The sequence below is a fragment of the Podarcis bocagei genome, assembly GCF_964188305.1.
Source record: "Podarcis bocagei genome assembly, chromosome: 2".
Classification (NCBI taxonomy): Eukaryota; Metazoa; Chordata; class Lepidosauria; order Squamata; family Lacertidae; genus Podarcis; species Podarcis bocagei.
In genome coordinates, this window is record NC_138126.1 from 35568408 (window position 1) to 35677076 (window position 108669).

The 108669-nt window shown below is 44.6% G+C and overlaps 1 protein-coding gene across 2 annotated transcripts; it reads right to left on the bottom strand.

The window, feature by feature from the left end:
- Positions 1–41816: 41816 nt before the first annotated feature.
- SHQ1 (SHQ1, H/ACA ribonucleoprotein assembly factor) lies at positions 41817–103801 on the bottom strand. 2 transcript variants are annotated; one of them, XM_081184178.1, is made up of 12 exons: positions 103664–103801; positions 100834–101008; positions 99469–99530; positions 98554–98676; positions 95536–95693; positions 93525–93637; positions 91774–91904; positions 84843–84997; positions 83756–83809; positions 81515–81638; positions 73534–73654; positions 41817–43022 (listed from the first exon to the last, which is right to left on the bottom strand). In XM_081184178.1, the coding sequence occupies exons 2-12, from the start codon at positions 100974–100976 to the stop codon at positions 42359–42361; spliced, it is 1848 nt and encodes a 615-aa protein (XP_081040304.1). In that variant the 5' UTR covers positions 100977–101008; positions 103664–103801; the 3' UTR covers positions 41817–42358. The 2 variants fall into 2 exon arrangements, with proteins under 2 accessions (XP_081040304.1, XP_081040305.1); XM_081184179.1 differs by having other exon boundaries at positions 103660–103697.
- Between the last annotated feature and the right edge of the window lie 4868 nt (positions 103802–108669).

The following is a 108669-nucleotide window of genomic DNA, read 5'->3' on the forward strand; positions in this document are numbered from 1 at the left end:
GTGTATTTATTACAGCTGCACTGGGTAGGAGCACCACTTTGGCAGAGGAATTCCTTCTTGCACACAGTTACCAGCTGTGCTCTCCTGAGATCAGCTTAGGGCTCGTCCATCCTTCCATTTGCCTCGCCACATTCCCCCAGGAAAACCTGCTCTTTACTGCTGAATCGGAACAAACGGCAATTGGGTTTTCCGCAGATTGCTGTTTGTTCCGATTCAGCGGTAAAGACTGGGTTTTCCCAAAGAAAGCTGCAGAGCAAATGAGAAACTGCTTGGACTTATGTCTAGAAAGCACGAGACAAGTGGAAAACATCTCAACCCCGTGCTTTTTCAGGCATGGGTCAAGTGGAAGGATGAACGAGACCTTGGTGTGGTTTGGTCATAAAAGATGTTAATTTACAGTTGCTCAAAGCAACAGGTCACCTCAGCCACCAGGTCACAAGAGGCTGAGAAACTTGTTTACTCCGTCTTAGCTGTGGGCCATGACATCTAGAAAGGAAAACTGGGCCAGAGAAATCAAATTTTTGAACTTTGAACTCCATAGGTGCTGCTGTTTGTGGGGACTGATGCCCCCTGGGCCTGCTGAGCCTGTATATTTGTAAGTAAACAGTATGCTAGCATACAAATTGCCATAAATCTCCAGTGCTCTTTCATCCAAAAGGAATTAGAAGCACAAAACAGTTCCTGTAACCTTGCACGTTCAACAAATTAGCACCATTGTCACATAATAGGTTTGCCTCCAGTTCAAATGCCTTTTTGTAGTATTATGCAGGTTGGCAGCATTTCTGTCATGTATTTCCCATGGGCCATGTCAGCCCAGGGCAGGCTGCACACAGAGCAAAACCATGGAAAGAACTGCAAATGGGTGCATTTTGCCATGCCAGTCTCGTCCTGCAAACATGAGTGAGACATGGGGGTGTTCCTGTGCAGGCTGTTCAGCACCTGCCTGCCTTCTGTCCAGTGTCTGATGTTATGCTAAGAAAAACCAGGATGCAGATGTTGTGTGGGATTGTGACACTGACCAGTTGTGACAGTGACTGCTTTGTGCTGGTCTCCAATGACAAAGTCTTCCAGCCTAAAGGAGCACGATTCTTCACCCCCTCCACACTACCTGATAACAGACAGGAGCCAGTAGAACAATGGCTAGGATAATGGACAATGTCAAATGTTTGCTTAAACTAGTACACTGAGTCAACAAGGATTGTATCTAGTTAAAGAGGTAACCTGTTCACGTTACAGCTTGACCGTGGAAAAACTATTTGGGAAAAGCAAACTTTCCCAAAGGTCATTTGACGATGGTCGTGGCACGGCATGGTGATGGTGTTGAATTATTATTTATTAACATCTGGGACACAAAGGAACTGCAAATCTTTCTAGACTCAACATGAGAGAGTTGTAAATATCTAAATGCCTCAAGTCTTTTGGGCAGGGAACTGCTAAAGCTACTGGCATCCCTCTGTTTTAAAGACTGTTTTTAAATTGGTGAGTGTTGGGTAGAAAAGAACAGGGTGATGGCAGGGTGCAGGCTGGGGAAATGAGGTTTAAACCCCATTGCAGAGTGTGGAAATAAGGTTTACATAGGATGACCCAACTGCCAACATGTTCACATCCCATTCGTTAGCTCAAGAGAAAGTGAGAGCAGCAAATGCACTGACCTTTACAGAGGAAGCATGAGTATATGCTGATTTATTAATCCTGCAGCTGTGGGACCTTTTACCACAAGAGTAACTTGCGCATGGAACACATGAACAGTATATATTTTTATGAGCAATATATTCCCCTCATTCCCTTTACATTTTTTACTCTCGGTGAGGAACAGTTCTGCCTATCGCCATGAACATTGCAAACCCATCAAGGAGGGAAGCTACCCACAAGGTGCCCCATATATAACCCAATAGCAGCCCTGACAGGTGAGGCTGAACCTCCATCCAGTCCAGCTTCCTGTTTTGCATTGGGACCAATCAAATGTACCTGCAAAGCCCACAGGCAGGACTTGGAGGCAAACCCAGATTGGCCTCAGTGTAATGTGTGAATCCTGTGGTGATATGGTGTCTGTACCTCTTTGCCCCAGCTTTTCCTTCTACCCAAGGCTGCTGAAGGAGATGGAGTGCAAGTGAGCCTGGAGTGGAAGATGAAATCCACTTGATAAGATCCATAGATTCTTTTCTCTCCCTATTGAAGTCTGCTGTGATTAAAAGGATCTTTGGTTGGCTGTGTTGCCTCTGTTGGCATATCAGTTCAAAGGCACCCCAGGCCAGCTAATTTGGTAAATATGAGTGTTGCACGTGTCTTTTGAGCAGATTGTGTGGTCACTTGCTGGGGTTCCCAATGAGAGTCTGTCTAGAATGAGGTAATGGTATCCCTACTGCCATAAAGAAGTGTCTCACTTACTATTTACTAATTTAGCATGAAAACCACTGTATAAAATAAGAGATTGTGCAGTGACTAAAACACGGTTGGCCTTGCTGCTTCACAGCTGTCAATTTCACTCTTGCTCCCCCCACCTCCAAAAAAATCTGTCTGTTGCAGACAGAACAAACTGTTCACCAGGGACAATTTCTAACGGCTGCAAGTATTCTAGGCTACTTCTTTTTCTAGAAAGAGACACATCTAATGAGACTCTTCCAAAACCTGAAATGTTTCCAGCCACAAAAAGTTATATGCGCCCACATCTGCACTCAGCCTTTATTGTAGGACATGGCGATAGTTCTTTTTAAGCCAGCCTTTATGGGTCATAAATTTTTGTCTTGCACTCTTGGATGTCTTTGTCTACACTTGGGTCACAGCAAGGTTGACCAAAGAGAGCTCTTCCAGCTGTATTCCTATGGTTTTAGAGGACCTGAAAGTGAAACATAGGCATCTTTATCCATACAGAGGAGAAGAAGAAGAAGTAGCTGATAGTGCAGACAGAGCATACAGAGAAGAAGAAGTGCATTTATTTGCACCCCATTCAGTATGCGAGAGACTGTTTTGAGCTAACCATAGTTAACACATGCCACAGTTTAGGTTTCAGACAATACACCAAACCAAGGTTAATCTAAAATGCAATCGATCTTATCATGGCCACGTCAGATGAAAAGAGGGAAGTGGGAAGCAGATATGCTTAAGGCTAGGCTCATTCTTGTGTTACTGAGCAGAACCATTGAAAGATCAGAGGTTCAAGAAGAAGAAAAAAATTACACAAAAATCATTAACCCATGAAATTCACTGATAGGATGTGCATATGATAATGTTCGCTATTGTTTTGTTTTGTTTTTTAAATGGAGCAGGCAAAAGTTAGTAGCTACTAGATATGCTTCCAAAAGTTTCATTTTCAATGACTGTCTTTTGCTCACTGATGACTAGAGTCCCTAAAACACAGGGCTGCATGTATTCTGGAGCCCTTCCAACTTTGCCGCCAGATCCACTCTGCCCAGGTGTGTCAATGTGGTTAGAACTGCTTGCTCCCTGCATGTTTTGTCCATCACAAGACCATTTGACCCTTTGCTAGGAATGTTAGAAGCTGCCTTATGCAGAGTCAGACCTTTTAGTCCATCTACACAGCCTGACAGCGGCTCAGCAGAGTTTCAGGCAGGGGTCTCTCCCAGAACTACCTGAAGAAGCCAGAGGTTGAGCCTGGGACCTTTCGCTACCTCTGTGCTGTGGCCTCCCTGCTCCTCCGCTAAACTCATATTTTCATTACCACAATTTGGATTAGTAGCGTGATGCTAGGAGAGGCGGAGAGGGAGTATGCGCTCATGCACCCAGAGACTCTGCATGCTCATACACTCTTTGGTACAGCACACATGCCCTTGTAAACTGGGTATGTGTCCCTGAGATTAAACAAAAAAGGAACCCCCTGTTTCCTGCAAGCAGAAAGCAAAGAGCAAAAAAGCAACTCGGAGCAATGCTTCCTCATCCCAGTACAGTGGTACCTCAGGTTACATACGCTTCAGGTTACATATGCTTCAGGTTACACACTCCGCTAACCCAGAAATAGTGCTTCAGGTTAAGAACTTTGCTTCAGGATAAGAACAGAAATGCTCCATTAGCTAAAGTGGTGCTTCAGGTTAAGAACAGTTTCAGGTAAAGAATGGACCACCAGAACGAATTAAGTACAGTACTTAACCCAAGGTACCACTGTATGCTGGCAATGAAATCTTAGGAGAAGTGCCTAAACCCTGAAGTCATGTCTGTCAGGAAAGCACCTGAGCATTCACATATACTATGGAGTAATTGCTAAGGGGCTGGGCTATTTTTTCCTCTTGGTATTTTACAGCAGTACAAATAAGAACTAATTACACTGAACCCAAAAGCAGTCTAGCTGACAGGGACAATTTAGCCTTTGAGGGTTGAATATAAAGCTCCCATCTATGGCATGAGAAATGCTTCGGCTCAAAGGGAGCTCTTCCTGCTGCCAGAAACCATGCACAAGCAGTTCGGCTTGACATGAGTGGATGGCCCTGGCAGCCTGCAGTTGCCCACGTGCCTGGTGTGTGTGCAGTGGCGTAGCGTGGGGGGTGCAGGGGGGGCCGGCTGCACCGGGCGCAACATCTGGGGGTTAGGGTTAGGGGGCGCAAATCCACGGGTTAGGGGGCGCAAATTACTTGCCTTGCCCCGGGTGCTGACAACCCACGCTACGCCACTGTGTGTGTCTCTCCCCACCTCACCTCATCTTCTCTCTTTGTATTTCTCCCTGTGAAAAAGGCATTCTCCCCTTTACTTGTCATGGACCTCACTCTGTCATTGTGTAGCCTCCGACCCAAATTCCTGCTCCCTCTCCTTCACTGTAGATGCCTGGAGAGCCTAAACAGCCTGCTTTGAGAGCCGCAGAAATGGCAGCTCCACTTTTAAGAAGGGAGTATCTATTTGAGGGGAAGACATTCAGAACGACATACAGCATCATGGGAAGCAATGCATCTTCTTGGATTCATCACGGTCCTCTTCCTTGCCCAGCATCAGAATTTCTCTGGTGAATGAGCCAATGAACTGCAAGGAAGGGAGCATGCATGTCTTGCTAGCTGCACAAGAGCAGTCTGCCAGCCAAGTCCCATAGTTGCATCCAATACCAAAAGATGTTAACAGCAACAAAAGGGTGTAATTGCCTGTCAGGGCTGGAGTCAGATGCTAGTCAGCACAAAAGACGCAGGCTCTGTTGTCAGTGAAGTTAACTCTTTAATTCAAGGAAATGGCATACAACTCTGCAACACTTCCCAGTAGGTCTTGTCCCTATGGAGCAGTGGCCAGGACTGAAGGTCCCTGCCTTCCACCCTTTCTAAGGCTCCTCCTCTCCCAGATGTTTCCCAAGCAGTCTCAAACTGCGCTTGTGCCCCTCTGGCCTCTGTTATGCTCTCCTCATTATTCTGCACATTCTTGGAGACCAGGAGGGGAGGGAGCTTGTCACCGCAGCAGATTCTTCAGCAGCCTCTGCTTCCGCCTTGGAGTCTGAACTGCTCTCTGTCACAGGCTCTTCCTGCTCACTAAACCTTGTTGCCCCTTCAGCATCCAGCCCCTCCTCCCCATCTTCTCCCTCTGACCTCTCATCAGTTTCCCACCACCAATCCCCTGGCTCTGAGCCTTCCTCTTCTGAGGTTTCCTTTGAGGGTTCCCCTGCTGGTGCCTCCCACCACTCCACTTTGTCCAGCCAGTTCCTGACATTATCATTATCTTGGGAGGAATCCTCAAGCAAAGCTTCGCTTGCAGTGTTGAGGACATGCGTATGCTGAAAGTGGGAGCAGTGGGAACAATATCCTACAGAAGCCAGGTGCATCTAAACCAAGAGGATGATTAGTTTCTCAAGGACCTTCTAAAATGGGGCAACAGCTAGTGGAGAATTTCCAGGTTTCGGCGGGGTGGGCAGATTGAGCAGGGGGTGAACTGCAGATTAAATACCATCTGTCAGTCTGCCCTCCCTGAGTATCATCCCAGCCAATAAGGAAGCCAGAGCTTGCCGGATGGCTTTTGCCAGCTAGGCTGGGCATGAGTCCATCTTGCAGTGGTCGCTTGCCTGCTGCCGTGTACACATTCCCCATCAGTTGGCGATACCAAATGTAGCCAAGCCAAACAAGAGAGAACAAGGCTGGTACTCAAAGAAAAGAAAAAATCTGGCTCTGCGTTTAAACTGAATGGCCCTAAATCAAGTTGAAAATGAGTAATTTTGTTAGCAGAACGGAAACGGGAGAGCTATTTGGTCTGAGCACTGCAAAATGTTAATGTTTCTGTTATGTTTAGGCTTTGTAGACTTTCACAGAAGCTTGCTGGGCAAGCCTACCTGGAAATAACGCCCATTGAGCTCAATTAGATAACACCCGTGTGTGTGTGTGTGTGTGTGTGTGTGTGTGTACACACAGGATTACGGCCTTAGGGTATTTTCACATAGCTTGAACCACGCAAGGTTGGTCCCCCTCATTGTTTTGCAGCTAATGCCGTTTGAACCCAGCTTAGAAAACCAGTGGCGGGAGCACACCGGAGCCACTGTGAACAGTAAAGTGAACACACTCTTAGTCTTTGTAATTCTGACTGTTGAAATGTTCTGGGGCAGTGTGGTGTTGTGGTTAAAGTGTCAAATTAGAACTGGGAGGACCCAATTTCAGCCACAGAGTTTACTAGGTATCAGTGGGCTTATCTATCTATCTATCTATCTATCTATCTATCTAATCTATCTATCTATCGCTTAATCTGAATAGACAGACACATTTTCCATGGGGGGCAAAGTAAACAGAATTAAAAATCAAATTCCACCAGCCAAGGTTCACATATTCACATATCTCTAATTATGGGTGCAATTCAGGCCTACTCAGAGGAGACCCACTGAAAGTAGTGGACATGACTAGGGTTTATTAATTTAGACAGGTATACTAACAACAACAACAACTAGTTGAATTCAACCCTGTGGGTATAGCACCAGAGTCAACTACTATGGCACAGTGATTATTCTTATGTGGAGCGAGAAACATGATGCATCACATTAAAATAACTGGGGAAAGCACAGTTTAAAGCGGAAAATGCCCCCTCCAACTGAACTGTCATTAAGAGCAGGAGCTGGTGTGCTTTGGGTGGCAGAAAGAAGCAACTGCCACCAGAATCCTTCCTAGTTTACCAAGAAGGGCCACATTTCCCCCCACCTTCTTTCTCGCTCAGTTGTTCCCCTGCGCTGACAGCATGCAGAATGCCTAATGGTGGGGTAACTTTTGTCTGCAGCTGCTATACCTAATTGTTCAACAGCAAGCAAAATATAATGCTAAGGATTTAATTTCCTCCAAGTTGCTGTAATGTGATACATGGCGTAGAAGGCATACTGGTTTGCACCAATGGGAAAACATGAAGAAATCCCCCATAAGGGAAGGGGGATCATGTTTACATCACATTAGGGCAAAGTCTCAGTTGTTTAACGCTTTCTGAAACACGGAAAATTGTATTAAGGATGTGAAAATTCTCCTGAAGGGGGAAGAAATCTGTTATGGGTCTAAATTTGAATGGGGTTTTAGGTTCTTCCAAGCTGTTTTCCATCAGCCACCAATTTGTATTACATGACTTTGAAGAGCAAGAGGAATGGTTTCATTCTGCAGAGACAACAATGCAACGCTGGAGGAGATCCTAAGATGGTGGCCAGGACCCCAGCAGGGCCTACCAGTGCCTACCCCTGCCCCAGGCCCCAGCTACATTGGGTAGCTACTGTAAGCCTGGAAGCTTCTGCTTTAATTTCACACAATGGCCCCAGAGTGAAAAGACATGGGGCACTTTCAGGCATTGTGGGAAATTAAAATGGCAGCTCTCAGCCTCTGCCACTGTCAAATGCAGGGAGGCGGGGTAAGGAGCCACCAGAGAGACTTTCCTCAGGACCCCTCAAATCTGGATTCAGCCTGGATTCATCTGGAGAATAAGGCAGAAGGCAAGGGATGCAAAGTAGGATTGCTATGAGAAATAAAAAAAGAAGGTCTGAGATCGTGTTGGATTCCTTTGCACACAACATGTAAAAGTGTAAAAGTAGTGACTGTGGTGCGAGAAGTCGGAGATAAAATAGTGGGCTGTGACTACTGATAATTTCAGAAACCCACAAGCTCGTGGCTTCTTAGTGAAGGCTAGTATTTCCTGTCTATCCACCTTGTTTCTTCTGACACATATCTCCCACATCAATGCTGTGATCTCCATTCTGAAGGTGCTAATTTAAAAAGGCAGCAGTGCTTAACACTAAGAACCACAGCACTTGCCTCTCGCACAGCTCCTTCAACTGTTTCCCATAAGGCCTGGTTTCCATTCAGTGTGCCCCCTCTCCTGCCTTCATCACTGCCCACCACTGAGGGCCAAGAGATGCAGGTACCAACCCCACTGCTACCACACCTGGGTAGCCAAGAATAGCACTTTTTCTTTCTCCTCACTGCCTCTCTGATCCCAGGGCCAGCCCACCTACAAGGCAAGGCAAGGCAACTGCCTCAGGGGCAGGATCCACAGAGGCAGCAGATACTAATGTAGATCTTTATGGTTTTACAATCACATTATCAGAGTCCAAGGACACATTCCAGCCAGGTAAAAGTACTTTGCCTCCAGGCCTGAGGTTACCCACCTTCTTGGATTAGGTGAACAGGATCAACACCTTCTCTGGAAAACGATATGGTTAAAAAGAGAGAGATCTTAATATTGACCCATATGCAGTCTTTTGTTTTGGAGCTAGGAAACAAGCAGCTAACAGTATGGCTGTGGTTCCTATTAGTTTTTAGATTTCCCAAGTATATTCTTGGAAACTTTTTTCTTATTTTGTGAGAAGAGTCATTTTGGTGGAGAAGGCGGAAGTGTGGCGGCGGGGGGGGGGGCAGACTCTCATTATAAAAAAGAAAAAGAATAGAGCAAGCTGCAGAAAATCCATCAGTTCAGCTGGCTGCTCCCCATATGTTCCATGGAAGTCAGCCAGTGTGTCAGATATTCATTCATTTTGGGCGCTAAATATCTTTTTCATTTCTGAGCAGCTTCAATTTTCTCCATGTCTCAGGGAATAGTTTATGAGGAAATAGGACCTTGAGGGTGGACAGATGGAGAAAAATCTCTTCTCCTCACACAGCTGATCGCTGCAATCTTTCATCCCCTCAGCGCAGACTCACCCTGCTAGCATACAACTCTTCCTTCTGAAATAGTCTCATATCTGAAGGGGGTGCAAATGGCTCCCCGTGATCGATTCAGAGTGTTTTCACCCAGTCTGCAGTCAGTCAGCTCAGCTCAGGCGGATCCAGGCTGTGACCCACAACACACAAGAGCCTCCTTGTGTGTTCCTCAGCTTACGTTTGCCACACCAGAACTGATGTGGATCAGCCATACAGGAAGCATCAGCCTGATATGATCTCCGGGCTGCATGTTGACAACTCACTAGGGACATTGCATGTGGGGCTGAAGTAACCTTGCTCCTGTTTCATTTGCAAATTTGACAGTATCAGACTTGGGCTCAACAGCAACTAGAGGTGGCTAGCTCACTTCAGAAGCCACTTTTCTTTCTCTAGGCACTATTCATCTTGCTTTGACTCCCAGTAGCTGGGAGTGAGCTACACCCACTCAGTTTGGACCTTTTACTCTTTAGCCAGGATCAAACTTTCATTAGCTCCACATCCTAATCTTCTGCATGGTTTGGTTTCTGAACCCATTTCTTTCTTATTATTTTTCATAATAAAAAAAATTCCCCGTCTCTTCAGTTCTGTTTTTATGATCTGTGCACCTCTCTACTGATAGATTACTACCATATGCATCTGACCAAAGCGGATTCTGGTCCATAAACGTTTATACCACAAACCAGTTGCTCCTCTGATGCCATGAAAATCTTCTCTGTTTAACAGCAAATCACTCGGCAGGCTGACTCGCTGAGGAACTGAACACTGGGCATTTAGAAACAGAGAACAACGAAGAGCAGCAAGACAGCTACATCAGGTGTACGATCGCCACCCGAGGCCCCAAAGAGTGTCAGATGACTGAATAGATGCCGCAGCATTTGGAGTACAGTTTGCAAACTGTCCATGAAAAACTGGCCTGGCCAGAGGGTTGTGGGCTTTAAAGGGGAAAAAAGTATCTGGGCCAATTGCCAGGAATTTAGTTTATTTTAAATGCCAGACAACTGGCCTGGCTGTGACATTTCTGAGTAAAGCCAGATTTTTGAAATCTGCCATCACTGTCATTTACACTTAGGCACGCTGTAAAAACTGTAGCCCACACATCGGCACGATTCCTGTGTGTCCTGGCCCAACCACGAGACAAAGCAAGGCAAGAAAAGGATGTTGGCAATAGGAGGATCTTCTAATGCTCTGACTTGGATGTCTTGTGAATGAGAAGAGAGCTGTTTGCTGTTTCATGCATCGCTATTGCATGTTTACTGCCAAGGAAGGGGAAGAGGTGCTTGCGGGATTTTCTGCATCAGGCACCAAAAGAACTTGGCTGGCCTTGGGTACTGTGCCCTGATTTGGGTTAGAGAGGGGTGTTATTTGTCGCGTAGCCTCAAGGACCAACATGTCTTTGGCTGGCTCTGATTGTGGTGCTTAGCTCCAGTGTACCCATACTCATGCACGTCTAGGACACATAACTGGGGTCCCTCCATAACTGTCCGGATACAGGAAACAATATGGTGCCATGGGGACTGTGATGGATTCTGTCTGACTCTGTCTCCGTCCATATTCTAGAACTTTTGACATTTTAAGCTTCCAACTCCGCTCACCAGTTCCTTTCTTATCTGTGATGTCTTCCTGCTATGGATAAGAAGCATGGCCTCCTAAGATCTATCTGCATGGCTTTCAGCAGCTCTGATTGCACAATGTGTAATTGCCCCTGTCCCTGTTCCATTTTCATGGCTTCTCCATCTTTGTGAATCTCTAGACACATTTTTTTTTAAGTGGGTGAGGACAACAGCAAATGCCACACCTTCCGACTAAGCCTTGGGAGATTGTGATTCAGATTTCAGTGCAGGCTATTGAAGTCATCTTTGATCCAGACCCCAAGGAAAATGGGAAAGGAATGTGCCAGACACAAAGAAGTAGGGTGGGGGGAGATAAGCTCCAGTGCTGCATATAGATTCCTTCACATGAACAGAAGGTGTGATCACAAAGCAAGACAGCAAATGCTAGTGAATGTTAACTGCAACATACGTATTTTCTTCAGATGCCCTCACCCGCATAATTTACCCCTGCCTGGTTCTGCTAGAAGGCCTGTGAAATCCATGTGAATTCTCACAGGGGTGCCCCAGCCATGCCCTCTCTTTCTTTAATGGTCCAATTTACTCCACAATTGCTACAACATCACACTGTTTTGGCTTTTATTGAGAGATGTGCTTTGATCCAATACAATGTGCTCCATTCTGCAAATATGTTGCACTACTGATGAACATTTACCTTTTTTTTTCCTCTATAAGACGCACCAGACCATAAGATGCACCTAGTTTTTTTCGAAGAGGAAAACAAGAAAATAATTATTCTGAATCCCAGAAGCCAGGACAGCCAGCGGGATCGCAGCACAGCAATCTCGCTGGCTGTCCTGGCTTCTTGCTTGGCCGCGCACAGCCTCTCCCGGGCAAGGAAGCCTTCATCCCCTGCCCGGGAGAGACTGTGCACAGCTAAGGCTCCCCCAAGAGCCATGCTCCCTTTAAAGATCACGTGGAGTGTGTGACTTGGGGGCTTTTCCCCGAAGAGGAACCGCACACACGCTCCACGCGGCTCTTTAAAGGGAGCGCTGAGCAGAGCCTCCCGCCTGCATTCGCTCCATAAGACGCACACACATTTCCCCTTACTTTTTAGGAGGGGGAAAGTGTGTCTTGTAGAGCGAAAAATACGGTGTGCCCATTGGCCCTTCAGCTGAATTCAAGGATTTCTTCTTGTCGTATGAACCAACCTGGATCCTGAGATCATCATTCTTCGTGTGCCTTCTCCATGAGAGGCCCAGAGGGTGGCAACATGAGAAGCAGTCTTTTCTTCAGTGGCTCCCCATTTGTGGAATGCTCTTCAGGGAGTTTTGGCTGGCGCCCCCATTATTAGGCACCAGGCAAAAACAATCCTCTTCCACCAAGCCTTTGGCTGATTAACATCCAATGCCCGTTTAAATGTGTTGTGGGAGGGTGGGATTATTGGTCTTTGTTCTTGTTTTTATAATGTATTTTGTGTTTCTAGTATTGTGTTTTTATGTTGTGAAGCGCCCTGAGCTCTGTGGATTAATAAATAAACAAGCAATCATTCACAATGTTAACCAAGTTCATTCATTTAAGTCTTACAAACCTGAAAGATTTATCTTGTCTATGTCTGTCTTGAAAATGAATCTGGTGATGGCTGTAGGGTTTAAGGGAAGGGGTGTAAAAGGTTTTTGTCCAGAGATACAAACAGCAGGCGTCTTTATCCCCATTGTATACACGTCCAACCAGTTCCCTATTACCAGACTGAATTAAGTCCCCCAACTTCCAGCCATTCAAGCTTAGGAATGTCCGCTTCAAAGCTTGAGAGCAGCTATAAATCTCCCAGTTCAGTGGGAGCCAAGGCAGCCTATGCCTTCTCCTGTCTGTTCCCTCTCTGGCCTTTTTAGTCCACCACCCTGTTCTCCTTTCCGCCTGACATACCTGATCGATTGCAGTAGGTTGGGGAGATTAGCAGATGACAGGGCTGTGGCAGGAAGAGGCAACAGAAGCAACAGTTGCCTGGGAGATTTAAAGCTATGTGTTCTCCAGCTTTGAATCTGGAAAGCCTGGCCAGGCTGGTCAGTTTTTAGTGTTGTAAGAACACAGGAAGCTGCTTCATGCAGAATCCATACAGCGCTTCACCTAGTTCCATATTGTCAGCACGGACTGGCAGCAGGGTTTCAGAAGATGATGCTGGGGATCAAACCCAGGAGCTTTTGCACGTGAAACAGATGCTGTACAACTGAGCTACTACAACTCCCCTCATGTTGTGCCTTGCTGCTATGAGTTGATGCTTATCTTTGGCCTTGCTGCCTCAAAATGGGCTGGAAGCCTCCAGCCAGGGTAAGACAGCTGCTGTGAATTAAAAGGGTCCTGAAAATTTGAACTTGCTTCTGCTGGCTTGAAGTATGCTGCTTGTGACTTCCGGTCGGTGCCAGCGCTTAATGGCGGTCCTACCTCCGAGCTCCGGAGAAGGACTGCTTCGCAAGTTCGGGTCTTACCCGCTACGGCGAGCGGGGGACCCCTAAAATCCCAGGCGCTGAAGCCTGAGAACAAGGAGACTCGGTGGGCACCTTCGCGCCCCCCGGTACCGTGAAAGAGCCTTTTTAAAGGCTACGGATCGACATCGGGAGAGAGCGCGGTGCTGAGAGTCGCTACCCAGCCTGCGAAGTGAAGCCGCGTCGCCATAAGCGGAGAGCGCCGATTCCTTCCTGAAAAGAAAATTTGGACTGAATTCCCGTGAGTAAGAGCTGGAAAATAATCGGGACCCTTTAAATTTTAGAAATTGGGCTAAAAACGGGGAGATTTAAACAAAGGAAGTCTGCCTCCCCCCGACTGCATGAAAGTGAAAGCAACGGAACTCTAAACTTGCATCCGTTTAGACCTGCTCTTTGATCACATAAACCGGACATTTAGACCCTTGATCTCCCCTCTAGCAAGCAGGGCAGAGGGGAGGTGAATCTGACCAACAACTGCATGATTTATTTGGAGGAAAAAACCTCTGCTATCTCACCCATTTGAAAGCTTGAAACGGTCTGCCTTTTTAGTACACTGAACTGACTTTTCCCTGTGAAGTGATACTTTGATACAAAGTTTCCACAGTGCCTGACTATTGTATATCATAAGAAGAAACAGTATAAACTGGGCAACTGTGGCAATCTGAAGTTATAAGTCTTTAGCAACATTGACTTTGACTGTGTTAGTCTCCTTTTTTTTTTTCTTTTTTTTTACATCTTGGACTGTCTCCTTTGTTCTTGTATTTGGAAACTTCCTTCTATGGCCATTTTGATTTGCTCCCTCTAGAGGATAAAGTAAAGTCCGGCACGGCCTAAGACAGTGGAATTTTCCAAGGGAGAATAAATCCCGTGGGAATTGACCTTGACATGAGTGGCCCACAAGAAGAGATAGTTACAAGAGCCAAGATTAAGCAACAACAACAACAACAACAGTTGCAGCTGCAACAGGCAAAGAAAAGAGGCTCAATCTCAGGCGCAACAGCCGGAGTAGCAGGAACAACAGGACAAGACAAAGGAGCAGCCGTTTCTATGGAAGCTGTGACAGAAGCCCTGCTTAAGATAAACCAGACTCTGGAGTCTTTGACAAAACAGACTTCAGAGAACACACAAAAATTAACAGAAATATCAACAAGATTAAACCAGAATACAGAATCTATAAACAAATTGGTCGAGGAAAACGCCACCACGCGCCAAATTGCCGAAGAGGCCAAAGCCACTGCTGGAGAGACGCAGGAGAAATTAGAGCCACTTGCCAAGAAGGTCTATGAGCATGATGCAACTTTGGCCTTGTGGGAGTTACAGAGGAAAGAGAGAAACTTAAAATTAAGACTGATTCCGGAGAATGAAAGAGACAACCTTGTGGAATATTTGACACGGGAGTTTGCGGATTGCTGGGACCTTGAGGAAGACGAATTCAAAATTACAACTGCCTTTAGACTGGGTAAAAAGCAAGATAGAAAGACACCGAGAGATTGTCTGATTACACTCAGATCCAAGGAGGAAAGAGATAAAATATTAGGACTACACTTTGAAAAGGCCTTGCAAATTGGAAATTCAGCTGTACAGATCTTTAAAGACATACCAAAATACATTTTGGATTTAAGAAACTTCTACAAGGACTTGGTTCTTTTGTTAAAGAAAAATTCTATCCGCTTCAGGTGGGAGTTCCCACAAGGACTGTCATTTGACTACAAGGCAAAGAAAGTGAAAATAAAGACAATTCAAGACAAAGACAAATTTTTGGCAAGATACCAGGAGGACCTACAGAAGGGGACTGTGGACGTACTTGCAGAACAGAGGAGAGCACTGGATATCCTGAATCTCTCGATTGGACAAAAACCACCACCATCAGAAGAAGAGCAACAACTTGGAGCTGTTGGAGGAGCCTTAGGAAAATAGCAAGATGGCTCTGCAATTCCTTAGCTGGAATTGTAATGGGCTCAATGGGCCTTTGAAGAGAAGACAAGTATTTCATATATTGAATAGAGAACAACTGGACTTGATATGTTTACAAGAAACTCACATAACCAGAGCCCACAGGAGATTACTTACAAATAAAAGGCTAGGACAAGAATTTATTTCATCAGACAAAGTTAAGAAGAGAGGAGTGGTAATATATGTGAAGGAGAAATGGGCTCCAAAAATGATATTCAAAGATGAACAAGGGAGATACCTGGCTGTGGAGATACAAGTACAAGGAGAAAAATTCCTAGTTGTGGGAATTTATGCACCAAATGAAGGCAAATCTGACTTCTTTAAGAGACTTCATGAAATTTTGATGGACTATCTGGATTACAATATGATAATCATGGGAGACATGAATGGCGTGGTCTCCACTAATATGGACAAGGCACAAAGACTAACAGTCACCAAAGAAGGGAGACTCCCTAAGACTTTTTTCGAAATGACTGAAAATATGGATTTGATAGACATTTGGAGAACAAGGAACCCTCTGGAGAGAGAGGGAACCTTTTTCTCCCAAGCAATGATGACCTGGACCAGAATTGATCAAATCTGGGTTACTAGTGGAATGGCTCCAAAGATTAAGAAAGTGGAAATCTGCCCAAAAACTTGCTCCGACCATAACGCCGTGAAGATGGAGATGAAACTCACAATAACTGGTCAATTTAGATGGAGAATGAATGACACTCTCTTTCGAGATAAGGAGATTCTCACGAAGGCCCAAAAGACCCTAAAAGACTATTTTGAAATAAATTTGAGGACCGACGTGGAGAAAAGAGTGATCTGGGACGCAAGTAAAGCTGTTATGAGAGGATTTTTGATTCAACAAAATTCAATAAAGAGGAAAAAACAAAATGAGAAAAAAGAGAAGATTTTGGAAATGATAAAGGAAGGAGAGAGGAAATTAAGAACAAAACCAAAGTCTCGGGACATTTTAAGAGAGATCAAGTTATATCAAACTCAATATATGGAATTGATGAACCAAGAGATTGAATGGAAGATAAAGCAAATGAAGCAAAAGACTTTTGAATCAGCAAATAAATGTGGCAAACTTTTGGCATGGCAACTGAAGAAAAGGCAGAAACTAAATACAGTTACAAGCCTAGAGGTGGATGGAAAGAACATATCTAAACCCAATGAAATTAGAAATTGCTTTTTAAGTTATTTCAAAAAACTCTACACTCAAGGCCCGCAAAATGAAGAAGATATAGACAAATTCCTTGGAAGATATGGACTACAAAATATCTCTCATCAAAGCAAGATGGACCTGAACCAGAGAATCTCAGAACAAGAGATAGAGGCTGCCATTCAGAATATGCAACTGGGCAAATCTCCGGGACCAGATGGACTGACTTCCAGATACTACAAATCGCTGAAGGAATGGCTGATTCAACCAGTAAGAGAAGTCTGTAATGAGATTCTTGAGGGAAAAAGGGCACCTGAATCGTGGAAAGAGGCATATATTTCACTCATACCAAAGTCAGAGACTGAAAAGACCCAACTCAAGAACTACCGCCCAATATCATTGCTTAATGTGGATTACAAAATTTTTGCAGACATTTTGGCAAAAAGATTTAAAAGAGTCTTGATGGAGAAGATTCATAAAGACCAAGCAGGCTTTCTCCCTAAAAGACACCTAGCAGATAATGTAAGGAATGTAATAGACATCTTGGAAAAGCTGGAGGTGAATATAAACACTAAAGCAGTATTGATCTTTGTGGATGCGGAGAAAGCCTTTGATAACATCTCTTGGAGTTTTATGAGGAAGAATCTTCATGGGATGGGGGTAGGCCAGGGTTTTGAGAATGGTATGGCTGCAATATATTCTGAACAAAAAGCCAAACTGATTGTAAATAATGTTGTGACTGAGGAACTTAAGATAGAAAAAGGAACACGACAGGGGTGCCCAATTTCCCCATTACTTTTCATTTCAGTTCTGGAGGTGTTGCTGAATATGATAAGAAATGACCAGCAGGTCAAAGGTGTGCAGGTCGGAGCTAAACATTATAAGTTAAGAGCGTATGCAGATGACCTAGTATTGACTTTGCAAGAGCCAAATACTAGTACGAAAAAGGTCCTAGAAATAATACAACAATTTGGCCAGGTAGCTGGATTTAAGCTGAATAAGCAAAAAACTAAAGTTTTAGGGAAAAACCTAACAGATATGGAAAAGGAGAAATTTCAAGAGGAAACAGGTTTGACTGTGGTCAAGAAGGTGAAATACCTAGGGGTTTACTTAACATCTAAGAATGTGAATTTGTATAAGGACAACTATGAAAAATGTTGGTCAGAAATTAAAAAAGATTTAGAAATATGGTCAAATCTGAAACTGTCAATGTTAGGCCGAATTGCAGTAATTAAAATGAATGTATTGCCTAGAATGTTATTTTTGTTTCAGACCTTGCAGATTCTCGACAAGATGGAATGTTTTAAGAGGTGGCACAAAGACATTTCGAAATTTGTCTGGCAGGGCAAAAAGCCCCGAATTAAATTTAAAATACTGACTGACGCTAAAGAAAGAGGGGGTTTTGCCCTGCCGGACCTAAAATTGTACTATGAGGCAGCAGCTTTTTGCTGGCTGAAAGAATGGATGCTCCTCGAGAACACGGACATCTTGGATCTGGAAGGTTTCAATAATGCTTTCGGTTGGCATGCATATCTTTGGTATGACAAAGTTAACAGTACTTTCAAAAATCACATTGTTAGAAAAGCATTATTTAATGTTTGGATAAGATATAAAGACCTATTGGAAAATAAAACCCCTAGATGGGTGTCACCAGTGGAGGCTAAAGCAGTGAAGAAACTCAATATGGAGGTCGGATGGCCGAAGTATTGGGAAATCTTAGAACAGGATGGAGACAAGTTCAAACTACAAAGTCAGGAGAAATTGAAGCACAAAGTAGAAAATTGGTTTCAATACCGCCAAATAATGGAATTTTTTAAACAGGATAGGAAAATTGGTTTCCAGGTGGAAAAATCAAAACTAGAGACCGAATTGTTAGAACCCAATACTAAGAATCTATCTAGAATGTATAACTTGTTGTTGAAATGGAACACACAGGATGAAACAGTTAAATCGGCTATGATTAAGTGGGCTCAGGATGTTGGACATAACATTATGTCAGCTGACTGGGAATGGTTATGGAACACCGGTATTAAATTTACGGCATGTAATGCCTTAAAGGAAAACATTATGAAAATGGTTTATAGGTGGTACATGACCCCAGTCAAACTGGCAAAAATCTATCATTTGCCCGATAATAAATGTTGGAAGTGTAAAGAGACTGAAGGTACTTTCTATCACCTTTGGTGGACATGCCCGAAGATAAAGGCCTTCTGGGAAATGATCTATAATGAAATGAAAAAGGTACTTAAATGTACCTTTCCTAAAAAACCAGAGGCCTTTCTCTTGGGCATTGTCGGTCAATTGGTGACAAAGAAAGATAGAAATTTCTTTATGTATGCCACAACAGCAGCAAGAATACTCATCGCAAAGTATTGGAAGACACAAGATTTACCCACTCTGGAAGAATGGCAGATGAAAGTGATGGACTATATGACATTGGCTGAGATGACAGGCAGAATCCGTGATCAACGAAAAGAGACGGTGGAAGAAGAATGGAGAAAATTTAAAAGCTATCTTAAGGACTACTATAAACTTAATGAATGCTAAAATGTTGTGGTTGCCAGAAGCAAAAGGGTACAGGGATACAAGGTTAGACTATAAAAGAGGACTAAGATGACAGAGATTAGAAAGTAACAATTGGGAGTTGCTAGTTGAAATATGGACATTGGGATGCAGAGAGGGGGGGTATGGGGAAGTCCAAGAAAAGAGGTTTATGAAAATATGTTTGAAACTATTCGTGTATGTTTGTCACTTTTTGTGTTTGTTTGTTTTTCTTAAAAATGTTGTAAAACCAATAAAAATTTTATTAAAAAAAAAAAATGAAGTATGCTGCTTGTAATGACGGCTGGAAGAAGAGATGGAAGGAGGGAGAACTGCCGAGCAGAGAAGGATGGCAGACCAAGTTCATGGAATATGCAGAGATGGCGAGGCTGACGGGAAAGATCAGGAACCAGGAAGATCAAGTATTTCTAAAAGACTGGCATAATTTTTAACATACTTAAAAGACCACTGTAAACAGTTAAAATCAGGCATCCCCAAACTCGGCCCTCCAGCTGTTTTGGGACTACAATTCCCATCATCCCTGACCACTGGTCCTATTAGCTAGGGATGATGGGAGTTGTAGTCCCAAAACAGCTGGAGGGCCGAGTTTGGGGGTGCCTGGTTAAAATCATTGGCAGGGATACAATGACACTTGTAATGTGAAATGAACTTTGGAAACTATGAATATATAACAGATAGATAATGGTAAAAGATGCAGAAAAAGAAAAAAGAAAATATTTTCTTTGGAAATGGAACCCAGGGAGGGACGGAAGGAAGTCCAAAGGTTCAAAAGAACCTTTTTATTTTAATGTTTTGAAATGGTTGAAGTTAAATTGTATAAAATTATGCAAAACCAATAAAAAAGAATGAAGTAAGCTGTTCGTGCAAAGCAGAGAATACAGTGGTACCCCGCAAGACGAATGCCTCGCAAGACGGAAAACCCGCAAGACGAAAGGGTTTTCTGTTTTGGAGGCGCTTCGCAAGACGAATTTCCCTATGGGCTTGCATCGCAAGACGAAAGCCCATAGGGAAATGCTGGCGGTCGGGAGCAAAGACTTTCGCCCACAGCCGGCCTTCAGAAGAGGACCTCTTCTGAAGGCCGGCGGGGGGGCAAAAGTCTTTGCTCCCCCCCGCCTGCCTTCCCCCCGCCTGCCCCGGGCGATCTTAAAATGCTGGCGGGCGGGAGCGAAGCGTTCGCTGCCGACCCCCAGCATTTTAAAATCTCCCCCTGTCCCGGGGAGATTTTAAAATGCTGGGGGTCGGGAGCGAAGCGTTCGCTGCCGACCCCCAGCATTTTAAAACGCTGTTCCGAAGCGGGGGGGCGGGAACACCTGCCCCAGCCGCCCCACTTCGGAACGCTGTTCCGAAGCGGGGAGGGGGGGCGGGGACACCTGCCCCAGCCGCCCCTCTTCGGAACGCTGTTCTGAAGCGGGGAGGGGGGGCGGGGACACCTGCCCCAGCCGCCCCACTTCGGAACGCTGTTCCGAAGCGGGGAGGGGGGGCGGGGACACCTGCCCCAGCCGCCCCACTTCGGAACGCTGTTCCGAAGCAGGGCGGGGGGGCGGGGACACCTTCTGAAGGCGGGCAGGGGGCGAAAGTCTTTGTCCCCCCTGCCTGCCTTCACAGGGGCTTTTAAATCGCCCCAGACAGCGGAGAAGTCCTCCGCTGTCCGGGGCGATTTTAAAATGCCACCCGCCAGCCTTTTAAGATGGCCCGGACAGCGGAGAAGTCCTCCGCTGTCCCGGGGTTTTTTAAAATGCTGGGGGTGGGAAGAAAAACCCTTGTCCCCCCCCCAGCCTTCAGAAGAGGTCCGGGGACAGACTGTCCCCGGACCTGGTCTGAAGGCGGTTTCCCTAGGAACGCATTAATTGATTTTCAATGCATTCCTATGGGAAACCGTGCATCGCAAGACGAAAAACTCGCAAGACGAAGAGACTTGCGGAACGAATTAATTTTGTCTTGCGAGGCACCACTGTACTGTAACTTGTTTGCTTTGAGAAGAGGATGTCCCAAGCCAAGGACAACTGTTTGCTTTGTAGAAGCCCTGCGTACATTCCCTGCTCTTACTCTAAACAAATTGCTTGCATTATTTTTTTTTAAACAGGCTTAGCACAGTGTGTTGATGGCATTTTTGTACTCTTAATAATTTTGATTATGATTATTTACCCCACCCATTATTATTACTATTTGTACTCTTAATGGCTGCTACACCCATTATTATTATTATTATTATTATTATTATTATTATTATTATTATTATTATTATTATTATTTGTACTCTTAATGGCTGCTAAAAACTTGCTCTTTTTTGACCCCTGCCTTAGAATAGTCTGCAGTGGCTCCTATTTAACAGACAGTTTTATGCAACACAGAATATACAGTTTGGGGGGGGGAATATGCATGTGTACCAATGCATGTGCTTCTTTGATGTCCCTGATATTTTAAACCTATAGCAGGGTTTCCCAAACTTAGGTCTCCAGCTGCTGTTGGACTACAACTCCCATCATCCCTAGCTAGCAAGACCAATGGTCAGGGGAAAGTATGAATCTGAGCTAAGTCCATTGTATGCATGTAGGCTTTGTTTCCTCTGGGGAGGAGGTTTGACGGAAGAGTCAACCTGGTTTCCTCCAGAAGTTTGCTGCACAGCAACTTCCAGCAGCCCCAGATGGCATAGCCAACAGTCAGGAAAGGTGGGAGATGGACTCCGACTACGTTCTGCAGGGCACTGTGTTGGCAACCGCTGGCTTAAGTCCAAGACTTCGTAGAAAAGGCAGCCTAGCAACCTGCACCTGCATAATGAGCAGAGTTTTGCCATCTAGGCTGGGGCTCTGGTGCTGCACTCAAAGAGGTTTACAGCTTTAAAGGATAACCAACCTTTCAAGGAATCTACTGACATATTGCATGCAGTTTGTAGAACTGTAGATTCAGGTTTTACAGCCAGCAATTAGGAGCCAGCAAAAAGGCTGGGGCCCTGAATCATTCCCTTTGCGACAAAGAGCAATGTGTATCTATTTGTCTATGCAGAGCATCCCATTCTCAGTCTTATTAGCACAGCACTGAGAATACTGTATTCCGCCTAACAGAAATTCAAAAGTTAAGTTTTTCCTGTTCAGAATATGACAGATTGCAGAGAGCAACAATGGAGTGATTGAGAGCCTCTACTAATCACATCAATTGATATAAATTACTTTGTCAGCTCCACCATGCAGCTGCCTGTAGGATTTACACCTCATTAAGCTTCCAAGTGCTAAATGAATCAATAGGGCTCAGTGCTACCATTTTTAATTAATTGTTCTAGTAATAGGGCAAAAGGAACACAGGGAAAAAATAATAACCAGAACTTTGCTTCCTATAACTCTGGACAAGTTTGTGGATGCTGAATCCCCCCTCTAGCAATTTGAAATGCGTTTAGAGAATATCAAGCAGCAAATAATAAATGCAAATAATTGCTGCTAATTATTGGCAGAGGTCTTCTGAACATGTAAAGTGCCAAGTAATCCCTGTATCATTTAGGGCCAGGCTATGGCCGTGGGCAGCCATACCTAGAACTAACCCGGGGCGTATGTGTGTACGTGTGTGTGTGTGTGTGCGCGCGCGCATACTCCAACCTACTGACCCCACAATCAGGACAGAGAAGGACAGAAGGCTGTTGCGAGTTGCATCCACTACTAGTCTAGCTCAGCTCTGTTGAAAGTAAAGGACACAACTAGCTTAGATTCAATTTATTTCAGTGGGTTTACTCTGAGGAGAACATAGGGTAATACAACCCCTATGCTCTTAATCTTCAGGACTTGGCCAATCAATTGCAGGCACCTTCTAGGTTTTAACTGCAGATCAACGTTTTGCAAAGAAAACCAGGGGCTGTTCAGTACAAGGAAGACAAATATCCCAGTACAGTGGTGCCCCGCAAGACGAAATTAATTCGTTCCGCAATTTTTGTTGTCTAGCGAATTTTTCGTCTTGCGAAGCACAAAATCCCATAGGAATGCATTGAAAATCAATTAATGCGTTCCTATGGTCAAAAAAAGTCCAAACAAAGCCAAATTTGGTACAACAACAGTTTATTAACTGCTCTTTAAAGTCACACATACTGTAAAGAGCAGTTCAAAAATTGAAGGGAAAATAAATTAACTTTATAAACAAAACATGTCTTTGTTTTTAGACAAAGGAAACAAAGCCGCGAGACGTTTTCGTCTTGCGAAGCAAGCCCATAGGGAAATTTCGTCTTGCGAGGCAAATCGCGAACGGAAAAACCTTTCGTCTAGCGAGTTTTTTGTCTTGCGAGGCATTCGTCTTGCGGGGCACTACTGTAATTTTAGTGCTAGCACACACACGCCTCTGCCATGCTAGCAGGATTATTTGATGCAGTCTACAAATTTGCTGCCAGAATGCTTGTGCTTGTCTGTGATTATCAGAAAAACCTAAATATCTGAAATAGAAGCCTCTGGGGAATCCTGTCTCCTATACTTAGGTTTTTGGAAGCTACCTGAAGTCCTTAATGTGGTGAATCTCCATCTACGATCAGCTGCTATACCTGTGTAAATAAACCATATATGATAAAAACACCACTAAAATGCTGGGGATCTCATTTCAAAAGTAAACGGCTTAGGTAAACTCTGCACTCCTGGTGTTTTTATCCACTGGAAGAATTGGGGGGGGGGGTGTAGCAATATGTCCTAGAACACAAGTGGCCCTGAACTGAGCCGCCCACTCAGCGAGTTCCCAACCATTGCGCTAAACCAGCATGGCACAGCATGGCATGGGGACTTGCTTCCGCGGTGCCGGATATCTGCGCAGATGCCAGAAATCGTATCTGCACAGACACAGGCGCCGGAAATCGCGTGCGCAGTTATGCGCAAAATCCGACCCATGACGGGATCTCTGCTGGAGTGAACCGACCCAGGCAAGGTAAACCTTGCCGACCCCTGTCCTAGAACTAAAGGAGAGCCAGTAGTCTCACGGAAAGCTGCTTGCCTGCTTCTCGTAATCATCTTCTGTGTGCCAGATGTTTGCCAAAGACTTCTCTGGGACTCATCTTCCCTTACCAGTAAAATAATAGCTGCAGCTGTCTAATATATATGTGTATGTATATATAAAGATTTTGCATATCTTTATACTGAGTGCTTCTAAATCGGGAGGTTCGCGCACACAGCTTGAGTCATATTACAGAAGAATCAAACTGGGGTTCCGGTGTAAAGTTAACTAATTATTCAGACAATGCCAGTATAGTAACGAAAAGTATTCAGCAGTGCTTCCAATTTCCTACTAGCAGGGCTCACAAATGCAAGGGCTCACAGCTGCTTCTCCTGTTCAGTATTTGAGATAAACAAGAGTCAGCTCGATCTTTCATCAGGACTGTGAGAAATTGAACCTTATGGCAAAACAAGCAAGTCCATCAGCACAAGCATTTCTTCTTGCCCAGAAGACTGTCTTCCTCTCTCCTCCTCCATGTGCCCCAACACCCCTTCTCTGAGCCAATTGGGGTTAAGTCCCTTGGTGCTAGCTGGAATTGTCTTGGCTCCCTCTTTTGTTGATTATTATTTATTCATTACGTTTATATATTGCCTGAAACTTCCAAGGAGCTCAAGGTGGTGTACATAGTTTTCCTCCTCCCCATTTCCTCCTCACAACAACCCTGTGAGGTAGGTTAGGCTAAGAGATGGTGACTGGCCCAAGGTCATGGAGTGAGCTTCATTGCTGAGCTGGGATTTGAACCCTTCTCACCCAGGTCATTGTCCAACACTCTTATCCATTATGTTACACTGGCTCTAGCCCAGGGGTAGGCAAACTAAGGCCCGGGGGCCAGATGCGACCCAATCACCTTCTCAATCTGGCCCGTGGATGGTCCGGGAATCAGCGTGTTTTTACATGAGTAGAATGTGTCCTTTTATTTAAAATGTATCTCTGGGTTATTTGTGGGGCATAGGAATTCATTCATCCCCCCCCCCAAAAAAAGTAGTCCAGCCCCCCCACAAGGTCCGAGGGACAGTGGACCGGCCCCCTGCTGAAAAATTTAGTTGACCCCTGCTCTAGGGGAACCAACAGCTTAGTTGAATCCGGCCGGCTATGCCAAAATTTTCCTTGCCATCACTCAGCTCACGCATTGAAGCTCACGCATGCGTCGGGGGGGTGTTTATTTTTGCAATGCTGCATCCGCGCTGGAGGGGACGCATCGGACCGCGGGGAGACCCCTTGGCGGGCGTGCAAGGCAGTGCATGCGTGCAGGCGTTGCATGGAGTGCAGTGCAATGCAATGGCAACGCGGCGCCCTGCATGCATGCCTGCAACTTCCACCGGCGCTCCGGACTTGGCAGGTGAGGGGGGTCCCCAGTGGGCGGCAGAGAGAGCCGGGAGGGCGAAGGGGAGCCGGGGGGGAGCAGCGCTGCTCCCCGAGCTGAGCCCGGGGGGAAACTTCGGCGTCGTTGCGCCGGGTGTTGGAAGCGGAGGCTGGCGGGGGCCCCTCACCTGCAAAACCTGGTCGCCTCTCATATATTTCGTGCATTGCATTCATCGCCCGCTTTCTCCTCCAAGGAGCTCCCGGGGGCGCGCGTGGTTCTCCCCGTGTTATCCTCGCAACAACAGCCCTGCGAGGTGGGTCAGGCGAGTGGCCCAAGGGAGCACCCAGGGATTGTCCTGGCCAGGTGGGGTGATTTGAACCCTGCTCTCTGCCCGGTCTTCGTCCTCATTTAGCCCCCACATGTGCATGACTGTGCATGACTGAGGTTTTCCCCCCTCGTCTTGGCTATGGTGTGAGTCTGTGCTGTTAATTAATGGGGTTCTGCCTTCGGAGAAGATGAGCCAGCCCTCAAGGAGGTGATTATGTAATTTGCTAGCAATTCATGTCCCTCCCGGTGTGACGCTGTGCGCTGACGTCACGGGGCAGTAATGGTGGTGTGCCTCGAGATTTTTTTCATGAAACAAGTGTGCCTTTGCCCAAAAAAGGTTGGGAAACACTGGAATAGAGGAACCCAACCACAAGGAAATACCTTAGGACTGCTGGGACCGTTGGGTGGTTTCTTCGTCTATGAGTAGACCCTGACATTTGCGAACACGTTTGTGGCACCCATAGCTGACATTTCTAGGGGCACTGTTATGTACTGAGTTGAATAGGATCCAAACTGAAGCAGTCTGATTGGTCCTAGAACAATAGGATCCAAATTGCAGCAGTCTGATTAATCCTAGAACAATAGGATTCAGAATGCAGCAGTCTGATTGGTCCTAGAACAATGCAGCAGTATGATTGGTTGGCAGGAACCACCCAATCCTGCTCCAGATAGAAGTGAATCCACAACCTGATTGGCTTACAGTAGAATTCCAGAATTAGCCAATCATGTGCAGCCCATTGTGTATATAATGTATATAAAGCAGATACTGTGAGGGGACTTTGATTTTCATTCCTCCTCACCACTATGAGCTGAATAAAGAGCATGAAATCACTGTGCGACTCTGAGTATATTTCAGGCACATAGAAAACATAGTATGGGCTTAATGTGTATCCTAGAGTATCAGGCAGATTTTGCTGGACAGTGCTTTTTACCCCTGACTATTAGCCATGTTGGCTGGAACCATTAGCGCTTGTGGGGGGGGGTACAAGGTTGTCCACACTTGGTCTGGCCCAATGGGACTCTTCTTGTTTAGTTCTTATGCAATGGCTGCTCATAGTTAACCAATCTCAGTCCCATCCTTGGTCCGTCCTTGACTTTTTCCTTCCTTGTATAGATAGACATCGTAAGGCCTTGAAGAGTGATTAGTTCTTTGTCCTGTTGTGTAAGGCAGGCAATTGATAATTGATCATCAGTAAAGGCCATCATAAAGTATGCATTATCCACTGTATTATTGTTTAGCATATCTGCCTCACTCTCTGATATTGATTGCAACGTCTGCTTGTTTTGTGATCCTTAACTCACTGAATCCAGCTACCATCACAACAAAAGAGGCTGCCACCCAACCTCCTTGTTTAGGAAGATGGCAAGTTACCCAAGATTTCACACAATGAACAAGCGAGGATTTGGCCCATCATTTCCAAATCTACAATATGTACTGTTTTAGATATGGAATATATGCACCAACTCCATACCAATATCTAGCTTCTTGCAATGGGTGAAAAAAATACCATATTTTGTTTTTATTTCTTTAACAATAGTTTATATAATGCTTGATTGTAATAAAATCTCAGAGAAGTTTTATTTAGGAAAAAAATATTAAAGCAATCAAGAATTATGCAGAAGTGGCTTTTGTGTTGTGTGAAAGATCACATAAGACACGAAAATGGTCAGTTAATGAAACATCGGGTAGGTAGAACAAAGCGCTGTCTGAATGCAGCCTATAGTGACTGGCGAAAGGTCACTCAGTGAGCTCCACGGCAGATCACAACTTGAACCAGGCTCTCCCCAGTCCTAGGCCACTCTAATCACGATAAGAACCTGACTTTCATGGTGGTGCTAGTAGTGGTGTGAAAAGGTGCCCACACCACACCCAGTTTTACCTGCTCTTGAGAAAGTTAGAGACATTATCCTGATCCTGATGTTTTCCACACTACATCCAGGCAGGGGCGCCGACTTATAAAAAATATTGGGGGGGCCCCATACCGGGGTCCTGCCGCTGGTTCGCTCGGGTAGCCGGGAGAACGCAGTTCGAGGTGGCGGTGTTGGGGAGAGACCCTCGCTCAGGGCGCCACTAGACTTGGCGGCCGGCGGGCTATCTGGGGGGTTTTGGAGCGTATTTCGGCAGAGTGATTGGGGAGGAGGGGGCTTGTTGCCGGATTCTTCAGCTGAGCCGGAGATCCGCTGCTGGGGGTCCCTGGGCCGAGTTGTGAGCACGGCCTGCTGAAGGGAGATCCAGCCGATTGCACGACGGGGACGGCCGGGGCTCTCCGGCTAGGGCGCGCGGCTGGCTGGCTGGCGAGGGAGCAGGTGGGGAGGAGGCGGGGGTCCTCACTCTCTTAGGAAACGCACCCGCGCGCCCGATTGCCACGAAGTCCGAAGGGTGCGTGTGTGGAATTAAAAAGCAAAAACGAGATACGGGCAGGGCAGGCAAAGAGTTTTCTGCAAGAGGATGGAGGGCAGGTTGAAGAGAAAATCACTCAGGATGAGACAGTCAAATCAGCCATGATAAAATGGGCTCAGGATATTGGGTATAACATCATGTTTGAGGACTGGGAAAGGTTATGGACCACCGGAATGAAATTCACGGCATGTAATGCCTTGAAGGAAAATATTATGAAAATGATTTATAGGTGGTACATGACCCCAGTCAAGCTTGCAAAAATATATCACCTGTCTGATAATAAATGTTGGAAATGTAAGGAGGCTGAAGGGACATTCTTTCACCTCTGGTGGACTTGTCCAAAAGTGAAGGCCTTCTGGGAAATGATCTATAATGAGTTAAAAAAGGTATTTAAGTATACCTTTCCCAAGAAACCAGAGGCCTTCCTCTTGGGCATTGTTGGCCAGAAAGTGTTAAAGAAGGATAGAACTTTCTTTATGTATGCAACTACAGCAGCAAGAATACTTATCGCAAAATATTGGAAGACACAAGATTTGCCCACACTGGAAGAGTGGCAGACGCAATTGATGGACTACATGGAACTGGCTGAAATGACTGGCAGAATCCAAGATTTGGGAGAAGAAACAACGGAAGAGGACTGGAAAAAATTTAAGGACTATTTACAAAAACAATATAAGTTGTATGAATGTTAAAAATTTACACGATTCGGAAACTATAGCTTCAGCAATTAGATTTGGGAAACAGGAAATTATATTTTAAGTAAGAAAAGGTCAAAATCTAAGGTAATACTATGTTTAATTTAAGATATAAGTAACTGATGAAAAGTATGTTAAATTTAGAGGTATAGTATTTGAAAAGTACAAAATAAGGTACGAAACAAGGTAATAATTTGCTGATATCTTTATTATAAAGAATGCAGGGTAAGGGAGATGCGAGGAAGTCCAGTTAGTTATATAAAAAATGTGTTGAATGGTTGGTTTTCTTTTCTTCTTTTTCTTTTTTTCTTTTTCTTATTCTTTTACTTTTTTCTTCAGTGTATGTTTCTAACTTTGTATTTGAAAACTTAATAAAATATTTATAAAAAAAGAAGAAGAGAAAATCCTTTCGCTTTTCTGGGGCGCAGGGAAGTCTCAGAGCCAGAGGTTGGGGAAGGGACCCCCTTTGCTCTGCCCTCTTCTCCCGTCTTAGATTTGCATGGGGGTCCCCGCCCGAGCTTGCCTGGCCACCGGGCCACACAAGGGCCGCGCTCTACGCGGCGCACCTTGCTAGCCACGCAGCTGTCCTCCGTGGCTGCGGAGCGGCCCTGCACCAGTGCCCAGCCCCTCTGGGCGCCCGCTGCGCTGCCAATGACAAGCGGGCGACGTCGCGGGCGGGGAAGGCGTCGCTTTCTTTCCCGATCCTGCATCCTCCCAGTCTTCCAGCCCTTTTTTGGGTTGGAAGCTCGTCTCGTTCGCCCTTCTCCTTTCTTCACCCTGCGCGCAATTTTCCTCCCTCGTCTCCCTCCTCATTTCTCCTTCCTTCCTTCCTTCCTTCCTTCCTGACTGACTGACGGGCTTGGGCTCGGGCTCAGGCTCGGGCTCCGGGTCGGGCTCGGGCTCGGGCAGCCACAGCGTCGGCGGTGTTGGCGATCGGCGGCGCGGGGGGATGGCCCTCCCGGGGGAGCCGGCGCTGCTCAATGGGGTTGCCAAGGAGACAGGCCGGCCGCCCCCTCCCCCGGCCCGGCGCCCCCCGCCGCGCCGGTGCCCGTTATCGAGCTGGTGCGCGCCGGGCGCCCTATAAAAGCCGCGGACGCGCCCACCGCCGCCCGAGATTATTGGGGGGGCTGAGCCCCCCCAAACGAATTTTTGAGGGGGCTCGGGCCCCCTCAAGCCCCATGGAGTCGGCGCCTATGCATCCAGGCCTGTAAGGACAAAGGCAGTAAAAACACTCTGTTTTTTTCTTTTTAAAAACATTAACCTTAAAGTGTTTTAGGCAAGGGTTGCTCCCTGCCAAAATGTCGCTGGTTTTCAGGTTAAATTATTATAGGTGGCTTAGCTTAAATACAATAATGTTTGGCAGTATTGATTCCCCTTTGTAAATGCGGGTTTTAGAACGTCACTGGGAGTAATAACACCCCCAAGAGAAAATCCCACCAGAACATCTCATAAACTCTAATGGCTTTGGAGTCTCCGATAACAGAATTCTGTGTGGCAACGCAAGCAAGGAACCTGACACTGAAGAGTATGAACGCCATGTTCTTCTGTGGAAAGTCACTTCACACCTCGATTACAGCTTCTGCCAACCACTTCAGATGTGAAGTATAATGTTTTCTCTGGCGAGAGGAGGCCATTAGCACAATAAGCAGTTAGCACTGAGACTGTGAACTGAGCAGTACCAAGGGAAATCACCTCACAGTGTGGAGGCTCTGCAGATTTCTTGTTTTCATGCCACTCAGAGGAGCCATTTCAAGTGATTCAAACACATATGCAGATAAACTACCCCTGCTTTGGTTGGGTGCTGACTGGGAACAGCTGCTCAAAGATACCGCATGTGGGTGCCAAGTTACGACATCAAGATGTAAAAAGGGGACTTCTTGGTAGTGGCACACAAAACTCTGGAAATCCCCCACCCTCCAAAGATTTATCCGTCTAAAACTGAGTGCGACTGTTCTTTTATTTAGAAACCTTGAGAGAGATATATATTCTGTTGTGGTTTTAAGATAATTTTGAGTTTGTTTAACTGTATAGTGCTTCTAAGTCCCCCCCCCCTTATAGGCTTTATGTTTGCTTTGAAAGCCATTATTTTAAAGTGGGCTAGTTTTAACTGAAATCCTGAAGTCAATTACTGTGATGCAAGTCCAGCTAAACTTGGGGCGTGGGTGGCACTAGGGATGCGGGTGGCGCTGTAGGTTAAACCACAGAGCCTAGGACTTGCCGATCAGAAGGTTGGCGGTTCGAATCCTGTGACGGGGTGAGCTCCCATTGCTCGGTCCCTGCTCCTGCCAACCTAGCAGTTCAAAAGCACATCAAAGTGCAAGTAGATAAATAGGTACCGCTCCAGCGGGAAGGTAAACAGCATTTCCATGCACTGCTCTGGTTCGCCAGAAGCGGCTTAGTCCTGCTGGCCACATGACCCGGAAGCTGTACGCCGGCTCCCTGAGCCAGTAAAGTGAGATGAGCGCCGCAACCCCAGAGTCGTCCATGACTGGACCCAATGGTCAGGGGTCCCTTTACCTTTAGGTATGCATAAGGTGGCAAAGCAGACTGATGAATATTATTTCATGGGCTGCCCTTGCTCCATGCAATCGCACAGGGAGCTTCGAAACACAAGAGTTTTTCTGCTGTGCCATTACCTCCCTTCAGTTAAGTTTTCAAGCAGTGACTGTGCCAATATCTGCATGTGGGAATCAGGCCTAAAGTGGTTAATAAGACAAAATATGAAAATGTATAGGATTGTGTCTAATGAAGTCAGCCCACCTGTGCAACGGGACTTCCGTCCCCCAAACTGTTCTTGGGCCCCCTCAACCCTGGGGAGATTGGTGGTGTATGCGAGTGTGCAGAAGGAGGCATTCCCATTGCACAGATAAATGTTCTTTCACTAACAGGAAGATACCATTGGATACAGTGGTTGATTGATCAGCTAGCATTAGCGGTGTTTTATGTTCTGTTGCCTGATATCAGCACTGGACCCTGTGAATCCCAATGTAACTTGAGAGCTTGCTTACCCTAAGATAACTTACATTAGGTTTTTTAAAGGCAGATACCCTTGCCCACTCCTCCTTAATTAATTTGTAACCACTACTGCACTGTGGCTCCAGACTTGCAATCATTAATATTATCTAGAATACTGTAACACAGCATTCTAACTGTGTGTTCCAAATGACAGACGGGGCAGATAACTGAATGTGATTACTAAGACGCAGCATGGGTTTCTTAAAAACAAGTCATGCCAGACAAATCTCATGTCTTTCTTTTTTGATAGAGTTACAAACTTGGTAGATCAGGGGAATGCTGTGGACATAGTGTATCTTGATTTCAGTAAGGCTTTTGACAAAGTCCCCTATGATATTATTGTGGAGAACTGGCAAAGTGTGGGCTGGATGAGGTAGCTGATAGGTTACCACACCCAAAGAGGATTCACTAATGGTTCCTTGTCATCCTGGAAAAAAAGTGACAAGTGGGGTGCTGCAGGGTTCTGTCCTGGGCCCATTGTTTTTCAGTGCCTTTATAAACAACTTGGATGAAGGAATTGAGGGGATGCTCATCAAAAATGCAAATGACACCAAACTGGGAGGCAACTGCACGTCATGCACAGTAATTTAAATGCCAGCATTTAATATTGTGAAAGGCAGCTGGGGAGCAGGTAGTTTTCAGTGGGGAAGGGGACAAGGGGAGGGCTGCTTCACCCATTCCTCACCTGCAGCCTGTCTGCTAGTCCTCTTGTCCATGTCCCCCCCCCAACAGTCATAGACCGTGTCAGTGCACAACCAACCTCTGTTCTTTTCATTTCTCTGTGTGTTCTAGAAGACCAGGGGGAGACAAGCTGGTTGCAGCAAGAGGGGGAGACTCCCTAGCTTCTTCAGCAGCCTGCCTCATGGGCCCCCTCCTTTCCTCCTTCTGGTTCTGGACTGCTGTCTGCCACAGCCTCTTCCTACTCACAAAACCCTGTTGCCTCTTCAGCTTCTGACACCTCCTCCTCCTGATCTGCTCCCTCTTCTCCCCCTGACCACTCATCATCGTCCCACCACCAATCCCCTGGCTCTGATCCTTCTTCCCTTAGGCTTCCCTTTCGGGTTCCCTAGCTGGAACCACCCACCTCTCCTCCGCACCCAGCCAGTCCATGACAATACCAGTTGCTGGAAACCCCAGGAGAGGAAAGTGCCATTGTGTTTGGGTCCTGCTTGTGGGTTTCCCCAAGGGCACTTGGGTGGCCACTGTGAGAACAGGATGCTGGATGAGATGGGCCATTGGCCTGATCCAGCAGGCTTTCCTGATGTTACTGCATGGCAGCTGCTTCTCTTTGCTTCCCCAGATGCATCTGCCAAGGTACATCTGGACGCACCTGAGAAAAGCAGCAGGTAAGTAACGCTCTCCCACCCTTTGCTGAAGAATCCCACACCCCACAACAAAGCATCAAGTCTCAAAAACCCTATTAAAACCCCTGGTTTTATTTCAACGCTGCCATTGTATCCCGGCTGCGCTAATTCAACGTACGTACGATGCTTCAATATGCTGTAATTATGCTCAAAGAGAAAAGCTGACTTCCTCCTTCTTCTTCTGCTGGTAAAGCCCTCGCTGGAGGGACTTTCCCTTCCCGCCGGCACCTGTGCTGGATGCTATCCTCTCGCCTGGCCTCAGAGCCCACCCTCTTCCAGCTCTGCAGGAACAGATGGAACAATCATTGCACTCATTCCACAGTTTGCCCCCCTGCTGCTGCCTGTAAGCCTTCTGCAGTTGTAATACACATAATTAGGCAAGTCAATGGCCAGTGCAGCAGATTAGAGGGCGGAGCTGCAGCCAGCAAAGCAGGCAGGCCAATTTATCTACTGTAGTGAATGGGACAGTTTCCTCTCAAATTACTGGGGGGGGGGAGTGTGGACAGGAGGCAGAAACCAATTATGCCACTCTTAAGCAGGGGCAGGAGGGTGTCTTTCTCCAGCCTTGGCCACTGCCAAGGAAATATTTAAGAGTGGAATTTATGGGATTAGTTCCTTGCTTGGCTCACCGGTGATTTATGCTTACAAGTCCCATTAACATTTATGACTCACTCACTGGAACCGTCTTGCTGCTCCTGCGTAATTAGATGGCACGTTGTTCCGTCTTATCCCTGTTACAGGTTGAACTGCACAGCTCCTGCCTTCCTGGGGGCAAACATCAGCCTTACCAGGAAGGCTACATCTTGGAGTTAATGCACGTGCAAGAATTGCAGCATCAAGAGCAGTGGGCTTGCTTGGCTGAAACACGATGGCCCAGAACACACAAAAGGGCAGCCTGACATCCTCTCAAACGCAGTGCTTTTCAATATTCAATGGTTCAATGCTTCTCAATGGGGTCCACACGTCCAGACACTGGTGTCACAGGCTCTGTGACACCAGCCAGGAAATTATGGGAATGGCTGAATCTGACAGAGGAGAAGAATGACAACCCCTGGCACTGGAGGTGGGGAAAGTTCAGGCAGTGATGGAGAATAGAGCTATGCCCCATGTCCTGGCGAGGGAGGAGTTGGTTGAGTCAGTCCCTACCCCAACTCCAGAGAACGAGCTTCAAGGAGTAGCCGAAGAGCTGGCTGGCCAATCAGTGGAGCCAGCTGAACTGGAGATGGAGGGTTGGGAATAGGTCCCATTGCCAAGGACACATTATCACCAGCCCAGCACTCCCCCCCCCCGCCGAATCCCCATAGAAGTGCTTGCTTGCAAGCTCAGTCTTCTTGCCAAGTATCCTAGAATTCTGCTTATGGACTTTTGAGCCATGTACCCTCTATTCTGAGCTGATGCTGAGACTGTGTGCTGACTTCTTAATAATTTTATAACAATACGTTTATTATTTGGGCCCCACCCATCTGATTGGGCTGCCCCTGGCACTTTGAGCTCTTGGTGTTTCCTGGAGTCCAAGTGTACGGAGTGGGGAACGCAGTGGATATAGCCTACCTTGATTTCAGCAAGGCATTTGACAAGGTGCCCCATGATATTCTTGTAAAGAAGCTGGTAAAATGCGGTCTTGACTATGCTACCACTCAGTGGATTTGTAACTGGCTGACTGACCGAACCCAAAGGGTGCTCATCAATGGTTCCTCTTCATCCTGGAGAAGAGTGACTAGTGGGGTGCCACAGGGTCTTGGGCCCAGTCCTATTCAACATCTTTATCAACGACTTAGATGATGGACTCAAGGGCATCCTGATCAAATTTGCAGATGACACCAAACTGGGAGGGGTGGCTAACACCCCAGAGGACAGGATCACACTTCAAAACGACCTTGACAGATTAGAGAACTGGGCCAAAACAAACAAGATGAATTTTAACAGGGAGAAATGTAAACTATTGCACTTGGGTAAAAAAAATGAGAGGCACAAATACAAGATGGGTGACACCTGGCTTGAGAGCAGTACATGTGAAAAGGATCTAGGAGTCTTGGTTGACCACAAACTTGACATGAGCCAACAGTGTGACGCGGCAGCTAAAAAAGCCAATGCAATTCTGGGCTGCATCAATAGGAGTATAGCATCTAGATCAAGGGAAGTAATAGTGCCACTGTATTCTGCTCTGGTCAGACCTCACCTGGAGTACTGTGTCCAGTTCTGGGCACCACAATTCAAGAAGGACACTGACAAACTGGAACGTGTCCAGAGGAGGGCAACCAAAATGGTCAAAGGCCTGGAAATGATGCCTTATGAGGAACGGTTAAGGGAGCTGGGCATGTTTAGCCTGGAGAAGAGGAGGTTAAGGGGTGATATGATAGGCATGTTCAAATATATAAAAGGATGTCACATAGAGGAGGGAGAAAGGTTGTTTTCTGCTGCTCCAGAGAAGCGGACACGGAGCAATGGATCCAAACTGCAAGAAAGAAGATTCCACCTAAACATTAGGAAGAACTTCCTGACAGTAAGAGCTGTTCGACAGTGGAATTTGCTGCCAAGGAGTGTGGTGGAGTCTCCTACTTTGGAGGTCTTTAAGCAGAGGCTTGACAACCATATGTCAGGAGTGCTCTGATGGTGTTTCCTGCTTGGCAGGGGGTTGGACTCGATGGCCCTTGTGGTCTCTTCCAACTCTATGATTCTATGATTCTATGTAGAAGCCGGGACAGCCAAGGCCTTGAGCTGTAAATCATTGGATGATGTACACCCATCTCCTTTTCTGCACGGCTGCAATTTTGCTGCTGCTGTGAATGCCTCTCTCCTTTCTTTCTGCAAAGCTGTGAAACCTACAGTCCTGGAGGGTCCGGGGGTCAATGTCTATACAGCAAGACAGACAAGAGCAATATTAAATAATAGATCATAATATACTAGGCTAAAATTGGTGAAGTGGGTGAATGGTGCTAGGAAAGAAATCCAAAGCTCAGTAGGGCTTCCACAGAGCAGAGTGCGTTCTATGATGCAATGTGAAATTCCAAAGGTTCAGGCTGTGATGCTTTCCTGCTTCCAGCGTCCATCTCTGTGCCCCAACAAAAATATAAGCACCCATCCACAGCAGGTGTACACACACACACACAAAATATATGGGCAATAGGTTTTGAAGCTTTGCAGATCTCTTATTCTCTCTCCCAGCCCCAGTTCCTATGGCCATGAGAACTCTGTGGGAGAATAAAAATGTGGGGCGAGTATTGTGGTTGTGAAAAGGTGTTTTCCTAAAATCAGGGACATGCACTCGGGACTAGGGAAATGAGGAAAGTAGAAAGCAATCAGCTTCCTTCAGATACCAGAGAATTGGAGTTGGGTTGGGGAGAAGCATGCTCAGTATTCTGGAAACTACATTAGCTGAAGGTCATATAAATAGTGGTGTTTTTGCATAGCTCCAATACGAGCACAAAGGATGCTCGGCAGAAATGTCAGTCCTGTAATATTAGAATTTCCTGTTTTGGAGGTGCCATGACAAAACCGCAAGTCACTCTCTCACATTTTGAAATGGAAGCTGCCTGGAAGTCCAGCGCCCACCTAAGATAGGGCGTTGTCTGAAATGGAGCCCAGATGGTGCATAGCGCCTTGCTAACGTCTTAAATGTTTTACAGACACCAGTTCCTGACTTCACCTCCTCTCCTCTCATGGGGCCACTTGCTGAGTGCCAGAGCGGATTCTGATCAGCTTCTTGTTAGATTTGTGTCTTGCCTCTTCTTTCCTACTGTGACTAAAGGCTTCGCTTATAAAGGCTGAACTTAACTGAATGCTAATATGGATGTGCAAATAGCATAAAAATATATGTTACTGCAGGTTACTGCCTGCAGTATGATGGTTACTGCCATCATGTGACACAGTATTACCCTTAAGGTCTTCCCCTGGCACCAACAATTATTATTATTTATTGAATAGGATTGAATACCGCCCTATACCCAGAGGTCTGAACAAAGCCTCTGAGTCCTCTTGCACACTGCCGATTGGTGGTGAGATGGTGAATGTGGTTACCCTTTCCTCCCTGGAAAAGTACATGGAGCTGAAGCTGGAAGTTACAAGAGCGACTCTCTTCCACACTTCAGCTCTATATGTTTTTCAAGGCCCATATTAATACTAGTGGATCCAATTTTTACCTACATCCCCTGCAAAAGCAACATGTGTGTGCTTTCTTTCTGTCTCTCGGGGGGGGGGGTCCAGGAGAGGAGAGTAGTACCAGAGGAAATCATATCTGCAGTACTTGCTCAAAAATCCAAAGGTGCCCAAAGGCCTGTGTTGGTGACTGCAAAACTGAAAGACAAGCTTTCAACATAGTGTGAGATTTCAAACAATGAGCAGTGGCTTTTAAAAAAAATTAGGCATCCACTGGTGTCTGAGGCTTAAACAGTCATTACCATCATATTTTCTAGCTATTGGTTGGAATGGGCAGAAAGGGCAAAAAATGTTTGTTGCACGTTGACTCTCACAAGCTTCTGGGCTCCTCTAGATACATCTTACGGGGGCTTAGGTTAATTTCTCCTGCTTAAGAGTAGTACGACCTACAGGTTAGTTAACTTTAGATTATTACAGACATTTAAGTTTTTACAATAGCCCCTGACCTATGCATAGTAAGATTTAATGAGCTTATAATATACTGTACTACAAATCCCAGACAGCCCAAAGAAAAACTTGGTGTGAATATCCCAACTCAGTCAAGTTCCAAAATAAATTTTGAACATTGCTTTATACCAAGTAAGACCATTGATCCATCTAGGATTGAAACTGGGACCTTCTGATTGCAAAACAGATGTTCTCCCTCTGAACTATGGCCCCTGACCACCCATGCACAGCACTGGATCTCTGACCACTGAATTATCAGCTGAATCCTATGAACCATGAGGGGAGATCTGCTTGTCCAATGTGGGATTTTCTGCCTCCTCCTTCCTACTGAAGCCTCCTCAAAACGGCTCCCTAGGGTTTTGCAATCCCTCCAAAACTTCACCGGATGCAGCATAGGCGGTTGCCACTGGGTGATTTGGGGAGAAATGGTCAGAATTCAGATTGTTGGATCCAATTCATTCAAAGAACTGCAACAATTCTAAGAAAGAGCTACTGTCACCCACAGCAATCCAGTGCAACACAAAAGTACTTCCCCATGTCATTCCATGGAGCACTCCCAACCCTGTGTGATGTGGGTGGGGAAACAGTCTAGGGCACGGATAGGCAAACTAAGACCTGGGGGCCTGATCCAGCCCAATCGCCTTCTAAATTTGGCCCGCGGACAGTCTGGGAATCAGCATGTTTTTCCATGAGTAGAATGTGTGCTTGTATTTAAAATGAATCTCTGGGTTATTTGTGGGGCATAGGAATTCGTTCATTCCCCCCACCCCACCCCACCCCAAAATATGATCCGGTCTACCACATGGTCTGAGGGACGGTGGACCACCCCACAGCTGAACAAGTTTGCTGACCCCTGGTCTAGGGTGCTCACACACACATTGTTTCCATGAATATGTGGAGAGGAAGCAAGCACCCCACAACATCCACTTGCGAAGTTTGAAAAGGGTAGTCTGCGCATGTTTCAGACAGTGTGTCAAAGGTGTATACTATTTTGTAGACACATAACCCAAACTTTTCCTGGTGCAAATTCCTTTTCCTTCCGACAGCAAAGCATCCAGCTAATGGCACAATTCCACATTCGTTCCACTCTTCTGTCTTATCTTTTCGCTGCTCTGGAGAGCCTTCTGCTTTATCTCAGAAACAAATGGCGTCCAGGACAGCTTTAAGCAGCAGAGACATTTATCTGCCTGACATGTGTTTCCCTGTTTGTTTTCTCTAGCCTTGAGACACCAGCTTTGACAATATTTAGCTGTGTCAACTGTGGCAGGCTGCTGAGCCCACTCACTCCAGAGGTATGAATCAAATTCTTTGGTACATTCATCATATACTGGAGTAAATAGAGGCTCATCAGTGCTTCCTTCATCTGATATGAAATGAACTCTACATATCTTTCAGGGAGAGGAGTCAAAGGTGGGAAGTTGTCTTTTTTTAAATAAAAGATAAAGCTTTGGCCAATCTACAGCATTACGCTTCAAGAGTTACCAGGCAGAAAACATTTCTTTCAGAATTTCAGTTTTGTCATGAACACACTGAGCACATTTAGTGAAAAACCTGTTGATTAACATGTTGATAATCAGAATACTGAAGACAAGTATTATGTTTACATTGTGTCACACTGATATACAGATGCTAAGATATCATCCTTTTGAGGATTCATTAATTTGATCCTTTTGGGGACTTCCTGTTCAGTCTGACCAATTTTTTTCTATTTTCTGCACAGATCAAACAGGTATGTGAACTAATTATGTGAATCAGCTAACATGTACACAGATCACCAACCTGGGATAAGACAAACTGTATGATTTTTTTTGCTTCAGGCAGATGATTGACAGTTTACAACATTCAAGCCAGGCAAGGAATGGGAAACCTCCAATTATTCAGATTAAAATTAACCCACAGCATTCTGAAGTGGCTAACCACACTCCCCGAAAGTTTTTTTTTTTTAATGCAAATTGGGAAACATTCATTTATTTAAATGTTTATTTGGTCACCTCATCACTTAGGTTTGGGGTAAAGAGCTATGAAATAAAGAATGATATCAACCATAAGTTAGCATTTACTAACATGAGGCAGAAGCCCTAACCACCGACTTAACCTGGGCTCCTAAACAACATCTCAAAGAGAAAAGCTCTTGCAATGTTTGCAAAAGATGCTGAGGTTCTGAAAAGCCTTCAGTTGGACAGAGTTCCAAGTAAAGGAAAAACCTCTCCAAATAAGCTTTGCTGTTAGAATATGGACAGCATGGTTAAAAGAGGTCCAGATACTGTAACGGGACACACAGAAGGCGGTCACTTTCCATATGGAACAGAACAGAGCAGCTTCACACTTCAAACACAGGTTGCAGCAGAGCTGGTTTCTCCACAAAGAAGCGTGAAGAAGAGATGTATCAGGAAGACACAGGTTTGGGTGTGTGCATCCTCCTTCAAAGTTTACAAGTTTTACAAAGGTAAACAACAGAGGAACATACTGTCATGCGTCAGCTATGGAAAGCATGCAGCTGTCCAAAGTGTATATATGAATTTGAGTACCTGAATGGATATGATTTATCTATCGTAGGAGGAATGATCTAAAATAGCACACTCCCTCCCTCACAAAGCGAAGCATGGGGAATGACAGTGTGAGGAAGATGCGTGAGGGGGACCCTTTTCGTTTAACAAATTTATACACCAACAATACAATACGAAAGTGCAACAGCTTTCAAGTGCGACAGTTAAAGCACTGGGAGAGAGGGTGGCTGGCTAGCTAACCATAAAATAATAATAATAAAAAAATACAGATGACTGAACTCAAAACACATCTGCAATAGATTATTGTAGCCACCATTTTGGAAACAGTTGGGCCTTTTCCCTTGTTGGCTTTGGCTGGTGAAAGCACCACAGCCAACCTTGCTTGTTCATTTGGCAGGTATAAAGATGGTTGAACAGAACAGGGGCTATAGCAGGGCTGGAACAGAAATCTGCAAGATTAGAATGTCGGCAACAAAAATATCAGGAACACAGACTTCCCAATGGTGGGGGGAGGAGGCAAATGTGAGGCAGTGACTTCTAGCTGCTGGTGGGGTGTAGCGAGGCATTTCCTCTTTCTTAACAACGTCAGAAGGTTGAAACACATGCTACAGGCATCCTGTGCCACTGAAAGCTGCATCCCCACACAGAGGTTCCTCCCTTTCCTCTCACAACATTTAGAAACACTTGGCTGTGTTGTAACATCACCACCGTCTTCTCCCACTCCACATGGCTGCCACCGACAGGGATGGAGGAATGCGTGCAATGATGTCACAGCACAGGGTTATGTGCTGGTCATTGTTGCGGGGGAACACACCTGACAGTGGGTGCCATTTTCAGAGGCAACCTTATGTCATGCATCACCCAGTTGTATCACCTAGGCTAAATTGAAGGGTATCATTGCACACTAGTTCTTGCATTCCATGTATTCCCAACACTTAAAGGGGAAGTGGGATTTTATCTCCGCTTACTGAAATTTCCTGAGCATTTGGTGGGCAGGGCAGAGAAAAGAAAAGGTGGAGAGGTCAGGCTCCAACTCTGCCAGAACAAAGTTAGAATGGCGTAACCTACACAGGAGGCAAGACAATGCTTTGGACAGACTAAAGAGATTGCTTTCGCAAACACAGAAGCTGTCAGTTCTCAGAGAGAAACAGAGCTGTAGAGGAAGAGAACAGGCAGGCTCCCTTCCCCAGCTGGCAGCCACAAAATAGAAGTGCAAGTGTGAAGAATGGGACACTATAAACTTTTGCAATATAGGTTTCTTTGGAGCGCTGCAGTGTTGGGATGTATGTATCATATACACAGACACATACTTCTTTTCAAATCTGCACAACAATTCAAGCATGTGAAAATGTACTGGCATAGTCTGGAGAATTTATTCTGCCTCTGCCCACCACAGTGGCAACATATTGTCAAAGAAAGGATTCAGTGGAATTCAGGATGCCGAGTTCAAGAGATGTGCATACAGTTCGGAGAGGGATGCAGAAGACACATACAGCTCTGCCTACAGTTAGTTAATGAAGCTTAGCTACCCAAGAGCAAAGCAAGAGGGTAAGTTGGTAGTTCAGGCAAAAGTCTAAAAGGCAGAAAAACGCAATATATACTCAGTTCCATCATTGAATGGTGGTGCATCTTTTGGTGAGCCACTGTTAAAGAGTTACAGCTAAAAAGAATGTTTTGTTCCTTTTGGACCAGCACCAAGCACTAAACCCACCTTTCCTCCATCCCAATCACGTATTAGCAGCGCAGCTGGAGTACAGATAACCTGAAATCAGTTGTTCATACTTAAAAGGTTAAATATATTCTGACCATGTACATGTTCAAAAAAGAAAGAAAAAACACCATACACAGCCACGTATCACAGATTTTTTAAAAAAGAAAAAAAATGAGAGCAATCCTATGTACTCTTACCTGGCAATAAGTCCCAATAAGTTGTGAGAAAGTACAGGCTCAGGCAGCACTGGCATTGACGATATCACACATGCAACTACTACGGAAGCACATCTTATTAGATGCGAGTGCCTGTGATGACCAAGCCTACTGCTAGTTGCTGTACAATGGACACTTCAAAATGGTTAAATTGAAATAAGGAGGACAGTAATATCCCGAGTGGAAAATTTAGGAGCTAGGAAACCATGATAATGAAATACAACATTTAAATATAGATTTGAACTATAAGCAATCTGCAGAATACAAATCAGCAAGCTTCACTGATGTTTGACCATACCTTTTGTAATACTACTAACCTTGAATGATGCCACTTCAAAACTAACTCCAGAGAATAGGCAGTCTTGTTTTATTTGCATGCATCACTGGTATTTGACAGAGGAATATTTGCTGAAGTGGCCTTTGGCTGTTAAAATGAACCACAACAGCTAGCGCTGCAAAAACCCACAACCCCCTAGCCCACCCCATCCACATTTCCTTAAGAAGCTTCATTTGTGCTGCCAAGAAGCAGAAGAGCGCTGGGCTTTGGAGTCACCTCTAAGAAATGTCTCTTTCCATTACGATCCGGCGAAAGTCCTTGAGGCTGAGCCGTGCAGCTTGTTCCTGTCTCTTCTGAAGTGCTGCTGCTGCCGCCACTTACAGAAGGCGAACCTTCAGGCTGCTCCGTAAGCCTAATTGCCGCCTGCATTTGCTTCCCTAATTCCTCTATCAGTTTCCCGGGAACAGATGTAGATTGCAAAGGAGCCTTTGATTTTTCATTACTAGCATCTAACGTCAAAGTGCCTATGTCTCGCCTTAATCCATTACAGTCAATAAGCAGGGCTGTCCTCTCCTCTTGGAGTGTGCTTTGTAAAGGATTTATTTCCCCATCTTCGCTGGCTGAGGACTCTTGTTCATCTGAATCGGAGTCTCCTGTCTCATATGATGAAGTGCTGCTTGAGTCTTCAGAGTCACTCGCAGCAGCTCCTTCGGAGGGAGGCAGCTGCGGCTTGGAGACGTCTGTGCCAGCAGCTTTTAACTCCTTTTCTTCCTCTTGCACGAGAAGGGCCGCTGCTTCCAGCTCGTCAAGCTCGAAACCTAATTTGGCCTTGCTCAGCTCTGCTTTCTGCACGCATTCGGCAAGGGCTGCCAACTTCTTTGACCTTTAAAAGGAGGAGAAAGAGAGAGAGAGCACATACATTTTGGTTACACTCTGTGCGGCTGACAGATACAAAGATTATCAAAACCAACAAACCTCAGTGATGACAAAACTGTAACTGGGGTTGCCCAAATTCCCAGAACATGCAGAAACTCACAACGCATTCCATTTAACTCTTTCCAGACCCTCAGCACCACATTATGAAAGAACACTTCTATCTGAAGATTTGATTAGCTGATATCCCTCAAGTCATTGGGACAACATGAAGCTGTACATCTCTCTAGCCTAGAGCATTCACAACACTTTAGCAAAATGCAAAAGTTATGTCAGAAGATGGAACAGAAGGAAATAGCTTAAAGAGAAGATCACTTCCTTCTGATGAGTTCCTACCACTATTAAAACTGGTTTTGAGCCTGATATCAGACTGGGATTGGGTGGGAACTATTAATCTGCAAGTGTGTATGTCGCCAGTGACTTGGGCTTGGAAACAAATATCTGTGGGCTCTATTTTTAATTGGATAGGAAAATGTGTCCCACACCTTCTTGTGCTTGTATTATCTAGATGAAAAATATGTCAACCTGGTCTCTTTTTACCACCACCGCCTATGATAGGATAAGGCAACCCGGTCAATTTCTGTGGTAAACGTCATGCAAATAAATCACAATAAGCAATAATTTGTACAGCCTGGTAAATGGTTTTGTTCCCCTTGGTTAGGAGATTGCAAAAGGGGGAGTCTGAAAGGTGAATTCTCACTGCTCCAATAGGCTGCATTTGACACAGCAAATTTCAAAGGTTGCAACGGAATCTCAACTATACACTCCGAGACACCATAACGTAACAGACGTTGGTGTTTACGTAAGTTGTTGTTAATGAATCAAACAGTAACTCAAGAAATGGTAATAAATATTACAATAATACTTTCATTGCAATAGCGCTACTGAACTGTTCAAGGCCACTAATATAGGAAGTCTCCAAAGCCACTAATAAGAGTTAATGCTGTTAAATTAAGAATTAGGAGCTGCCTGCCCACCTCTATGGACACAGTGATTAGCATCCTTTTCAGTGCGCAGAACAATGGCATGAAACAAGTTCATGTTTGTGTGGGATGAGCTGTGCGTGTAAGAAAACAGGACAATGTGTCAGAACACTTTAACCCTGCGCCACAAACGGAGGACGCTTTGTTTCATTTGACTTTTTTAAAAAAGAAAAAAGAATGATGGGGATTAATTTAAACAAATTAATGGCTTCAATAAGCATTTAATGACGGCACAGTATCTAATCTGTAACACTTGAATTAAGGGAACCTTACTGCTACACTTGCATGTGTTATTTCCTTTTAACAGAGAAGGGTGCTCTCTATGCTGGCTGAGTGCTTTTCAATACTTTTACAGAGGTCAAACGGAGCAAAACGGAGCTGCAATTTTGGCCTTCGCAGAATGCAACTATCCGCTTTCCGCAGAACCGGAGCTGTGCTCATTCAGTTACAGTCTTCCCCATCTCACAGCAGAGCACCTCTCCAGGGTTTCAGACACTAGTTTGTCTCTGCTTTGCTACCTGAGATTCTGTAACTCAAAGCACCAGGAGCTGAACCTAGGACCTTTTGGATGTGCTCTGCTGCTGAGTTACAACCTTGCCTTTAATAGCCTTATAATTGGGGTTGAACTAAAACATTCTCCCGGAACCTTAAAAAAAGGAAAAAAATATGTTGCTTTGCTTCTTGGAATGGAAGCAATTTGGGAAAGGGTTAGAGCATTTTTTTAAGGCAACTGCTTGTCCCCATCTTTACCACACACTTTAAAATACAATTCCGATAGGGGATTTTATTTTTTTTTAAGGCATGCACTGTGTGTTATACTGAGTAATTATCCCCCCTGGGATCATTGTGTCATGTGTCATGTCTGGTGTCATTGTGTCATGCCTCGCAGGTTAGCAGGGTTTGGCAGAGGAAATGAAACCCAGTCAGTTACGGCAGGATTTATAGCAGACCTGCTGTTGCAGGAAGTGGTGAAAAGTTGATTGATAGCCTGAGACAAAGCTCTACTGCAAAAAAAACAAAAAAACAAAAACAGGATGCACGGCTGCTATTTATACCTGGCTTCCCTTTCTTCCTCTCTCCCTCCTTGATCCATATTTCATACAACTCTGCTGCTTTGTTGTTCTCTTCATTGTGTAAAAAGAAAAGAGGGGGAGCCTTCTAGGAAAGGATATATTTTTGGCATTCTAGCAAAGCGGCAGACTTCCCCATTTATAATTCCCAGGAGAGGTGACGTCTCCTAATTATTGTCCCATAGCAAAGTTATTTTAAAAAATCAAAACCCTCACAGCAGAAATATCCAGATGCCTTTGCCAACCTGCTGCCCTCCAGATGTTTTGGACTGCAACTCCCATTAACATCTTGAAGACACTTGGCTGGCGAGGGCCGTCCTCAAAGCCGCAAGGTGTACAACCCAAATCCTTTAAATCGCAGACACTTTGGCATATTTGGGAAAAGCACCTGCTTTTGGAGACAGTTGGAACCGCATGTGCATGAGGCTGGTCAATAATCCGTCTTCCTCAAAGCAGGAGGCATTCAGGCAAAATGATAGCTCAGTCGGTAGAGGAGCAGATTCTTAAACCTCAAGGTCACGAGTTCGAGTTGCACATTGGGCAAAAGATTCCTTCACTGCAGGGGGTTGGACTAGATGACCCTTGTGGTCCCTTCCAACTCTACAGCTCTATGATTCTACGACCTTTTAGCACTGTGGTTTAAAGTAGCTGTGTTTTAAGAAGCTGTACGCCTTCTTTCTTGACAATTTGGAGAGACGGTGCCATCTGTTCATATGTTATGGGTGGCAAAGTCTGCATCTAGCTTGTCAAGCCACTTCTATTGGTTCACCAACCCTCAAAAAAATCAGGCAGCTCATCCCTGCTTTTCCTGGCAAAGGCACCTCTTTCCCCTCTGGCAGGGCATCCTGCAAGAATGTCTTGGTGCTCAGATGGGCAGGGTATAAAATAAGAATAAAAATAATTATTAAACAGGGACAGAGCCTTCCTGTTGCCCAAGCACTAAGGCCTTCTTCCAATGGTGTCATGCCAGAGGGAGAAGATGTGCCTTTGCAAGGTTACGTGGACAGCTTTCCTCTCCATCCCAGTCCTGGGCTCGGAGGAGAGGTCCCTCTGCTGATCAGCAACAGAATGGAGAGGCTTTCTGAATGTGTGTGTGTGTGTGTGTGTGTGTTACTATTCTTTATTGGCTTTCCTAACCACCCTTCACCATACAGTCCCAGGGCAGGTTGTTGTTGTTGTTGCTTAGTCGTTTAGTCGTGTCCACCTCTTTGTGACCCCATGGACCAGAGCACGCCAGGCACTCCTGTCTTCCACTGCCTCCCGCAGTTTGGTCAAACTCATGCTGGTAGCTTCGAGAACACTGTCCAACCATCTCGTCCTCTGTCGTCCCCTTCTCCTTGTGCCCTCCATCTTTCCCAACATCAGGGTCTTTTCCAGGGAGTCTTCTCTTCTCATGAGGTGGCCAAAGTATTGGAGTCTCAGCTTCACTATCTGTCCTTCTAGTGAGCACTCAGGGTTGATCTTCTTGCAGTCCATGGGACTCTCAAGAATCTCCTCCAGCACCATAATTCAAAAGCATCAATTCTTTGGCGACCAGCCTTCTTTATGGTCCAGCTCTCACTTCCATACATCACTACTGGGAAAACCATAGTTTTAACTATACTGAGCTTTGTTGGCAAGGTGATGTCTCTGCTTTTTAGGATGCTGTCTAAGTTTGTCATTGCTTTTCTCCCAGGGCAGGTTACAACGATATAAAAATACAGACCCTGTATCAGTTAAAACAATGTATAATCAGAAGAATAGGGTGGATCCTTAAATATCTCTCTCAGGTGTCAAAGGACAGGGCAATGAGGTATGATGAAAGCTATACAATGAAGATGCTAGACACACCTATGAAGACGAAATTCCACAGCTTGGGGGCTTCATCAGAGGGTGCCCTCTCCAGGGACACCATGTCCCAAAGCTCTGAGGGTGATGGAACTACCAAGAGGGATCTCTTTGCAGATCTTAACACCTGAGAGGGACTGTAGGGAAGGAGATAGTCTTCCAGATATTTGGGGCCTAAGCTCTTTAGGGCTTTAGGGGGACATAGGACCTTCAAATCAGGCCGGGAAGCAGACTGTCAACCACTGTAGCCGTTTTAAAACAGGGATTGCATGAGTTATAAAATGAACCCTGGCCAGTACCCCTGCTGCACTTTGGACCAGTTAAAGTTTCCAAGTCATAGTTAAAGGCAGGTTCCATGAAGAGCATGTTAAAATACAGTGGTACCTTGGGTTAAATACACTTCAGGTTACATATGCTTCAGGTTACAGACTCTGCTAACCCAAAAATAGTGCTTCAGGTTAAGAACTTTGCTTCAGGATGAGAACAGAAATCGTGCTCTGGTGGCGCAGTGGCAGCAGCAGGAGGCCCCATTAGCTAAAGTGGTGCTTCAGGTTAAGAACAGTTTCAGGTTAAGAACGGACCTCCGGAACGAATTAAGTACTTAACCCGAGGTACCACTGTAGTCTAGTCTGGAACTTACTGGAGCCTGGAATGCAAAGGCCAAGTATATCTCTAGCAACCAAGGCCACACCTGTGCCTCCACTGACAATGTTGGAGCCACACGATGAAAGCGCACTCTCTGTGCATGGCTTGTTTGTGTGGAGAGTATGCATGTGCATGCTCTGGCCATGCCACCAATGGCATGCAGTTTTCAAAAGATTGACCAATCCTCAATGTGGCCCTCAGGCCTAAATGGGTGGCCATGCCTGCTGCAGGGGCAATAAACCTTGTGGTACGTTCCCATTTACCACCACTTAATTCTTCAGCCCACTCTCTGATCCAAGCAATGCAAACCTTGGAACATCTTGCCATGGTCCAGCACTATGGGAATGAATCCTGCATCTGCACACTCTGCTAATCCACTTAATTATTTTGTGACCCCCACATTGGCAAATTATCGTTTGTGCTTCGCCTGCAAACTAGGAGTGACTAATTAAGCTGAGCACACAAGGAATGGTGGTAGTCTGCTTGCACAGAGCTTGTCGTCCGGGAGCACCAAACCACTGCTTGGCGTTATGTGTTAATCCACCCACTGTGTCCAAGACAAGAAACCTTCTGTTCAAATAGGAGCTTAGGCGTAAATCTAAGGGAAAGAAATTCAATCTGTATGCACCAGAAACACCGAACGCACCACTGACAGAGTAGCTCTCAGATGATGCAACTTGGGCATCGAAGTGGGAGAGGGTGCAAACTCTGGCGTGCGCAAAGAAACCACAGAGCAACACCCACACATTTCAAAGGCAAGCAGTCGTGTTATCAGAATGAATATTACATGTGTTTGGCTACCAGCCAGATCGGCAAGCTTCAGAACTCCAAAGCGTCAGAGCAGTTCACAGCCCTGGCTTCCAGCCAGGCACACAAATTACTCACTCAGAAAAGGACGCTGGCATTTATTTTCAAAGATATGGAAGTCATTCCTTGTCTCCCAACTGGGCTGAAGGAGATAGTTCCGAGGCCGTATTTGAAGTAGAGATGCAACATGCAGCCTACGCAAAAAAAAAAAAAAAAGCCAGCGCTTCTCATCGCGCAAGAATCCCCTACAAGGATCCCTTTCCCTGCAAGCGAAACTTCTGCCGTTTAAAAAAGAATAAAAGCGCAACTACAGAGCCAAGTGGCTGGAGTAAACATTCTGACAAAGGCAGTTAGACATTGTCAAGAACTGTTCTTTAGGCTGCAGTCCCTGGAAAGAAGAATCCTTGTCAGAACAAGCTTCTTGACGTTCTGGGAGTTTCTTGATGTCGGGCATGCTTTCCAGCAAATGCGTTCCCCAGGCAAGCAGTTGCCAAAGAAAAAGTTTCCCTGGTCCGGTTTCATGGTACCTGTTTTTCTAAAGCTTCAGTGAAAACAGTCACCCACAGTGACAGCCAGAGCGTTCGTCCCCTTACAGGCAAATCTTCAGCTCTAATTGTACCACTGCTGCTTTTCTCTTCTCAAACCCACACCAAACTTTTAACTTCTTGCTTAAGAGGGTTTATATCCTGCTCCCACTGGCACCTGCACTCTCAGTTTCGGCTTCTCCCCCCACCCCACCCCACCCCCGGTCTACTAGTTAGCTGCTCCCTCTGGAGAGATCTTCCCTCTGCCGTATCTCTTCCCACAATCCTCCTCTGTGTCCCCCCCCCAATCCCTTTTGAATAAGATTAGAAATTTTCTCAAGATAAGCAGTTCTGCCTCTCCCCCCCCCCCCGTGATTTAATTGCTCTCTCCACAGAGAAGTACCAACAACCAAACTCCCTTTGAGAAACAAACACTTACAGCTTGGAAATGCTTTAACTCTGTTCACCAATTAACAGAATATTGCTATATTCTGGGGTGGGGGGTGGGGGAAGGCTTTAGGACAGGCATCCCCAACCTGCAGCCCTCCAGATGTTTTGGCCTACAACTCCCACGATCCCTAGCTAACAGGACCAGTGGTCTGGGATGATGGGAATTGTAGTCCAAAACATCTGGAGGGCCAAAGGTTGGAGATACTTGCTTTAGGACAACAAGCTCTTATGTTGGCATCCATTAAGATACTGTAAATTCACAGAAAGGGGTGGTTGTAGCTGGGGGTGGGGTGGAAGAGACACACTGATATTTTACAAAAAGTAGGTGGTAATAAAGAAACTTAAGTCTTGTTCTAATATCTCCTGTGTCAGAAGATGTCATGACCTTGATTCCTGGTCTTCAAGGGATGAGGATTCCCAAAAACACCACCACCCCCATGAGCCATTTGTGTCTGTGCCGTGGTCTGAGGATACAGCACTGCCATCCTTAGAACTGGAGGACTGCATCATAGGATAATCATCATCACAGGAGACCCAGTGAGACCAGAGTCTCCCTTATTCCGTTAGTGAGTGAAGGAGCTAGATGAGGTCCTTTAACTGAAAGGGCACCTTCCTGGGGGACTGGGGCTTACAGTAGGGATGCTGCTGCTGCTGCAGCAGCAGCAGCAACGGCTATATAGAGCTCAGTCTGTTTGGTACATGCTGAAGCAACATCAGATTTCTGCTCTCCCATAGCACAACCTGGACCCTACCCTGCCTTCAGCCCAAGCCAGCGTCGTATACCCAGCCAAAGCCTGACCTTGACAGATATCAAAGCTCCCCTCCAACAGAAAACACCTTAAGTCTCCCATAAACATGTTCCACTTCCTCTGGGTCGAATACTTACATGTGCAAAATATAGTTCAAAAAAGTTTGTTGCGCACTGCTAACTTTCCCTGCTTAGTATCTCACCCAACAGCTGGAAAACCTTAGCAAAGGGGCAAATCTATCTTGATCTATCGTGAAAGGGAGACCTCCACAGGGGGTTCCAGTGGAAGTTCATGTTATTGGTAACATACAGTTCTGCCTCTTGAAATTGCTGGCTTTTTGAGAGAATGGGCTAGTCCAACTGGGTGGAGAATTACTAACTTCAGTACCGCTGCAAAAATCAGGTCTTCCCAGGACACAGAAGTGTTGAATAACTATCACCTAGTGGCTAATATCACCTTCATGGTCTCATACAGGAAGTGTGTGTGGGGGGGGGGTGTATTCCCCAGCTCTGCCAACCAAGGACAATTTTAACTAGAAATTCCCAGAATGGAACCTTGGACTTTCTATATGCAAAGTACATGCTCTGTCATTCAGCCACAGTCACTCCAAGGCTCTGCCAAAGCTGGCAGAGATCAGTTTCACAGGAATCGCCAATCTAGCCTTTTTGTGTTGTTATTGCACACCCGCCCCCGCCTATTTCCTTTAAGTAAACTGACTGCGTAGCATGATGGACCAAGTGTCAGGAATATACTTGCCAACTTAGAAGGAAAGCTTATTAGCCCTTGTGATCTTTGCCAAAGGAGCCAAGCACAGTGGAAGTGACTTCCCAAGAGACATGGGGGGGACGGGACGACCACAGCTTGATAACCATTACGCACAGAAGAAAAAAGGCGAGAAGATGGGAAGTGAGAACGTGACCCTAGGCAGTTTAGCTAAGATACATATATACATATATATAAGATACCTATAAAGCAAAACATAGGTAAACGTGCCCTGGAGTTTCAAAGCTCTTTTGATAAGCATTTAATTTAGGAAGATTAAAGTCACTCATTTTAATTCTCCCGTGTGATTAATTGAGCCTTGCGATTACATTAAGGTGTGCTCGTACAGTAAGTACATTTGTAGTAAAAGAGTGATCCTACATAAACAAGCATAATAAGGCTTTTTCAAAGTGTTGTGCATGGTAATTATCAGTTGTCGTAGTGCCAACTGCTTAAGGAAAATGTTTAATTGCAAGCTAAATTGATCGTATGCATGTTTTTATTTAACACACAGCTTCGGGGAACAGACAAAGCAAGGGAGGCAGCATCTCAGAAGTTGCCCACACACCTGGAGTGACAACTGATAGGGAAGGCTACATTCCTTTGCTGGCGGGCCTAGTAGTCACCCTGCTTTCTTTCTGTTGTTTCTGCTAAATTTTGTCCAAGAAGTTCTTAAGCCTCCATGATTTGCATAGTCTTTGAACATCAGGTGGCAAAACAATTTAGTGCCTCTTCTTATTTTATACAATCCCAGCACAGCTCATCTAAAGAGGCAGGGCAGATTTCGATCTAACCTTTTTCACTGCACAGTGGTGTTTGGGAAGGATGCCTATGAAGAAGTGCAAGTGCAAATAATAATGTCACAATGCAGATATATGCGCAGGTAACATTTTCCATTTGCTACCATTCCAAAGCTGGGGGGGGGGGGGGAGGGCATGAAAAAGTATCATGTTTGAATCTGCCTATTCAGAAAGATAACTTTGCATTATATACTGGTTCATTGCCTTGATTTCTGTAGGAGTTGTGTGTTTTTTTTAATTATTATTTTTTAAGTGTAGCTCAACAAGCATGGTTTAAGACAGGAGTCAGCAAGGTTTATCTTGCCTGGGCTGGATCAGTCCTGAGGAGATCCCTCTGTCGGCCAGATCACGTGCGTGCGTGAGCGTGCCCGCCCACGATTTTTGGTGTCTGCCCGTGGAAGCAAGTCCCCACACCACGCTGCGCCGGTTTAGCACAGCATGCAAGCAGGCCACTCAGTTTGGGGGCGGCTCGGGGGCCAGTCAAACAACCTCCGTGGGCCACTTCCAGCCCATGGGCCTTAGGTTGCTGACCCCTGGTCTAAGAGCTTTCTATCATCTAGGTTTATTGCATAGTAAAAACATAACTCCTTTTTTATTTTTTATAATGCATATTAAGGAATTCTCAGCATCCTTTTGAGTATGAGCATCCTAGCTGATGGTTAAAACTTGCACATACAGATCAGAGAAACAACCTTGTATTCAACGATGGGTTGTGCAAATCCTACTAAAGTGAAATTTCCTTACAAAACTAATCACAGGAATGCAACATCATGGCAACCCAGTGTGGTGTAGTGTTTAAGAGCAGTGGCTTCGTAATCTGGTGAACCGGGTTCACTTCCCCGCTCCTCCACATGCAGCTGCTGGGTGATCTTGGGCTAGTCGCACTTCTCTGAAGTCTCTCAGCCTCACTTACCTCACAGAGTGTTTGTTGTGGGGGAGGAAGGGAAAGGAGAATGGTAGCCGCTTTGAGACTCCTTAAAGGGAGTGAAAGGCGGAATATCAAGTCCAAACTCCTCTTCTTCTACTACTTAGAAAGGTTTCTTATGCACATATATCATGTCTAATCTGTTGTGTGTGTGTGTGTGTGTGTGTGTGTGTGTGTGTGTAGGCAACTTCTGCTGATATCATGCACTGATGTAACTGCACACAACAATATGTATTGTAAGATCCAAGTAACATGCCACTGAAAGACAACTATTAAATTCATTTTCCACTGCAGTTAAACATCTTGGCAGGATTCACCTACAGAGCAAAAGATGCCTATTACTGTACCCTGCTGAATTGGAGGTATGGCTGAGGCCAAGATCCTAAACAATCTAACTCACCTTCCAACTAAATTGGCTTCCAAGATCACTTGCAAAATGGATATAACTTAATCCAAGGGCATCTAGTCTCCATGCTGAAGCTGGAAGATACCCTTTGGAGATTCACTGTACTGGGGCTTTGTAGGTGGAGGAGAGAACGGGGAGAGATTTTGCTGTCTTTAGCAGAATGTGCATCATCTCTGTGAATAAAAAAAGCCTAAGTTCTTCTCAAAATGTCCAAAAAGCACGCAAGCTCTTCAAAACTCTCAGGCTATCATACGATTAAGCAGAGAACAAACACTACAGTGGTAGCTCGGGTTACATACACTTTAGGTTACATACACTTCAGGTTACAGACTCCGCTAACCCAGAAATAGTGCTTCAGGTTAAGAACTTTGCTTCAGGATGCGAACAGAAATCATGTTCCAGCGGAGCGGCGGCAGCAGGAAGCCCCATTAGCTAAAGTGGTGCTTCAGGTTAAGAACAGTTTCAGGTTAAGTATGGACCTCTGGAACAAATTAAGTACTTAACCCAGGGTACCACTGTATTCCCTTTCAATGTATACCAGGGGCTAGCGTGCAATCACATACAAAACGACACCACACTGTGGTCATCTGTACAGCACTCTGGTTTTACAAGGAAGTGTTATTTAATTTCTATGTACCCTGCAGGTGACCAGCCAAGGAGTTCCTGCATTAGCAAGAGAGGGAAGGTTGGCATGCTGAACTGATCACTTTGCTTCTCCATTAACTACTCTGCCAAAAAAGACTTAACAGCTTTTTAGCAGAACAAAGGGTTGGAAAGTGACCCATCAGAATTGCAGAGCGGGATGCTTAAAATTCAGCATAATTGCTTCACCTACAAAGAGAAAGCTGGCTAGACAGATTATTTCGCACACACAGTGAAGGATGTCAGAAGAATAAATCTACCTGGAATCTGGCCTGCTTACCACCTGGGTGCAAAGATCATGCTTGCTCAATATTTCTGGATGTCCCTGCAAGTCCTCTGCCTTCATGGGTTTTAATGCTGTTGCATCAGCATCTTGCTGCCCTCTCACCATTTAAACCAGCCTTCCTCAACCTCGTCCTGAACTTTTTGGACCACAACTCCCATCAAACACCTTATTACAGAGGCACCCCTTTCTCTTTCAAAACTGAGAGTTGCCATTGTTAAAGGCTTCCCTGGTGTTTTCGTAAGCTTCTGCCAAGATATTTAGGATGGTTTGGAGGTCATCCTCTCAGTGTGCACACACTACGTTGTCATCAGCATACTGAAGCTCTATGACGGAAGTTACGGTAACCTTACTCTTTGCTTTCAGCCTGCTCAGATTGAAGAGCTCTCCATCTGTTCGATATATGATTTCTACCCCAGTGGGGAGTTTCCCTTCGACAAAGTGTAGGATACTGGCAATGAAAATAATGAATAGAATTGGGGCAATAACACAACCCTGTTTAACACCTGATCCCACTGTAAATGGTTCACTTTGAGAGCCACTGTTATCTGCAATTGTTGCTGTCATATAGAGAATTGGCAAATCCACACCGTGATCAACTCCTGCCTGGAAACCAATGTCCCCACTGTGGAAGGACGTGTGGATCCAGAATTGGCCTCCACCATCACTTATGGACTCATTGTTAAAACCGTGTTTATGGAAGACAATCTTACTTGGCTCCGAGTGATTGCCAAGGAAAGTGTTTTTAGATCTCAAGGAAGGGGAAATCTCTCTTGTTGGAACAAGTAAAGAGCTACCAATGATAAAAAATAATAATATTAAAGCTCATTTTTACATCCAGACAGAGCCAAGATGTTCATTTCTGCACTAAAATTCTAAAACATTTAAGTGGTGAGGGAGTAAAGACCACACACCTTGGAAATAAAAATTTCTATATAGTTTAGGGGCAGTAATTGCAGACAGATGACAAGGACCGACATCAATTTAACTACAGAAGGTGCAGAACTAAAATACATGAAAAGCTCAATTATGCTTCAATAAAATATAGACGATACCACAGATGGAGTGTTGAAGCAGCCCCACTCATCCAGGAGCAGCCAGGGTCAACAACATAACAGATAATGAAACAGAAAATTCAGCCACTTTTTAAAGGGAAGAACTCCATAAATGAACCAACAGAACCATTTTATGAGCAGCACTTGAAAGACAAAAATGCTTTACAATTGAGTATTTAACTGCGTTCCGACAAAAAAAAACACAAACACACACACACACACACAATATATCTCAGGCTTCAAAACTCCCTATGTTACTTTTTTTTTATTAATGATATTTATTGAGAATTTTAAGGTTACAAAGAAATAAGAAGAAAAAACCAAGAGAAACCAAGGAAAGAAAAAAGAAGATAAAAGTAACAATTAAACAATACAAATCAATAAAAACCAAAGTCAAAAAGAAAAAACAAAACACACAATACATCAAAATCAAAAAGCAAAAATAAACAAAAGATTTAAAAACAAATACAATATTCCCAGATCCTTAACTGTCATTACCTTATTTCATCGACCTCCTCGCACCTCCCTTTTTTGTATTCTAGTTATTAATTATCTCAGCAAATCCTTTCCATCTTTCACAATATTCTGTCATTAAATTACCTTAATCTATTTTAACCTTATCTTACCATAAAAAGTCCTAAAACTTAAAACTTAAATCTTATTTATACCAAATTCTCTTAACCATTACATATTCTTACATAATTCTTTTTAACATTTCTGCTAAAGCCCAATAATTTCATTCCAACATTTTTCTAATACTCATTAATTTTACAATACTTTTCTAAATGAATTTTTAAAACTTTCTTCCAATCTTCATCCATCGTCTCTTCTTCCTGGTCTCGGGTTTTGTCAGTCCTTTCTATCCCATCCATCTAGTCCATCAACCTGGTGACCTTATGTCCGAGGCTCTTAAGTCTCTTCCATGTCCCTTCCACAGGTCTTCTTCATATTTATACCTGTACTTTACTTTGTCTTCTGCTCCTTTCACTCTGGGAGACTCCAGCTTGACAATATTTTTGTCCCTTCTCGACAAGTCATCCCCTTTTCCATAGTCAACACCGAAACCCACATGGTATTTGAAGGCATGTTTCAAGGCCCCTCCAAAGTTAAGGGCCCCCACAACTCCGAGCTCCCTCCAGCCCAAAGCCAGACTTGAAAAATCAAAACATCCCTGCATAGGGGGGTCCATCCAGCCCCCCAACTCCAAGCCAAACAGAACTCCATCTCTCCAAATCTGACTTTTTCCAGGTTCATTTGTCAAATCCAACAACTCATGTTCCTGCTGGGCCACAGCTCTCTCCATCTCTGCCACCCGGGGTCCAGCAACAGCCTCCTCCTTCATCTCATCTGTCAAAGCACATTCCTGGATTAATTCCTGAGTGGGTTCTATATAGGTACCCACTGTCTGTTCAAAATTTTCGATCGCAACAGTCATCAAATCCATCTTCTCATGTAACTGTTCCAATAAAGCACTTGTCTTGCAAAAGGCAAGCACCAGAGCCTCCGAGTACATTCTTGTTCAAGGTCGAAGTCTGGTCCCACGATCTTAATCTATTACAGCTGCAAAGCTCCGCAGTTCGGTTTTAATAACAGTTTCACAAGCTCCCTCTAGGGGAAACAATTTCTTTTTATATCCATCCTTTTTTTAAAAAAAAAAAAAGCAGATCTAGCAACAAAGTTTTCCTTTTTCGGATATTTTGTCAATATTTTGTTCCTTTTAAATGCGAAGGGGAACAATGGAATCAATATGTTTCTCTTCTTTTAACTATCTGTCAAAAACATTTGTCCATAGTCAATGAACTTCCCCAGAACGTCTGTCCTGACACCCCGCTCCCAGGTTCAAGACGGTGGAAAATTGCCTTTCTTTACTCTCTCTTCTGCAGGTTTAAACAGTCTAAAAAAGGTTCCCCCCCTCTTCTCCTGCTTCCAAGGGGGTTCAGTAATTTTAAATGATGAAATTTTGGCACTTTACAGACAACTTTCTAAACTCTAGCTTGCCGTGTCTTTGCTTCAATCTATCTACAAAAAGCGGAAGGCGGACTTCCTGTTTAGACCTTCCCGCTTCAGTGCCAAATTAAAAAAAAATCTTAATCCAATTTTCCATTCTACTCACGGGCAGTTGTTTAAAATCCAATTGTCCACAGGAAAAAGTCAGCGCTCTCCGGCAACAGCAATGCGGCTTCACTCCGTGAAAGAAGCAGTCGATTCAAAGCACTGCGCCACTCACCCCACGTCGCTCCGGATCCCCGAAAACCGGGTTTCCCCGCGAGTAGGGGGGGCCCAAAGGTGCCAGCCGAATCCCACGTACACAGGCTTCTTCCGCCTGTGGTTTTTGATGGGTCTCCGCCTCGCCGTGGCGGTTCAGACCCTGTTTTCCACGGAGCGGATTCCTCCCGATCAGAGGAAATCCGCCATTGCCAGAGGCACCAACCCGGAAGTCCAAAACTCCCTATGTTACTGAAGCATTTCTTCTCAAAAGGTAAAAGCCTTGAAAGGTGTGCCTGGAGAGACAGATCTTCAGTGAATGCATTTTTAACATAGATGTCTTAGCAGATATGATGTATTTCAATGTGCTTCCTCACAGCTTCAAGGTTATTTCTAATTAACCTCTGAGATTGCCATTAACAAGCTTCAAAAATAATAGATGTAAATTTAATCATACATGTATGTGCCATTTCTCTGCATGCATGCACATGTATGTGTGAGTGTGCTCTGTTATATTTATTAGGAACTGAAAGTACGCTCAGTGTAGAAGACTTAAGACACAAACAAAATCGATGCATTCTTCTGTCCACAGCTGTCAACCTTCCCTTTTTTTGCAGGAAATTCCCTTATTCCAGCACCATTTCCCGCTGCTTCCTGCTGCTATCCCGGATTGCTAGATATCCCGTAGACTGTCCCCGGGACAGGTGAGGCTGCTGATCCCTTATTTTGAGGCTGCTGATCCCTTATTTTCAAAACTGAAAGTTGACAGCTATGCTTCTGTCCCAAATGCTGGTGCATGTGGACCTCTGTTCTACAATTTCACAAGTCAGAATCACAGTTAATACCAAGGGCTACTACGCACTGCATAAGCACTGAGACCCGGCTCCGGCTTCCTTGCGAACACATGCAACATGATGTGTCCCATGGTAATTAGCTAGACTCAACAGGAACTTCGCCTAAAGGGTGGATTAGTCTTTCATGGTATTGTGTACACAAATTATACACCATCTGAATACCACTGGTTTTATAATTGCAGCTTTTGCTAAGTGGCTGTGTAAATATCATAGCTGCGGAATCTTGGAAAGGAGAGCTCCTGCATCTGTTCATTATGCTCGGCGCAGTGATGCAATGCCCTCTCACTACATGCCGGCTTGGTCTAAAGGGGATGCCAACAGCAGTGATCAATCAGCAAAAAACCAGACTGCACTGCGTTGCTGTCGTCAATGGTATACAGATGCCATTTACCACAGGGAGCTTCCCCCAAGCACTGCAAAGCTACTTCTGAACAGTACAGTGGTGCCTCGCAAGACGAAAAGAATTCATTCCGCGAGTCTTTTCGTCTTGCGATGTTTTTCATCTTGCGAAGCACAGTCCGTCGCAACTGCGCCTCTTCAAGCGGCTTTTTTAAAAAAGCGCAAGACGTTTTCGTCTTGCGAAGCAAGCCCATAGGGAAATTCGTCTAGCGAAGCAACGCAAAAACGGAAAACCCTTTCGTCTAGCGAGTTTTTCGTCTTGCGAGGCATTCGTCTTGCGGGGCACCACTGTACATCATTTCCTCTAGCAGCAAACTTGGGTGGTGAAGTGTTTATTCAGCCTGGAAGTGAAATGGGGCCACCCAGTGCTTTTTTTTCTTAAAAAAAAATATTTAGGGGTACTCTCATTTTGACTCAAGAAAATCACTATTTTATTGTTCAAATTGGGAAAAATAAATACAGTGGTACATTAGGTTAAGTACTTAATTCGTTCCGGAGGTCCGTACTTAACCTGAAACTGTTCTTAACCTGAAGCACCACTTTAGCTAATGGGGCCTCCTGCTGCTGCCGCGCTGCCAGAGCACGATTTCTGTTCTCATCCTGAAGCAAAGTTCTTAACCTGAAGCACTATTTCTGGGTTAGCGGAGTCTGTAACCTGAAGCGTATGTAACCTGAAGCGTATGTAACCTGAGGTACCACTGTACAGTAAATGGACAAATGTACAAAGATTCAAAAAATGTTTAGGGGTATGCGTACCCCCCCCCCCGAAAAAAGCACTGGGGCCGTCCAAAAATACAGTACTGTTTCCTACATACTTTGGTACTCTCTAGAAATGCCTACATTTGTGTTTTTGTTTTTTAAAGTTTAAAGATCCAGAAAACTCCAATATGAGTTCCCTTGGGGTACTGCTGACAGCAGCTGAGTCAAGAGAGAGAGAAGCAGAGGGGATCGGTGGATCCCTAAAGAAACAAAAAGTTAGGCAGACTGTTTGAGGTACACTTATTAAGTCTACATTTGAGAGCAGTTAAGACAGTGAATGTTAGGGTGGCAGTTACAAACATTGGTATTTTTTTAAAGGATCATGGGAGGATGGGGAGAAAACATGTGTTCATGACCCTGTCATCTCACATCCTGGTGAATTTGAGGGGCGGAGGGTAGAGAAGATAACTGTCTTGCATTATACAGGGATGTTTCAGAAAAAGAAATTATCCAGAACTGTCTCTCCCTCACTTCAGCTTTACAGCAGAAGGCGACCTGTCACAGTGAGTAAAAGAAGTGTCATTGATCCCTTCCCATTACTGAAACATCCCTCACCTCAGAGAGTCAACACTAGAGAACTCCTGTTTCAGGCTTTCTGTGGCCCTGACGCCACCCGTCTTCTTAGGTGCTGGGAATACACTGCAACCGTGGTGCAGTTCCCATTTGTCCATCTATATTGCAAACTGAATTTATAACAGAAGTGACAACCCAGGAGCATAACCCTTGCCACAAACAGTCGTGAGCATAAGGCCCTCACGTTCAGGCCTATGTAAAAAGCCAAACCGAACTCCTGCCCCAAGAAAAAAGCTGGATTCTGCGAGCAAGGGTCCACAGTTCCACTTGCCACACGAGTCACGATGAGTGCTCTGCCACCCTGCGTGAAGCATGGAAAGTCTTCCTCCTGAGACTGAAGCTGGGAAAAGGGGGCAGGATAGCATCTTCACAACTGTGCTGTCCTTCTGAGGCACTCTGCGCACCGAAGCCGAATGGTAGGAGAAAACAAAGAGAAAAGCAAAGAAATACTTTTTCTACTCGTGTGCCATGGATATGCAGATGGGTTCTCTCTTCCACAGCATTTTGGGAAACAGGGAGAAGCTAGCAGTGCCACTTCTGTGCTGAAGCTTGATAGCTGCATTCCCAGGGACGTGGGTGGCGCTGTGGGTTAAACCATAGAGCCTAGGACTTGCTGATCAGAAGGTTGGCGGTTCGAATCCCCGCAACGGGGTGAGCTCCCGTTGCTCGGTCCCCGCTCCTGCCAACCTAGCAGTTCGAAAGAACGTCAAAGTGCAAGTAGATAAATAGGTACCACTCTGGCGGGAAGGTAAACAGTGTTTCCGTGCACTGCTCCGGTTCGCCAGAAGCAGCTTAGTCATGCTCGCCACATGACCCGGAAGCTGTATGTCGGCTCCCTCGGCCACTAAAGCGAGATGAGCGCCGCAACCCCAGAGCTGCTCACGACTGGACCTAATTATCAGGGGTCCCTTTACCTTTACCTTTTTACCTTTCCAAAACAACAACAAAAAAGGCTTGCTTGAAATTTTATTTAGTCACTAGAACATTGCCATTTTAATTGAGGCACAACAAAAAGCAGGGGATCCGGAAGGCCTTGCACCAAATGCTATAGGCGATTTGAATCAGCCTGGCTGTCGGGACCCACTTCCCATCTCCAATGTGGCAAAGTAGCTTGGCCGCAACGCTTCTTGAAAACACCTGTCAAGGCGTTCTCCCTGGAGAGAACAAGTGGCGAGTGGCTTCCCCACACACCACTGTGCGCCTCACGCACCAAGGCCATTCCCTGGAGAGCTCTCCTCACACCAAGAGGCTCATCATGAGGTTGTTCAGCTGGAGAGCACTGGAAAGGCTGCAGTTTAAGCGGTGCAGAGCTCCAAGTATTTGACATCTGATGCAAAAGATGGATCCGTCAAATACGCACATTCACTTTCTAGTGTTTGTCAAAGCCAGTACGAGAGAGAGAGAGGCCCTTTCGACAGAAGCTAATCAGCAAGTGGAAAGAGTAGCAGGAAACAGAAGGTACGGATATTGAAATGGCTCAATTAATGGACCTGGCTCTTCCGGTTCTGGGAAATGGTATTTTTTTTAAAAAAACAACATTCGCAGCCTTATCAGAAGCAGAAGGGGGGAGGATGCAGGCTACGGCAGTGCATTGCAAATAGCATTACTTACATACAGGAAGCCGGAATTAAATTACTAGCGCATCTTGGGGCAAATGACAGTTCCTCAACAGGGCAGGATAACAAGCAACACAGTAGATGCGAAACCTCCTCTGGTGGTTATCAGCTGTCAAAACAATGACACGGCCCATTCCACACTGTACACAAGAGGTCTTGCAAGGAAAAAAGAAGCAGTAACAGAGCAGAGCGCCCAAAGAGGTAGCTGAGCATACAAGACTCCTGTACGGACTATGAATAAACGACATTTATCCCAATTATAGTTTCCCCCCCCCCTTTCCTTGAGTTGGTAAGGTGAAGAGATACTAGTAGCAGGAAAGGACAAGGTGCAAATGAATGCTAGAAGTGAACTTGGGTGTGTAAACAGGAATGAGAATATTTCAGAGGAACCTATCGTTATGGTCTGAAAATGAAATGTCTGGGTTCACACTGGAAGCCAATTTTCTCCTTCTCTGCGAGCTGAAGTGACAGCAGCCCACGGAAGAGGAAAAATCTAGTTTTCTTCAGCATACTGTGACAGGGACACCCCTCCCGCCCCTCACAAAGGGCAGCAGAAAACAACAGGACATCACACTCTTTCTGAGGCAGATCTTACTTCAAATGAAACATGTGATATATTTTTCTTAAAACGTTTTTTTAAAAAATGTTTAAAATGCCAATTCCAAAGCCAAATACAATCCATCACCCCCACGTTTTGCAGGTTTAAAGGGGGGGGGAGTCTGGCTGTGAGAGCTACAACAACAGTAAACTGAGCAGCCCTTCATGATTCACCCCCCCCCCCCGGTGTGTGAGCCCATGGACAGAGGAATACCTGCCTCTCTGCCATTTCCCTCCATTCAGTAGCGCTGGCCCTCTCTGCAGCTGCAGATATGGTAGGGCTTTGGTACAGCACCGCTTGGCTTTTCTCCTTGCAGCAAAGTGAGCACAGCACCAAGCAGGAGGAAGGCTGGAGCGCAGCAGGCTGACTGGCTGAAGCAGCCTTTGCCTAGCGGGTGAGAGAGAATTCATGGGTGGGTGGGTGGATGAAGGGAGGAGTGAAAAGGCTGGAGGCAAGCAGAGGCTGGAGGTCCCAGAGGGAGACTGGCTAGCTGGAGGGGGGGGGGAAGGACCTGAATATAAAAAAGAGAATGAATGAATGAATGAATGAATGGGGAGGAGGAAGGGAGAGGGAAGGCATGTCCCCATGCAGGCAGTGGTGCCAAAAGTCTGATTAGGGATTGAACATCATCTATTCCTCCATTAACTCCGAATGTGCAGAACTTCAGAGGCTCGCTTCAAGTAAAGCATCTACACAAGATGCTAAAGGAGGATAAAATGCTAAGGTGTGGCATTTATTTTCATAATCTGGACAGGAAATCTCTTAAAGTAAACACACCCGCTGAGAATTTATAGTCCACACAGATGTGTGCTATGAAGAGGAGCTGAGTGGGAGAGGGACCTGGAATATTAAATGATTTTTTAAATAAAGAAACCATACCACTCCAGTTTTGAGAGAGAGGCAGGCTTTTACTTGGGCTTTGGAAATGGCTTGATGTTGCCCCCCCCCCCAAAAAAAATTGTCAACGAAGTCCAAAGCCTGGCAGCCAATCAAAGGATGAAGTGGCAGTGATGCCGTTTCCTGGCAGTGGGCTGGCCACTGCTGGAAGGAGAATACTGGACTAGATGGACCCTCCACCTGAGCCAGAAAAAGCACGTCTCATGCTTCAGCAGTGCAGCAGAAAAAATTAATAACAAAACAGATGACTCATTCAGTGCACATGCACACAAAAAAAGTACAAACTCTAATTAAACTGCAGTTATGAGCACTGGTTTCAGGAATAAATTTTGTTTTGGAATAGTGTTCCATCTAACCAAGGGTGCAATTAAGTTGTGGCAGCAGCAAGGCCTAAGCCAGGTCCCACCAATTCCCTAGGAAGTGGAAAGGTGGGGAGAGATTTAAAGGTGGGGAGATGTTTTCCTCCAAGTGAGAGTCACTTTCAGTCTCTTCCAGTTTTAAAGTGCTGCACTTTAAATCCCACTCTCTACTTTAAATTGGATTGAGCATCACATCCAGCATGACTCTTAAGTGTGCATGTAGGATCTATGCGCATGTGTGCAGACACCCCCCCTCTTATAAGATACATGAACTTCCCAAGCATATTCCACATCTTTCCTATCAGCACATGTATGAGAACAAGCTCTAGATTCTCAGGCGTATGTTCACAGGTATGTGTCACGACAGACTTAGAGGTAAGAGCTAACTCATCATCTGACTTATGCTCCCTTTTAAGTGGAGAGGTCAGGAGAAATGAGCAGGAGGCTCCAATTCTGTTCAGACAGAGGGGAAGTTCAAATTGCCACCATCATCCCATTGAGACTTTTGCAAATTCCTTTGCAGAAAAAATACTGGCCAGCAGAGGCACTGAAGTAGGAGGAGTTTGGACTTGATATCCCGCCTTTCACTCCCCTTAAGGAGTCTCAAAGCGGCTAACAATCTCCTTTCCCTTCTTCCCCCACAACAAACACTCTGTGAGGTGAGTGAGGCTGAGAGACTTCAGAGAAGTGTGACTAGCCCAAGGTCACCCAGCAGCTGCATGTGGAGGAGCGGAGATGCAAACCCAGTCCACCAGATTACGAGTCCACCGTTCTTAACCACTATACCACGCTGGCTCTCCAGTAGATTCTGGACAAAGAATCACGTCAAAATGACACACAAGATTGGGGCTTGCATGTCAGCTGATGAAATATAAGAAAACATATTTCCATTCAAGGACTGACCATGATTTAAACTGTAGCTGTGCTCCCATGACTGATGCCATGACATTCATGGTAGGTAACTGGGAAAGGGTGAAGGAGAAGCCACAACAAAAAACTTATTTTTCTGTTCCACGCCCCTGGCATAATCTTGATCTTTTTTTGACAAATAGCAGGAGGTTCTTCCCCGTTCTCTCTCATCCAATGACACAAACCTGTCTATCGTAATATATTATCGCACGGTCGTTCCTCTGGGCGTCCACAGGCTGTCTCAAGTCCCGGGCATTAGCTTACAGCGACTCGTGGCAGCATGGGGAATCCTTGTAGAAAGAGCTGACAGTGGAGGCACAAAATCCCCATTCCCCACTAGAAGATTATCATTTCAATATAACATCAAAAGGACCGTGAGAAAGGAACATTTGCCCTTCCTTTCCGTTTCTGCTCACCCCAGTTAAGCGGCTGATAGTAGAATCGCTGCCAAAGGGTGTCAGCTACTGACAAGGCTGCGAACAGAACAGAAAGATGCTATTTGCATGGAGAGAAGCTTCCCCTCTTTGATCACAGCTGCAAGCCGCACCTGCTTAAAAAGGCAGCAGTTACACAGGCTACATGTCGTCCCTGTAGTCAAAACAGAAGGAAACAGCGGAGAAGTGCTGACTGAAGAGAGATGACACGAATCGCTGACCCCCCTTTCTGCAAGCTGATAGCAAACGGCTGCCTGCCCCGCAACTTCAGAGAAATCAAAGCGAGAACCCAAAGGGAGTGAAGAGCTTTGCTTGCATCCCCTCTCTCTACCTGTGGCAAGGTGCATCGCTCAGACACAGCCGCAAGGAAGAGGAACTGTGGGGAGGGGGGAAGATGATGGAATGAGCAGCGGGGAAGGAAGAGGAGAGAGATGGAGCATCAAAAGGAAAATGTGAGCCAACAGCTGGGAAGGGAGCTTAAATCCTCCCATCTACCCCCTTTAAAAGCCATGTCACACAGGGTTGCTAAAGCACATGATAAAGGGCACTTTCTGGCATCCTAGACTTGTCTGTCGCTCCTTCCAGCCTGCAGGGCAAACTCTATTGTTGTTCAAAGCCTGTGCGCTGTTGTACACAGCCTCCGTTACTCACAAAATGCTCTTGGTGCAGTTGCTGCTTTTACAGATATATTATGGGGACAGGGTGTAGATATGGTGCATTGTACTTCAGGATAGAAAGGGAAACTAAAAAGGGAAAGAAATGTGGTTGGAATATGGATAGGTCGGGATAGGGCATTTAAAAAAGGGGGGGGTATTATATTCAGCTAAGGTATCTAAAGTAGACCCATAACAAGTATGGAACTAAGTTAGATGACACAACCTAGATGGCAGAAAGTGAGGAGGAATTAAATAACCTTTAAATGAGGGTGAAAGAGGAGAGCGCAAAATATGGTCTGAAGCTCAACATCAAAAAAACTAAGATCATGGCCACTGGGCCCATCACCTCCTGGCAAATAGAAGGGGAAGAAATGGAGGCAGTGAGAGATTTTACTTTCTTGGGCTTCATGATCACGGCAGATGGTGACAGCAGCCACGAAATTAAAAGGCACCTGCTTCTTGGGAGAAAAGCAATGACAAACCTAGACAGCATCTTAAAAAGCAGAGACATCACCTTGCCAACAAAGGTCCGTATAGTTAAAACTATGGTTTTCCCAATAGTGATGTATAGAAGTGAGAGCTGGACCATAAAGAAGGCTGATCGCTGAAGAATTGATGCTTTTGAATTATGGTGCTGAAGGAGACTCTTGAGAGTCCCATGGACTGCAAGAAGATCAAACCTATCCATTCTTAAGAAAATTAGCCCTGAGTGCTCACTGGAAGGACAGATCCTGAAGCTGAGGCTCCAATACTTTGGCCACCTCATGAGAAGAGAAGACTCCCTGGAAAAGACCCTGATGTTGGGAAAGATTGAGGGCACAAGGAGAAGGGGACAACAGAGGATGAGATGGTTGGACAGTGTTCTCAAAGCTACCAGCATGAGTTTGACCAAACTGCGAGAGGCAGTGGAAGACAGAAGTGCCTGGCTTGCTCTGGTCCATGGGGTCACGAAGAGTCGGACACAACTAAACGACTAAACAACAACAAAGTTAGTCATGCCCATTCATTTCAATGGGTCTGCTCTGAGTAGGACGAACACTGGCTGCAACCCTACGCAATAGTGCTAAAGTGGTTCCAAGGGTTGGTCTAGAGGTGGATGATAAACACTCCAGAAAGCCAGAGTGAAATTTGGACCATCTTGGCTGTGAGTCCTGTGGGACCTGCTCCAACCAAAGAACATTATTCACCCTTGATTTGCCATTTCATCAGAATCCATGACTGTGGTTTGTTTCTCCCTATCATGATCACTATTCAACCTTAAAACCATGGTTTGTGGCTAGCTTGTTTAGAACCCCGGACTCAAGAACTAGTGGGAGGCTGAGCTTAACCACAACTTTATTGTTCATTTTTTCTGTATGCCTCAGGAAAGAGTAAAGCAAGAGCAAACTGGGCAGCATACATTCGGCTCATGCACAAAAAAACAGGATAAACTTCAAACTCCGGCTTATTGTGACATGTGGATGTGGCCAGCTTTCCTTCTCTTTCAGATGGGATTCTTTCCAAATCCTCCTGGACTCTGCTGATAACAGGCCTGATCAGATCATGTGGCCAAAAGTCACTCAGTTAACTTTATGGCTGAGAAGGGTTTTGAACCTGGGTCTTCCTGACCCAAGACCAATGTTCTGGCCACTGGCTCTCATAGATAGCTTTAGAGAAACCCCACAACAGAAACCTAGAATTGCACTTACCTAGCCCCCTTTGTACACTAGCAAGTCAGGTAGAACACGAGCTTAACAACACACTCTTAAGGACAATTGCTAGGCAGATGAAAACTACAGGGGCTTTGAAAACTACCCTATCCATGACCAAAGGCCACCCAAGCAATAAATAAAGGACAAGCTTAACACAGCATGTCTTCTCCAAGGCATAAGCAGATGTGATGCGACGTCCTGAAAGTGCTGCCAGCTACAGCGATGTTCTGCTTGTAAGCTGCGCTAAGAGGGAATTACAATAATTGAGCCTTTGGGTCATGGAGGGCTGAGCTGCCGCTGCAAAGCCATCACGGGATAAAGCTGAGGCCTTCGTGGATTGCACTATATCCGAAGCATATCTGTCACTCAGAGGCAAACCAACACTCTGGGGCTGCTGCAAAAGTGACACAGTCAGAGGCATCACCAAGGGCATACTCAAAAGGATTTCATGCAAATCACTAAATCGCCTTTGGTGCACACATTCACAAAATATACTGTGCGTGAAGACACATGTGAAAAGATTCTAAGTCTACATTCATGACTTCAAATAAGAGAGTCACTACATTACCGTTACTTTGAGTGAAACAACCTATATTGAAAGCTATGTAGTTTTACGCAGACAAACCTAGACTGAAAGTGAAAAGGTCCAAATCTAGCCAAGGAAAAACATGGAGCCAGACTTGGGAAGACATGTTTCTTCCGCCTCTGCCAAGAGAATATCCAACGGCCCATTCCCTTCCCTGCCTGAATTTTAGTATTACATGGACCCCAAAGCTAACCATGGAAAACACTAGTTGTGTTTCCTCTCAAACAGGGTTCGATGTCCCATTTCACCCTAGATTAACAACAGAGACATATACTGCTAAATAATAGTGAAGGCAAGGAAGGGAAGGGAAGAGAGGAAGGACACGGTCCCAGGCTGGTCTTTGAACAATAAACATGACACATGCACTGGATTGATGTAACCAGCGGTCATGAAAGGAAAGACTAGTTCCACGCCGTATTAGAATTTCGTTATTACCATAAAGAGAGAGAAAGCCACTTTGAAGCTTTAAGTCAGTGCACTCTTCTCACTGATCAGGAAAAGAGAGATATGTTTCTGTCCTGGAGCATGAGATCTAGACTAAGGAATACGGTTTTCCTTCAGCGAGGGACCAGGTCATCTTAAATCACTCCGGAGGGAAAGAAACTGGAAGGCTTTCACTGCACCAGCTTTGGTGGTCTTCTTGATCCAAAGCAAATGAAAAGCCAGCCTCTGCACCCTCACCTCGATTTTTTTGCAGCTCGTCTATTATATAGCATACCTGCCGCCTTTCAAAGATTTTCATAACTCAAGAGGGATTCCAGAGGCCCAACAAATTTATGTAAGTAATGAGAAGGGAGAGGGGGAATAAAAACCAAGCACTTAACGGAAGGGCTGGATTTTCTTTATCTATGACAGATGTCCAGCATTCCCAAAGCAGCATTTAGTGCCACTTCCTAAATACTTGACCAAAAAGAAAAAGGGAGGAAAAAACCCCTGACAAATTAATTTTAATTCTATTGTGAAAACTAAAGCAGTAACAAGGTTGACAGCAGGGGATGTTATAAGCTCGCTTAGCAGGAGGATCAAGCAAAGTGGTGACACGCTGCATGACCTCAGGGGTTAAAGATGCAATTTTCCATCTGGCCGCATCTGGCTTTTCAACATAAAATGTTGACGACACCTGCCGAGATGCCTGTATGAGCTGCCTCCGCTGCTCTCTATGTATCCGCTGCAACCTGGGAGAGCCTATTAACAGCTTCCCCCTTTCGTGTTTTGCAGATTTGTGCAATATGGCTCACCCACCCCTAATTGCTGCACTGCATACAAATAGAATGGTTTATGTGGAATGCATATAAGGGAATAATTAAAGCAATAGCTATTAGAAAATTACTGGGCATGCAGTATTTGCTTTATGGTGCAGCATATGCTGAGTCTGATACTGCCAAATGCTTTCTTGAAATAAGTTGAAGGGAGGAGCCGAGAAGAGAAGAGAAGAGAAGAGAAGAGAAGAGAAGAGAAGAGAAGAGAAGAGAAGAGAAGAGAAGAGAAGATTAGCCACATGCCGTGTCTCAGACTTAAGGATGTTTTCCAGGGGGGATATTACCATATTGACTCAAAAGTAATGCACACTTTTTGAGGGGCCAAATCACATCGTGAAAATTAGGGTACACATTAGTAGATTTGATGCCGCATTTACATTTGCCAGGAAATACTTATCTGGTTTTGAAAACTGAGGTGCGCGTTACATTCAATGGAGCATTAGATTGGCGTAAATACGGTAACCTTTGCTCATGTTTTACCACAGCAAGCAATACCCGACGTAACTGGAAAGGATATGAATTAGTACTGCTACAGGGATACAACTTAGCACACAGGGGACAAAAATTTACTGGAACCAACTGGGTTTTTTAATTATTAAAAAAACACTCCACTACTATTTACTATCCCACCACCCTCTCCACTTAGCCAGAAACTGTAGTCCTGGCATTTTCTCATTCCACCAATTGTGTCACCATGATAAATTACCTGCCCTCTTAATCTCCTTTTTAGTTCCACTAATACCATGTATTTCAATACTTTCATTCACCTTTTATCCTTCAAACATATCGTAGCTGGGTATTGGCATGGAACAAACAGACCAGAGATTTGTAGTTAAAAGCTGAAGGTAAGATAATTAATAAATCTTACTTATAATATATGTTTCCTTACAGCTAGGTTATTAGACTTGGTTCAGTAGTTGATGTTATTGTTGCTTAATGGTGTTGATTTAAGATGTCTGGATGCTTGTTTTAGTTTCTGCAGCCACACAGATAACCATAAGCAGCTGCCCTTCGTAAGTCCACCTCAGTAAACTCACAGGCTTGTTCAACAGGCTTTACTTGACGTCTTCCTTCTGGACAGGGTTCACAGCCTTACACAATCAGGAACTTGCTGCTTCCTGCGGTCAACTGACAGCTACAGCCACACTGTCCTCAGTTATACCCCAAAGCTGTTGCTGGAAGCCTTCCAACTCCTCTCTTGCAGAGCTTCCTCACTTCTGTCTTCCATGATTTCAGCCTCTAGGCTGATCCCATACTCTTTAGTTATGCTGCTGCTTCAGGTTCTCACTCCAGACTTCCTTAACGTTTCCTCAGACTGCCCAACTGGCTCTGAAACAGCACTGAGCTTAGATTTATATACCCTTTGGCCAGGACCTCCAACCAATCAACATGTTTCTGCTAGATTCAAAACCTATAATTATGGGCCAATAGATTTGAATGGAATGTCCACTATGGAAGTGAGAGCTGGACCATAAAGGCGGCTGATCGCCGAAGAATTGATGCTTCTGACTGACCGAACCCAAAGGGTGCTCATCAATGGTTCCTCTTCATCCTGGAGAAGGGTGACTAGTGGGGTGCCACAGGGTTCTGTCTTGGGCCCGGTCTTATTCAACATCTTTATCAACGACTTGGATGATGGACTCAAGGGCATCCTGATCAAATTTGCAGATGACACCAACCTGGGAGGGGTGGCTAACACCCCAGAGGACAGGATCACACTTCAAAACGACCTTGACAGATTAGAGAACTGGCCCAAAACAAACAAGATGAACTTTAACAGGGAGAAATGTAAAGTATTGCACTTGGGCAAAAAATAATAATGAGAGGCACAAATACAAGATGGGTGACACCTGGCTTGAGAGCAGTACATGTGAAAAGGATCTAGGAGTCTTGGTGGACCACAAACTTGACATGAGCCAACAGTGTGACGCGGCAGCTAAAAAAGCCAATGCAATTCTGGGCTGCATCAATAAGAGTATAGCATCTAGATCAAGGGAAGTAATAGTGCCACTGTATTCTGCTCTGGTCAGACCTCACCTGGAGTACTGTGTCCAGTTCTGGGCACCACAGTTCAAGAAGGACACTGACAAACTGGAACGTGTCCAGAGGAGGGCAACCAAAATGGTCAAAGGCCTGGAAACGATGCCTTATGAGGAACGGCTAAGGGAGCTGGGCATGTTTAGCCTGGAGAAGAGGAGGTTAAGGGGTGATATGATAGCCATGTTCAAATATATAAAAGGATGTCATATAGAGGAGGGAGAAAGGTTGTTTTCTGCTGCTCCAGAGAAGCGGACACGGAGCAATGGATCCAAACTACAAGAAAGAAGATTCCACCTAAACATTAGGAAGAACTTCCTGACAGTAAGAGCTGTTTGACAGTGGAATTTGCTGCCAAGGAGTGTGGTGGAGTCTCCTACTTTGGAGGTCTTTAAGCAGAGGCTTGACAACCATATGTCAGGAGTGCTCTGATGGTGTTTCCTGCTTGGCAGGGGGTTGGACTCGATGGCCCTTGTGGTCTATTCCAACTCTATGATTCTATGAATTCTGGTGCTGGAGGAGACTATTGAGAGTCCCATGGACTGCAAGAAGATTAAACCTATCCATTCTTAAGGAAATCAGCCCTGAGTGCTCACTGGAAGGACAGTTCCTGAAGCTGAGGCTCCAATACTTTGGCCACCTCATGAGAAGAGAAGACTCCCTGGAAAAGACCCTGATGTTGGGAAAGATTGAGGGCACAAGGAGAAGGGAATGACCGAGGACAAGATGGTTGGACAGTGTTCTCAAAGCTACCAACATGAGTTTGACCAAACTGCAGGAGGTAGTGGAAGACAGGAGTGCCTGGCGTGCTCTGGTCCATGGGGTCACGAAGAGTTGGACACGACTAAACAACTAAACAACAAAACTGACTACTTAGATGCTACTGCCCCATACATAAAAGTTGAAACCTTGCCTGCACATCGCTGTAACCTTATAAACAGTGGGCAACTGTGACAGTTTGACTGCCAAATGGCAGGCTGCCAACAGAATTCATATGCTATGTACTATGCATATATTATTTGGCTCTAGCCTGGAGCAAAAGACAAGGGTTTTCTTCTTCACGCAGTTAAATATGTATGCCAAACAGTATTTTAATATAAATTATTTAACAAAATTTATATATTGCTTAATTGTAAATAAAACCTCTAAGCAGTTTTACCACCACCATAACATTAAAACAAAGTTTCTCTACACAGGCAATTACTCTTATCTCCACACCTCCAATTTTGCCACACAGAGTCATTCCAAATGCTCGGGGACTTCTGACAAGTCTTGAAGTGGTGGCAAAAAGCACCATCTAATACCACCATTTCTGCTGGTTAGCAGGTATAGAAGTCAGTCAGTAGACCAGATGACTATTTCTATTATCAGAAAACATCTCAAATTAGAAAACTTGAAGTGTAAGTTCTCTTTACACCAAAACTTGGGACACTCAGCTGCAACTAATCCATCAATAGTACTCAACTCCTCAGAGACTATTTCTTCCAAATGCTTACATTTGGAATGCAATTTAGTTAAAGCTGGTTTACTACACCTCTGGTGGGCATGCTCTAAGGCAGGGGTTCCCAATAAGCTAAGTACTGCAGACCCCCTGTTTTTCGAAAGCCAAGCCATGGACCCTTTACTTTTGGAAAAGTTGATATCTCTATCCCAGTTGGGAACCACTGCTCTAAGGCACAAGCTTTCTAAGATATGGTTCTACATTTTATAACATGAAATAAACTTTATATAATCTGATGTTTGCCTTAGTGTGATTTAGATGAAATCAAGAGGAAGGACAACCAACTTATTATTAGTTTGTTGATTGCAACTATTTAGACAGTAAACTAGAAAGTGAGAAGACTACTCAGTAAGACAGATTGGATGTAGAAGATTATACATTTTGCGTTCTCATTTTGTATTTGTATGTTGTGAACAGCCCTGTGATCTTCGGATGAAGGGTGGTATACACATTTTAATAACAACAACAACAACAACAACAACAACAACAACAACAACAACAACAACAACAACAACAATTCATGATTCTCAGTGAGAAAAAGATTCAAAGCCCAGTGGTGGCAATTATATTTGAAACCATGGAGACAAGACTTGCAAAAGACCCCACAGTTCAAGCCTATCCCTTCCATCATTTTTTCAAACACTTTTACTTACCCTCAGCACAAATATGCTTATCCATATTTAGCCATGCCTTTCCTTTCTGCCACAATACTCTTTTGCTTCCAGATTTGCAAGCAATCAAGATTTTTGATTCAGAATAAATGCCTACAGATTAGGTGCCTTTATGCAAAATAAAGACACTGCGTAATCTTTTTTTTTTTGTCAGAATTTGGGAGTTCTTTGGTACACAATATGAAAAGCCTACAATATATCTCCTCAGCTGAATGAGTTTGTATTGCACTCTGCAAAACGCTGCTTAGCAATTTTACTTTAACGTAGTTAAGCCATTTTCCTGGTTCTCAAAATTGTCACAACACAGGATTTTTTTTAACACTCGCAGCCTACTTTTGTGTGTGTTGTATGTGTGTGTATATACAACTTGTCTGAAGAAAGCAAATCTTATCCTCAATGTAGAATTCAATTAAAAGTTTCTGCTTTTGCCTTCCAAGAAAACAATGCCATTTGCAATAAGGAATTTGAATACTGGATCAATCATACCAAAAATGCTTTCATCAAGAGAATGACAAGACATAAAACTTACTTGGCTTTTTGAATCCAAACGCAGTAATCTGTGATATAAAGGTCATTAAGAATATATGCAGGATCATTTTCTCGAAAAATCTTGTGAATATCTAACAGACACTTCAGAACTGCACTTTTGCCTGTAAGAGAGGAAACCATATGAACACATTTACATTTTTTTATCCCCACTAGCCAGTCCTTATAAAACTCTCCTACTTGAAAATTTGGATGGAAGTTGACTGAACACCTTATCAGTAACATGCTATTAGTTGCAGCAAATTATCCCTTTAGGATAAATCAGTGGTTCATGAAAACCTGAGAAGATTGCAGATTGCCAGCATAGTAAAACCCCTGTTTATATGTCAGAATTAAGGAAGAAGAGCAAAACTTTAGCAGGCTGGTTCACACATAATGCAAAAACACTTGAAATAGTGGTTTAAAACAACCTCTGGTTTGAAGGTGGCTCGTTTAGGAACTGAAGGAAGCAAAAGAGGAAGCAAAACCTCAAAAAGGTACTCAAAGGTAAATCTTCACCCAGTAATAATAGTCTTTGTGGGGTGTAAAACAATTAAATGTACTATGTGGTTTGGTTGAAGATAGCCTTCCTCAAAGGTACATGGTAAAAGGTTCTTCTGTCAAAGCAGCGTCTCTCTGGTGTGTACCTATTCCCAGTTGCTTCAAGAAACACCTGCAACTTGCAGCAGACCCTGGATGTAACTGAGGATTTAATTCTGGGTTACCTCGCTGACCAACCGTGCTGTGATTTGGCCTCAGACAGGAAGAGGCAGCTTTTAAAACGTGGGTGCCATTCAAAAAAAGGGCTTTGCAAAAGCAGAAACTAGCAGGCTGAATTTTGTCTGCCGGCATAACCAGTAGAATTGCTGCAAAACGACTGGGCACGTTCCCAGTTCCAAAAAGGAGGCAGGCACTACATGCCTTCTGGAGCTTTTGAATTACCTGAAGAATCAATCAACCTTATAAGAATCAATCCCAGTAGTTACACAAGCATGTCACAATCTCTACTTTTAAAGTTGGGTTCAGTGGGAGTGTAAGCAAGAGGGGTCAGCAGCATTATTATTATTATTAACATTACTATTACTATTTATGTGATTTATGTAGTGCTCTTCATCATAAGATCTTGGGGCAGTTCACAGGATCCAATGAAAAGAGTGGAAAGTGTGTGTGAGAGGCTGCAGGTAAGATGACTGCAAAGAGCTGGCTTTGCCAAAAGTGTAATTAGATGGGATGTGTAAATCTGATGTGTCTCTTCTCTTCTTAGCGAAGAGGAGAGACTGTTAAGCAGAGAAGGAATTCCTTGCAGGGTGAGATGCCTCTGCTCCCAGGCATCTCTGTCTGGCACATAATAATAATAATAATAATAATAATAATAATAATAATAATAATAATAATAACAACAACAACAACAACAACAACAACAACAACAACAACAACAACAATTTATTATTTATACCCCGCCCATCTGGCTGAGTTTCCCCAGCCACTCTGGGCAGCTCCCAATCAAGTGTTAAAAACAGTACAGCGTTACATATTAAAAACTTCCCTGAACAGGGCTGCCTTAAGATGTCTTCTGAATGTCAGGTAGTTGTTTATCTCTTTGACATCTGATGGGAGGACTCTTCACTTGTCACACCCCCTCCTCATCTCCATTTGTTCTCCCACAGGAGGCTTACTTCTTGCCCTCCTTGAGTATTTTTTGCCTGGCTGGAATATGCCCTTGAATTCTTGGCTGTGTATGTATGCAAGTGTGTGCCAATACTAGACCCCTGTACAAAGAAAAAATTTGCCTCTGGCCACATCCACTATTGGTACTATTGGCAGATGGTCTCCCAGAAAGTTGCCCAGATGACAATGTGGCCGTCAGTCTGAAAAAAGCTCCCCCGTCCTGCCTTAAAGGGGCAGGAGAATAGAAACCTGGTTTTTCCATTACACGTTGAGAGTAAAGGCTACATCTTGTTTCGAGGGGTTTCTTGCATGTCAGCGTGGGTGCCTAGATATTAATGAAATGCTCAGTTTCTCATAAGGTAACAAGACCAGTTCCTGCAATTTGGCGGACTGCTGCTATTACAGGTAACGCACCATCTCAAGACTGCTGTGGGCAGAAAAATGAAGCAAGCTTTTAAAGTGAATGAGAGCCCAGTTATACAGCAACGTTAAATTGATTTCTGAAGCGCGAGACCTCTGCACTGCACAGCTTCAACCCACTTCTCCACCATCACTTCCTGTTCTCCAGAGGATTTTTCTTCTGCAAAAAGCAATGCTAAAAGTTCAAATATATCATGAAATGCTCATGGGCTGGTGGGGAGAATACAAACCTACGATTTGTCAGCATAAGCACCTGAATGAAAGAGGGGTAGGGTGGCAGCTTTCAAAGACTTTGAGCCTTGTTCTCCCTTGTAACTCCACATCAGAGTCTGAAAGGGATAAGTAATGGGCGATGTGAGAAATCAAATGCTCCTTGGTTGTATTCGACTCAAAACTCCCTCTGCTGTCGAAGATCCCACGACTTGGAATATCTCCAGCTGGGAGAGATTGAGACGGAACAGAATAGTTGTAAAAGGTTTGCAGAGAAGGAATGTGCTATAAAACAAAGTCCAGGGCTCCCTGCTCACTGCAAGCAAGCTAGTGAGAGAACACATGCACAAGGCTGCAAGTCAATTACTGGTCTAAGAACTAACGAGAAAACTTTGCTCTCCGTTGGGTTAGAGCTATTAGGCCTGCCCTCCTCTCCACCCTAAAGCTTACTGCTGGAAAGTTGTGGAAATCAAAATTTGGCCTACATACATGAGAAAAAGTAATTGTTTGAATCACAGGCATTATTCCTAATTAGACACACTGCCTGAAGTTATGGTTTTTCAGATACATTGCCAAAGAGGCATCTAAAGCAGCCGTTAGCAGAATCTGGAGGAACAAGACTATTCAGATACCGATATACTAAAAACATGGCCGATCACGACTTTGTGCCCTAGGGCTGCATTCAACCCTCATTTACTCAGCTGAAATTATTGGCGATAATTAACATTATGGGCCACCAATTTCAAAGGGTCTCCTACAAGCAGAAGTTAGCTGAACACAACCCCTAGTCTTTCGTGCAACAGGGAGATTTATTTGTTTACTTGTAGAAACACCCAGCTTTTCTGAAGGCTGTGGAACAGGTTCCCAGACTGCTCCCATCCAGGCACTGACCAGACCCAGAACTGCTCGGCTTAAGCAGAGTTATTGCCTCATGTGCCTTTGCAGTGATACTGAGGCTAGTCCAAATAGCTTCTAGCCCAGTAAAGATACAGATCATTGGGATTAAACCCCGTTGAAAGCGATGCAGTGCAACCACTACAGCAAACTTTAGCTAGGTTTTGGGCCACAGATACTGGGCCACACTGCAAGTTAAACAGGCTGTTTTTAAAATGCAGCCAGAACCTACCACACATCTCTAACAAAAATGCAAAACATATCTCTCCACCCGCCACCCCAGTTCCAAATGAGCGCTGTGGTGCAGAGAGAGTCCGTCCCCCCACCTCAAAGGCCCCTCTCCTACTGAGAATGCTCAGTCCTCTTTTGGTGTGCCTTCACCCTGGATGTTTTTCTCTCTAAATATTTTTGTACTTTTGCAAACACTGAGGTTCATCCAAGCCTGGTGATCCACTCCCCTTGTGCGCAGATGTTGCTCTAGCTAAAGAAGGATTCAGAGAGAGTGACTTTGTGATTAAGAAGGTTGGCAACCAACATGAACGTTCCAAACGTTGTTAGGCTACAACTCCTACAATTCCCGCCCACTGGCTGTGCTGCTAGGAACTTGTTGGCTATGCCAAGACAGGATGTACAGTGGTACGTCGGGTTACATACGCTTCAGGTTACAGACTCCGCTAACCCAGAAATAGTGCTTCAGGTTAAGAACTTTGCTTCAGGATGAGAACAGAAATTGTGCTCTGGCGGCGCGGTGGCAGCAGGAGGCCCCATTAACTAAAGTGGTGCTTCAGGTTAAGAACAGTTTCAGGTTAAGAACGGACCTCCGGAACGAATTAAGTACTTAACCCAAGGTACCACTGTATTCTAAAAAGATATCAGGACAAAACCACCAGCTTGGTATCAACACATTTTAAGAAGTAAGATACCAAACGCTTGAGGTGAATTGCCAGGCTGGTAGCTACACAAAGTCATGCAACAAGCGAGGTATGTTTTCAGGTTGGATACATTCCATCTCTGCATCAGGAGTTTGAACCAAATATTCAGCCAAGATTAAATGCTGCTGGTATGTCCCTTTTAGTAAACTGTTGGAACTCAAAACACATTTTAATATTTTGTTGCCTGAACAATAGAATCAAACACACCTAAGATTTCATTTCCTGTTACGAAAGCTCACGAACCAGGCCTGGCATCCTAAGCCAATCAGTATTTCAAGGCAGCAAGGTCCTTTAAAATAAATGGGATTTGCTTCGTAGAAGATGGATTTGGGTCTAGTGCATAGATATACAAAGAAACTAGGGAGAATGGAAAAGTAAGCCAGAACACATACATCACCTACTTTTATCAAAAGTAGTAGTAATAGTAGTAGTAGTAGTAGTAGTAGTAGTAATTTATTTAAACCCTGCCCATCTGGCTGGGTTTCCCTAGCCACTCTGGGCAGCGTCCAACAAATATTAAAAATACATTAAAACATCAGTCATTAAAAACTTCCCTAAACAGGGCTGCCTTCAGATGTCTTCTAAAAGTCAGGTACAGTAGTTATTTATTTCCTTGACATCTGGTGGGAGGGCGTTCCACAGGGTGGCCGCTCCCACTAAGAAGGCCCTCTGCTTGGTTCGTGTAACCTCCCTTCTCGCAGGGAGGGAACCGCCAGAGGGCCCTCAGAGCTGGACCTCAGTGTCTGGGCTGAACGATGGGGGTGGAGATGCTCCTTCAGGTATATTGGGCCGAGGCTGTTTAGGCCTTTAAAGGTCAGCACCAACACTTTGAATTGTGCTCGGAAACGTACTGGGAGCCAATGTAGGTCTTTCAGGACCAGTGTTATGTGGTCTCGGCGGCTGCTCCCAGTCACCAGTCTAGCTGCCACTGCTAGCTGTCTAGATCAAACACAATCCTTACATGTGGAAACAAACTAAATACATTCTTCCTACCATAGCTGAAAGCATGTTTTAGCTATACAGGTCGCAGAAGAACATCTGCAAAATTCACAAAATGCATCTGAGCTACTTAATTAATCTATTTTTACACCATCTCTCTCTTCTAGTTTACTAATTATGTCAAAAGCCATTTTAATATTTCATGTCCTACTAACTCGCTAATCAAATGCTTATCAAATTCAACCAAGCTTGTACATGCTGCCTTTTAAAATTAGATCTAACACGACATGAGAGGAAGTAAAAGTGTTAACATGTCAATGTCCTGCTGATCAAAGGACACCGAGCCGTAATGCACTAACATATTTTGTTCCCAAGACAAAAGTCTGCACACACACACAAAAAAAGGCAAGCACATGCTCAGGAACCTGGATTCTTTTGTAGTGTTTCCCTAGCAACAGTGAAACTTTTAAAATTCCAAGTTTAAATAGTAATTTAGAGGCCTGGCACAAGAGCTGCTGTGAAAGGCATACTGCCTCCCATATAGCCACTGCTTTTGCTACTCATGTTTGCTACTTGGCCTGAAGATTACAGGGTCATCCACTCCCAATACCGTGCAAGAATGCTTCTCATAGGTTAGTCAATTCAAACACCCATCCTAAGCCAAAGCACAGACAGACAACAGACCCCACTTGAGCCTTTTCATCGAAGAATACTGAAGTGCAGTTTCTATAACATGACTAATGCAAAATATTTATCCCATCTTGCTTGCACTTCTCACCCCAGACCACCACTACAGTCCTAACCTTCAGTAGCAAGAGAGGCCTTCTTGTACTCTTAAGAATACTAAGTTCCCATTCAGAAAAGAAGTTCTAACCCACATAGCTGCAGAATGGTGGTCCCATGTTTCTGGAACACCCTCCCTAGGAAGGTATGCGTGGCCCCTACAATGCTGTCTTTAAAACAAGCTTTGAAGACCTCCTTATTGCAAGCTTTTAAAATCAGTATTTGGGACTGTGATGAATTGTTTTCTGTCTGTGTTAAAACTGAAAGGTTCTTTTTCTGTATTTTTTTTAGGATCTCAACTTCTTTTAAAAAACAGGTTTCATTTAAGTATTTTTGTCCACTCTTGGGCATATTGCAAATGTCAGTGGTTTATTCCTCTAATTGTAGATAAATGTGGGCAGGATTATACCCATTACTTATAGATACGACAGGCTTTCAGTGCACGAGTATTGACATTTTAATGCCAATTATTACTCACTTCCACTCATAATACTACATTTGTAGTAATTATCTTTACACACCATTATTAGGACTATTCTTCCAACTTATTTAGTCAAATAACGTGTCATTAAGTTCTCTCAAAGCATCTGGAAAATCATTATCGATCATGCTACACACTCTTCCTTTCTCCAATGAAATAATACAAGTGGAAGTGGTTAAGAACTCATTTTTGTCAACTATACACTCAAGCCCAAGTTATTTAAATTCCAACCACAACTCCAACAATCATTCAACTGAGCCAATCACATTTCATCTTAACAATGGTTTCCTGGGTAACTTTACACAATCAAAGGAAAGCATTTGCCAGTATGGAAAGAATTAAATCAGTTCCTTTTTGACTTTTTACAATGCTTAAAAAAACACAAAAAACCCCACAACCCACAGTTGAACATTATGAAGAGTAGAGAGACTGGGAGACTCAAAGGGGTACAGTGATATTTTGGTTCCACCTAGTTCATTCAACAGAAGGCTTTGCTCAATGTTACAGGTGGGTTTCAACAACACATTGGGTGTCACTCAACTAAGCATTACTCAGAAGAGACCTACTGAAATTAATGGAGTTGACACAGTCATCTTTATTAATTTCAATAGGTCTACTCTGAGTAAAACTTAATGGATTAACACCCACTGTCAGAATTTGCTACGAGCCAAATAGTCCGAGACATTTCCATTCAATGTATATTCAGGATTATCTGTAGACAAAGGATCTCATGAGGCTCAACACAGGGACAAATCCTACTGCACCGTAGACAACAGTTGGTTGGTTGCCTTGCTTTTGTTCTTGTTTTTTAAACAAGCAAGTCATGTACCATGACATGTACTATGGTGATCTGTTTTAACTGTTGTATTTTAATTATAATTGTTGTAAAGTGCTTTGATTTTTTAAATGAAATTGCAGCTTAGAAATATTTTCATAAATAACTTCTGAAAATAAAACAGTAACAGCTAACTGAATTAAACCTGACTTTTAAAATCGATTAAAGGTAAAGGACCCCTGACAGTTAAGTCCAGTCGTGAACGACTCTGGGGTTGCGGTGTTCATCTCGCTTTACTGGCCGAGGGAGCCGACGTATGTCCGCAGATAGTTTTTCCGGGTCATGTGGCCAGCATGACTAAGCCGCTTGTGGCAAAACCAGAGCAGTGCACAGAGACGCCCTTTACCTTCCCTCCGGAGCGGTACCTATTTATCTACTTGCACTTTGATGTGCTTTCGAACCGCTAGGTTGGCAGGAGCAGGGACCAAGAAACGGGAGCTCACCCCATCGCGGGGATTCGAACTGCCGACCTTCCGATCGGCAAGCCCTAGGCTCTGTGGTTTAGACCACAGCGCCACCCACGTCCCCATAAAAAAATTGATTAGACTATGACAATTCAGTATAAAATAGATTTGCGCTGCAATTATACTCATGTCGACTCAAAAATAAGACTTACTCCTAGGCAAATGTTGCAGCCTTAAGAATGTTTATAAACAGAAATAAAATGATACATTAAATCCTAAAAAGATGCCCCATGAATAAACCCAGGCTCCTTGTAAAGTTATCTAAAACTATGCCTTAGTGAACAAATGTGTTCACCACACACAAATACCCAACTAATTTGCCATAGCCAAACTGTAAAGATAAAACTTAAATATCTTACCAAGTTGTAATATCGTAATGGTGTCATTTAAGGCCCGAGTCACTAAGCTGAAGTGTCGGTAGAGTGGATAACACATAACTCTTCTCCCAAAGGACATCAGAACTTCCGAAATGCTAGTAAAACTCTGCGTGGAACAAACATTTTTAAAGGCCACAATTACTAGCGGAGAAAACATGTTTACAGTGATACCTCGGGTTACAGACGCTTCAGGTTACATACTCTCCTAACCCATAAATTGTACCTTGGGTTAAGAACTTTGCTTCAGGATGAGAACAGAAATCGTGCGGCGGCGGCACGGCAGGCCCCATTAGCTAAAGTGTTACTTCAGGTTAAGAACAGTTTCAGGTTAAGAACAGACCTCCAGAATGATTTAAGTTCTTAACCCGAGGTACCACTGTACTTCAACAGTAGTTGTAAGACAAAAGGAAACAGCAGGTTGTTACTTTCCTATGAAATTACAGGCAGTGTTGTCTTGCCAGTGAAATTCCCATTCGGTTTCATATTGGAAAGCCCCTAAGCCTCATCTACAGACCCCATACCATCATCCCCACAGTTCAGCAGGCCACAGGGCATATACCCTGATTAACTGAAATAAGGGCGGCTATTAAGTTAACATTCTAAAAACGTCAAGGAGGAATATATTTGCCAATGTCCTGTAAAACGCAGCAAATCATCTGCCCCTTCTGTTCTGGCCACGATGGCAGAGCAATTATCGGAAGCTCTTATTGAGCAGAGTCTTACTTTCGCTTTACTTGACTGATGCTCTCAGCACAAGGACCTCTATTGATTTTATGTTAACTAATACGCCTGAAATCTAAAATATCAGGCTTCTTGTCATCTAACCGGGGAATTAATATATCCCCGCAGCCTAAAAGGAAAAGAAATACCTTCCATCCATTAAGTTTTACAATTGGGATTTATTCATAAATGGGTCCACTCCTATGAGAGACTCTGATTAATTCATATTTGCACGATACTCATAGGGTGAACTTATACAGGTATTCTCTTCCTTCCTCCCATGCTGCAGTTACGTTCAAAGAGAACACAGCTATCCCTTAAAACCCTTTTCAAATTAAAAAGGAACAACACATTAGAGAATGGAGCAGCTTCAACAAGCAATATACCTTAAGAGTCCTTTTGAAAGAGCAAATATGTTTGCCATTCTCCACTAAGAGTAAAATTAAAATCTGGGCAAACTGCCTAAGAAGAGAAATCTTCTTAACTGTTTTGTAGCTAGCTATCTCAAGTTGAGGCTAATCCTTCCAGGACAGGCCATCTCCCCAACTCTTGAATCCAAGAACTTGGAAGGCGTAAAGGGATTCCGCTTCAATTTATTGGCCCACATCCAACCCAAGCAGTCTAGCACCTGAATTGCCTTCCATAATTTGGACGGCATGAATAGATGGAGCTGGGTATCATTCGCATACTGAGGACACCCCACTCCAAATCTCCTGATGACAGCTCCCAGCAGTTTCAGTGAAGATGGTAAATAGCACAGAGGACAAGGTGGAAGTTTGTGAGATGACTACTTTCTTGAAAGAGCCTTGAAGGTAGGAGTAGAACCAATGTAATACATTGGCCCGAAAGGAGATTCTGACTAAACATCAGGAAAAACTTTCTGTCAGTAAGAGCTATTCAATGGTGGAATGGTCACCTATGGGAGGCTGTGGACTCTCCTTCCTTGGAGATTCTTAAGCAGAGGTTGGACGGTCATCTGTCATGGACACTTTAGCTAAGATTCCTGCATTGCAGAGGGTTGGACCAAACAGCCCTTGGGGTCCCTCCCAACTCTACAATTCTCTGATTCTATCACTTCCAGAGCTACTCCAGAAGGGTACCACTGTCAGGCAGGGCAACCAAGGCAGTTTCAGTGTCATGACCAGGTCTAAAACCAGAATCGCCCTCTCAAGTCCTTTGTCCCCAAAGGGGATATTCACTCCTGTGCGATAGTTGTTATAACTGGGCATCTAACACTTTTGGTCTAGGAAGGTCCTCTTAAGAAGGGAAATCCCTGTTTTCAATCTAGTTGTATTCCCAAAGATTTAAAAGATAGTAAAACAATACAAATGAAGTTACAAGTAGAGATGGCATTGGGAGAACCAATAAAATACTACTAATCAAAAGCCCACCTAAGAAGAAATATCCACTTCAGAAGGGATAGGGGTGAAAGGTAGCAGTAAACCTTTTCAAGATGTTTAACATGTATTGCCCTATCAATAAACTTGTTATAATTCATCTTACCTCCAGCCAGCACAGAGTTGAACTCAGCTTTCGTATGTTCCATGGAGACTCAACCTGAGAAGGAGGGGTTCAGGAAACCAAATTAGAACACAACACTGTGTTTGTAAAAAGAAACCATTTGCACAGGAACTAAGAAACTGAAAACTGCAAGATATATTGGTTCAATTAAAGCACATTTAGATCTCCTCCATATATTTGCAGATATTATCCAACTTCAATTCCTCTCCCCTTCACCCTCTGTATATTTTGGTGTTAGACATTAGAGAACCATGATGGGGGGGGGAGATAATTAAGAGTTAGAGCACCTAGGTCAGTACTATCTCCCTGAACATGTGTGGCATGTCCATTTCTGGACCTTTATTTCTCCTTACCCTCTACGCACTGTGAACATTTTCCATCAGCCAGTTCTCTGGCTTGAGTCTCTGTTCCAAGTCTTACCTGTCTACATACATCCAGGTTTTCTAGGTCCTGGTGCTTCCTCAGTCTCCTCCCACCCAAACCCTCACCTCTAGCTCTCCGTCTCCAAAGATCGTATTTCCAGGTAACCCACAACAGGTCTCCCCAAATGCCCATTGTTCTTAAGCACAGAACCACTAGACTAGGATATGCTACAGAAGACTTGGTGCCTTGCCTCAAGAACAGTAATTCTCAACAAATAATCTTTGCGTCCAACAAAATAATGCTCCTGAGACTAGAAAGCATCCAAGAAAACCTGTCCCCCAGAAAAGAAAAAAAATAAAATAATTCAACATGTGGACAATGAAGATCCCTCAGCTGTTAGCTGTAAAATCATTTCCTCCTCCTTTCCTCTACTGCTAAATACAGCTCAGCAGAGTTGCCGTAGCAGCGTCCAAGAGAGAGAGAAGAGAAGAGAAGAGAATACCTCACACTTTGGACTGTTAATTTCAAACAGCTGCCTGGCAAACCACCCTAGTGATATAGCATTTCGGTCCTGCGCTTTCAACGCCAGGAACAAAGTCCGCTTTAAAAGCCCTGCCTCCCAGATGACAGAGAAATTCCCTGTAGCTATTCTAGCGGATCCACTTCACTGAAGTTTCATACAGGGGAGTAGGGGGGAGGAACTCACATTCTTCTCTCCTTCAGTGGCACAGACTTCATAGCAATAAGCCAGAAGTATATCAACTAAGCTCAGATATACTTGATGACAGGTTCTTTTATCAAGCAGGAAAGTTCTGTTGGTGAATTTTCTTAGCTGCTCTTTCTCATCTTCCGTAAAGGAAACTAAAAAAAAACAAAAAAACCCCACACACAGAGGTTATTTTAACACACCATATCCATAGCCACACTAAAAACCACATACTTTGAATTAACAAGGGTAGTATTGATAAGAACTTCTTCCCAAGCCCCAGAATTACTCCAGTGTTAAATTCAGAATTAACCATTTGGCTTCTGCAGCACCTGCTTGCCCGCATCCATTCAGAATTAACAGAAGTTTCCTTCTCAACTTGCACCACATGCAGTCAAAAAAACTGCAACTATTCCATTCTCTTGCATACAGGGACATATGTCAATCTAATTTCTGTTCAGTAAATAATAATAATAATAATAATAATAATAATAATAATAATAATAATAATAATAATAATAATAATAATTTTAAAAAGACAGTTCCTGTACTCAGGCTTACAATATGAAAGGCCCAACGTTTAGAGGAAAAGGGCATGGGGAGGGAGGAAGTTAAAAGCAAACTCGGGTACCTGTTTTTCAAGGTACAGAGTGGTGTCCAACTAACTTGTTCCATCACTGCAAGGATTTCCACTTGTGTAACACAACTCCCGTTAATCTCCCCCATCATGCACACCTCCCCCCCCAAAAAAACACACGCACCAGTTACATAGTTTCCCCAACCTTTTGGAGCAGTTCTAGGGAGGGAATGGGGCACACCTGGGGAGACAGAGAAGAGGGGCAAAGTCCCACCTTGGAAAGGTAAATCCCTGTGCTGAGGGAACAAGTTCGCTGGATACTGCCCACGAAACTCTTATAAAGAATTGGCTCAAATGGAGATAGCTGAGGGAAAGGAGGAACCGAAGGTCAGCAGAGCTGATGGAGTGTCCCTCCTTCCCATCTTTCCCTCTGCTATTGCCAGGCAAAATGGCTGCTCCTAGGTGACAGTTGAGAGAGAGAACACACCAGAAGCAGTTTTGCCTAAAAGCAGAGGATGTGGTAGCAAAGCGTCTGGCAGCAAGGAAGATGTAACACATAGGTCAGGCAAGGAATGTGGCTCAATGATGGGAGAGCATGCCAAAGCTTCCTAGGTTCACTCCCCAGCACTTTTTAGCAGGCCTAGAAAAAGAACTCCCTTTCTGAAACCCTGGAAAAATGCTGCCGATCAATGGGAAAAATACTAAGCTAGATGGACCGTCAGTCTGTCCTATGTCATTTGCCTTAGATCAAATGAAACAGAACCACATTATACAAAACATATCCGAGTCTGCTAGTGATCAACAAGTCAGGCTAGCAGTCGATTCCCTAATGCAAGACCTTTGATAGATGACTAATGCAAATGTTTTAGATTTTAAAGACATCCCTTCAAGACGTGTTCCACCCTCGCTTCAAAACTTATTGTAGTTGTCAATTATTTTGAAATCTAGACTGGATAAAGACTGCTCCCTTTAAACAGTCAATGCAAGTACTTTCAGGTATATCCCTTTGAATGTAAATGGCGTCAATAGTTGAGTGAAGGGGGAGGGGAGGTAAAAACACAGACCAAGCTCTGATTCTTTTCTTTTAACAGATGTATGAAACAGCATAGCAATTACCTGAAGAAGCTGAAAATTAGAAATGCATATGCAAGTTGTACTAAAACTAAAAATCAAAACATGCTGCAATAACTGAACTGCAGACACGATTTTAAGTTGTTAGAGATAAGGAAAGATGCTAATAGAAGGGATATTCTGATTAAAGGACATCTAGAGGAAGAAAAGGGACGCGGGTGGCGCTGTGGGTAAAACCTCAGCGCCTAGGACTTGCCGATTGCATGGTCGGAAGTTTGAATCCCCGCGGCGGGGTGAGCTTCCGTCTTTCGGTCCCAGCTCCTGCCCACCTAGCAGTTCGAAAGCACCCCTAAGTGCAAGTAGATAAATAGGTACCGCTTTATAGCGGGAAGGTAAACGGCGTTCCCGTGTGCTGCGCTGGTGCCGGCTCGCCAGAGCAGCTTCGTCACGCTGGCCACGTGACCCGGAAGTGTCTCCAGACAGCGCTGGCCCCCGGCCTCTTAAGTGAGATGGGCGCACAACCCTAGAGTCAGACACGACTGGCCCGTACAGGCAGGGGTACCTTTACCTTTACTAGAGGAAGAAAAATTTATTTTTGTATGTGTGAATGTCAGCACGCCTGCAATTTTTGTTGCTGGGGCATCCCAGTTTAGCACTTTGTGCATTCAAGTGAATGCCTCAATGAAGATCTAAAGGTAAAGGTAAAGGGACCCCTGACCATTAGGTCCAGTCGTGCCCGACTCTGGGGTTGCGGTGCTCATCTCGCTTTATTGGCTGAGGGAGCAGGCGTACAGCTTCCGGGTCATGTGGCCAGCATGACTAAGCCGCTTCTGGAGAACCAGAGCAGCACACGGAAACGCCGTTTACCTTCCCGCTGGAGCGGTACCTATTTATCTACTAGGTTAGCAGGAGCAGGGACCAAGCAACAGGAGCTTACCCCGTTGTGGGGGATTCAAACCGCCGACCTTCTGATCGGCAAGCCCTAGGCTCATGGTTTAGTTACATCTAAATTCTTTCAAGGACTAATAATATTACCAATAATAATTTTATTATTTATATCCCACCCATCTGGCTGGGTTGCCCCAGCCACTCTAGTAATACTGAGATATGTCAAAATGTATTATCAAACCATTCTCAAATGAAATGAAATAAATACCTTAACGGATTGGAGAACTGGGCCAAAACGGAAAATGCATTTCAGAAGGGAGAAATGTAAGGTTCTGCACTTAAGCAGGAAGAACCAACTGCACAAATATAAAATGGGGGACACTTGGCTTACCAATGGTACATGTGAAAAGGATCTCGGGATCTTAGTGGACCACAAGCTTAACATGAGTCCACACCAGCAAAAAAAAAACAGGGGGAAGCCAATGTTATTCTAGGCTGTGTCAAGCATAGTGTCAAAATCAATGGAAGTAATAGTACCACTCTATTCTGCCTTGCTCAGACCACACTTGCCAGTTCTGGACACCACAATTTAAGAAGGATGTAGACAAGCTGGAACCTGTGCAGAGGAAGTCAGTCAAGATGATCAAGGGTCTGGAAACGGAGCTTTATGAGGAACAGTTGAGGGAATTGGGTCCTGGGTATGTTTAGCCTGGATATGAGAAGACTGGGAGAAGATATGATAGCTATGTTCAAATAGCTAAAAGGCTGTCACATGGTAGATGGTGAAGCTTGTTTTCTCCTGCACCAGAGAGTAGGACTCAAACCAATGAATTCAAATTAAAAGAAAGGAGATTCCAACGAAACATCAGGAAGAACTTTCCGACTGCAAGTGATGTTCAACAGTGGAACGGACTCCCTTTGAAGATGGTGGGAGTATCCTTCTTTTGAAGTTTTTAAGCAAAGGTTGGATGGCCATCTGTCATGGATGCTTTGAGATTCCTGCATTGCAGGGGCTGAACAAGATGACCCTCAGGGTACCTTCCAACTCTACAATCCTGTGATTCATTTATACTACAGAAGAAAGAAATCAATCCAGAAGAGGTAGAAAAATTGAGTTTCCCCTCCCTTAGGTTTGGAGATTATTCTGGAGAAACACAGTTCGCATGTTTCTTACAGATACATATTCCTCTCCTTTCCTCCTGGCCTCGTTCCAAACCATGCACCGTATTTTTCGCCCTATAGGACGCACTGGCCCATAGGACGCACCTCCTTTTTTGGGGGGGGGGGAATGAATAAAATATATATATTCCCCCCTCCCAGGCACGGGGCTGGCGCGGGGGAAGCCCGAGCTTCCCCCAACCCCAGCCCCCAGAATAATCCCAGGGCAATCCCACACATATCTACTCTAAAGTAATTCCCACCAAGTTCCAAGGAAGCTTACTCCCAGGAAAGCAGGCATAGGATTGCAGCCATAGATGCAAAGAGAAAGACGAGGCCTTAAAAGAAAAAAAGCATCATTTTTCTTCTCCTATAAAAGGAAATCGGAGACTGATTGCTAGTAAGCATGATAGATTACTAGGAGACAAAATAAATTACCTCAGAGCATGTAAATGATATATTAAATGCATGTGGCTGCCTACGCTTAGGAAGACTGCTTGTCGCCTGAAACAGAGCTTTAGAATTCTGCATTGTGAAACCAAATAAAAATGAACTGCTGTTAGGCAAGCCAAACGTGACTTTGAAAAGAAGTTAAATCCTTTCACCTGACGTTTGGGGAGCAAGGCTAACCATCTCCTTCCCCCAACCCCATGAGAAAAGCCAAGTAATTAGTTAAGCTTATGTAAAGAATTTGTTTGACTTGCTTGGCATAATGGAACGAAAGGAAATTTCGTCCTGTCAGCGAAAGGAATGAAGCGCCCTCTACTGGAGGGATACTTGGTCACAAACCCAATAATGATGGCGACCTGCAGCACACTATTATTTCTGCTGACTTGGGGGAGGGGGGGAGTCTTTTCAGCAGCCTGGTGTAGGAAGGCTGGAGCAGAAAGAAGCAAAGGAAGAAGAGACAAGGAAGCAAACAGATGCATTGCACGAAAGCTAAAGCAGAACAGGTAAGAGCTGTGAAACGCACACACCCTGTCCCAGAACTTGGAAATAAAGTATAGCAAACCAAAAAAGGCAAAAATAATAATAAAAAAATCAAAGATAAGCTATTTTATTTTTGTTTTGAATATGACTTATAAGAAAGTCTGTAAGTGTTGTAATCTAATGCAAGTGGCCTCATGCTTTTGGCTAAAGGTTCTGTCAGGGAACTGCCATCGGAGCCAGAGGGAGAGGGAGGGCTCCAGAGGGGTCCCGGAGAGTGTCCCGGCAGGGAGAGAAGCAGCACATCTTCTGGGGAAGGAAATCAGCGTAGCACCAGTGGAGAAGGGGGGCAGATGGGGGAATCGGCGAGGTGGCTCCAAGACTCCTCGCCGGGAACCAGTGGGGAGAGCACGGGTCCTCCGCTGCCCACACCCTCCCTGCGCAGAAGGCTTCCGCGCAGGGAGGCTAGGAGGAGACTAAGCGTCAAAGAGCTTCTTTGCTGGAAGAAGTTCAAGAAACGCCCACTAACGGATTCTGCCAGCGATTGAGACAGTCACGGGCGAGTGGCTGTCCAGACAGAAAGGGTTCATACAGGCAACCCAGCCAAGGGTGGTGTTGATTTACACACAAGCAACCCCTAGAACCATTACAGGTTCCAAAGGGAAAAAATGTTGTTAATCTGATATAATCAGCCCTTGCATTTCTTTCTGAAAATATTAAGGCCTCTGCAGTTGCAGTGACTGTTGTCAATAAAGAGAATTTACAAAAGCAATCATATTTTTTTTAAAAAAATGCCATTTGCTTTATTTAAGCGCCGCAGATAACCATTCAAAATGTCACCCATACAATTGTATTACATGACAAGGGTGCAATACCTCTTCTGAAGAGTAAATCTCACCACATAGCATTACAGTAAGAATTTCATCTATTATAAAATGAGTCAGGCTCAGATTCATTTTATTATGAAGCACTGCGATACAGCAGGGAAGACAGGTGTCATGGATTTTTAAAGCCCCCTTATTCTTAACAGCCCTTCTGCAGATTTTACCTGCATCAAGAATTATGAGGGACCTCACAAGCCCTGTTTCAACTTATTTAACTGCCAGAAGTTATCTCCCACAAATGCTCATCCATTTCCTCTCAAGAGTACCCATGGAAGAATGATCCATGACTTCCATTAGTAAACAGTACCTCTAACAAAATGGGTTGAGGAAATGTTATTGGGTTGTTTTTATTCTTATTTTTATTATGTATTTTATGTGTTTATATTGTAATTTTATCTTGTGAACCATCCTGAGACCTGCAGTTACAGGGCATATACAGATTTTAACAGCAGCAGCAGCAGCAGCAACAACTTTCTAATGTGTGCTTCTTATTCAGATTTTGCAACCCAAAATGCCTTTACAAACAAAAGCTAATAACGGTTTGCTTTTAAGATTTCTTTAAATAGTACAAGTTTAATTTTCCTCACCACGAGATATCTGGCAAGAACAGAAAGTACTTCTACTGTCAATGGTTCAACTATAGTAGGGCAGATAAAGCAGTCCTTAATACTGTCGTTCAGTACAGTTAACCAAAGGAAGATAGGAAAAAGACACATTCGTCAGTATCATCCAATTTGAAAACGGCTTTTAGTCAAAGCACAGCAACAAGAAAATGAAACCACAGTTGCTGTTTGACTCAACCGCTAAGACAAATGTCAAACAAAAATTTGAATTTGCAAATAGATTTCATTAACTTTATATGTTCATAAATGTGCAGTGGTCTTAACAGGCTGCTTGGGCACACTAGGAAAATACAGTGAAAATTGGTTCTTGCCCCTCTTGATAGTGTTGTGCACTGACCCTTCTCCGCTTAAGATATTCTCACTTTGTTGCTAGGCAGACTGTGGGACTGGTCCAGTGTTGTGCAGAAACAACACCAGTCACACCACACAGTATACGAGACCAGCTCCGAGACTGAGAAACCAAAAAGCATGAAAACATTGCCTATATTTAGGATCCTTTCTAAGGGTTCTTAGGCTTCTTGTTTGGCCTAGGAGAGCGAAAGGAAGGGTTCTGGGAAAACAGGAAGAGCAAAGCAGCAATTCACTCCCAGTGGTTCTTTTCTCTGTTCTTACTGTGCTGTAAAATCTCAAGCAAACATTTGACAGTCCTTTCAAAAAGAAGGGGAGGGATGTTTGCATAGTCCCTCCTTTTTTTTTTTTTTTTTTTTGCAAAGGAGAGCAAATACCTGGTTGAAAAATACCCACTAAAGAGGCCTGCAGCTGTCCATCAACATCCACAGAAGATCTGGAAAGTGGGGTCTTACCAATCACTGCCTGTCTGCTCTCGTTCAAAGGATGGCTTTCTTGGGAATCCGTCTTCTTTCTAGAGGCTTTAACCCACCAAGGCTCATATTTCAACAGATGGTGAATAGTCTCATCTTCAAAGAAGTCGGCACTGGAAAGATAAAAGGATTCCTGCATCACGGTCCAAAATTAGGCGTTCGTGTATGTTGCCAAATAATCATAATACATAATCATCATTTCCTTAAGCTTCTCAGTAGCATGCAAGGTTTACACACCTAAAGGTGCAGGACTCCCAGACCCACCTGAGATTTGTGTATCTTGCTACAGGGGTGATGCAAGTGAGTTATATCTTGCTCACCGGAATGGAGGATGGAGAGAAGGGAAGGTACAGACTTTTGTGCAGGTTTAAATGTACCCCACCTTACAAAGTTAAAGAGTCACATCTGTTGTTCCACCCACCCCTTGTCCGTGCAACTAAATAGCGTAACACAGTGAGATATGGGAGAAGGGCCGTAGCCCATTGGTAGAGCCCATGATTTGCCTGGAAAAGGACCCAGGTTCAATCGCCAGGTAGCAGTGGTGACTGCAGTCCATTGAGACGAGTAGGACACAATGCAGGCAGACAGAACAGGGAACAGATGTAGTCCACTCATCCTAGTTTCATCCCCATCATCCTCCCTGCCAAGTTCTACAAGATCAACACTGGGACTCTCCATCTATTGCAAAAGACAATGGAGTGTGCCTCACGGGCTGAAGTCAAACCGCTGGAGAAGCACAGCCCCTGCTGTGGCTTGCAGAGATTGGTAAATCTTGACTGCTGCCTCCTGCGTTGTTTCTGCTGCATTGGCAGCACTGAAGTGAACTCTCTGGGCGCACCCTGGGCAGTCTGTATGGAGATCCTGGGTCGCCCAGATGACAAGACTTCCCTCTTGGCCTTGCTGATGTAGTCCAAAATAAGTCAGAGCAATACGTTTGGCACCAGCTTGGCTGCAGGAGTTGCTGGAAGGAGGCATACCAGGCACCATCCAACTGTCTTAGGGACTCCACTAAGGAAGGGTTTACTCCTCAGCCTTTTCTCCTCCCAAAGATGTCACGCAAGGCAGCAGGTACACTGAGCCGAAGGGGGAGGGAACAAGCAAGCAGTGTCACCCTGAGCTGCTTGTAAGTAAGAAGGCAGACAGGTAGGGACTAAGGTTGGTGGGGCAGTGCCTCATTTGTCTTAATGAAGCAATCTCTACTGCCAGTATTGTTGACAATACTGGAATAAATGGACCAGTGGAATTGATATAGAGGCAACCCTTATGCAAGTTATTATCCCATTTCTCAAGGGCGAACAGCTGAAATATGCAGCAAGAACCCTGTTTCTTTCTCTTGGCCAGAGTGGATCAATTGCACCTATTACACTTTAGAGTACTATACTCAAGATTATTATACCGTATTATGTGGAGTAAGAAAGGTAATTTCAGGGAGTCGTGGGGTTCCTTATGTTGACGACGTTCTGCAGTAGTTTTGTCTACTCAGCTTGAATTTCAGCTGGCCTTTGGCTCTAACAGAGTCTCAGAAAACCCAAACCTGAATCATATCAGTCATCAGCTTCCGTGGCAATTATACATAAAGAGAGTCTAAAATGCAGCATAAGGCAAAACAGTAGGAGATACGGAAACCACTCATTTCCTATTTAAAAAATAGGCCTCTTCGATCCACTTTCTATTAAATGAGGACAAGATGGTCAACCAGATATTGCAGAAACACGCCATATGCAAGGACTTACAGGTAATGGTCAGGATCGAATTTGGCATCTTCTGCTGCCAGCCTTTTCTCTCTGCGTTCAGCTGCAGAGGTCACGTCTGGATTTTTTATATCAATAACATCATTAAGTTCATCCTGCGAAGACAACCACAAACAAATAAGCAAACCTGTAAAAGGGGAGAGGGATTGACTTTGTTAAAGGTTTAGGCAGAAAACTTGCGACGTTCATCTCAAATGGTATCGGGGTAAAGAGTGTATATACCCAGCAATGGCACTATGCCCAGCTATGGAGAGTTTGTCTGGCCTCAGTCGTTTGCATTCCAAGTAAACTTTGATTGAATTTATGCAACAAGCTCCACATGAGGCTGCTACTGAAAATGGTCAAGGAACCTGAGGTCCAAGGCAACCACCTCTGCTGGTATCTGCCCACCCGTGGCTATAGCCTATTTGAAAATATTGCAAGCTCCCACACGAAGCACCTTCACATTACTCCTAAACAAGTTTGAAAACAGGAGCCTGAGAACAAGTATTTACAGAACCCCACTGCTTCCATAATGAAGAAAGCTGAACAGTTCATTTAACACAATACTTCCATTTCCTGCATTGTATTCTTCACACAGAACTGCGCTGTGTGGATTCTTCTCTTTGCTTATATGGAGAAAATCATGTATTTTTTTCCAAAACAAAAAAAACAAGAAAGCCTGCAGCACCTAAGAAGAGACAACACGATTCTAAGATTTATATTTAACTGTCATTTTTCATCGTTACAGGCTGCTAAGCATCTTCCACAAATTTCAACTGAAGACACACTATCTTAGACCATGGAAATCCTCTGAACATCGGCATCCATCTGTCTCAAGAGACAATGGAGTGAGTATTCAGGGGTGAAGTCAAACCAGCACCAAAGCGACGTCCCCAGGGTGCAAGCCTGCCAACTGGCAGGAGCCTCCTTATGCTAGTGCCGCCACCACCACCAGGAGGCTACTTCAACCTTCCTTCCCCTCTGCAGCAGGATAAGAAGGAGCTGGCCACTGAAGCAGTGCCACATTCAGCTCCATGCTTTTTGGACATGGGGGTGGGGTAGCCCCCGTCCCAAAGGTATTGGGGGGCGCAAAAGGGCTCGGCCCCCAGGAGCTGGAGCCCCTGCCTGTAAGGCAATGGAGGTTTAGGATCAGAGTTTTCCTTCACCTAGATGGGCTACCTTCCCCTAAATGTGAAAATTTTGCAAATTACGCAATGCAAAATCATGTACAATTAAACATCATGAACCCCAGGGGCACTTACGTGGGGCTTTATACAAAAATTCCATGGCGTCAGCAAAAAGTGCACTTACGATCAGAATACACCACCTTTTGTAATGATTGCCATTTAATCATTGCAAGGGTTTGCATTTAAAGTTCCCACGAACAGAACTCCAGCTCACAGAGTCTTCCTGCTAGACAACCAGAGTGGGAAGGCATTTTTCACTACCCCCTGAAAAGCTGTTCCACAGAGTTCTAGGCTATGGGAGAGAACGCAGCAGAAAACAATTGAAGCAGTCTCCCTTTGCCTTACTCCATGGGACCTACTGCCAAAGTTAAAGACAGAGGATTTCACCTCAAAAGTTAAGGCTCACATTGTATGGGTTGTTTCAAATGGGCCACTGCCCAACCTCAAGGTAGTTCCAAACATATAGTTTGCTTATAAGAATGGATGGTATTCAATTAAGTTTCAACCCATTGATTTTAATGAGAGTTACTAAGCTAGCCCCAACTTCAACGGGTACTTCAATGAGTAAAATTCGTTGAATGCTACCCAATGAATGTGAACAGCCATGTTGCCTTGACATCACACATTTATTTGTGGGATCCACCCAGATGTCAATGTTTGTGTGTTGGTTTTATTCCATTTCAATAGCAACGCCATGAGGATTTCCTTCACACTGATACGTAATGCATTTCAAATTTCGTTCTGGATTGGGGAATGAGGGAAGAAGCTGTGCCTATTAGAAGAGTTGATGGGTTTGTTGTTTGTTTTTAAATACCTGAACATACCTGAAGACGTCTGAAAACTCCCGATTTCAGATTTCCAAATCCATAGGTGCAAGGCGAACATAAGGGGCTGTCTTTGCTTTCCACATAAGGAGTCTGTTCAATTTCCCAGTCAAATTCTTCTTCTTCTTCCTCCTCCTCCTCTTCTTGATTTTCAGCACCTGAAGTTTTGAGGTCAGGTGGTAGTGGGGGGGGGGAACAAAAAGGTAACCAATCTTCCTATCAGAAAATTTCTTCTCAAATTCTGCAAGGCACCACCAGAGCCCCCAGTTTGGAAACTGGAATTGTGCTGCTTCACCCTGCCTCCCAGATCATCCACACACTTTGATTAATAGGGACAATATTCATGAGGCCTGTGGGGTGGAGGCCCCAACCATGTCATTTAATACTGCGGGAAAGTGTGCACCTTCACTTGGGGTACATACGCTACATTTGTTTGTGTGGAAAGACAGAGATATAAACCTAAGAACCAGAAAAACTGATACTGAGCAAAAGACAGGATTAGTACTTGGCCAATATCACACACAAATCTGCCCAGTTCACTATAATGAATTCTACTTTTAGGTTTATAATGAAGTACGTGTATATACTCCCAACTCTCCACTGATGCAACTTCTATTTGCATGCGACTGCACACACACACACACCAGGAACCCAGAAGTGATGCCCGGAAATGACAAGTGAGGTTAGTTCTCAATGGCAAGATCAAAGAGTGTGTTGGGCAATATATGGGGAAATTATTAGTGGAGTAGGGGTGCTGAAAATAATGCCAATATATTTCACATCCAGCAACCAATGTGCCCCTTTGGTTTCAGATGGAGTTTGGTCAAGTACAGTGGTACCTTGGTAGTCAAACGCCTTAGTTGTCAAACAAATCAGCTCCCGAATGTCGCAGTGAGTGCTCAGGTTTGCAAAGGTTTTTTGGAAGCCAAACATCCAACGCGGCTTACACAGCTTCCAATTGGCTGCAGGAAGCTCCTGCAGCCAATTGGAAGCCGCACCTTGGTTTTCAAACCATTTTGGGAGTTGAACAGAATCCCGGAATGGATTAAATTTGAGAACCAAGGTACGACTCCAGAGTTAACACTAAACACATTCCTTCTGATAAATGAGCCATCACTGCCACTAGAGGGCCATGATTTTGCATCCCATGGACTAGGGACGCGGGTGGTGCTGTGGTCTAAACCACAGAGCCTAGGGCTTGCTGATCAGAAGGTCGGCCGTTCAAATCCCCGCGATGGGGTGAGCTCCTGTTGTTCGGTCCCAGCTTCTGCCAACCTAGCAGTTCGAAAGCACACTGTTCTAGTAGATAAATAGGTACCGCTCTGGCGGGAAGGTAAACAGCATTTCCGTGTGTTGCTCTGGTTCACCAGAAGCGGCCACATTACCCGGAGGCTGTCTGCAGACAAACACCGGCTCCCTCGGCCCATAGAGCGAGATGAGCACCGCAACCCCAGAGTCGTCCGCGACTGGACCTAATGGTCAGGGGTACCTCTACCTTTACCCATGTACTACCGTATTTTTCGCTCTATAGGGCGCACCGCATCATAGGGTGCACCTACTTTCTTTATTCCCCCTCCCCCAGCCCCAAAGAGCAAAGAAGCCAAGACAGCCAGCGGGATCCATCCCGCTGGCTGTCTTGGCTTCCTCTTTAGCCACGCACAACCTCTCCAGCCGGGAGAGGCTGCACGTGGCTTTGGCAGAAGCCAAGACAGCAAGCGGGATGGATCCCGCTCGCTGACTTGGCTTCCTTTTTAGCCATGGGGCTGTGGCGGGAGAAGCCTGAACTTCCCCCGAACCCAGCCCCCAGAACGGGTCCAGGAGCGGGGGTGAGGTTGCGCGCAACCTCGCCTTCGCTCCCGGAGCTTGCTGCTATCCGCAAGCCTTCGGAGCCCGGCGGGAACTCCCGCCGGGCTCCAAAGGCTTGCGGATAGCTGCCCAAAGCCCGGGGTGTGCAGGGCTGCGCTCCCCGGGATTCGGGCTGCAGGCTGCTATCCGCAAGCCTTCGGATAGCACCGACCCCTCTCGCTCTCCAGGCTTCAGCAAAAGCCTGCATTCGCTCCATAGGACGCACACACATTTCCCCTTCATTTTTGGAGGGGAAAATGTGCATCCTATAGAGTGAAAAATACGGTATCTGAAACCAAAGAGGCGCATTGGTTTCCAGATGTGATTCCCCCCCCCCACCAGCTCTCCTACCCCATTATGTAGCCCTACTTCAGGGAGAGCTGGCTGCAAAGTGACAACTGAGAGCACATACTGGGATTTGACCTTGGCATTTAGCGCCAAGAAATTGGAGTGGTAGCAGATAGCCGATAAGCGCCGTTTCCCTCTCCCATCATGAAATGCTAGTGCTGGTGGGGTACCTGAAAGGGGGAGACTCAGACGTAAGCTTCATTCATTCTCATGCAAGGGGAGAGAGGAAATCCTGGAGAGATGGTGTCAGTGTTGATCTGGCTCCCTCGATCTCAGTGCTCTCCAGGCATGGTTGGACTACAACTCCCAGCAGCCCCCAGCCAGCATAGCCAATGGTCAGGCATAATGGGAGCTGTAATCCAAAACATCTGGGCAGCACTTGATTGGGGAAGGCAATAATCATAATTTTATTATTTCTATGCTGCTCATCTGCCTGGGTTGCCCCAGCCACTTTGGGCGGCTCCCAACAGAGTATTAAAAACACGAGACAACATCAAACATTAAAAACTTCCTTAAACAGGGCTCCCTTCAGATGTCTTCTAAAAGTCAAAAAGTTGTTTATTTCCTTGACATCTGATGGAGGGGGCGGGTTCCCACAGGGCAGGTATGATTACCAAGAAGGCATAAAAGGCAGCTTCCTGTGTTTCTATGAACAACCAGAAGCATTGTAAAGCATTAAATTCCTATTTGCAGGAAACAGGGCAAGTAAAACATCTAGCACATAAATTCATGTTTCTCTGAACTTAGAGAGGGAGGGAGGGAGGGAGGGAGGGAGGGAGAGAGAATGAACCTGTGAGCCATTTTTTAAATTAAAATTGTACAAACCCATCTCTTCGACTAATGGTTTTGCAGATCTGGATTTCTTTGGCGCTAACAGAGCTGTCAACATGTCTAGCCCATCAAAATTCTCTCCGGGAACTTCCTTGGGAAGATGGATTGTAAAAACCCCTTGAAAGAAAAGGACTGAGTTAACAAAAGGCATTTCTCCATTTATCCAGATAAGCTACTACTAGGGTGTTTCGAAAAGCAATAGCAAAACTGCTGGCCAGACTATACTAAAACAAAAAAACAAAAAAACCCCTGCATTTTTGCTTGCATTACTCCAGGGACAGAGGCCTGCAAGTGAAGCGTCCCCATTCATTAATGATTTCACACATTTATAAAGCAGAGAAAGAGGAGCACAGGTGATTACAGCTCATTTTCAGCTCCCAACCCTGCAAAAGGAGGATCTGCACACCCTCCCAGTGGAAAGATTTGGAAGTCACACAAGACGCAGTTCCACATCTAGGCCTCATATATCTCAAAAAGGCGCCTCTTCAAACAGAACGAGTGCAAGTTGCTTTTGCTTTCTTCCATATTGCAAGAGAGAGGCACAAATGAAACACATCTACTACATGTCTTGCTCGATCAGTCCAAAAACCCAAGCTAAGAAGATGCGGAACAGACACGGCACATTCTTCCCAAATTCATAATTTGTCATGCAACACATTCCACTAGATAAGGCTGTGCTTGACGCTCTCTGCACAAAGAAAATTGTGACATGGGAAGCATCATTGTATTCCGTCTAGCAAACGTAAACCATCCCACTTATCTCTACAAAGCAAAACATTCTGAAACAACCAGGACAGCTCGCTTCATTTTATACTACTGCTAAAAGTAGAAGCAAACCTAACAGCAGAGGAATCTTGCATATCACGCTTTCTTCAAAATGAAGATATTTAATTAAAAAGAATTACAAACCTGTGTCGTCATACGATGCTCTCTCTCTCCCATCCTCTACAATTCTTCCTGGAAGAGCCAATCTGGGAGGGGTGGAATTAAAGGCGTTTAATTACATATCTGATGCAGGGGTAAGGATAATAGGAAACCAGGGACTGGTTGCCAGGCTTTGGAAAACCTCCTTCCATGTACACTTCAATGCAAAAGGAAGCCCAATTGGAAGCTGTGCGATTTGAGTAAGGTAGCGAGAAGAGCAGAGAATGAAGGCAGAAAAGGACAGATTAGGTAAGAGGAGCTTGGATTTGATATCCCGCTTTATCACTACCTGTAGGAGTCTCAAAGCGGCTAACATTCTCCTTTCCCTTCCTTCCCCACAACAAACACTCTGTGAGGTGAGTGGGGCTGAGAGGCTTCAGAGAAGTGTGACTAGCCCAAGGTCACCCAGCAGCTGCATGTGGAGAAGCAGAGACGCGAACCCGGTTCCCCAGATTACGAGACTACTGCTCTTAACGACTACACCACACTGGTAACTGCCGTGTGCCTTGCAGAATGGTGAATGCATGACCTTAAGGCCCCATCCCCTCTCAAGTCCTGCCTAGTCTTTCCTGCTTTCTCAATATTTTAATAAATACTAATTGTCCACTGAAAAGACTTGCTCAACAAGCATGAGTGTTACTCCAGATGCCCATGCTGGCATCTAATATAGGGAAGCCTGGAGAAAAAATAAATAAATTCAGAAACAAGAGCCAGTTCAGATCCCACCTCAGCCATGAAATCACAAAGTGATGTATCACCCCACCCTCTATAATAGAGATAATGCTAGCGCCTCTTAAGGAGCTGTTGCAAGAATATACTGAGTATGCATGCCAGGTGTTTTTAACATTCAAAATAGCACTATATAAATGTCAGATGTGTCATTTACAATATGCGTATAGAACACATTCACAGAAAGTCTTCAGGGTGAAGTGTAAGCACACTTCTGCTGAAACAAAACAACGTAATACAACAAGCCTTGGGCTCATACATTCTCTTTCTCCCTCTTCTGCACAAATAAGGAGGAAATCTGAAGTGTTCATTAACAGTTTGGAACAAACCAGTTTCTCATCTCATTTGAATGCAGGATACTGTAGTTTGCACAAACCAGTTAGATTAATAAGCCAGGGTTGTACCGCTGTGGGTCCCAGGATAATTCTCAAAACATACCACAGTCTGAATTCAGCCAATATGTGATTCCATAATGTATCCTATATTAAGGATTTTCTGTCTCTCACACACAAATGAGCAAACTTGCCCCCAGAAACACGGGGGGGGGGAGCACTTATTAACACAATGTGACAAACAATACATAAGCAATTCAACTCAACCTAATGAAGTGATGTTACTTACCTGAGAAAGTATGGTTTCGCATAAAACTTGAACTCCTTCCCTTCAAAATAGACTTCAAACTCTGAAACTCGTGCATATGGTACTTTGATTGTTATTGTAAGAAAATCTGGATCCTGACTCAGTTCAAACGCTGGAGTTATCATGCTGAATACTGCTCAAAAGCCAAAGGTGCTGCCTGAAAAATTATGTCATGGAAATAAAAGAATCCCCATCTGAGCAAACATAAGAGAATACCAGTGACATATGAACACCTGAGTATGATAAACTGATTTCTGTTAATTACTTTTCTTTTTCTAATTGTCCATCTACTTGCAGTCTGAAATAGTTTTGTAAATTTTATGAGGGGGAGATTCCCCCCCCCTTCAACTCCAGGGTGACTGCAGTCTGGCCCACCCCTCATCCTAAAATTGTAGGACCCTGAGGCATCATATCTGGCACCATGAAAAGGCCTGAGGAGTCTAAAGCACAGGGCAACCATCTCAGAGACATCAAGAACACCACTTGTAATAATGTTGGTGATGAAGCAGCATAGTACAGGCCCAGCCATCAGGGCCGAAATCCCATAAACACTACCCAGTGTCTTTGGAGCACCCTCCCAGGCGGCTCTAGCTTTTCAGGGGGAAATACACAAGGAAACAGTAACTTTGGGGAGATGTAAAGCTATTTGGCAATCCATTTTTGGGTTACATGAGTTGTGCAAGTGGCAGAAAGAAGACATTAATGTCTATCAAATCAAAAGGAGATGGTAGAACAGATCTTTCAAGGGGTTGGGGTTAATGTTTGAAGTGTGTACCCTGTGTGAATTAAAGCAAAGGTTTTATTCAAGATTTTGGGAATTTACTGAAAGTTTGAGGGAATATGCTTTGAGGCTTAGGAGCGGTTAAATGTCTGGAAGTAAGTAGGACTGAGGACAAAGAGCAGTTGCCCAAGAAAAGGTCTGTTGAAGGAGTGTAGGATGCTGCTATTCATAGGGAATTAGAATTGCCTCTTTGGCAAAATGGGGAAACACTTTCCTAGGGTTTTAAGGAGAATGCCATCAAGCTTCTGAGAAATCATAAACAAAATATAGCTTTTACACAGCAATGTTGTCAGGAGCATGACTGCATCAGAGCCTTGCGGATGGGAAGACTGGAAGCTAATATCCTGAAGAAGACCCTAGATGGAAAATGCTGACATGACTGATATGTGTAATCAGTGAGAGTATGTTGGAAAAAAAGATACAGAGGGAGATGCAAAAGTTCAAGTAGATCTGAAACAAGAGTTTATGAGAGCTAGGGAATGGAGTCACAGCACATGACAGAGTGGAAAGAGCCGCTGGGCGCAGGATAGATTTTATGATGACAGGCCTATTTGCCAAAGATGAAGGAAAGTAGGCCACACTGCAGAAACAGATGATGTTATCAAGAGTGATCATGAGTTGGAGATGTTCACTCAGGCTCTGGAGCAACTGGTGAGACAGTGGAGCTAGAAGAAGAAAGGAAGCAGTACAATACACCCATGTTCACACACATTTAGTATAGTAGGTCCCATCTGCACTATACATTTAAAGCAGTATCACACCACTTCAAAGAGTCATGGCTTCCCCCAAAGAATGCTGGGAACTGTACTTTGTTAAAGGTGGTGAGAGTTGACAGGAGACCTCTGTTTACCTAACAGATCAACAATTCTACAGGAATTCCTGGAGGGTGCTCTGAGGTGGCACAAAGCACCTTTCAGTGTGGACACCTACAGTTACTTCCCGCCCGCCCAAGCTTGTTTATTTTTGTTGGATACAGATGCCCTCATCTGTGCCACACATTCACAAGGAGCTCTGAGACACATATGATGCACTGGAATCTCAGATGACACTCTCCCATTTGCCTGGGCATATGATTTGCCCTGGCTGAAAGCACATTTTAGGGTACAGACCCCCAGTTACTTTTTTATGGTATTATGATGCCGTCACACATTTATGAGCGTTTCACAACCATGATTATTTTAAATGAATAACATTATTGTTGGGACAAAGAAGGAGACCCCCTGTTCATGTGCATATATAAGTCAAGGGATATCCTAATATTTATTATTATTATTAAATGAATAAATTTGTACACCAGCCTTCATCCAAAAATCACACGGATGTTCACAACATAAAAATAAAAAACGAGAGCATACAAACTTTAATTGGGAGTTCAGGGATACGTGAGCTTTCCTTTTTTAAAAAGTGCTTCAAATCTTCTAGCAAATAAAAAACTTGGAACCACTAACTAACCTCAGCATCGCCAGCCACATTTTTATTATGTGAATTCCACAAGTAGGATATGAACCCAATATCACTTTACCCATTGACGACTCCCCTTCCCCACATCAGCAACTCCGACACCCATCGTGAGTTAGGAGCCTCAAATAAAGCCTACTTCCCTTTCACAGAGAACACAGCAAACATGTTTCTAAATGGTGAGTGACCCAAGAGTCCGCAGTAAGGTACAACCTGCTGCTTTTATACACTTAACGCTCTCACACACACACATTAGTGGGCACGCCTGTCAAAAAGCCCACAGCTAAACACACATGCTGCCCCAACACAGGGTGGCATAAAAGGCTGCTACTACAAATTCCCCTCCCGCTCCCTTTAGCCATAGATAAGTGTGTGGATGTGTTTATATATGTGTGGATATGTGCGCACATGTCTGTGTATGTTGGTGTGTGCATGAGTGTATATCTGTGCATGTGTGTCTGTACGCGTATTACTGTCGGCCACAGCCTCCATTTCCACACAGCTCCACCCCCGCTCTAAAAGACTACGAAAAACGCCAGGCTCGGCAACCAGCCCCGGCCAACACTCACTCACCCACCGACCCGACCGAAGACCACGCACTTCCACACACGCGCTGGCAGAACCCGTCTTCCCCTACCGCCCACGGCCCGCCCATCCCGATGGCGCATAGGCTTCCAATTGGCTGGAGCCTGCAGTCAATAACCATTCTGTCCAATGGAGAACAAGGGTCTCTCGGAGACGGGCCGCTTGGGAGGCGGGCTACAAGCTCATTGGCAGGAGCTGTCGGCTCGCGCCCATTCACAAATCGCCGAGAATGTGAAAAAAGAGGGCGGGGCGCCGGAGCGAGCGTCACGTGACAGGAGCCCGGCGAGAGAAAGGAATGTCGCCATCCCGCGCCTGCGCCTTCCTTTCGGTTCGCTATAACGGGCGATGCGAGTAAAGCGGGCAGCTGCACGTGACTTTTCCTAGTTCTGTGTTTGCCGCTGGCCACGCTGCAAAGAGGCGTTGCTTTTTTTTCTTTTGCATGCAAATACTTGGGTTGGCTTCCAACCAGCTAATAGTAATACTACTGAATGGCAGCGAAGCTACATCCTCAGTTCCTAGTTCCTTACTTTGCTCAAAACTTCGAAGAACTAAGAAGCTCCTGTATCCCCAAATTAAAGTCCATATTCCTCTGAGCCACCAAATAAATATCATTTATGTGCATGATTGAATGGTGGGCTCTCTTTTTCTTGTTTTCTTTTTTGGTGTTTTTTCTTCTTCTTTTTCCTATTTTGTTAACTGTTTTTTATTGTGTATTTTTATGTGTTTTGTTTTGTATTTTCTCATTTTTGTAGTGTTTTTTGGTTCTTGTATTTTATGTTTAAATTTTTGAAGCTTTTGATTGTTTAATAAATATTATTATATAAAAAAAAATGAATGGTGGGCTCTCTCTTTTTAAATCCCAACAATCAAAATTATGTTTGGGAAACACTCTTAAATGCATGATGACAACGTAACACCATTAAAAACTTAAGTAACACGGGTGCCCATCCCAAAGCATGCTTTGGGCCAGCATAAATCATACACCCAAGCAAATTGGAGAGGGTCCTCTACAAAATGCCAACCCAAAGTGCCCTACTGGCACATCAGTTTGTGCAAATCTGTAGGGGGGAAATAAGTATCTGGTGGCATCCACCCCCAAACATGCTTTGGTTCCGCTCAAATCATGCAGCCAAACAAATGGCAACGAGTGTCCTCTATACAGTCAAGGGCATCCATGCAGACAATGATAGCCAAAATACTGTATGTAGGAAAAAAATAAGTAACTGGGTGTGTCTCCGGTGCAAAATATGCTTTGGGCCAGCACAAGTCATGCACCCAAGCAAGCAGGAGAGTGTCCTCTACAAGGCACCAACAAAACAGGCATCAGGCTATGAGTGTATGATCTCTGGTGTCCTGGAGGAGTCTTGGGAAAGTAGCAAATGTATTTGATAAAAATAAATGTAATAGAAATGTTTTCTATATTGGAAAAGACTACCATGAAATATAGGAAGAAATACTCATGACCAGTTAAGGATCTAAAATGGGGACGGATGGGGTCTGGAACAGAGCTCCCAGAATAAAGGTTTTATAAGAAGGAAAGCAAGAAAGAGGAATTCCCTACCCAGCTAGGTGACGTTAGCTCTTGGCCCAGTTCCCAAGAAGTTTGGTCACAATAAAGTCCACTCTCCAATTGAAATCAGTGGGCATACATTATTTGCAACTAACGTGATGGCAACAGGGCTAAGCGTAACTATAACTGCAGTCCTATGCACACACATTTGAGAGTTAGAGCAACGTGGTTATTCTAGACACTCAGCCACAAGACTGAGCTGTATGGCTGAAGTTCTAACACAATGGAAGCAAGTCCCGTTGAACTTCCTTGTTCTGAGAAAGAATGCAATAGGATTTAGGGTACACCTTTTTCTGAACTGGCCAATGTGTTTAAAACTGGGCATATTCCAAGATGAAGTAGGCCTTTTTAATTCAGCTGATTGATAAATAGATATGGATCTCTAAAGAGGGGCTGGATTTGAGGAGTGTCATCTGTTTATATGCTTTTTCTTTTTTTACAATGCTACCCATTCTCTTTTTGGGGGGTATCTGTTGGGAGAGGTTGAAAAGCTTTCACATTTGAGCAATGTGACAGGTACAAGTTGTTTTGAAGCACAGTGGGTATTTTGTTGAGCCTCTGGTACTTTTAAGTATCCTGCTTTTAAGGAACTAAAGAGATATACTTTTCAAGAATAGCTACACCAATGACAAGTGAGAGGGTTGGGGGGGCAGGGTTAGACACACACACACACATAGTGGTCTCTGTCAGGCTCATGGCTTGTCAATTTGAAGATGCTTTGATACAGTTTGGTTTCATGTGCACTAAAACAGATGCAACTTACAGGATAACAAAATAATTGCTGAAGATACATTTTCACATAGTTTCCCAGCCACATGCTGGTGGACTACATTAAAGTACCCTCTCCAATCTCCAAATGTGATGAAAATGGTGTTTCTTCAGAGATTAGAATATAAAATATCTCTGAATACTGCTGGGTGTAAGGGAGCATAATTTTTCATCCTTGCATTTACTAGAAACCAGATTGTGTGTGTTTCTTTTCTTTTTCTTAAGCTTCTTCTCTTCTGTGCCCTGAGGGACACCCTGCTAATCTAATGTTCCTTAACGTGATCTTGTTTTCCAGGTCATTGATTTAATTTCTCAGGACTTTATAGGCTATAATAGTTTCACTCATAATAGCGTTATGACCATCCAATGATATCTTTTTTATTTCCAGAGTAGCTCAGTCTTTATCCAAATCCCTTGCTTAATCCCTACAGAGAGAACATGGAAAGCTGAATTGTTCGATTCCATGTTAATTTTTAGAACGAAGTCTAGCTACTCTTAAGTTCAGTAAGTTCCTTGCATGATAATATATTCCTGAAATGTTGCCCTTTATTCACTTTCTGTATTCCCTTCTATCAAATGTCAGGGTTGTCTTACAATAAGTGGGGGAAGTAAGAGAAGAAATAAGTTATTTTCATTCACTTGCCATAATATTTATAGCCCAATCCTATGCTTAACTTTTAACTAACAGAGCTATCCAATACAGTGGTACCTCGGGTTACATACGCTTCAGGTTACAGACTCCGCTAACCCAGAAATAGTACCTCGGGTTAAGAACTTTGCTTCAAGATGAGAACAGAAATCGTGCTCTGGCGACACAGCAGCAGCAGGAGGCCCCATTAGCTAAAGTGGTACTTCAAGTTAAGAACCGTTTCAGGTTAAGAACGGACCTCTGGAACAAATTAAGTACTTAACCCGAGGTACCACTGTATTCACACTGTGTTGGGGTGGGGGTACACCACAGCTTCCCCAGCCAAAGGGCCACCATATTTAATGTGTTCTGAAGTCAGGAAGGAGGAGGAAACACTCATTGCCAGGAATTACAAAAACAGCATACATGCACTCAATTTCCCTGGAAACTCTGCAGCCACCACATGCCACCCACATACAGAAGAAGCCAATGGGCCTGCAGCAACAGTGAAGTGACCCCAATACACCCTTGGCAACACCACACACACACGCAAGACTGTGCTCCTGTGCCCCCACTCCAGCAGCGCCAGTGGGCCAGCCCAGTGGCGTAGTATGGGGGGTGCCATGGTGTGTGTGTGTGCTCCAGCCACAAAATTGTTTGGGGAAGCACCCAGTGCTGCCTAAATACAGCTGTGCACTTCCCTTGGTGGGCTCAATTGGAAACAGCTTCTCCATGCGATCCAAGAAGTGGCCTCTCCAGACAACAGAGCGGCTCTTTTTTTCTTATCTCTGTGGCTGCGATTTGGGTGACACGGACGCCATTTGGTGTTGAATCCATATGCAGACTCCATCCGTTTCCCTCCCTAGCCCCACCTCTCCTCTGCGCAGCCCTGGGTGCAGGCAACCCATGCTGTGCCGCTGGGCCAGCCAGCAGCAAGCTCAGTACTGCCAGCCAACAGGCAGGGAATTCATTCCTCTTATGCTACTCAGGAACACCCTTTTGGAACACAAAACCCAACAGAACATGGGCAATGATTACAGTGCTGGACTAGGGACCTTAGAGACCATGGTTCAAAGTCCCACTCAGCCATGAAGCTCACTGGGTGACTTTGAGCCAGTCATCCACTCTACCACACAGGGTTGTTGTGGGGAGGAGGAGAACTGTGGCCGAAGCCTTGAGCTCCTTGTTGGAAAGGTGGGGTATAATGCAATTAACACAGACAGCAGGAAATGGAGCAGGATCATGAGCTTCATAGAGAAAGAGTGTAACTCAATCCTGCATCCTACACTCTTTAAGTTCATACTCCCATGAGGTATGTGTCTGAGGAAGAAAGATTCTCACTGGAACCAAAGTAGACGTTACTCCATATTTGTGACTGCCACCAAATCCAACCATCACATAGCTTCCCACTCCCATAGTCTCTGAGAAAGCATACAGTAGTACCTCAGGTTAAGAGCTTCATTCGTTCTGGAGGTCCGTTCTTAACCTGAAACTGTTCTTAACCTGAAGCACTGTAGGCTGAGCCTAGTCCATGCCAGGGAATCGTTGGCCCGCGTCCTCAGATCCAGAGAGAGAGCAAAAGAAAGCACCAGGAAAGATCCTTCTTTGGAGGAAAGCAGTTTATTCTCTGTGCACGAGAGACAGCCAGCAGAATAAGTTCTGGAAGACTGGCTGCCCAGAAATACGCCTCTGCAGACTTTCTTATACCTTGAGAAAGCTCTCTCCCTCCTCCCCCAAACGCCCTCCAGAAAACTTCCCCAATCAACTGGAAAGTTTTCAACTTATTTTTAAAATAGCATGGCATGTCTACATTGCTAGCCCCCCTAAGCAGCCCTCCCTATTTTCCTTATACGTGTCTTTCTTAGTGTCCTGCATCCCCTCCTCCCGTCTCCTTCGTATGTGTCTTTCTTATCTTGCATTCCTAAAGTAGGAAAGCGAGGGGCCCTTTCTGCAGGTCTGGCTATTTCTGGCTTACAGTCTCCTTCATATGTGTCTTTTTTATCTTGCATTCCTAAAGTAGGAAAGCGA

What these genes read in the sequence shown, in the direction of transcription:
- SHQ1 (XM_081184178.1), bottom strand. Translation starts at nt 100,976, where the DNA reads ATGATAACTCCAGCGTTTGAACTGAGTCAGGATCCAGATTTTCTTACA. An exon ending in GCGAAACCATACTTTCTCAG is followed by an intron (nt 99,531 to 100,833) that starts GTAAGTAACATC and finishes CACCCCTCCCAG; the next exon opens with ATTGGCTCTTCCAGGAAGAA. An exon ending in ACCATTAGTCGAAGAGATGG is followed by an intron (nt 95,694 to 98,553) that starts GTTTGTACAATT and finishes TCAAAACTTCAG; the next exon opens with GTGCTGAAAATCAAGAAGAG.